General features: G+C 41.5%; 2 protein-coding genes across 3 annotated transcripts; one reads left to right on the top strand and one right to left on the bottom strand.

The window, feature by feature from the left end:
* Window positions 1–33,312: 33,312 nt before the first annotated feature.
* chrd (chordin) lies at window positions 33,313–50,222 on the bottom strand. The gene is made up of 21 exons (XM_061073598.1): window positions 50,081–50,222; window positions 47,902–48,005; window positions 47,663–47,789; window positions 45,645–45,797; window positions 45,353–45,464; window positions 44,997–45,084; window positions 43,926–44,067; window positions 43,526–43,663; window positions 42,588–42,670; window positions 40,980–41,127; window positions 39,017–39,123; window positions 38,416–38,695; window positions 38,032–38,273; window positions 37,827–37,940; window positions 35,969–36,160; window positions 35,719–35,812; window positions 35,540–35,596; window positions 35,289–35,392; window positions 34,785–35,048; window positions 33,738–33,831; window positions 33,313–33,377 (listed from the first exon to the last, which is right to left on the bottom strand). Exons 1-21 carry the CDS (start codon window positions 50,220–50,222, stop codon window positions 33,313–33,315), a joined length of 2,850 nt encoding a protein of 949 aa, XP_060929581.1.
* Window positions 50,223–68,585: 18,363 nt separating this feature from the next.
* On the top strand, window positions 68,586–131,641 carry zgc:153039 (uncharacterized protein LOC767698 homolog). Of its 2 annotated transcripts, XM_061073194.1 has the most exons (13): window positions 68,586–69,084; window positions 73,388–73,522; window positions 74,534–74,671; window positions 74,901–75,215; window positions 77,924–78,031; window positions 78,118–78,229; window positions 97,054–97,211; window positions 101,620–101,702; window positions 109,809–109,933; window positions 121,204–121,396; window positions 125,110–125,284; window positions 127,510–127,656; window positions 128,917–131,641. In XM_061073194.1, exons 1-13 carry the CDS (start codon window positions 68,865–68,867, stop codon window positions 129,873–129,875), a joined length of 2,868 nt encoding a protein of 955 aa, XP_060929177.1. In that variant the 5' UTR covers window positions 68,586–68,864; the 3' UTR covers window positions 129,876–131,641. The 2 variants fall into 2 exon arrangements, with proteins under 2 accessions (XP_060929177.1, XP_060929178.1); XM_061073195.1 differs by lacking the exon at window positions 68,586–69,084 and having other exon boundaries at window positions 73,488–73,542.
* Window positions 131,642–144,179: the final 12,538 nt, after the last annotated feature.

Raw genomic sequence — 144,179 nt, 5'->3', positions numbered from 1 at the left:
AATGGATTCTTGATTTTAAATTAATATTTTTTTATTAGCACTTTACCTGTCCTTGGTTTTAAATTGAAAAAAGCTTGATTTTTCTTTTCTTTTCTTTTGTGTCAACAGTACCCTTATATGCAGCAAAGTTTATTAAAAGAATTTTTTATTAATGAAGTATTGACCTTTTATTGTCTTTATTTTCAGTCATCACATGCCTCGAACAACCTCAAGCAAAATTTAAAAGCTGTTTGCTAAATAAGAGCAATTGAGAATTTGTGTCATTCATAATGACAATAATAATCGTGACTAATCGACTATCAGAATAGTCGTTAGTTGTAGCCCTGATCCGAAGGTGTCTGCCATATGTGACATTGTAATTTAATGTTAAATAACGCTCATTATCCATCCCTGTGTGGTCTCTTACCATTAAGACGTTAAATTAAAATAGTATACCATACCACGGGACATAGCCAGACCGTAGCCTACCTGATGCCCATGAACGCAGCATGACTGCACTTCACCCCCACACCACTAGGCTGGAGCAAATCGCATAGTAGATGCAAAGAATTTGACAGGTCATAAAGTCAGAAGAAGAAGTCGTGTGCTTTTAGCTTAACATGCTTTTGAGATAAATACATCTACATCTAAAAGAAACATCACGGTCAGTTATGCCACTGAAAAAAAGGCCACCGGAGCCGAATTCATGTTCGGCCCTGACAAGTTTCGGGTTAACAGCGAAAAAACTAAAAATAGTAGAAGATTTAGGATCCGAAAATATGGGTTTCCTCTCCGATTTGGCAGTAATGAAATTAAATATATATGGACTATTACAATCAATAATACATTGAAGTTAATTAAAATAAATCAATTCCTGTACAAAAATGTCTCTGTCTGTTGTGTGCGTGCGTCAAGTTATATACAGCCTATGACTACCGTGCGCAAAAGCGCTGCTCGCGCCTAGGCTATTTAATTGTATAGCCTTGGTAGGCTTTGTGCGCGGTGCGCCATCTTTTTTATGAGATAGAGACCCCCTTAGAGACTAAAAGATAATTCGAACCCTGCCTAAAACTACACATACACATACAAATACACATGAAATGAAGCTATGTTTTATGTTTGATGCAGTTTTTCTTGAGGTCGGCCAACATTCCGTTTGACCTCAGTTTTCAACTGGGACAAAGTTCTTTATACAGCTCAAACAAACATCTGTAACACATCTTGTCTGTAGCAATGTTTAACTATATGATCACTGCTGAATAAACAAAAATAATTAATCAATCAACAGCATCATAGGTTGGAGTCACATTTTCAGCCAAAACTGGTTGACAGTGACAGTTTCCATTCGAATGTGTTGGAAAAACAATTTTTTTTTTAAACTTACAAGAGAAAAATGCTCAGTACTGTTACGCTAGTCCAAGGAGCTGGTTAAGTGAGATAAGGACATGTGAAGCATATGTTCAATCTGTTAGGACGAGGTCGTAGTGGATGAGAGCACCAGTTGTATTCCATGTACAAACATTTCACAAACTTAAAGACTGTGTAAAGTAAAATCAGTCATTTGCTTTACTGTTGTAAGTGATTATTAAAAACACATTACAGAATTGTGAATGTTTAACCGTTTTCTTTGGTTTTCTGATTTTGAGGAGAGCTGAGAAGGGGACCGCACAACGTCATCATACATTCTATTGGTCAACATGCATGAAGGTGTGCGGCCCTCATTAGCATAGCCGGCCCACAACACTGACGATTATTTTTAATTATATAGGTGAAAGTGATTTAAAATTTGTAAAAAAAAAACAAAAAACAGTTCAACAGCCTGCTTTCCTTTAGTAAATGGGCAAACTGTGTAGTGTGTACACTAGTGTACACACTTCAGCTTGGTTGTACTTTGTGTAGTGTTTTGTTTTTTTGACAGCACATGAAGGCAGCACCCAGCCCAACACAACGAGTTAGGGAGAGCTTTGTGAGAGTAGCAGAATGGTTCATACAGTATTATTTTATCACCAGTGCAGCCGCCGCAACAGGGGTGGGAACATGGGACCTGCACCGTTGTTTAGGTTGGAGGACTCATACAGTGTACCAATTTCTGCATGGGCTGTGTAGACCCGAAGCAGAACCAATATAAGACCCTCTGGTCTACAGAGGATTTCCATTATCGGCGCCACCAGCTTGTTCCACTCTTATTGCTGTTGCATAGCAACAGAGCTGCAGTTGGACAGTTTTTAAGTTTCGGTTAAGTTGAAGCGACGTCTCCTCACTTACCAGCGCAATCGCTTCTTTGAAAAAAAGATCATCATCACAGTCACCTAGGAAAGGGGCATTCATTTCTCAGGGATGAAAGGACGCCTTTTTGTTCGGCACATTTGAAGGAGCCTTCGAAATGGGAGAGTCAAGTTGCATCGCTGTGACACAATTGATCTGCAAATGCAGCCTCTGAAGAATGGAACTGAGAATTAAAACACAGCTAAAGTTAATGTAAATGAGATGAGTGTTTCCATGAGCTAGACCGAACTGAATAAATCATCCTGCATCCCTGGGCCAGATGGCTGTACTAGTGAGGTGTACGTCAACAGAGGAGAGGAACTTTATTTTAAACAAATGTATAACATTTTGTTAAACCAGTTAGTTTGAGGTTATTAACACAGCTTCAGAGGTCATGCTACCATACAGTTACTTCTCATGGAAAAACATACATTGTATTGAGTGGTAGCGTTAGACAGATATGGACCATAGACTGTGATATGGACCTAGTTAGGAAATAATAACTCTTTGTCAGCAGACAACAGGCAACATTGTCTGTGACCATGGCGTCGCCTATCTGATCATCTATGGCTGTAGCACCGAATCTTACTTCTTTAGCCAGGAATAATTTAGCAAATGTCAATCAATGTCAATCAATCAATCAAATAAAATGTATTGTCCCATTGGGACATTTGTCTCAGGCTAAAGTGCTACAGCAACAAAAAACAGTACACAAGGACATAACACGCAGGACCCAGAATTATAATGCAGAATAAAAGTAAGTTGAATATTGCACCTGCCCTAAAAACACTTAAAATGATTAAAACCCTAAACGTATATAGGATGTAGGAAGTGGGACGCAGAATGTCTTGCTTTTCATTTGAGCGCCCATATAATCAGATCAGATTCTCTGGCATGTGTAAAAATGGCTCTTGTGCTTTTCACCATCACTTTTCATAGTATTTTTTTGCTACTAAGCAAACAACTACATAGGAGACTATATCAGTTTGTTGTTTACACTAGTGCAGTGTACGTAACTGGTCATGTGACTTACATTTTCAGAGGAACTTTCAATCACAAAAGGTTTTGCACCATTTTCTGTGGTTTCAGCTCTCAAATATTCAAATTTAACTACACCTGATTATGAGATTATTGGTGTGGACTGGAATTACTGTTGCGATGTGGTCAGGATCATTGTGTTAAGATGTTAAGGTTGTTTAATAAAAAGAGCTCAATGAGGGGATTGGGGATTTAAGAGTCATGAAATCTTCTGGGTTGAATGTTCTTGTGCCGGTGTGGGTGCTCAGAGGTTGGGGTGAATGTGGAGATTCTGTCCATACGGTAGAATTCGTGCTATTCCTGTGCTAATGTTTTATTGTTTGGGCGTAGACTATGGCCCACAGTAGCCTGCGTTACTTGGGTTGTGAATAAACGGTTGGTGAGCGCATATCAAGCTGCGTAGCTCATTTTTGAGGGAGGCTACATAATTTTATTAAACTCTATGACACCATTAGATCATTTATACTGAAGCAGTTGTGTAAGCAGCAGGTGGAGCTAGAGCTAAATTCATTATAAACAGTTATATGCAGGGACATTAGATAGATTGTGAGAGCTTGTTTCTCTCTTTGATTTGTGGTGAGATACTGGATCATTAAAGCAATTGAGAACGTCAGAGGGAAAAAGCTTTAAATAACTCAGACATTTGAAAAAACTGTATGGCTTTTCAGAAGCAAATATTTTTCTAATCCACCCGTTTCATTTTAAGCAATGTGATTTAACAGCTTGTTATATTATATATTGTTTAGAATAGTCATTTTATAAGGAACTAAAGCTGTTATATGAAGTATAACATACCACGGAAAGAACAAAGTAGCATACAGTAGAAGTACTTACATGTTGTGATATAAAATTAAATATTTGAGATGTAGTGTCAACTGTCCAGCCTGCAGAAGTGCACAGATGAACTGGATGTTCTTCTCTTAAGTAGGTAAATAAATTAGGCTAGTTTATTTTATTAATACGTTTATTAATATATTATAACAACAAGGGCCATATACATATTGAGGACTACATTGTTGGGCCCAGAGTTCTGGGCTCATCCCCGGATGTTTTCCAGTGCAGCTGACACCCCTGTCTATGACAATGTCACCAGTTGATGTAATGTTTGTCAGACCTTAGTAATTGTAAAAGTCATAATGACATGCTCTGGGATAATTGTTATATGATAACAACCATTGTACTTTATTATAATGTGTTATACTGATCGTCTCTATTGAATGGTTTGAAGCACTTTGAGATAATGTCGGCTGACACCATCATGTGTACTGTAAACATTCTTCCGTCGGGCAACAATTGTTACAAGACAAGTTTTTTTGGTGTGTCACATTAACACTGGGTGTGTAAAATGCTGTCTGTGTGATTCTGTTTTTAGTTTTTTTGCCATAATGCATTGCCTTGGTGCAATGCCAGTGACCGTAATGTTGATGTTCATGAAAGTGGCGTATGGACTGTAGAACAGATGAGAGTCAACAGGCTTTTCCTCCAGTTACCTCTGCTTTCTCCCAGATGAAAAACTTTTATCCATCATATTATTCTGACAGTCGTATGTCAAGCAAAACTCGCTTGACTGTTTAGAGTCGTGTACATAAAGGGGAATGATCACTTCCACCAAAGTGACATTTTTTCATTGCCATTCATTTGCCTGTCAGCAGGATGACTTCAAAAGTACTTAACTGACTTCCAAGAAATTTTGTGGAGGGGTTGGGCACGGTGAATCAACACCTGGAGGAAATGTTCTTTCACTGTATTCAACGAGGGGAGGCGGTTGGACTTGATGGGGGTATTTGCGTGGGTGGATAAGTGGGCTGTTAAAGACATGACACACAGATATATTACTAGTGTGTCTCATCCACACATTTAAACATTTGAACCAAAAGGCTTGAAATACCATGGATATCCGCAACTTACTGTCCAAACTGTACTGTACTGTAGTATCTAACCAGAAGCTTAAAATGATCGTATTTTGAGGAAGATTATTGAGTAGGGAGGGATGGGACAAAAAATTGAATCTAAACATAATTAAAGTAAGACACTCCAACTGAACTTTACATTTCTCCTCTCTCTGATGTCTCTGGAATCCAGAAGTAGAAGACAAACCTTGCCGATTCACCTGATGCAGCAGGATGACTCTTCTCTTTACAGCATTTCTGTTTGTTTTTGCAGAGTAAATCTACATAAGCCATTTAATCAGTTAAACAGGGGAAAACGTGTGTCAGCGGAATCCGGGTCTAAGTCATTTGCAAAGACAAAGATCGGAACAAAGACTTCAATCTGCATCGACTCTCTACCAACAGAGAATGTCTCGTCGTTCTCAGCAACCAGTTTCAGCGTGTGAGCAGCGCTCAAATGGCAAATCTGCAATGACTAAAGCAGGAACAACATAAGTAGAGTGCGTGAAGTGTGTATTCATTTTGTCTTTGAGCTTTGAGTGTGTGTGCGTGGGTGTCTGTGTGAGCGCATCTGACAGTGACCTTGGCTGTACGTTGCTGACTGGCCACTGCTGGGATTAAAAGATGATTCAATTACTAGAAATACAGATTCTCTGAACTATCCGAAAGTGGGTGTGGGTGTGTGTATTGGTGTGTCATCTCAGCAAAGAAGCAACCTCCCAGTGTGCTCAGGTATGACTGCCTTTGTGTATATGATCTACATTGTGTACAGGTGTACCTGCAAATGCTCGGCCTAAAGGTTTCTCTCATACAGGAGCTTCATTTCTCTGCAACATCTGCACTGATGTTAACAAGTCATTTATATGCTGGGAGTTTTGTTTCATCCATAGATCCTTGCAGTTGCCCACCACACACACACACACACTCACGCACACACACTCACACACACACACACGCTCACACACTCTGAATAGTGACTGTTGCACCTGAGAACTCCCAAACGTATTTAAACACATAAACATTCTGTCGCCATCACTTAAGACTCACACTATAGAATTAAATATCCTTAATTAAAACATTCGCAGGGAGCAGGCTGGACTGTGATCTACAGCAGGAGCCTTAGGAGCCAGAGATGCTTAATATTACAAATGCGGCAGCTAGGGTTAGTCTCTCATTCGTTCTCATTTCCATCCACTGTCTCAGATCTGAGGAGAAGGAGGAGGACGAGCCCCTTTCTGATATCTGTCTGGAGGCAAGGAGGAAGAGAGGGAGGTGGGGCAAGGGAGGTGGGGCATGGTGTAGGAACCACTGCCATCAGTGAGTCATTTTTTAAACATGGATGGGTCTGAGGACCCAGTGATGTGAAGATGCCTTAGGTGGATGGGGAACAGATTCTGGCAATAGAAAAATGTCACCATCATTTTCCTATCTGCTCCTCAGCAAGTCTGACTGGCTTTGGTGACTGTAGAACTGACTGGATTTTGAAGGATAGTACCTACATTTATTGCAATATTATTATTATTATTATTATTATTATTATTGCTTGCATCAAGTTTTCTTCCTCCGACAGGGTTGGGTATCGTTTTGGCTGTTTCAGATATCTGTTTTAATTTGATACTTTTAAAATATATTAGTATCTAAACAGTGGCAGAACTGATATTTCTTTTCTAAGAGTTAAAAGTAATTATATAAGTATAGATAAGTGCAAAACTCAATAATTTAAAAATAATAGTAGTTTCAGTGCTTCGTACAACAAAATACTTCATGGTCCAAACCCATCAAACCCAGTTGTCTCCCAACGACCTGTGCCACTGATGTGCTTGTGATGAGGTCATGTGACCAGTCAAACACAGAGCGTCCTGCTGCTTTGTCAGTGTATCCCGTGCTCTGAATTATACACAAAAATGTAATTGTTTTTAAACATTTGCTGCACATCACGGAATATTGTCTTGTGAGATACAGCCACATTTTCCACTGTTTAGATTCAGGCATGTTGTTGACAGTTAAAGTTTTTTATATATTCTCACTTCAAATGACTACATTTATTCTGAAAGAGATCCTATAGAAACCCTTGTATCATTACTACTGGGCTGCTCTTCCCTTCAGCTCTAAGCACTGTTTTAGTGTCTTTCAGCACATTATTTTGGTTTTGAATCATTCAAACATTCTCATCTCCCTCATTCTCTGCTAGCAGGCCACTGATTTCAGTGTAAATATTTGATTAACTAAATGTGCTGTGGCAGATTGTTATTTTAATTTTTGCGTCTGTTGCGTGTTAGAATCATCATCAACACTCCCACTCGCTCACATTAAACCCTTCAGAGGATCTCCTGCTGCGTTTTCACATCGGCTCCTTCGGGCAATCTGCATGATATCGTGACTTGAAAATAAATCCGACCAGGTTTTTGTTGGTCAAAAGCACGATCGAGTCCCCTTGCCTCAAGATAGATGTGCCACCATTGCACCCAAACAAAGTGCATTTGCTGTTTCAACAGTGTTGCTGCTGGATTGGAAAATGATAACTGTGATGGTCTGAAACTGCAAAGACTAGACCAGAGCTATAGATATATCAGTTCCACTGCTCCACCTGACAGCACTAAAAGGGAAACCTTCACCTGCCATATCAGAGTGCAGAGGGAAAAGCAGTAGCCACATGGCAACAGGTTGATCGCACCCAGTTTTCATACATCATTATCATTCTGTTGAGAATACTGTATTTGTTCCTGAGGGGGCAATTTTCAGGCGAGCAAATTATAAACAAAGAGACAATTCATTTCCTTTTTGTAAATTCATTCACAAAAAACGTACGTGACATGCTTTAACTTAGCTCTTCTGTGCATAGCAGTGCCGATGTGCATCCCGAGGGAACTGAAATACAGAAGCATTGATTGAGCAGAGAAAGGAGACGTGGATTCCAGTTCATACCAATTTATTTGCGCCCGACAACACAGCATAGTTGTTTCTGAGTGAATAAATAACAGAGAGGAGTACTGCAGCTTCAACTCTATTTGTTGATGTATGCTGTTGTCTTCTGCCCTTACAGATCAAATATTAGGAAACCAGCAACTGTCACTTGTTTTCTCTCCTAATGCATCACCTCTGCTGACCATAGTGTGTATATAAAGACAGACAGTGCGTTTGCATTTCCTCCCACTATCTAGAAATGAAGCTAAAATGCCATCTTGTCCATTTGGTGCCAAAGTCTTTACAATAGCGGTCCGGGGATGGAGCTGTGGTAGCGAGTTCCTGTCGATGCACAAGCTCGACCAATCACTAGTCAGTCTCCGCTGACACAAAATAAAATCTGACTTTTAGAAACATGAAAACATGATCAAACAACAGTGTGGAAAGAACTACCTAAAAAGACAGAGATCATCTTTAAGAAAAATGTATTTGATTGAGACTGGAATTATGACCCAGCGACCAGGTAGCGAATAAGACACTTTGGCTTCACTTCTGGGGAGCAGTCATGGTGTACTTCTTTACAGTCTATGCTGTTGACCGACAAATATGCATTTAAAACGTGCATGAACCACAACATTTGTTGAAATACAAAACATCTTTATTAGTATTTTCTTTCAAAGCCTTTTCCAAGTAATTATGGACATTAATTTCAACCATGTTGTTATATCATGTTTTGTTTGCTACACTGTATGTGGAAGTATTTGTCCCCCAGTATACCATCAGTGCATCACCAACATCTTAATTTGCTCAACCCTACAACAAGTTGTGCCACAGTGAGTGTACAGACAATTAAAGGAAATGATTATCCAGCACACACACACACACACAAATCTTTAGCTGACTGAGCAATTTAGAGACAACTATTTAATTAAAGTCATCTCAATTAGACTAATAATATAAAGCTCCACCTCCAGACTCTGACTTCATTAAAGTCGCTTTCCAGTATTTGTTCCGTTAGTTTCATTTGAGCACGATTGGAAACGAAAACTGCTGATTTGACCTCCCCCTCACTTCACGGCTTCCAAAACTTCATCTGGCAACACACTCTCCCTTGCTCTCTCAGGCCATCCAGGTAGAAGCGAGCATCCAAAGATCAATATTAAATACTGGGAGCAATCCAACTGCTTTCTGTGAGTCCGCCCCACTGGCCTGCACCTCTGTCTCACACTGTCCTCTAGGAACTGTCAAGTCAGTTGTGAACTTTAAAGAAAAATACATCACATGCCAACCTTGATGTTTATTTGGTGATTGACAACTCTCTTAGTCGCATGGATGTGTTGGACTGAGTCATGCGTGAAAACACCCTCCAGGCCTGCAAACCTGCAGCTCTTTGCCAGATCGGCCGCTACCTCACCAAATTCTTTCACACTTAAATGTCAGCTCTAATGGGATGTGTCTTGAGAGCCAAAGAATGGAGATGAGTAACTGTGGTAGTTTTACGGTGATTGGAGAAAGTCTCAAATTGAACATACAGCAGAAGAGTAATGTATTCCCAATATGAAGATTAATCTTATTCAGTAACTTAAGACCAAGACAAGATAAGACACCTGGTCCTCTGTATAAATCCCTGTTACATAAGAGGATATCCTTTAGCACCTTCCTACATAAATAATTTTTTCTATCAAAGTACTTGTATCCTAAAAATTCTCAAAAATGCAACATGTTTTAACAGAAAAAATTGAGAATGCGGAACACTGAGCACTGTCAATCACTAGCACTTATTTTATTTAACCATATTATAATGAGAATATGATGAGGACTGCCACCTCATGGCAAGGGTTCTTGATTTGAATCCCACTTCAGTGTGTGTGAATGTTTGTCTCTGTTAACCCTCTGATGGACTGCTAACCTCTTCCGGGTGTGCCCTGCTTCTCGACCAATGTTAGTTGAGATTGGCTCCAGACAGAAATTGGCGCCTTTCTGTGGCAGCTATTGATTGTACTAAATACATGTTTGAGTTATTTCCCTACGCCCACTGCCTGTGAGATAATAGTAAAGGTTAAACTTGAAATTCCATCTATAAACAGTAAATCCAGAACACACTTTGGGGGCTGCAACAGTAGCAAGTTTTTTATATTTATCATTGGCACAAAGTTTTGCTTTCTTTTTGTTTTTTAAGGAATAAAAGATTAGTATGGACACAGTCAAGTGTAACTATGAAAAGGAAAACCCCTCTCAAGGATCTCACTCTCTCGTTTTCCTACTGTCACTGCTGTCACACCACATAGTTCATGTACCAAGTCATGGTCAGTTCATTGACAGGCCCACTGTGGGAATCATGGGAAATTCAAAAAGTTTAATGAGGGAAAATTGAATAAGAACAATGCAAATTTACAAACCTAATCCAAACATGTCATGAAACACAGTTTCTCTTGGCCCCCTAGTGGCTCATTCTAAACCCATTCTTAGTCTTCATGTAGCCATTCAACATTCAGAGGCTTCACTTCCCGACAGGACCTCTGGAGTCTTGCTGCTGTCTGCAGTCTATGCAACCAGTCGCCCCTGGCCAATTCAACACCATGCCAACATTCAGTGTGGAGCGTAAATGTGTGTGGACTGGAGGCATGTCTAAAGATGCAAGTCTCAGAAGAGTCTATCCACTTCCTGAAAGAGTCAGGCACATGATCATTGCCCCATTAAAACCCAGATAATAAGTGTGAAGCTCGGAGCCACTCAAAGAGCCCATCTTGTGATTCCAGACGCCGCTGATGGCAAGATATCTTGTCTATCTTGTGACATGGAGAATATCCGTGACCACTGCGCTAAATATGTGCGGGAGTGCATGCTTGGCGGAGGTAAGGATGTGGACAGGAAGTTGACTGAGAATAAGGGATTGTAATCTAACGAGTTTTTAAATTGTGATTGATGCTAACGACTACTGCCATTTACTTTTGAGGCGAATCGAAAAGAGACAGACGACCATGACAGGCTAGCGTTGACACGCCAACAGAATGACTGCCTATGGCTGCGCTGATTGGCATAATTTTATCACATGACTGTAATAGTCACGCATGATGCATTTGAAAAAAAAGTTTTGCTGCCAAAAAAGGACTAAGTGATTTATTTCTGCTCAGTCAGATAATTTGCTAAATTATCTGTAAACTTTCTCCAGTGACAGTCGGTAATATGATAAATATATTCAATCAACCTAAAAGTGGCTTAGCAGCAGGAGGAAGGCTTGACTCAGGACAGAGCTGTTCTCTGTATCTTATGAGGTCCTGAACTAACAGTTATCACTGATTATTGGAACGGTGCCATTTTAGTGTGTGGACAATTTTGCATTTAAAGAAAAACAGATGTATGCTTGGTTTCTTTAATGCAAGAAAATCCTCTAAAGTTTAAATAGAAAAGTCCACAGATAGTTTTGAGTTCTTTTCAATTTGGGGAAGAAAGGCCACAATTCAGATCGAGGATGGTTATTGTAATTTGAAAAAAATCGTGATGTCTTGTTTTCCTTTTTTCTGAAGATCCCTACGAGGTGATTCATAATGAAACTCACAGACATGTGGACGCGCAGTGCGCAGCGTACTCACCATCCTGCCCGGGGCCCCTGGGTCTCCCCAGCACGTCCAAGAAATCCCCCGGTAGAGTTCCCGAAGCGGCGGTCAGTCACCTGCAGCTCTCCATCTCTCTTCCTCCCGCTGCTGAGGCCGGAGGAGGGGGGGTCTGGACGCTGGCGTCGGACAGAGGAAAATCCCTCAAGTTTAAAGACAAAGTTTGATTCAAGGCAACAGTTTATCCTCCTAAAACAACTTGTCTGCTGCAGCTGTAAGGATTTCTGATATCCGATCCTGTTGTTTCAGGCGAGCACCGGTGCTCTCCACGGATCCTATTGGCTGCAACAGCCCAACTTCCAAGACGCATGTAACATCCAAACACCGCGTCCTCTCCGTGATCCCGTGAAGAGGGAATTTAAAAGATGACACCAGTGGATGCGGATTCTGCGCACGACCAGTGTGTGTATCTGTCTGATGAAAACAAACAAGTGAAACAATGAAAGAGACAAGAGATGCTCATCAGTCATTCAACAGCCGCTCCTCAGCTCAGCATCCTGTGTTGCAATGCGGGAGCTGCCGCTGCCGCCTCATCCACCGCCGCTTTCCACCGCTGCTCCAGATGTGCAGAGCTGAACCGGGATCCCACCGCCTGGAGCGGACTGGGCACTCTGGAAGGATGCGGAAAGGGGGGGTGATGCGCAGTGCTAGGGGGAGACAGGCGACGCAGGGTCTGGATGAGAGATCGAGGAGGCTTCACCTGACACCGACTGGAGGGAGCATCTGTTTCCTCTGCGAGCCAAGTGCGCAGCTGACATCTCCTCACGTGCAGATGTTTTCTGTTTTTTTTTTATAAAGCCTCATCACAGAGAAACACCCCCTCTAATATATATGAGATATTTTTAGCCTTTAGTTATCACAAGAGCTTGTCCAGAGAAGTTTGAGTAATCATTTGAGAAGTTGTGAGGTGTATTTCATATGTAGACAGTAGACAGTTTAGTAAGTTAACACCCAGGCTTTTATGCGCATTTGACGCATGGAGCTGGAAGGAAATGAGGACTGTTTTTATATAATTTAAATAATTCACACATTAAATCTGATATTAACATATTACAAAGCAGCGTTTATCTATTTTTTTTATTTCCCCTTTTTATATTGGTTAATTAGGCCAGGGAAAGAAAGACAAAGGGCACGAGATACTTTCTATATATGTAGGCCCCATATCTTTTTAATCTTCGTTAATTCATCAGTTATGCTCTCGGTTTGTACGAGACTCTTCAAAGACAAATTATTAATGCATTAACCCCCCCCCCCAAAGAGCTGTGACGTCAGATATATCTCTTTGCCCATGTAACCTCTGCACACCATCTCCATTCCTTTCAGTCTGTCAGTTGTATTGGGTCTTTTCCTGGACCTTCATATTTTGTCAGTAGGACAATTACTCTGCATGGAATCTTAACACAGTGACGATGTGCCATGGAATACAGCTTTAAGCCTTCTTCCTTTTGACACTGCGTTGTTGTTCTAGCTTTTATCGGGACCAAATGTACTTGTTGAACCCTTCGACAGATTCTCTCGGTGGCCTTTAGTTGGAAACTGACCGATGGGAAACATACAGAAAAAGACAGAAGAGACAGGCTGTGAGGTAAAACAAATATATGTGCCCAAAATTGAACAGAGGATGTCGTATTAATGGCATGAGTCTTAACCTCCAGGGCACTGCTGATAACTAAAGTGATTACCTTCCCAACCTGGCAACGCAAAAGCTGGTCACATTAAGGGCTTTATAGCTGATATATAAATAATTAATAAATTATAACAGTAGTACAGTGGCTAATTGGAACTCTAACCACTTCAGACACTGTGGTTTATAAGAAAATGGCCCTGAAAAATGTCACATTAGAACTTGATTCTGGATCAATAAACCTTTGAGGGAGTCCCTCCCCACCCCCCATCCCCCCTCTGCTGAGTCTGCTCCTCTAATCAAGGCTCTTGTTGATGGGTTTTTAGTTTGATATATATCTGCAGTGTATGGGGACATCGAGAAGCTTATGAGTGTCTATTTTTAAAATGGCATACTGCAGGGTTTTTATATTTCTAAATGTGACACTCTGCTGTAGGCGGTCTGGTCAAAGGCAAAGATCTTCGTGGATAAAAATATATAGAAGAATGGGATGATGGTCTCACAGAGATATAACACCCATGATTATGTGCTGCTACAGAGAGAAAGCTCCAAATAATTCAACAGGCTGACTATCTCATTTGGCAAAACATTTCATGGCATTCACATTTTTTTCCCCCACTGCAATTAAGAATGCATTAGATTTTACTGAACAGGGTGAAATTAGTCTCTTGTTTGTACGAGAGTGATGCTCCATCCGAAAATATCAGCAAGTCTAAGCTGGCTGGAGATTTGAAGAGTTAAATGTCCCACATTTAATATTTTATCGAATAATAATTAACTAATTTTAAAAAATACATTAGCATAATAACAAACACAGGTTTGCAAAAACAAAATCCTCAAACATCAACGAACACTATATTAATGCTGACAGCCGGTGTGGGTTCCTTACCAAAACATCAGAGGGCATATTATTTTGGAACTCATGGGAAATGTGTGCCCCCTGCACAACTAATATCATACACATTGTGCTATTTTGTCAGTTTTATATCATGTATTAAACACACAAATTACGTAAGTCAGAGATGGGAATGAATTGACTATTCATAACCAGACAGAGAAGGCTATAGCCTGGACCACTCAACATACCAAAGCATTGTGCTTCAGGGCTTAGTGAGGAGGCAGTAAATCACTCACTAATCCCTACATAGTCCACGATATTGCCATTTTATAGTGGTGTCGGAATGTTAAGAGTTTTTTATAACCTATATAGTATAAAATAAACATCCATTGTTTCCCACAATGCATTGTGAGAAGTAGTGCACAACCGAAGCAGAGTTACAATACAGCATGAAGTGCGGAAACAAGTTAATTTCTACATCAAAAGATGGTGTTTTTTACCTTAAAGTATTAATACTAAGTATAAACTTAATGTTTAAAAATTTACTATGGGTTTTTCCAATATTTGACATCATTGTTGCTGTACACTGACGTCATTACCGAGTAGTGTCCAAAAGCTTCTTTCTTTTCCCCGATGAACTCACTCTACATACAGTCACCACAGTGATAGGGAATAGTGAGTGAGTGGGCGATTTTGGACCCAACCCCAGTGTTCTCTTGTGATCCTCACCAGTTTGCTCTGCTATTTTCCTCCTGAGAATTCAGGCGTGTTAGTGTTAGTATTAACTTATTATTCAGGTTTTGTTTGTGGTCTTCGCCTTTTCTTTTGTGTGTTGTGGATTCCTTCACCTGACTTAACTGCACACCTGATTCTCATTTGCAGCATGAGAGTGTGGTTAAGAGTGTTAAGGCCAGGCTTCGGACGTAGAGGAAGAGACAGAGGCTGAGGCAGAAGTAATGTCAAAATAGAGTTTTATTGGAATGTCCAATAAGTAAGCAGGCAGGTAGACAGGCAGGTAAGCAGGTAGGCAGGCAGGCAGGCCGGCAGGCAGAATCCTGGAGCTGGAGTCAGGGCAATAATCCAGCTGCTGGTCCTGAGCAGGAAGACAGGGCAAAGTCAGATCACAGGGATAACAGGACGTTACAAAATCTAACTAGGAACGATTAACGACCACTATAACTGACATGAACAGAGTCTATAGTCCGGCGCAGATTGAGAGCAGGAGTGGAGCTTTTGAAGGCAGCTGGTCAATCAAGCCCCAACTGCAGCACACCAGGTTCCGATCAGCAATTAGCCACGCCACCTACACACCAAGAGAGAGAGAGAAAGAGAGAGAGAGCCTAGTAGGCAGGTGAGGAGGAGGGCATGACAGTACTTCCCCCTCTACGGGCACCACCTGGCGCCCTCAGGAAGCGGTCGGGGTGATAGGGGACTGGATTGAACAGGTTTCCACTGTGACACATGAAAAGTGGGGTGAACCCGACAAAAGGAGGCAGGGAGCTTCAACCGAACAGCACAGGGGTTCACAATAGCCTCCACCTCAAAGTCCACTTGAATAGGAAGATCCCTGGAGAGTAGCCATACTCTGTCCCCTGGAGACGGTTGGCCTGGATCTGAGTCCTGGAGGAAGCACGAGCAGGGCAGCACGAGCACGCCTCCAAGTGCTACGGCAGCGACGCATATTGTCCTGGACCGAAGGGACGGTGATCTCGGCCTCCTGATCTGGAAACATTTATGGAGACATACCGGGGGAGGCGTTAGGGAGTGTGTTGTGGGCGTACTCCACCCAGGGCAGCTGAGCACTCCAGGACGATGGCTCTGCAGCGGAGACGCAACGGAGTGCCGCCTCCATCTCCTGGTTGGCCCGCTCAGACTGGCCGTTGGATTGGAGGTGATATCCCGACGTCAGACTGGCGGTCGCTCCAAGGGCTGTGCAGAAAGCCTTCCACACCTGAGATGTAAATTGTGGCCCTCTGTCGGAGACGTTGTCTCACGGCAGCCCGTGGATGCGGAATACATTCTGCACCAATAGGTCAGCAGTCTCCCGAGCAGAGGGTAGTTTGGGCAGGGCAATGAAATGGGCAGCCTTAGAGAAACGGTCAATGACAGTGAGGACCACAGTATTACCTCCAGACGGGGGAAGACCGGTTACGAAGTCCAGGGCAATGTGGGACCACGGACGACCGGGGATCGGCAGAGGGCGGAGCAAACCAGAACTGCGCTTGGTGGAGGTCTTATTCCGGCTACAGACGGTGCTGGCTGCTACGAATGCGCGGGTATCCGTGTCCATGGTCGGCCACCAGAAGTGTTGCTTGAGGAACGACATGGTACGGTGGATCCCTGGATGACAGGTAAGGCGGGAGGAGTGTGCCCACTGCAGGACCTGAGAGCGGACAGAGTCTGGGACAAAGAGACAGTTAGGAGGTCCAGTACCTGGATCGGGCTGGGTGGTCTGAGCCTGATGGACCGTGGCTTCGACCTCCCAGGTGAGAGCAGCGATGATGCAGGACGGGGGGATGATGGTCTCTGGTTCCGCGTGGAGCTCCTCCACCGTGAACTGGCGGGACAGGGCGTCCGGCTTCACATTTCTGGACCCTGGATAAGTCAATGTGAAATTGAATCTACCCAAGAACAGGGCCCACCTTGCCTGACGTGAGTTATGCCGCTTGGCTGTCTGGATATAGGCAAGGTTCCTGTGGTCTGTCCAGACAATGAAGGGGTGCTCCTCACCCTCGAGCCAGTGTCGCCACTCCTCTAATGCCAACACCACAGCTAGTAGCTCTCGATTGCCAACATCATAGTTCCTCTCCGGGGGATCAAGCTTGTGGGAGAAGAAGGCACAAGGATGCATCTTGTTATCTAGGGGAGAGCGTTGAGATAGTATAGCACCTACCCCAGTTTCAGACGCATCCGTCTCCACAACAAACTGAAGTGATCGGTCAGGGTAGACAAGGATGGGAGAGGAGATGAACAGGCACTTGAGTTTGGAGAAGGCCGCCTCGGCCTCAGGAGTCCAGCGGAATGGAACTGAGGAGGAGGTGAGCGCTGTCAGAGGAGCCGCTATGGTGCTGTAGTTCCTCACAAACCTCCTATAGAAATTGGCAAAGCCATTGAAGCGCTGCAGCTGCTTGCGATTAGTAGGAGTGGGCCAGTCCGTGACAGCAGAGACCTTGGCCGGATCCATCCGGAGCCCCTCCAGGGTGGTGAAGATGGAGGCTCCTTGAAGAGGGACAAAGGCAGAGTCAATGAGAGGCAGAGGATACTTGTTTTTGACTGTGATGTTGTTGAGCCCTCTATAGTCAATACAAGGTCTTAAGGTGCCGTCCTTCTTCCCGACAAAGAAAAATCCAGCACCCACTGGAGAGGAGGATGGACGAATGATCCCAGCCGTCAGGGACTCCTGAATGTACTTCTCCATGACCAGCTGCTCTGGACGATTTAGTTTGTACAGTCGGCTGCTGGGATGAGGGGCCCAGGCAGAAGCTCAATGGCACAGTCATACGGCCGATGAGGAGGAAGAGAGAGAGCCTGCTCCTTGCTGAAGACTGGGACGAGGTCATGATAAACTTGGGGAACCGAGGACAGGTCCGGGGGCACCGCTGCAGGCAGTGGCTCAGATGTGGGACTTTGGGCAGAACGGAGACAATGAGAGTGGCAATATGGACTCCAGGAATGGATCTTTCCTGTAGTCCAATCAAAATGTGGGTTGTGGAGTTTCAGCCAGGGAAATCCCAGGAGTAGGGGAACGTGAGGAGAGTCAATAATATGAAAACGGATCTTCTCCTGGTGATTTCCAGATAGATGTAAGGGTATGGGGACGGTTCTACGGTCAACCCTGGCCAGTAACATACCATTTAGGGCCTTGGTATCCAATGGAACATCGAGGAGCTCCGTTACGATGCCCAACTGCTGACAAACCCTGCTATCAATGAAACTCTCATCAGCCCCTGAATCAATTAGAGCCGTGAAAGGGAATGCCCTTCCTCGCCACAAGAGGGAGGCATCGAGCTGCGGACGGTCTGGGGGAGAGGGACTCACAACACGACTCGACAGTAACGCCGGGTTTACACCGGGCGCTGAAGCGCCCAATTTTTCTGACTATACGACAAAGCGATGCGAGCCTCACGCAGCAAGCAAGGCTTGTGATTGGTCTGCTTACTACATCCCGTCCGGAGTCTAGTTTCCGGTTTCAATCCCGGAAACTGCGAAGCCACGGAAGATTTAGAAGAACGAATATGGACCAAATAGAAGAGCACTTGGCAGAAAAGATCCGAAACCATGTCCACTAGTATAACCCGTCACTGACCGGCGGATTTGTCCGCCAGAAAAAGGCTCTGAGGAGCCGCTGTGGCGATGTCAATAAACGTGTGCGACACACGAAGAAGAGCCGACTTCAACAAAAAACATTACTCAGCCTAGTGGTCTGGCGGTGAATTGCGTTGCAACACGCGCAACTCTGGGGGAATTATAGACCAAAATGAGTCCGTAGAAGCTGCGTGCGTGCGTGCGAAAAAAACGACTATAATTCGGCCTTTACGCGACGCTTCAGCGCCCTGTGTAAACCCGACTCTCCTTCTACTGCCGAGCCGGACCTTTTACCGGTCGGATGGGGCAGTCAGCAATGAAATGACCACCTCGGCCACAGTACAGGCAGGACTGGGTCTTCATTCTGCGGTTCTTCTCCCCGTAGGACAGAGGGAGGCCGTCTATTTGCATGGGCTCTGGTTCGGAAATCTCCGGAATTTCTTGGCGGGACCCGGAAGTCAGCTGTTCAGAGCGACAGTAATCTGGGGAAACAGCGGAGTCAGCACGCCACAGGAGGAGTTGATCGCTGGTTTTAATGGCGAGTTGGATTACCTCATTCATCGTCTTGAACTCTCCCCGGAGTGCAATCTCCCTCCCAATGTTCCGGTTTAAGCCATTCTGAAACGCCGTGATCAGTGCGGCCTCGTTCCAGCCTGACTCAACCGCCAAACCTTGGAAGTGAATCACAAACTCCCGGACTGTCAGGCCTCCCTGACGGATTCTTGAGAGCTGCTGCCCGGCTTGCTGGCCCCGTATCGGGTGATCAAACATCCGCTTGAGCTCTGTAGCGAAGGCATCGGCAGACATGGCCAGCGGAGAGTCTTGCTCGAAGAGAGCATTATAAAAGCTGAGCGGACGGCCCTCTAACAAGTTAACCAGGTAAGCGATCTTAGCATTTTCACTAGCATATCTAATGGGCTGTGCATTGAAGGCTAACTGGCAGTGTTGGGGAGTAACGGAATACATGTAACGGCGTTACGTATTTAGAATACAAATTATGAGTAACTGTATTCCGTTACAGTTACAAATTAAATAGATGGTATTCAGAATACAGTTACATTGTTGAAATCAGTGGATTACATGACGGTACTTCTCTGTTTCACGAGTTTAATCACTGTCTCGTAAATCCACCGGAGGCAAAGCCCCCAGGAAGCAGCTGGAGACCAGGGCTGCCGTAAGATCGCCCGGGCCCCCGGCGGCGTGAAGGAGCCTCACCGCGACCGGCTCGGGACCGTTACAGGCCCGGGACCGTGGCTCTGAGAGAGTTCCGTCGCTACCAGAAATCTACGGAGCTGCTGATCCGCAAGCTGCCCTTCCAGCGCCTGGTGAGAGAAGACCGACCTGCGCTTCCAGAGCTCCGCTGTCATGGCTCTGCAGGAGGCCAGCGAGGCACGCCGGGTTCACACCGGACGCTGAAGCGACGCTAAAATAATATCACCCGTTGACCCAGTAGTATAAAAGCATATGGTCACTTGTTGCTCCAACATTAACTGCAACAGCGTCCCAATTTAATGTCATCTATCTTCAAGAACTTCTCCGCTGTTTGCTCCGTTCAATGTCGGGTGTCGAGGGTAAATGACGTATTCTCCGCCCCCCCCCCTCTCTTTTTATCTTTATGACTGCTTGTGTGTCTGTATGGAGGGGGGCATTTAATAATGTGATCGGTCAAATTGGTAAATTTAAAACTCCAGGACAACAGAAGGGGAATACAAACTATGGGATGCATGCTTTATCATTTATATCATATAAAATATGTCATCAATATCGTTTAAAATCATTTTTCAGTGTGTTTCCTGGAGCGATACGCTCGCGTCAAGCGCAAAAAATAGACTCGACGCCGAAACGATCGCTGCTCGGCGCGAGGCAGCCTTGGCGCAGGGCGGGGCTTCAGCCTCCGGTGGGACCGGCACAGAGGTGGGAGTGGATGGGAGCCGGACATCCAGCTGGCCCGACGCATCGGCGGAGAGAGATTTTAAACTGCTGCTGCTCCACTGACTATAACAACGCCGCAATCATACACTTAAAAAATGCAATACAAACCGGAAGTATTCCAAGTATTCAGAATACGTTACTCAGATTAGTTAATGTAATGGAATACGTTACAGATTACATTTTTGTGCATGTATTCTGTATTCTGTAACGGAATACGTTTTGAAAGTATCCTTCCCAACACTGCTAACTGGCATTGGGTGAGAAACTGGCGACAGGTGTTGGGATCACCAGAGTACTTAGCTGGTGGAGGAATCCGGGGTTCCAGGGCAGCAGAGGCAGGTTGTGCAGCTGGAGGGGCTTGTTGAACCGGAGCAGAGACCCGAGCGGCGGGGGCAGGATCCGTGTCCAGCCGAACGATTAGAGCAGACAGGGCAGTGGTGATCTTATCCAACTTGTCTCTGATGTCCTCCAGAGCCTTGTCGTGGTGACCCAGATGTGCTCCTTGGTGAGCCATTGCCTTTCTGAGAGACTCAGCTTGCTCTGCCAAGTCCATTGTGGCCGGACTATACTGTTAAGGCCAGGCTTCGGACGTAGAGGCAGAGACAGAGGCTGAGGCAGAAGTAATGTCAAAATAGAGTTTTATTGGAATGTCCAATAAGTAAGCAGGCAGGTAGACAGGCAGGTAAGCAGGTAGGCAGGCAGGCAGGCAGGCAGACAGGCAGGCAGGCAGGCAGGCAGGCAGGCAGAATCCTGGAGCTGGAGTCAGGGCAATAATCCAGTTGCTGGTCCTGAGCAGGAAGACAGGGCAAAGTCAGATCACAGGGATAACAGGACTATACAAAATCTAACTAGGAACGATTAACGACCACTATAACCGACATGAACAGAGTCTATAGTCCGGCGCAGACTGAGAGCAGGAGTGGAGCTTTTGAAGGCAGCTGGTCAATCAAGCCCCAACTGCAGCACACCAGGTTCCGATCAGCAATTAGCCACGCCACCTACACACCAAGAGAGAGAGAGAGAAAGAGAGAGAGAGCCTAGTAGGCAGGTGAGGAGGAGGGCATGACAAAGAGTCTTGTTTGTCTCTGTCTCACCTGGATTTATTCAGCCAACTTTGTACTCACAAATTAACTCCGAGCTTTGATGAAGTTGTTGGTGGGAAAGAGACGACAACACTGGGTGTCCCAATTGTGGACTTCGCAGTAAGACTGAAGAAATGTGAGCAATGCAGATCAAACTAAAGAGCAATTCACATGCTTCCATTGCCGTGGATTTTCTGAACTGGCACATGCTAGCACCAAAATATAAAATGGTAAAGAAAGGTTGTAATACTGAATATTTAGGCTCTTTCCTACTTTCCCCCTCTGCCAGAGGGAAATATGGATTAACTCTGTCTGCAGGATAAGTTCAGGAGGTGACACAGCCCCTCCACAATAATAGAGGGCAACACTTTTGTGGAATTGAAAAGCTTGAACTGTAAGTGGTCTGCTTCGAGGTGGCTGGAAGTGAGTACGTGTAAGAGAAGAGGTCAGTGCACGGCTCTCTTGGATGAATGCTGCACCTGAAGCACCTTTCATACATGACTGATTGTGGCCCAGGGTTACACAGCAAGACAGATAGAAGCAGCAGCAACAGGTCGTTTGTGTTTAACTGTCAAACGTGTTATTGCTCTCATACATTGTTTATTTGTGAAGAGTCTATTATGGATTTCTGAATTGGACTGAATCATACTAAATGTCTGAACAAAGTCTGCACTCTGACCTTATTACTTGTAGAACATCGAAAAAATTTATAATTATTTGGAACCTTTATGTTACCAGTTATGTCCCAATATAATCCAAACATCAGACATCAGAACTGAGAAAAGAGCAGAGTTGAAGCTCTTTGCTACAGTGAATATATTGTACCATGTGACAGCCCAGCCCCATAACAGACCAAAACCACAGACAGTAAAGAAAGTTACTTATTTGCTTAGTTGTTCTGTGTTGATAATTCCTTTCTAATCAGAACAATTTTTATTTCAACAATTATGCAGGTTATGTAGTTTACAATACATAGTACCACAATTATATGTAAAGTGTTTTTGGTCCAGGGGACATTTTTGCTCATCTCTATTTTCAGCTATCTGCACATGAATGCAGATAATCAAAAAGCTAATGAACGTAAGCCTGCTCAAATTTGATTGGTCAAATTAGAAATGGAAATCAATGGCTTCCTTCCACAAAATAATGTCCCTCAACTACAGATTCTACACATTCGTAGAATCTGTTTATAGCGATAAAAGATGTAATTACTTGACATGGAGGCACAAGTGGTTTTCACACCATTAAACGTATAATATTGGGAAAACTAGGGTCCTAGTTATCATGTAGAGGTTTACACATTATGAATCACCACAGACATCCTACATTGTATAGATAATTTATTATTGTATAGATCGAAGAGAAGAACGATTAGATTCTAATGGATAAATCAATTAAACTGTTCTACAGGCAGAAAAGAAAAATTGATTCATTCTGGGAAAAAATAATAACGTAGTGTCAGCATTTTGTTCCAGTAACAGATCATTTGCTTTTACCAGTATAGAACGTCTCTTGTAAACCCAGTTCATTTAGGAGACACATGACTGTTAAGGAAACATTTAGGACAGAGTAAAACCAAGTTCATTTCTAATGTTCTTGTGTTCACAATTGCTGTCATGAATTTCACCCCCTGTGTCTCAGCTTATGTCAGCAGTGCTCTGGCAAGATGATGGGAAAAGATGCTCTTAGCTGTCCAGCCCCACCTCTGGGCTCAGGCTGCAGATAATGGCCACGTCAGTAATAGAGGTGGTGGGAGTAATGATAGTCTGACATTATCATATCTGACCCTGTTGTCACAGTTAGAAGCCACAATAAACCCTCACAGGAAATGATTAATGCCTCCATCACATGAACCATCATGTTCAATAACTGCTCCTGTTACACACAAATATCCTTATAATAGTTCAGGTTAGGATTAGACTGAGCATTTTCTTGTCATTTACGGCCATGAGGTAGCACTTAGGATACAAACGAAAAATCAGCCCCATAAAGTGTGTTTAGATGTGTTCGCCTTCATGTACATGTACATGAATGATGCACTCAAAATGCTGAAAAACTACATAAAATAATCCTTTGTGATGTTTTCACTAATGTGTTTCATCTGAATTGTTGTTTTCTTTACCCTAGAATATGGCCTTTATATTTAAATACTTTATATTTACATCATATATATATTTTTACTGTAGCCCAAACTGGACAAACTAAACAATTTTGAGTTTTTATGATAACTGAAGGCTACCACAGGTTCTCTTTCATGTTTGGAAGGGGAGGATGAGGCGAGAATTATTCAGCTGCAACATAAAAGTTCACCACTAGATGTCACTTAATTCTACACACTGAACCTTTAATTCTAACACCATAGACATGTCTCACCCTCAATGGTCAACACATGACAAAATGGCATGTAAATAAAAATACTTCTAACACTTAAGATAAACTACACCTGAAGTTGTTGCTCATGAGAACAGAGCTCTTTTGATTTAATGAAAAATCTAAAATGCTGCTCAAATTCAATATTTGAATTCCTTTTGTCAAGACACACACATCACAAGAGATTACCTCTAATGCCAGTTTGAAGAGCTGCGACCTCAAAAGAAAAATAAAGACTTTTGAAAAATCATGTGAAGGACTTTAATCTTTGATGGTCGAGATGAAAAAATAACCTGGTCGTGTACCTCTGACAGGCCGGCCGGCTGAACCACAGAAATATCCGAAGACGTGGAGAGCATAAATCTCGCCCAGTGGCCATCTGAGAGGAGAATCGAGCAACCAATTACCTGTGAGTGGCAAGTCTGAAGTTTGATCCACCAGCACTCCAAATGTCTGCTATCTGACTCGAAGTGTTCTTGAATGAGATACTGAACCTTTAGCTTTTCCCTTGGTTTCAATGCTGCATTACAAGTAACAGAAAGACTCAAGTGCATCGCTGTAAAACTTGAAGTAAGGGAGCTGCTTGGTTTTCAATGTGATATATAACTGCAAACCTGTAAGGCGAGTGAGAACTAATGGAAACGGAAAGTGAAATTTAATGACTTTGAATTTATTGGCAGACTAATGGGAGAAGTGTAGTTCAACATGTTGGCCCAAGACAATAACCCAGACGTTGGTCAGAATTTTAACCGAACCACAAAGTGAGACTCTTAAGTGGCATCTAATTAAACAGATGGTGATGAAATTGGATCATTATTACACTGGTGTTATTAAATCTCTGAATTTAAAATGACTGACCTCAATTATTAGAGAATCAGGAAACATTGGTGGAACTATATACCACATGGCAAAAATGAGATTTGAAGTTCCCCAAGGCTCCATTGTTGAGCTTTATGTTTCCTTACGTGTGTTAAGACAATAAAAGAATGCTGAAACGCAACTGGTTTGTCTCTGGCTTTTGTGGTGAGACCCCGGTGGCATCGTCATAAGCCACAATCATAGTAACATCAAATCCGTATATCAAAGCATCAGCAATATAACGAGAATCAAATCATATGCACCCATAACTTTCAAGTTTCCCATCAGCCACAGTTGAACTTTCTCTCTCAAACTGCTATGGATACCTTTACAGGGGGTTTGGATTAACAATTATACCTTGTTCCAGTTTCTTAAAACACATAATTTAAAGAAAAAACAACTACCAATATTAATATTATACCCTAATGTATAATATATTATTTATTCATTTTAGTATCATACCCAAACAAGAACAAATTGACAATATGGCCTGATGAGTTCCTCCAAACCATATCTTTCTTTCTTATTACTGCTTATTCTTTATTATTACTGCTCTTTATTATTCCACAAAATCTGTATTATGCAATTTATGTTTAGTCTTGTTTTACTATTTCCAAGTCCTTTTATCATGACTCATTTTTGATGTCATATGTAAAGCACAACAAATATGTGCCACAAATAAACTTGCTTTTCCTTTACTTTATGGACATTGGTAGTCCAGTGGTTTTTAAAAGTCAATAAAAAACCTTTTTCTCACTTTGACATAAATACAGCAGACATACCAATTTCAAATCCCAAATGTCAGATCTGCTGACACTGAGAAGAAAAGGTAATGGAAGTGTGGAAGAGACTATTTTTCACTGTAATACACTGTTTCAGCTTTTTTACATCATGTTTGGCCTTGTATAAAGCAGCAGGCGCTTTACTGAACCCCAGAGGGTGTTTCATTGCTCCAGGCACACACTCAACAAAGAGGTGAATTCTCAGTCAAAATCCATTCGACGATAAAGACAGGTTTTGTGCAGCCTTTTTCTCGACCTGCCCCCAGAAGCAGTTGCAGGAGTTTGTGTATGCTTGAGGAGTCTGACGATAAGAAAAACTGGGCTGAAAAAATATACACTGAGAAGACATATTTACTTTAAGAAACTGCTGCCAATGTGCCCTTGAGCATGGCATTTACCCTGCATCAGCTCAACTAAGATCCAGTGGTTAAAATATCAGCCAGCAGCAGAGAGACAGTTTGCAGCCTCTCAGAACTGTTCTGAAGGTTCTTTATGGAGCCATAAAGGCTACCGCTGCTTCGGTGGTACATGCCTAAAGAACCATTTCATGAGGCTGCATATATGGTCGGTTAAACATTGTAAATCCACATTTTAACACAGCTATTTAAAATGTCGGTTCAGCTTTATACAGCAGAGGGCAGCAGTGATAAAATATTGATGGCTCATCAATATTATCTCAACTCTCCCTCTCTAATGTAATCTAAGAAGGATGTCTAAGGGTTTCATATATAACCCCTTTGATGAATCAATTTCTAACACATTCTTCAAAAATACAGTTTTTTTTTAGATAAAGTAATTAAAAAGTGTTACCTCCTCAGTTCAGTGATTAAACGAACTCAAGAAGTGCCGCCAAATGATTAAAGCCCATATTTAAATTATAGTGGCAAAGTGTTTAAAGTAAACAGTTGGTGTATAACAAACAAACCATTGAACAGTGCGGAATACGATCATCCAACAATCTTAAAGCCTCGTCAAGGAAATGAAAGGAAACTTAAGGTTAAGTTCCAATACAGCCCAGTTGTTTTTTTGTCAGATAAAAACTCTGACGGGTGTTATCACAAAACTATATGCCAATGGATGAGGCTGCTCATCCATTTTTACTATGTCAAAAATGGTCAATAGAATCATTCATAATAATTTATCTTAATTTTCCCCAAATAAGGTACATTTTAGAAAAAAGTTTCTGATGTGTCATAAATAGACTTACAGGACTGTTGTTAATGACTCATCTATGTTATACACTTTTGTATGCAATATTACTTTTACTTATTCTTATAACATGAAATTGTCACAGGTGGTGAGCAGGTGGACCAGAATGCAGGAACTGCAGCTTGTTTTTTTTCGAGAAAGTTTATTTAGAAGAAACAAAATAAAACAGACTTCTATGGACAGCATTCAGTGGTGGCAGGTATAAGTATAGAAACAAAAAGGTAAATCCTCAAAGGTTCAGTGTGTAAGATTTAGTTGAAAGGGATCTTATGAAGAAAATTGTATACATAAAATAATCCTAGTGTTTTTCATCTACATTTTACAAATTGTTGTTTTCTTTACTCTAGAATGGACCCTTTATATTTAAATACTTTATATTTACATCAGGAGCGGGTCCTCTCTACGGAGGCCGCCATGTTTTTTACAGTAGCCCAAACTGGACAAACTAAACACCTTTGGAGTTTTTATGACAACTGAAGGCTACCACAGGTTCTCTTTCATGTTTGGAAGGGGAGGGTGAGGTGAGGGGTATTCAGCTGCACCATGCAACTCCACCACTAGATGTCACGAAAATCTACACACTGAAACTTTAAATGAATGTAAAACTGAAACACTACTGGTGTCAACTGAAGCAGAACAAGACAAACTGACAAAGACAAAGGGAAATACAGAGGCTTTGTGTGAAATCACCCACTCACTCACTATTTCTTACTTAATTATATAGTGACTGTGACAATGTAGAGAATAAACTGTACATAGTGAGGTCATCTGTAAAAAAAAAACACGCTTCCAGACACTGCTCGGTGCATTTTCTCTGCATCTGTAATGACGTTATTGACGCAGGATTGTGACCAACAATAGCGTAGAATGGGGGAAAATCCCAGAGTAAATTTGACTCGTATATTTTACACCTAATAATAGTTTAATGTAAAAAACATGGTGAATGACCATGCTGGCAGTTGCGGTAGTTTGTGTTGTGCTGCTCTGCTCTTATTTACATTCATAAGATAGGTCGGGCTGTTCCTGCTGCCCTCGCTCTGCCCTTCTCTCTGCAGCAAGTACAATGCATGATGGTATATATTTGGTTAGTGACCATCGGTTGGACACTATTTTTCCTGATGCATTATGGGAAACAATGAGAGCAGTATAAAGGGTATAAAAAACTTCACTAAACATTCGTACAGCACCACAAAATGGTGAACTCACTATATGGTGCACTATATAGTGATTAGTGAGTTATTTCGGAAACAAACAGAGACCATAAAGTTTACAGTCTCTATAAACACAAGGCAGGCAGGGCTTTCTGACAGGTTAGAGTCCCCCCTACTCCAACAACAATGTTGTTTTACAGTACACTATTGAACCTGTTAACTTCAAACACACACATGAATTCCTACGTCTGATCTATGAATACAACTTCATACATACTTCTCACAATTCATACCAAGCTGAAAATCATTTAAATTCTCCCGCGAGATGTCAGTGTAATTTTGAATCGCATCACAGTAATAATGCTTAAGCGAAAAAGACATAACCTTTAATTCCATGTGGAAATTTTTTTGGAAAACATAATCCAAAATATAGATGATGCTCTGGATAAGAAAATAAAACCTCAACATAAAATATAAAAATACTACTTATTTATATTTGATATGTTTAATGAGAACAATAAGGTGTGTTTGCATCCTCTACAAGGCTTTGGGCACAGATGTGCTTAGATTCAAGTGCCTATTAAAACGTGCTTAAATGCTCTCAGACTGTTGAAGATGATCATGTTCAGTTTTCTTTTTCCTTCTCTAAACCAAAAAAGTTCAACATTTTACATTGACATTGCCAGAGCCATTTGAGGTCTCTAGATGCAAGCGAACCGACCTAACATCAGCCAGAGCGATGAAATGTGTGACAATGCAACAGAGAAAATTCCGGCAGCACTTCACCTGCAGTTGTGTGTTGTATATTTAGAGGAAATATACTGTTCAGTTCATTTAATACCGTCACAGATGCAGCACACCTCTCCATAACATAAACTGTATATAAAAATGGATGATGCATCATCTTCCTCACTTTCATGAAGCCATAATATCCCTAATGTAAACGCCGCCATCTTGCCCATTTGGAATATTTCCATTAAGAAATTTAGTAAATGACAGAAATCCATGCATTTGACGTGTAATTTTACTTTTCAGTTTTGTCTATGTCCCATTCACTAATATAGTGGAGGCAGTAGACTACGGATGCTTTTGCTTCACTGCTGAGGAGCAGTCATGATGACTATTTTTATACTGAGTCTATGCTTCACATAAGATGCAGCCAGGTTGGTTGTTAACAGAAATGCTTCCTTTGACATTCGTTTGAACAAACCCACCCTGCTTCAGATAAATGATTGTGACTGGCCCAACCTGTCGGCTTTAACAAATGGCTCTGTCAGAGCCAGAGCCATTTGTAAGAGTGAATGAAGATGAGCTCCCTGATTGGTCCAGTTTCCAGGCTAATGGCCTTTAACATCAAATAAATGAAATGCCTATAGCCAGAAAACCTTGTGTGTTTTGAAATCATGATGACATTTTATGTTTCGAGATTGTGGCTCGTCTTCATTACTTCCATTATTCAAACTGTTTGAAGGTTAACTCTTAATTTCAAAGGTTTGTGACAGTGGCAGAGTAATGAGACTAAAGTGCAGAGAACACACAGGAGACCAAAGGATAACAGTCTTTAACCTTGAGGGCTGCATGGAAAACAACTTCTTTGTAGACATAAATGTCCCCTCGCTGAAACTGCTATAAAACAGTTTATAAACTAATATATCTGTTACTTTATAGACTTTTAACCAACCTCCGTCCTGCATAAATACCACATATTGATTTATTTCCAGCATTTTAAACATTTCAATAAATTTATAAGCTAGCAATGTTGGTCGCTGAGCTGCCATAAATTAAGGTAATTCAGAAATCACCTTTAATACACAGAGGTATGTTCAAGCTGCAACAAACCAGTAAGGTTATTAGGAAATCCTCCTTGTCCCGACTTATTTGCGTTCCAAAGCATGCAGCCCCTGAATTGGGCTTTTACCTTGAAAAGTTGTGAACTTGCGTTACCTTAAGATAGTGTCAGTAGCTAAACAGACCTCTGAAATAGCTGACATGAAATACATGAAAAAACCCACATCAGTAATAAAGCTAATTTGGTTTTATTTAATGAAAAATATTGACTATAAAATCTTCAATGCAGATGAACCAGGTAGGATGAACACAAAGTTTTCTAACTTCACTCAGCATCATAGATAATATGAAAAGCTCTGAACACAAAGTCCATCACACAAACAATAAAAAGTGACAGTATAGTGTAGAACTGTTTGAGGTGGACTCACTGATGAAAATTAATAAATCGGAAGTGGCTTTAACATAGGACAAGAAAACAGCCCATTCCAAACTAGCAGCTTCTGGAACAGGCACTGATGAACATGTATTACATAATAACATAGTTGCTCTGCTGTACTGTTAATCATCTATAGACGCAACATGAATGAGTTAGTGAACTGAAAATGTTTCAGGATGTTTGTGAGTGACTTTCATTATTCATGAAGTGATTTGGGTCCAAAAAGGAATTCTAGAAGTCTTTCTTGTGCCTCTCTGCATTAAAAGAATGAAGGAGTAAATAAATTTGAGGATATAGGCCAAAGTGTGAAAAACTTAATGAGAATGAAAGGAAAAAACCAAACCGATAGCACAGCTGTGTTAAGTGAAACTATGTGGAGTTCTTCAACAACAAAGAAGAAAGGCGACTAGAGTCCAGTTTATTGCATGTGGCGCTGATTTCACTTCCCCTACAGTAATAAATAAGATGAAAAGGCCATCACAGTGCAGTGCTCCTCAAATGTTTCATATTAGCAACAGACTAAACGAACATCTAAGGAGGTGTCAGCGAGAGACCCGAAGAAGAAGGAGATGTAACAAAAGGAGCAGCGTGTTCTTCTCTGAAGACCTGCTCTGTGAGATATTCAGATATTTCTGGCATCTCTTGCATGTTTTGATAATTTGGTAAACACACTGAAAGAAATCCATAACAAGAGTCTTAATGAATGTCAAACGTTCAGAGTGAAGTTAATGGTAAAGTGGAGCTAAAATAGTTCTTGGCTGTTCGGAAAATCCAAGTTAGCTGAGCAGCATCCATCAGTGTAATGTTCAAATCACAGGCAACACATACACACACACACACACACACACACACACACACACACACACACACACACACACACACACACACACACACACACGAAAACATGTGCAGGTGCAGGTCTCAAGCTGGTACACGTCTCATGCTTCTTCACAGGCTGCCACAGGCCATAGCTCAGAACACTTAACCTTTGACCTCCACCATCCGGCTTTGACAACCCCCTGCACCTCTACCTGCTGCACTGATGATGACTTTCCAATATGTTTTCAGTCAGGACGAAGGGTTGATGCAGGTCTTGAGTGTGAATATATTCCATGGTCTGTGCCTGGGAGACGTAAACTGCTCAGAGAGAAGCTCTGCCAGCCAGGCAACTTTGGTGTAGTGCTGGTTTTATCCCAACAGAGGGCAGTCTCTCTCTCTCTCTCGCTTTATGAATGGGTAAATATACTTGTACTTTTGAGGACCATCTTGAGCATAAACCCTACAGAGTGAGGACATTTTGGCCGGTTCTCACTTTTTTCGAGGGTTGAGACTTGGATTGAACTTTCTGTGGCCTGTAAAGGTCATACTGCACAAACATCAGTGTGTTTATAATATTTTTATACTGTTGCCTATTTTTATAATTATGGCAATGCACAAACAGACATCTGCAAATTCCTTGTATGTGTAAACATACTTGGCAAAAAAAACCCTGATTCTGATATGAGGGTCCGAATTAGGTTTAAATTAATCTTAAGGTTAGAGTTAGGCACTTAGTTGGGATGTTTAAAGAAGATAGTTAATGTGTCTTAAGAAATATAGAAATACCTGTGTGTGTGTGTGTGTGTGTGTGTGTGTGTGTGTGTGTATTGGAAAGAATTCTTGTTCGGCCTTAATGTGTGTGTTCCTGATTCAGAGTTTTCACATGTGTACATCTGTGAATGTGTATTTATGCTTCAGTCCGTCTGCAGTAGAACTGGTCAGGACACAACATTACCGAGCACATGTGGTGACTGGCGAGTAAAGCAAGAGGGCAAAGGAAAGAGTGAACAGATTGAGAAGGAAAGAAAAATAATTGGAATGGAAAAGATATAAAGAAAAGGGAGGGGAAGAAAAGGAGCGTAAGACATGAAAGCTAAGGAAAAAGAAAAAAAAGAAACTGAATGAAAGAAAAAGGAAAATATGGTGTGAAAAGAAAAGATCAGAGAATAAACCATAAATAACAAGGAAAGACATAAAGTAAAAGAGGAGAAAATTACAGATGAAAAGAGAAAACTGCCAAAAAAGATGAAGGGAATCAATAAAGGGTGTAAAGAGGCAGAGAGAGAGAACAATGGAGAAATAGGATCTCAAAACAAAGGATTAAGTCGAGTCAATCTGGCTTTTCATCCCCTGATAATCACAGCTCCATATGTGAACAACTGTGAGAAAAGAGGAACGGAGATGGAAAAACAGAGGGACCGAGAGCTACAACGTGGAAAACTAGAATCCCGAAGCGTCCAGATGAAAAATAAAGATAGGAATCGCGGGCGGGATTATTAGAGGTGGTTAGTGACAGCATCCAAAATAAAATCTCACAGACATTCCCTTCTCTCTTTTTTAACCAACAAACTTTTTTTATTTTGTCTCCACACCATTCAATAAATACAAAGTACAAACCAGCTTCATATTCATAAACAACAATGATAAAAAAATCCATACAAATTAATTATGTCGAACGATCAAAGCAGAGGAGCGACGAGTTCAACAAGCGGCGAAGACTAAAAGTGTTGCACCGAAACGGCAGCCGAGAAGGTTTCTAACTTATCTCCCGGCCAATCAGGACGGATCCTGATGCCGACACAAGTGATGACAAGTCAAAATATGTTTGTACAACTAATGAAAGTTGTAGACTGACTGCAGAGATAAGATCATTTGTTTCTGGACTCCACTTTCTTCCTGTAACAGTTTCTATATCGCTGATTAGTCCTATCTTATACCGGTAAACACACACACACACACACACACACATCCACACACACACTTGCATTCATCCTGTTCTGCACTTCAAAAAGAAGCCCTGTCAAAGAAACACATGCCACACAGTCTTTCCCATTTTAAAATCCAACAGTAAAACAGTCCCAATTTCACTTCACATCTACATCTACACATTTTGTCCTGTTGAGCTTCTTTGAAAAAAGCAAAAGAAAGAAGAAATTCCTGCAGAGAACGTTAAGGCGGGAAACAGAAGGCAGCGGCAGGCTGATAGAGTCTGGTTGCTCCTCCTCATAGCTTCATTAATGAGTCCGTGTTTCATTTGATCATTCCTCCGTCTCTGCTTCTGTTCAGTACAATCCTGAAGCTGATAACTGGGTGGGTGTGAGGATGGGGGAGGCAAGTGGGGGGACCCAGGCTCTGGGTGTGTGTCCATGAGGGGGCTTCGAGGGGTAAAAGTTACGGGTTCGGGGTTCTTTCTTTGGTCTCCCCACAGATCAGTGTCGCAAGGTTCGTCTTTTGTCTGGAACTTTCATCAACAGGTCGTCCTCCTGTTTGGAATCTAAGGCAAACACAAAAATAAAAGTAAGACCCAGGAAGCACAACACTGACACAGCTTCAGGTTTGATAATAGCATGTAAAAATATATTAAGTGACAGAACAACTACCAGCTGAAGGTCAGCAGCAACGTTAGAAAGAGTTTTTTTTTTTAAATAACTAAATAAACAAGTAAAGGTTACTCTTCGCAGATATATTAGTTAAGTCCCTCCTTGGGTTGTGTGTGTGTGTGTGTGTGTGTGTGTGTGTGTGTGTGTGTGTGTGTGTGTGTGTGTGTGTGTGTGTGTGTGTGTGTGTGTGTGTGTGTGTGTGTGTGTGTGTGTGTGTGTGTGTGTGTGTGTGTGTGTGTGTGTTGAAGGCTCACCACCACATTCAGGACAGCATGTGTCCTCTCTGCGGGTGATGTTGGAGCAGGTCAGCACTGGACACTGTTTCCTCTGACACTTGGTGACACCGTGCTGTGGAGAAGAAGATGAACATCCAGGTTTAAGAAGGTGAAAAACTGCAGATACCATGACAGGACTGTCCGAATGTGAGGTACAGGCGACAAATTTCTTAGCCTGCACATTTACATTTACGTCATTTAATCTTAAACTGGAAATTGTGAAAATATCATTCATTTAATTCAGCTTAGCAAAATCCACTTCATACATGTTGAGGGACAGTTGTTTATTTTCATACCCAGAAAATATGGAGTGTGTTTCTGAAAACCTGATGAATTTAAGAATTTCTAGTTTTGCGTTGCACAATTGCAAATTTCTATTTTGTTCTATTTTAATAGAACGATATTGATTGGCGATGGCCGATGATTTTTTTTATTAAATTATAAAAAATCATATAGTTTATGCAACTTCTTTCGTGCATCTCATCTCGTTTTGACCAACGCCTGGTAGTTAGTAATGCAGTATGACTGCCAGGTGGTGGCAGTAATGTGCCGCAAAGCTGTTTGCCAAACATCATTAAATAACAAAAAATAATAAAAGTAACAACAATAACAAGAAGTTGAGTGTTACTACAATGTACTGACAAAATACATGTGATGGTGCAGTGAGATCTGATGCCATGGTTCAAACTAGAGAAAAAATACAATTCCAAAGACGACCTCAACAATTAAAAAAAGTTCTTTGTTGAAACTCATTAGTGATTAAAGTAGTTTTGCTTGAAATGGCCGATGATAAAAGTCCATGCACAAATACTCACTGTTGCCAAAGTTCTGGTTTCATGATAGGATCACTTTTCAAATGGTATTTTTAAAGAACTTAGGTTGAACTGTATTCAGTCAACATCAATTTAAAATGTACTTTTGGTTTCTAATGAGCTACCTTCAGGCAATTTAGATGATTAACAAATTGACTTTTATGTCTGAAAACTCCAGTTATCCTACAATTCTTGGAAGCCAGCGTGTACTTACATCACACCAGCAGTTGATGCACTTCATCTCGCCCACCAGCGGTACCCAGGGATGCCAGTTGTCGCTGTTCTGGTAATAGTTCTTGCCAAATTTGCAGTGCCTGGGGCCGTCTGCCTGCATCATGTCGCTGTGCTCCAGCCCCGCAGGCGTCTTCTCCTCCTCTGGACACTCTTTACAGCAGTCGGACGGGTTACGTCTCACGGGGTGACTGCAGGTCAGCACTGGACACGTCACCTTCTCACAGTGCACCTCCCCTGTAGATCCCTGGAAAGAAAAATGCAGCATCTTCAAAAATTTTGCTTCAACTCTTTTGAATCGGACTCATTGTTTTTTCTTTATTCAAACAAAGTCAAAAAGTCTCATCATTCCTCGAGAAAGAAATGACGAGAAATGTACTTCTGCCTAATTTTCTTTGGAGTCCAGTGCAAAAAATAAACGATCCATTAAGGGCTTTTGGAAAGTAAATCCAGCCAGATGTGAGTGGGTTTGTTGATGTGTGTTTACCTTGCAAGTGCAGACAGCACATTTAATGTAGCCAAAGGGAGGAACAAAGGGATGCCATGTGGTTCCTGGGGCATGCATCTTCTGGTCTCCTTCAAAGTAACAACCTGGGAGAGAAGGAGAAGAGGTTAGAGAGAAAATGCCTGAGTTATCCAGAGTTAAACTTTAAATGTCGGCAGAAATTCAGTGAAACAAGCACAGCATAAAAAGACACAAGAGAGGAACAACTACAATAGACGAGAGGTGGTGCATACCTTCAGGATGTTCCTCCACTCTCTCTGGAGCTTTCATGTCCTTGGGGTCCTTCGACTCTGTACAGAGAAAAAGGAAATGGAGATAGAAACAGAATTAGATTTAAACTTTATCATTTGACACTTTCGGACAATAGGGATACGTCCACAGAAATCAAAGTCTATATCTCTGATTCTCTCACCGTCACAGACAGGACAACACTTGTCTTCAGGCTGGATGGTTCTGGAGCAGGTCAACACCGGACAGATGACTGGATCACAGATCACCGTTCGCTTCTACAGAAGAAGAAAATGCACAAAAAGATGACCAAGAGTGAGTTTGAATTGTGATACAAGATAAATCCAACATTCAGTCTTAACATACATCTCAAAGGCTGCAAAATCAAAACAGTTTCTTTCCCTGCTGCCTTTGTGTTGGTCGTGCTTTGTTACCTGGCAGCTGCAGGTGAAACACTTGTCGTAGCTGGGTGTCCAGCGGGAGCCGTGAGCGTGGTGCTGGTTCTCAAAGAAGCAGGTATGTGGGTCTTTCTTCATCTCCTCCGGGTCCTTCACAAACAGGTCGTCAAACTCAGCCTCCTCTACCTCCCCTCTGGCTCCAAACTCACAGTTGTTTGGCACATGGACCTGGAAATGGCAGGTGTGTCGTAAAAAAGGAAAGAAGGGACGGGTGGAGATGAACGACAGAGAAAGGGAAAAAACAAGAGGGAGATGTTAGGAGATCTGTTGGCCACACCCGAGCGCAGGCAGGAGTCACGCTGTGGCTTGTTAATTGTTCCAAAATGAAGCGCTGCTGTGCTCCCGAGCAGATGGCCGTTTATGTGTCCGACCTGTTTGCTATTAAACCAGCTGGAGCCACTGAACAAAGAACTCATCACCGGCTCCACCTGCGAAGCTGCACACAGGTTTAAAGGCAACTGTGCTCTGTGTTAGTGTGCTCCTGAAGCCCAGTTATATTTTTACTTTTCAACAAACGTCTCTCCAGGCCGACAGCACTTGCCAGTGAAAGTGACAGTGTGTGTTTGCGTTGGCCCGTGAACGCTACGTGAGCAATCACACAGACACATAAACACTGAGATGGTTTATAGAGGCCCCGAGGACCTGACTCCTTTTTTTAATCTAATAAGCTGCTCTGCTTTTCTGCCTCTCCGATTGTCCATGTTAAATCATCACTTTGCTTACAAAATTTACAAACAGGGCATGACAATTTTTGGCGAATAGCAAAGTATAAATATCTTTTCATCACCATGGCTCTTCGATCTTCAGAGACGGATTTTTCTAAATCAGGGGCCATGAAGGGGCCACAATTTACACATACGTCCAATATCCCTGTACAGCTCCTGATTGAGTGAGGTACACATTTAAGTCTGTCCTTGTTTACTGTTAGCTCGATAGATTTGAGCAAAGCCACACATAATTGAATACATTTGAAAAAATCGTCCTTGTTTTAATACATTGTGTACTTTAAAAACCCTTAGAAAATAAAACTTAACAAACTATAATACTTATTGTAAGTGACTAGTTAACTTTAAAAAGACATGGGACTAGTGCCCCCCCCCCTCCCTATCCCCGCCTCTGGATCCTCCCCTGGAGAGCCATAGATACAGAATGCGGCAGGTTTAAAATTTAAAAAGCATTTGTTCAGTTCATCATTAAATTGTAATGTGTGAATGTGTATTTTTCACCTTTACTTCCTTTTATTATAGAAACCAAAGTCTTAACCACAAAATGATCTGATCACTAGCTTCCTAGCTGGACTACACTGCTACAGGTGCAGTTTTATTGTGCTATGGTCGTTAAATGGTTGTCTTGTAATAGTAAAACACTTGTGTGTGTTAAGGTCATTGTGCTGTGGCTGGGCTGTGGTAGTAAAAGTAGCCCAATTTCACCATTGTGGACATATATTGATGGTTTTAGCTTCCACTGAAGCAACTGATTAATGTCTTTTTGTTCCCATTTTTAAATACTTTTCATGCAGTAACAACTAATCCACATTGTTTCATTCAGAAATTCCAAACACCAGGCTCATGGGCCTCTCAAGTCTCCGGACCACCGTGGGAGACGTGAATCCTTAACTGAACTCTACACAGCCCAAGTGATGAACCCTGCTGAACCCCTGCCTTGGGAAATTTGCCTTAAATCAATTAGAGAATATACTAAAAGCTCAAAAAATTCAAACAAATCACTAAAAAGTGCATCTCTTAAGTATGTTTGGATAAACATGTTATTTAACACGTTAAGTGGTAATAATGAATGCAAAGTGGGTTGTTTTTGTCTTGATTGTCTCTATTACCTGTCCTCGAATTTCTCCGCGGGGGTTGAGCTTGGTGCTGACTTGGATGAAGGCTGTTCCCTGGTCCAGGTGCTGCAGTAACTCAACACTCATGTCTTTTAACACCCCCTGAGCCTGGAGGACAGGAGAGGAGAGGATGGGTTTATATATGTGACACTTTTGCATGTGGATGTTCTCCTTCATGTCCATTTTTGAACGGATGTACCTGTGATCCATAGAAGCCGGTCAGCAGCGTCTTGTGCGTGGCGCTGCTGTCGTCTAGCTCCCCGATCTCAGCCAGCCCGTGGAGGTGGGCGCTCACGGTGAGGTCGTCGGCCTTGCTGAGTCCCGAGACGACAATCTCGTAATGCAGGTTACACTGTTTGTCCACTGAGACCCAGGCGTGGCCCGAGACACCGGTTCTCACTGGTGGGGACACAAAGTGGCCGGCCAGAGGGGTGGGCAACTCTGGAGGAGGAAGACATGAATATACATTAGTGTGGATCCTGGATTAAGGAAGATTTTTCAGTATTTTGCAATTTTATAAAGCAATTCAATGTGTTTTCATGTGTTTGTTGAATTTCCTAACTTTGCTCCCTCCCCTCCTCACCATGTCTGGGTGCCTCCAGGCCGCTGTAGAGCAGCGCCTTGATCTGCCCCCTCAGCTCCCCCTCCTGGCTGTGTGCCGTGGCCACATTGATGAACAGCTCGTTCTGCAGCAGCATGTGGATGTGTCGCGCCTCCAGGCGACTCCAGCTGCCCAACGCCTGGCCTGAGGCCTTGTTGTAGTCCGTCGTCAAGTCGTAAATAACAGAGCGCTTGTTGCGACGCCGCGGCTTCAGCTCGATAGTGAGGCCGACCACGTCGCTGGTGAGACCTGCCACCTGAACCTGAATGAAGGAGATGACGTTGTGACGTTGAGTCCATGATATTCATTGTAAGAATGGTGATGTACACGTTTATTGAAGTTATGGGAATACTGTTACTAAGAGTGACTGATCACTCAGAGTTCCACATTGTCAACCCAATTGACAGCGCAGATTGAGCTTAACTCTATAAATACAAAAGGTTCAGTGGTAATAAACCACAAATATAGGATATTAGACCAGAATGTTGATGAAACATTCACAATGATCTTTTGTAATGCAACAATGTATGATTATTAAAAAGTTTGATAGACAACAATCAAATCCTCCTGATGGAAATCTCACCTGGTAGTCCAGCGTGCCGTTATCATGGAGGTTAAAGATGACGGATCCCACACCTCCGGTCTTCCCCGGGGTCAGGGCATCACCACTGGACATCACACTCTGAATAGCTGAGCAGGCAAACAAGACTAAGATTAATATCCAAAATCCAATTCAGAGCACATACAGTGCTCATTATTATTACTTATCGGAAACCAACATTTTCCCCTCGGAGTTTTCCCCCCTTGCACCACAGAGCCTGACAGCATGACTGATGAGGCAACCATTTCTGTCATGTGAGAAATCTGCTGGTTTGGGTGAAGGATGGAAAACACTGGGGGCACATCACATTTACCCGTGTTCTGCAGCTACACACACACACACACACACACACTGAAGCTACATGCCCATAATGTCCCCCCCTCAAGAAGTAGGAGTCATTGAGGGGACAGATTCAATTGAACCACAAATCAGGAGGCGTTCCTGCTCGTGTAATTTTGCGCGACCTTGAGCCAAATGCATATATGTTGAAGCACGCACACAAACACACACACACACACACACACACACACACACACACACACACACACACACACACACACACACACACACACACACACACATTAAACCCACCCAAGGTTAAGCCTCACGATGAGGTAACCCTTGCTGAATGCAGTAGGCTTAAAAAGATTGAGCTGAAATGACAGGAGGGAATGAGTAACTGAGAAGGATGAGAAAAGAGCGGAGGAAATTTTATGAGGATCGTTTTGCCAAAGACACACGGCAGACAACGGGGCTGCCGCGAAATGGAGAGACTGGTAGAAGGAGAGAGGGAGAACAGGCACGGGAAGGAGGAGAGAAGAGAGGGGAAGAGTGTGTTTGGTTCGAATTCTTCATACATAACGTCAAGCTGTTAATCACAGAACTGGAACACCAGCAAGGAGAGTCATGTCCAGCAGACTGTGACCTTGGCAGCAGTGTGTTTGTGTGTGTGTGTGTGTGTATATAAACCTTCATAAAATAGAGTCTTTATATGTATTTGTGTGTGTGTGTGTGCATGTGTTTGTGTCTGTTAGAGAATAAAAACACCCCTCAAAGTGTTTCAAAGTGTCCCACACCTTGATGTTCCATGTTCATGTACAAGTATGCATCCCATGAAAAGTCCATGTGTGCATGCTTTTACGGTTTCAGACGATTGGGCTGTCCACAACATTCCTGAAACCTCTGTCTCTCTTTGTGTGTCTCTCTCTTTCACACACACACACACACACACACACACACACACACACACACACACACACACACACACACACACACACACATGGACATGCATACACAGTGTTGGTGGGCCACCAAGTCAAACAGAAGGTCTATAAACATGGTTTTTCCCCAGTGATAAGACTTGAAAGGATGGAGACAGACTGAAAAAAGAAGTATTTATAGAGAGGACTGACGAAAACAGCCACACATGGACGAGCACCAACCAACTACGACTCAAAACACATTCTCAGCGACCTACGTGTTTGTTGCATCTGCAGTATTGAGAAGCAACACACACAACGCTGAGTGCGGAGGACCAACAAGCGGAGGAAAGTATAGCGGGGACTAGGGTTGCAAAATTCCGGGAATATTCAAAGTGGGAAACTTTCCATGGGAATTAACGGGAATATACGTGAATTAACGGGAATATACGTGAATTAACGGGAATAAACGGGAATAAACTGGAAATGTTGTGGGTAATTTATACTAACTGTATTTACCTTTTCATATACAGACATAAATATAAACATTTTGTTTTGTCATAGGCTGATTTGAGCCCTGAGGAAACTTTGGGCACTTGACTATATGTTTCTGCATCATTGTGTCATTCTTAATATAGGTCTTTGCACAGTATTTGCAAATGTACACAGCCTTTCCTTCTACATTGGATGAGGTGAAATTTACCGGAAACTTTCCACTCCTTTGCAACCCTAGCGGGGACACTTACTGTCACAAGATTTCCTGCCAGTGATGAAGCCAGAGATTTGCCGGGGATCCTGAGCCTCGGTCGTCACGGTGATCTCCATCTGACCGCGAGATAGCCAGAACAATTCGCGGCTGTTCAGGTCTGTCAGCACCTCGGCAAAATCTGGATCCTGCACAGATTGAGAAATGGAGTTAAACACGGGTCAGCTGTCGGAGGGGAAAAGTCGCCTTATGTATTTAAGATCTTGTTGACCTGATGTTGGTTCAACTGCCAGTGTGAGATTAATTCAACAATCACAAAGTCAGTAACCATGACGGACACAAACTGTGCTGTGACATGAAACCACAGTGTTTAAATCAGGCCACTCACAAGTGCACACTTAAACCCAGGGCAAAAATATGGCTCGCATTGCCGTAACATGTTTCATATTGAGTGAAGATTAATCTCAAGCTGGCAGACTGGAGAGGAGGGGGGGGGGGGTCAGTCAGGATGTTGAGAAATGTTGGATTAATAGGACAGATGTACGAGCGTGTTGAAGAAATGTTACTTTTATGACCCCGGGGCCTTGGTTCAATATAAATATACATGTGCCATAAATCCATAGATCCAAAACAGAGCGGGAGCAGAGAAATGGCTGGACGGAGAGAGGGTGACTTATATTTGGGGAAATGAACGGACAGAATAATGAGGGAGAAGTAAGGTGAGGAAGGATATATTGTGGTGTGATATAAATCAGGAGGAGCAGTAACACTGTCAGGACCATTGGTCCTCTTAGAAAATCCACTGCGCTTGCTTGTATACGAGGGTTTGAGTTGAAAAATAACTTGTCATATGTCTGTTGCTTACATGCCTCTGTGACTCAGCTCCACTTGACATGAGTCAGCGGTTTTGGTTTCAACGTCTGGCCCGGGGACGCTCGCCGAGGTCGCGTCGCAGAGCTCAAACCTTTCACATCATTTCCACGGACAGTGTCCCTCACCACCAGGCTTGAAAGGGGCGCATCAGCTCTTCATGCAATTCCTGGCAGAATTAAAACCAGGCCCGCCTTTCATCACCCGCTCCCTCCCTCCTTCCTCTCTCCATCCATCTCAGCCCACAGACCACTAACCACTGACATGTGTGTGGAGTGTGTACGCAGTCCATCCTCTCTAACTCCCTCTTTCTCTGTCTCTCGTCCCTCGCTCACATCTGTCCCCTGCAAAAGATCCTCCTGCACACTTTCTCCCTCTCCTGGTTTCCCCCCTCGTCCTCGTCTCCATCCATGTTTCTTGTCACATCTTAGGGTAGTGAGCTGGGATCAGAGCGCCGGCGACAACCGCGCGAGGATGTGGTGACCCAACCATATCCGTCTCAGAGAGGGAAGGTGGTGGTGGTGGTGGTGCTGGTGGTGGTGGGTGGGTTGCTGTGTCATATGTTCCTAACCAACAACAACCCTGCTCCTCCTCCGAACACTACTCCCACTTTTCCCTTCTTATCTAAGAGCAATCGCTGAATATTTTGTTTAATTCGAGTTGTTTTACAAATGAGGATTTTTCAGATGTAAAGATCAATATATTTGCTAGCAAATTTTGGCGTTCAGTCGCTTTTCATTTTTGGTATCTGCCGCTTCTGGTAAATGTGAATACTCACATGAGAGGTGATGTTGGCTCGGATTTCCCTGAGGATGTGCTGGCGGTACACGAGCTGGACACGGATGGGCACCAAGACGGGCTCTGAGGGGAGAGAGAGAGAGAGAGAGTCATGTCTGTGACTAATATCACCATTTCAAAATTCAACAATTAAAGGTGGGGTTGGTAAATTGCTACTGAAAACATGTTTTGTCTTCAAAACATGTTTATTGGTGACATCAATAAATAAAGTCATCTGGAAAAAAAGAGAAAAGCCTGTGGCCTCTCAGGGCTGAAACAAATTGGGTCTGGCTGGTGTACCTGTCTGTCACCAACAGACCTGCCTGCCTGCACACACCCTGTCTGTGACCTCACTGCACATGACCACACTCTTTAGTCGGAGACACATACACCGTTGAGGTAGAGACTATAGCCAGAAGTTAGAGAGCGAGTCGCAGAAAAGTCGTCTTCTAGAAGTTAGTGTACGTTCATGTATTCTGGGGGCGTTGCTGTATTGACAGGGCCGGTTGCAGGGGTTGGGAATTGCATTTTGCAACAGTATGCTTCAATCCTTTATTATCAACCCTAGCTTTAAGGAAGTTTTACAGATTGAAGGTGACATTTTTAGAAACGGATCTAGAAATCTGGATCCAGTTGTGTCGATTTTGCAAAACTATACAATTTATGCAGGATCCAGATTTAGCGGAGGTCATTTTTTAAATGATCAGCTACATTATTTGTCTCCTTTTAGTTCTAAAACCGGAATGTAACTTCAGTATTTGTTAAAGGGAACTGATAGAAGTAATTTGCAACTGATCATCTTCCACTTATCAGTCTCGATATCTGGTGTTTATCTATCCCAACCCTCTGAACTCTAGTTTGATCTCTTTCTGTCCGACCTGCAGTTTCTCAGTGGCACCATGTTCCCAAACACTTTGACTTTAGCTGTCCATCACTCACCTTTGTCTTTGTGTTTGATGAGGCCCTGCAGAATGAGGATGAAGTGCAGGTGGTTCCCCGTGTCACTCAGTGTCAACATGCCGATGCCTCCTGTGCCTGAGTTCTCCTCCTCGGACGTCAGCGTTGAACTGAATGTCTCTATACGTGAGACACGAGCACATCAGCACATTGAGTATCTGCGCTCTCTTACAGGACGTCTATACAAATACTCCTCTGTAAACAAAGCTCTCACTTATTCTCCACATTAATCCATCAATGGCTGCTAAAGATTACATGAGAATGTACATAGCTCCACTGATTTGTAAATATTGAGTTTATTGTGTAGAACAGCTCAAAGAACAAAGGCATACACATGTCTAGTCTGATAGAGAACGCTATAATACCCTCCGTGCACACTTACCAGCAAAGAGAGCTCTGTGCTTGATGATCTTCCCCTCCACTTCTTCTCGTCTGCTCGTTGATGTGGTCATGCGGATGCGCAACTGCTCAGACTGCAGCTGTCGCATGAGAGGCTTAGCCAGGTTCTTCCAGACTCCACAGATCTGCAGACACACACACACACAGGCCAATGAGGCGGCAGCATTGTGAGGCGACAACATCCACTCATACTCGGATATAATCTTAAAATCTGCTTACTCGCTCATGTAACATTTGGGCAAACTAACAAACACACATGCTGCATACATCAAACCACGGGATAGTGTTATGAACCACAGGCTGCAGCCCTTCAACACTCTTCTTGAGAGCAGAGAGAAGAAATGTGGCAGCGTGCCGGCACTTCATAACTCAAGAGTTCAGAGGTAATCTCCATTTCAATTAGTGATACGCTCTGTCCCCCTGCTAAGCAGTGATGTAACATGTGAAACATTCTCTCTTTCTCTTCCTTGCTCCAGCTTAACCCCGCCACCCCCCCCCCCCCCAACAATCTGCCTTCTTTGTCCACAAGTGTTTTCTCTAAGGTCCTCTTGGCACTGACATTTATCTAAAAATAATAATAGGAGCATTTTACCAGGACCTGTATTTACAGGGCTCCAGCCTCGCTGCGCATGGTGTTGGGGTCTGACATGGAATGAGGAGATGTGTGTGTGCGTTTTGGCAGCAAATGATGTGCAGTGATTGTGTCGGACCTCAGGGAGTTTGTGGACATGCATGTGTAGGTACTACTGTTACACTAACATATTGGTTTAATGATTCATCACACTGATGTTGGCCTTTATCAAACTCAGGCTTGAATCTCAAACCTGAAGGTGAGCGAGTGTTGATGTTTGGTGCAATCACGGAATGAGAGAGAGTTTATGATGTTAACAAAGAGGCAATGAAGCAAAAATGAAGTGTGTGTGTTTGTGTGTAGAGTCGTGCAGTGAGAATGTTATTCATACCAGATATTTTATTCTCTCTCTCACACGGACACACATGACAAAAAAAACATTGACAGAGGAAAAATAAGAGATTCTTTTCAGTGGTGTCTTACCATGTCGGGCTGTCCCTTGGGGACCCTGTACTCAAATGCAGTGGTCCCGTCTGAATCCAAGAAGAGTATCTTACTGGGACGGTCCATTCTGAAAAGTCATGGGTGGAAAAAATGACCAATGTTTAATGTTGTGTTCATTTTTTTTCAGCTCCCTTTTGTTACTTCTCAACAAACTTAGGCTGCAAAACAACAGATCAATCATGACGTCTTTTAAATTCGCTTCTCTAAACACTTCAGGTCTGTTTGGGTCAGGAACAGGAGAGGAGCAGGGAAGTTATGAGAGAGAAGAGAGAGCACCACTAAACTAAAGCTATAAAGAAAGAGAAAAACCCATTTAAACTCATTCTGTGTGTTACCTCTGGAATGTGATGGAGAAGGCGAGACTGGTTCTGGTCAGGGAGAAGCGAGCTCTGGCAACACCACTGGAGCTCCCCAAGTCCGCCCCCCCTGTCAACAGGGCCACAAAGTCTGCAGGAGAACAGAGGCCAGAGTTATTTTAATGTAGTTTCATTCATTTAATTTAGGTTATTTTCTTACTAACAGCATGTGCTGCATGCCTGTGGGGCATTGGTGTCCTACTTCACATTTTAATATCTGAAATGACTCTAACTGCAGCAGTAGTTTCCGTCTCTTAATGCTCCTGCTCACCAGTGCGGCTCTCCCCGGGGCCCATGTCCTCAGAGCTCAGGTACGACCTGTCATTGTAAGATTTGTGGAGGTCGTCCTCTTTGTCTTTTCCCTTCTCATGGAAAAACTCAAAGTTGTCCAGGACGGCATCCGTCTGCTTCATGTCACCATCACCTGTGGAAGCAAAGTAGAGTTATATATATGTTAAACATGCAGTTAATATGGAGGTTCTATTGATGGCCCTGGAATAATCACCTAATGTAATCTGTTTTTGTGTGATTATCAACAAGTAGTTAGTTTTCTGGGAGATATAAGAGTTTCTCATGTCGAATCATGCCTTTGAAACGGTTTCAGTTTCTGGCAGCGACGCTTTCCAAAGACTGAACGAGACGAAAGCATCAGCTGTCCACTTTCTTTTCTCTGACTGTGTATTGGGTCTGGATAAAGAGTGTGAAATGCGTGGACAAGGTATTTAAAGGATGTGTAAGATGTCAGACGCCAATTTCAAGGCAATGGTACAGTGAAGGCTAAAGCCCATTTCCTCCACCACCCACCCGCCCGCCCTCTCTCTCTCTCTCCCCCTCTCACCCAGGGGAAACTAACAAGTGGGTCTCTTGCAGCTGAAGAGCTTAAGGAGAATTGAGAGTGACACTGGCGTGCGATCCCAACAGTGACCCGCTGTTCCACACAAACTGACGTGCATCTTGATGTAATGTGTCGACCTCGCCGCTTTTCTTACGCACACTCTCAAACAGACACAGACACACATGCAGTGGTCAGCTAGTCCTTCAGCCAACTAAAACACACTGACACAATCTTGAGAACAAAAAAACACACGTTGCCTATTAGTCACCCCAACTTGTCACCCAAATTTCTCACAAGTTGTTTTGTGAGGAGCAGCTGCACTGTCTGCTTTCTGTCTTGGCAACTGATTCGCGCACACACACGCGCACACACACACACACACACACACACACACACACACACACACACACACACACACACACACACACACACACACACACACACACACTCACACTTTAATTCCCATCATTCTGTCCTCACTTTTTCTCTGCTCCACTGGGCACGCTGAAGGCTTCTGGGGAGTGTCACTCTCACTTCTCCCCACTTAGCAGTACTGTATCCTCAGGTGCACCAGTCATTACACACATATATATATATATAAACACACAAACACATGCATACAAACACATTCACACCGACACACACACCATTTTCCATCACTTACACAAATATACTAGCTGCTCTGGAGCATATGGTAAGACAAACACAACCTTTTCCTACAAACTTGACCACACAGTCACAGCCTTTCCAACTCTTGACACACACCCACCCACACACAATACATACACAGACGCACATACACACAGACACAAATACACACACACACTGGTCTAACAGTGCTTTACCTTTACTTTCCATTCCATTACCACACACACGTGGCATAAAGAAACACCCAATCTGCTAAATAACAGTGCCGGATGAAGACCAACCCTAATTGCGCGTGTGTGTGTGTGTGTGTGTGTGTGTGTGTGTGTGTGTGTGTGTGTGTGTGTGTGTGTGTGTGTGTGTGTGTGTGTGTGTGTGTGTGTGTGTGTGTGTGTGCACGCAGGGTTGCTGCAATTGTCTAATAAAGTGGAAATGTGTGTGCAGCAGTGTGTGGACAAGTTAAGTGGCAGCGTGTGAATGAGGTTGAATAGATGGGTGATACTTTAAGTTTAGGCTGGTTAAGAGAAAATCTCTATTTGATGCGGCTGAAAAATCAATTGCCGTGCTCATTGAATCCGGCAGCTGTTCTGAAGACTTACTAGCTGACCCACAGGGAAAGAAAAAATCTAAGGTCCCAATAGGGAAAATGGAGATGAGAGAGGGAGAGAGAAGTATGATTCAGGAATAAACAAAACTGAGGGAAAGAAGCCGTTGTTGTGAGCGACAGAGGCAGGGGGAAGCTAAAGCTCAGATCAAGTTTGAATGTAAGAAAGTGGAGAGCAGTAGGAGCGGGGGGGGGGGGGGGTTACCTTTACGGCAGGTTTTACAGCAGTGCCCCGGCAGAAGGACGGGATGGTCACAGTTCGGGTCGGGACAGTCCTGTTTGATGTTCTTGCAGTTGACCTTCCCAAACACCTTTCCACGACGACTCTTTTGCTGCACAACATAAAAAAAGGTAGCTGCATCACACAACATGTACAATACAGCACAAAGTGAGCGTGATATATGTGCACGTGCAGAAGGAGCGGGAGATTGAGGTCAAACTTACAGGTTCACAAAGGCACTGGACGCAGTGCATTACACCGAAGGGCTCCCCCAGATCTGGGTGCCATGTGTCCTCCAGGGAGTAGGACCGACCTCCAAATGAGCATCCTGCAACACAAACACTGGTGAATACACACACTGATCTCTGGGGTCAAACATCATCATCACGCTGTCGCCTTCTAAAACAACAAGCAGTCTTGTTTAGAAACTATGTGAAATGACATAATTACATATGAGGTTTTTGATTTTAAATTATGCCTGGATTAATTATAGGAAGCAGAGGAGAATTTACTTGAGGCTTTTTGAATTATGAGCTGATTTATACAGAGTTCCTGATATTTAAGAGCAAGAAAAACAGTGCAACCCTGTGGCTTTTATTGAGTGTCAGACTGCAGGATGACAAACTGTGCCGACCAGACCACTGCACCAATTTTCATATTTTCAACAAATAAATCTTGCACAGCTCACTGCCCAGACATGTTTTGAGGCGACCAAAACTCCCTGGACGCCTGGCCAGTTTTTTGGGACTCAACCCTGCAGCCTGTCAAGAATAAATGATCCATGAGCAAGCATGGGAGATATTCAATTTTCCACTGAGGGATGATGCGGCATTCCCAGAAATGCACAGAATGTTGGCCAAACTTTGTTCAAGAGAGCTTCAGATGACATTTCACGGAAGTAAGAAAGGATTGTGATTAAGTGCCTCACTGTAGAGCAAACTCTGCGTGAAGCAGACATTAAAATGGTAATTGCAGTGTTAAATATCCACTTCAGCATTTCAGATTTGAAATGAAATAACTGCCAAACATAATGTGAGCACAGAATCAGACTGAATCTATGTTTACACCTACATTGGATGAACCATGTAGAAACTAAAATCTGCTTATAAAAGGAGATATAGGGGGCAATGGTCTCCACATTACTATAAAGTGCCTTGAGATCATGTATTTTGTGATTTGGCGGTATACAAATAAATACAAATGTAATTCGTCACTCAATGTGGACGTGGAAATCATAGTCATTGAGTCACTTTAAATCCTGTGTGCTGGAGTCTATTCAAAAACTCATAACCTTTCTAATATACTGTGCTGTAGATAAAAATAGTTTTTGGGGATTTTATTACTGTGGTGCAATAATATTATAGTGTTACATGTTGGTCAGAATAAGTGTCTGTATAGGTGGGGTTGGTGGTGTGTGATGAGAGCGCCTATATCTAACTATAAGTGCACAAAAACACACACCGGGCGTGATGCTAACTGGACTGGAGCTGGTGGCCTTCCTCTCTCGCTGCTACCAACCTGGTTCACATTATTCTTTCATTAAAGTGACTGCACACTTTAAACAGTGCAGTCCAAACTGTGAGCCGCTCGCTTCGCCTGCCACTTCTGTCTCTGCAGAAATAAATCATGTGCGCAGCGGCCAGCGCTTGTAATGGAAAAGTGGCCTGATTGCACTTTCCAGCGTTGGATTACACGGTGAACGTGGAGTTCCCACAGTGTCGAGCCCCACAGAAGTTACCTTGTAATAATAAGCGCGCTGCCTGGCTCCCCCCCCCCCCCCCCCCCTGGGTTTGCGCAGGGACTTTTTCTTTTTCACACGTGAATCAAATGGTATTCGCTGTGATTATGACTCAGATGTTTGCCGCTGGTTTTTACACATGAGCAACACTGGCTATTACTGGACGTTTCAAGGATACGTGGAAATTCAGGAAATCTAGGGTAAGTAGCCCGGGTTGTTATATCGGGGGGGGGGGGGGGGGGGGGAGCAGGGGACACGTGTCAAGTTAAGATGGCATGTTTAGGTTGCGTGTACTTAAAGCCTTATCTACTATCGAGTCCGTAAACTGGCCCTTCACGCACATGCAGCACCAAATCCCATACACAATAAATACAGTATTAGGTTTATTTGTGTTTTTTATGCAATACACATGATTAGATGATACTTATACTGTAATCTATAGCAGCACTAATGTGTGCAGTGCAATTCGGCATAACTACGATTTTAAAAAGCGTTGATTTTAACAAAATCCGGACTTTTCAAGTGCTCGCTACCGCCCCCGCTTGGTGTGAGCAAGTTTGGAATAGTCAATTGCTGCTTTTTCTTTCTATTGGCTGGTTCATATTAATTAGTTAAACATACAGTCACTTTACATTGCAGTTTTCCAACAGATGACGGTGGGTTACCTGACACGCCTTTGAACGGCAGCGGCTCTCTCTCGGACTGGATGGGCAGAGCGGGAGCCTTGAGGCGCGTGGCCGCTCCGGTGCGCAGCCACGCGCAGCACAGGACGCACAGCACGGAGCGGAGCGCGTGGGGGAGCAGCATCCTGACAACCAGCCTCTGGGCTCAGGCTCTCCGCAGAATGTTCTCCTCAAAGCTCCAACTGAGAGGCTTGCAATGAACCACTGTCGACTTGGAGCGACTGATTCGATGACGGTAAAAAAGATGAGAAGTTTCTTCCTTATATCCAAGTGTCCGTGCTGATCTGCGTGGAAGTCGAGCAGCTTTGTTTGATATATCAGGCGACTTTTTACCAAAGCTCTCTCTCTCTCCCTCTCTGTGTGTGTGTGTGTGGGTGTGTGTGTCCTCAGCACCAACCTCCTCTCCAGTCCCGTCCCTCTCTGTTTTATAGCATGCTGCTGCCCTAACAGCTCCAAGCAGCCACCGGCCGGAGGAGGAGGTGATGGAAGGGATGAGTGACGGGCAGTGGGGGTTGGGGATTGGGTGATGGAGGCAAATCGACGCCCCTGTCAATTCACCAAAGCTTAAGATATGGAAACGAGCCTGCGTCTGATACAGTTTGGGCCAAAAACCTCTGTAAAGACAAATGTGAAGCTTTTCAGTGAATTAAGGAGAGTCCCTCATCGATTAGTATCAGCTCTAATGATGCAATATTTGTATTTTAATAAGTATTGGTTAAGTGCCATATATATATTTACTATGAAAGTCACAAAACAGGGATTTAACTACTTGTACCATGCCTTATTTTCTTTTCCATTATTCTCTGTGAAGTTTCTGTTTTTTTTCATTTATAGATACCAAAAGCTCCCTTCATTTATTCTCCATTTTCATGGTTAGTCAAGTGGCCTGCTGGTTCAGTAGAGATGATGATGCTAATACTTTCTCACTGTGCCACAGTCCTAAACCCTACATCTCAGTAAACCGTGCCACTTGAGATCAGAGAAGAAGAAGACCTACATCTGCGGGCCTGTGGCGAGCAAGTGTGAATCTCCACATCATGTACAATAAGGAATGTGTGAGTGTCTGCTGCTGTGGCTGGCTGCACCGTCTATTTTCTCAAGTGTGTTTGGCGCTGAGACCTAAGTGACTTAACAGAAACAAATGAAAATAGTTGGAATGCCTCAAAGCAAGCCGTTTCAATTTGTCCTGGCCTTCTGCAAGCCCCTGTCCTCTTTCAGACCGTCGACTGTTTCTCTTGGCTCTCCAGAAAGCCTACCTTAGAGGAGTCTGCTTCAGAATCCCATATATTAAGCCTTGGTTAAATTTGTAGCCCCCCCCCCCTCACATAGATACAGGTGCCAAAAGCAATTTAACCTCCAATATATTAGAGCTCACTGTGGCCATTGTGGCGCTTCACAACATCAACAACAAGTGAAATTTATTAGGGCCTATTTAGATCTGGGAAAAGTTCCCACCAAACAAAACAGAGCGGGTTGAGCAACAGTCCAGTTCCTCCGGGGGTCCCTTGGGGGCCGGGACAAACGCTCTGCCGTTCAAGTTTACATTACTGTGATTTATTTCAGAGGGTTCAGAAGGTGTCAGGCTTATTATATGGCTGAAATGTTTGGAATAAAGGAGTGATTGATTTCGGATTTTGATCGTAATCATATGCAATGATGATCCCAATGGTTGCTGAGCATTATGTTTTCCCCTGCAAGATTTGTTACAATATAATCCAGAGGACATGCTCAAAAATGATAATTGTTTTTTATTTTGCTTTTTTTTCCACATTAAATTCTCTGTGCTGATCCCTCATTGAGAAGCAGAATTTGAATACTACATTTTTTTGGAGACCCCTTAATAAACAATTGTGTTTTCATACTAAAACACCAAATAACAATGTGCCAAATCTCATCGGGTTTGTGCCAAAAGTCCGACTGAAGGTGCGAGGCGCAAGGTGTTGTCTTTATGCATGTGTCACATTATGTGGCCTGTGGGAGCCACTTCCATCCGGGTGTGGGGCTTCACGCCCCCCCCCCTGCCTCCTCCCCCCAACAATGGGAGTCAATGATGGTCTGTTTGCACTTCATCATAGGGTGATAAGCGACGCTTTTCTTCTGCGCTGCACACGGTGATTCATTAGGCAGACTGGATGGTTAAATTGTCTATTGGAGCTAACAAAACCCCAGTACACTTATTAGCCCCGCTGGCACAAGGGCGCACCGGGATGGTTTGTGTATTGGATGCGTCCAGCGCTTGTTTGGAAACCGACTCTCTTTCCTTTATGTCAACATCGAAACTGTTTATGAAAGATAAAACATGGTACGAGACTCTTCCTTCCACTTATATCCAGTCATATTGTATCAAAACTGCGCAAACTATGCACACTGCGCTATTTTGGGGAAACATGACAAATAACACCAAATGAGACAGTATTGATATGAGGGTAAACCCACGACGAATTCAACAGCATGCCATGAATATGTAGGGTAAATGTTTTAAGTTGTTGTTGCATGTCGTTTTATTTGTTCTGATTCACAATCAACATTAAACGCAGGTTTTTTTAATGTAACGGTTTCAAAACAAGTGAAACAACAGATGGAACCAAATGGTAAAGAATACACATATCATTGGTCATGTTTAAATTCCTTCAGCATTGCATATAACCTGTTGGAGACCTTTATGGCACTCATGTCCTTAGCTCCACAAGTCACCATCGCCATCAACAAATATTACAGCCCAATAAAATCGATTAAGCGTGAAGAACGTTTTATGACTCTGCGACAAACGCGCAGCACTTCAATCTGTGCTTAATGGGAAGCAGACACGATGCTCTGCATTTTGTTTTTTTTATTTTTATCATCGCTCCTCTGTCCGAGGGGAGCGCAATAATCCGATAAGAAACTCTGCTGGCCTGAGAGGAAACATGCAGCAAGAGACTTTTTACAGGTCCACATGTGACATCACTGAAAGACCAGTATCAGTTTGCTCTCACGCAGACCTGAGCGCACTTATGGCAGAGAGACGGGGGGGGGGGGGGGGGGGGGGCGCGCGTATGTGTACCAGAGTCAGACAACAGTATCATCCATAATGGCGCATCTGGATGGATACACACCGTGCGTATTTCACTCTCCGTCTCCGCGCTGTGTATTTGCTCATGTCTGTCAGACGCCGCGGCTTGCCGGTCATAAATGAGGACTGTTTAATTGTACCCACCCCCACCCCCCACACCCCCTTACATGCACCCCCCTCCCCGAATCTGTCTGCCTGACTACACACACACACTCACACGGGGAACCGCATCCTGTTTGCTCCATGCTCGGGAGGGGAGGTGTGAATATTCAGCCTGAGAAGCTATGATGGCCCGGCAGATGTGCCTTTGTGCGCGCCCGCACACACACACACACACACACACACACACGCACACGCACACGCACATGCACACGCACACACACACACACACACACACACACCACCTGTTCCTCATCACATGGAAGCTCGAGCCGCTCTAATAAGCATGACATGTTTTACCCGCTTCACAATGAGTCTTACATGTGACGACTTAAAAATCCCAAAGTGATAAAAACACGAGTCAGCTGATTTGGAGCAGTTACGCATGGAGGTCTCTGCGCCTTCCTCCAGGGCAGCATCACATCCTGGCTCTGTAGAGAACCTCTCATGTAGCGGTAGAACACATTCCGTTCAGAGCTGCTGTGGCCTCTCCTATCTCGGTCTATATATTAACGTGCTACAAATGCACCACTTAGTCTTATTTCTGACTCATGTGTAGATTTGCCTCGATTCAAACTCAGGCTGTAATTGTGCATTTCCTGTCGCATTCCGCTCCAAAACGCACGCGTCCGATTCCAGGTTCGGGTCTTTTTTTTTTTATTCTATCACATGCAGACATCTAAAGGAGGCGGCTCATTAGAGGAGATGGAAAACATGATCAGATCAAGAGAAGTGAAGAGCCCCGACCACCACCACCACCACCACCGGAGCTGCAGTCTGTATGTAACTGTGCATATCAGTAAAACGCAGGATGTACCTCGGAGGACGCTTCAATGGCAAATGACGGAGCAACAAAACAAGGAGCACACGGTGGAGGCAGCAGCCAGTGTTATGCTGATGCTGATAATGATGGTAATAAGAGGGGGTTCGCTCAGTTGTAAAGCTAATCAGATGCTGCTGGCGGCAGCGGAAAGGGACGAGTGGGCCTTTTCCTCAGCCTGCATGCAAATGGATGGGAGAAGTCGTGCGGAGTTGTATGTTTATTCATTCACACACGGCATCGATTGGCAGACACGGTCGAAACTGGCGAGAGAAAAGCGAGCAGGTGTTGAAGGCTTCATTACACCCACGATGGAGAGTGTGTGACAATAATGACCGCAGGCAATTAGCGAGTAGGAGTCATCTCCAAATGTACTGGGCAGGACTGCGTTGGTTTATTTTGACACCTCGAGGTGAAGGGACCTGAGGTTCCAGGGGTCTGACTTTCACACAATTACAGCTCGAATCCTTACATCTTGTGAGACAGCGTCACAAAAGTGACAAGATGATGCAAGATGCAAGGGAATAAAATAAGAAAAACAGTACTAGGAGAGGAAAGTAAAAATATTAATATTATTTTGGTAAATATTTAAAATAGGAAAGGTTCATTATTGACTTTCTCCATTACATTTGTAGCAAATATAAAGTGATATTTGTTACACTTTAAATGAAACTTCTGAGTGTGTCAAGTCAAGAACACGATTTTATCCTGGTTCTAATCATATTGTCGATGAGGTCACATTGAGATATAGAAATAGGTGAAGCAAATAAATCACAGGGTCACATTATAAGCGCAGCGACCCCCCCCCCCCCCCCCCAAGCAAAATAACTGTACTTTTTAAAAATAATGATAAAAAGTATCAGGAGGATACCGGAAAATGTATTACGATAATCTAATGATGCAGTGAAATATGATTAGAAGTAACAACGCACTAATTCCTTACAGTAGTAGAAGTAAATCAAAGTAAAGTTATACAATTACTAAAGTTTTATGAGCCAACTGTTCTCTAGTATCCTTCTCTTTATACAGCAGTGGCTCCTGCCTGTGTATAAGGCTGTTTTCTGATATATTTTGGGATTAAATAACATTGTTTACTGGCTTAAGTTAGTTTAGCTGCTGGTATGTATAGTGTTGTATTTTACAAACTCCTGAGAGGTTTATCCGTTTTTCTGTAGGTAAGTTATATATCTGAAATGTGAAGAAAAATTATTCAATAGCACAAACTACCTCAAAAATGGGCTGAAGTACATTAATTGGGTAAATGTATCTCATATTTTTGTTAGTAGGCCTTCAGTGAACAGTGAAGTAAAAGTGTTACAGTAAGTCAAGTTTATTTGTATGGCACAATTCAACAACAATGCCAATCAAAGTGCCTTCATAGGCCATAATAAGCATAAAGACAAGAGCAAAAACACAAGACAACATACGGATGTGAAAGTGTAAAGTCAAAATTAGAATAGAACATATTAAACAGTAGAATAGAAAGAATGCAGAACAGAAAAAGACATAAATAAATATCCTGAATTAAACAAATGAAAATACAATACTAGAGCGGCTGTCCTTAGTTATATTGAGCCAGAATCCATGTTTGGCCTTTGTATGCACACATGGCCCAACAGGCCTCCAGTCTCATCCATCCTCCCTGTCACACTCCGCCCTTTGAAATCTGCATCACGTTGCTCTCATTTTTCTGTTTACAAGAGTCGGATTACTTCAACACACTCTGTATGTGAGCGAGAGAGAAAGAAAGAATGAAAGAGAGAAAGAAAGAGCTGCGCCAAAACAGTCCAGGCACACACATTTTTTAACCCTTGTGGTAAATACGCTGTCCGTTCAACATCAACACACTTTCGTCCTGACGTGCTTCTCTGTCCTTCTCACACGACTCATCAGCAATATTCTTCACTCATTTCGTGGCTGAAATGTCAAATAAGTCCACTGCTGCTCGTCCTCAGAGGATCTGAAGGGAAACTTCTGATTGATTCTGATTAATCGTTTTCTCCTTCAGTCACATTTGAGGTCTGGGTGGTCTGACTAAATTCTCTTGAGACTGCACCTTCCAAAGAAGCAAACCCTGGCACTGACAGAAAAGCAGAGGGTGACTCCTTCAATGGCCTCGACAATTCTGATTCATAAGTGGCCACAGGCTGAATGAATATGAACATCGAGCGATGCCAAGTATAAATAGTCCTCGGCACCAGTGGTTCTACAAATGGGACTTGGAGCCCAGAGGATTGAGGAGAAAATGAGGAAAAGTTTATACTTTCACCATCCTCTTTGCCAGAATTGCTGGAGTTGAATGTGTGCCCAACGTCCCGACATGCAAAAACCAGGGCTGAGTGGAGCGAAAAGCCAATGGCGGAGAGACACAGGAGAAGGTCTAAGTCGCCAAGGAAAAGCTTAGCAAATCAAGATATTAAAACGCTTTAATTCCCCAAAATGAACTTTCCACTTTCATTATTTCATATGCCATGAAATCAAATTTTTATTCATCAGTATGCTGTGACGTCTAAACCTCTGCAGCTTCTACCTTAAAACAAATCCTCAGATAGTGTAGCCTGAGCCACTTGATCTATTCAGGGATTCAGGGATCAGAGAGCCGTTAAGAATCTCTTTCTCTGCCCATTTCTTCTTCTTCCTTTTTATCTTACCACTTCATCACCTGCTGTCTTTAATTCATGCGTGCTGTTTTCTCTCTCTCCCTCTCTGTTCTCCCGCTCTCTGTTGTTCTTTTGAAGTCTCGGGGAGTCCTGTGGTTTTCGAAGGGTCAGAAAAGGACAGGCCTACTGTCCTAGCGAAGGGAGGCCGCGGGATGAACGTATGTTACCACCTGTTCTTGCTGCTCTGTGTCAACACCGCTGGTGTCACTGTACTCGCACCTCGCCATCTCCCCCCCTGCTGCTTGTACATTGTTCCCTCACACGCACACCAAAATGGAGGAGTGAGTGAGCAAATGCACAGGCGCTTATGGGATTGCTTAGCCCCACATACACACACAGGAACGTGCACATTACTACTGTAGGACCCCCTACCGTCCGACAACCGTCACACAGAGACAAATCAAGGCGTCCCGCTGCTAGAAGCCCACTGTTTCCTCACACTTCACATTATAGAGGACTGATTCTGGCCCAAGCCCAAACCAGCGGGGGTTGTGTGGTTGAGAGAAAAGCCTGTGTCCTGGGGAGAGAATCAATTGCAGGTCCGGGGTCACACAGAGAGTGGAGAGAGGCAACCAGCAGTCCCTCAAGATGAAAAATTAGCCTTTCAATTGACCTGTGGAGATCAAACCCCTCTGAGAAGTGGTGGTGGTGGTTTTTATGCTCCCATCGAGGAGGAAGTTACACGAGGGGTTCTCATTCAGCTCCAGTGCCCAGAGGGAAGCATCCCAGGATTCTCCAGATCTGGAAGGGAAGCCAACGACGATCCAAAACTGGACACCACGCCCGAGTCTGAGTCCGACACGGCCAGCTCCTCAAACTTCTGTATCACTTTCCTCACTGACCAGAAAGGAGTCTCCTTGCACCACTGGCCTCTACTGGCAACGCCTGGCCCCTTGTAGGTTGAATCCTTACTGAGGAAGACATGGGGTGGAGGAGGCACACCGCAGCGCAGCCTCAGGCGGCCCTGGCCCAGGCCCAGAGCCGGGAGCACCCCAGCGGTGCCGAAGCAGGTAGGAAGTGTGGCTAGGTGCTCGTGGGTCAGAGGGTTGTGGAAGCTCAGGGCCCCCCCTCCAATGTTAAGGAAGATCCCCAGGCTTTTGATCTGGGGTGGGACAGTGTGGAGCGGCTCCCAGCTCCCATCATACACTGCCCAAAAAGACGGGCCCTGCCTTTCCAGCCACCAGCCCCTGCAACCATCCAATGAGATCACACCTGAGAGAGATAGAGAACTGAAGCTTTATATACACTGTGCACAAAAGCAGCTGTTACAAAACAGATTTGTATTCTTTATGATTATATCAAATGTAATAAGACACTTTACATTTTATTTAGCACTATCACCAGGTCGAAACTTACTGTAACATTATGCAATCCTCTTATGACCAAATATCTGCAAAACCAATGAAATCCCCATCACCCTCAGCTGTAATGTACATTGTGATTCGTGCTAATTAGCAAATATTAGCATGTAATGCAGATGGAAACATTGTACCTGCTAAACATCAGCATATAGTGTGTAACCATGAGCATGTTAGCATTCAGCTAAAAGCTCCTCTGTGTAGAATCACACAGCTGTAATTGTGCCCATAGACTCTGACTGTTGTTCTCTAATAAATGATAGAGGATGTTTCGAGACCTAAGGTTTGTAAGAGTCTCATATTCGCATTTCATAGTAGGTGATGTTGTGTTTCTCAACATGGCGGCACTAGGAGCTCACACACATTATTGACGAAGATGTGGATTTTCAGATTGTGCCACAGTTGGAGAATGAATATGATGATGTTGCTTAGACAATAAAGTTTGGTAATTAAGCAGAGAACCACTGCACACACACATCCTGTAAAGACCACATCCCACTGACTGTGACCAACTGATGACAAACTTGTGTGATTGAACAGATCAATCCCCTGTGGCTGTAGCCTATGCAACAGTGCAGTGTTGTTGTAACATAACATAGAGGCTATCTTGAAACATATTGGTACGTTTTGAAAAAGTAAACGCATTTTGAATGTATAATGTATGTTTTTTTGATGTGCATAACTATTTTCTAATAATAATAATGAATAATTATTTAATTGATTCTGTCTTCTTTGAATTAACAGCTCAATCTGTGCCACATTTTTAATTTGTGTTGGTTCAATTGCAGATCCACTAATAAGAACTATTTCTTAAATATGAATCAGTTGATGCCTGATATCTCTAAATGCTTTCATAATATATTCACATTATTGATGAAAGTAAAAAAGAAATCTGGGATCCACACAAAAATGTAACAAGTTTGCCCCACCCCTCCAAAATTTGGAAATCAGTGTAGTTGTAAAATTCCTGCTAACTAACAAAGCAAAACAAAATCCAGATGAAGACAGGACCTCCTTGACGGAGGTAAAGATACTCTGAATCTCTGCGCATGAGACGTGAAGTGGAACTTATATCCTATCACTTAAAACGTTTTTCTAGTCATGTCACACTAGTGGATACAAAGTCAAACACAAGGTGCATATATTTTCGGAAAAACTGGTGCAGTAGTTTTACTGAACACCAAGAATGGAAATAGCTTTTTTGCCTAACCTGTGATCAGAGGTCTAACCAGAGTTCTATCCAGTTGGTTGCAATATGACCTGAGTTGTATGATGACGTGTGTGTTTACAAGTGTGTCTCTTCATGTGAGTCTGGGCCTTGCTGACTAATGTTTTCTAAGGGTTTCTGGAAGCAATAAGCAGCACTGGCATCAAACCAACAAACACAAAGTGAAGTGAGCGCTCACCAATCCTGTACAGGGAGCTGTTACACACATCCACCTCCCAGTAATACTGTCCCTGTGCAATGACTACATCCGCGCACACCTGCGACAGGACCAATGGGACCATGGGGTCAGAGGTCATCCTTGGCCCTCTGACCTTGTTGTCTGGAGGTGGGGTAGCAGGGCCTCGGTAGGTGGCAGTGAGGGAGCCGTTAGAAAGAAGAAGGGATGGAGGGACGCTGGAGGGATCCAGAGCAAAACACAGTCCTGAAGTAGAGCAGAGGTCAATTTGTTATTAACTAAAAATATCATACATTTTGTGTTGCATTAAACGTGTTTTGTTTGGGGATTATCAGCATCAACTCTTTACCAAATACAGACTGCTCCATCTCCTTCTCTCGCAGGTCTACATCGCCATCCACTGGTGGTATTGGGGAACTGGCCGCATTAGAGCCTGGTTTAAATAGGGACCGAGAACACAATAGGTTGACCTGTTGACAGTGAGGTTAACATGGTTTGTTTCCAGAAACTGACTGAAGCCATCAGTCCATCAGCCCACTCACCATGTAAACAGCTGTGGGCTGAATCCCTGCAGTGTGTGTGACCCTGTAAATACAGTGACAGGGATGGCATGTAATTAAATTTAGAACCAATTGGTTTCACATAGCATGACAATCTGTTTCATGACCTGATAATCAACAAAGCTTCATATATATTTGTTCAGTGACACTTACATGCAATGCCTCACTGTATAGGTGAAATCAAAAACACCAAAGTGTTTATACATACAATTTATCTTTGTTTCAAGTGGTGATGATTATAACTAGCATTTTAAAGACTAACAGCCAGCCTGGGTCCCACTAAAGGTAACAAAACTCACCTGACAGCATTTCATAAGTTCCCTACTGAACTCACAATATCTCCTTTGTAAAATATTAAACCCAAACTGTAAGGACAACTAACTGAGAATATAGATACAATGAGACATACTGTGTTAACTAACACACTTTAAAGGTGGTGGTGGATTTAGTGTCCCTATAGAGCCATGTTGGTAAGTCCCCTTGTTCCTAGTGGAATTGATTTTGTAATCTCACTCTCAAGATTGCAAATAAGCATTTTCCCTTAGATGTATGTAAACAGTCCTAACTTTCTTGACAAATGAGGTCAAATTAAAAGTAAATAAAAAATTTGAGACTAATTTCTAGTATTAACCAACTCTGTCCTTTTAAATTTGACAAACCTAGAATGGGACCCAGTAGAGCCCAAATAACTTCCTTATCATGCAACATTTAATTTCACTAGATATGGATTTGTATTTGAGTTCTCTGAGAAATCAAGGAGAACGTTGAAAGACACCCTATCTCACAATGTTAAAGAAAGTGGAAAAAAAATTCATCCTGGATCTGACCCCTGAACCAGATCTACACCAAAATTGAATGGGTTCATTCCTGATCTACCACATCCTTCCACCAGGTTCTGTTTGTAATCTGTCAGTAGTGTTTGCTCAATCCTGCTAACAAACAGACAGACAAACAAATAAACACAGTGGATGAAAACATAACCGCCTCGATGGAGGTAATAAATGTTATTTATAAAATAAATAGATAAATCAATGATAGCTTTATTATTTCTTATGACAAGGTGTCAATAAGTAACATCTCGTGACTCAAAAGAAGTAAAAACACTTCCAGATGATGATGTTGGGCTTGTTGGGCGACTTAAAGTAATTCCCTCAAAGCTTCTAAAATCTGGGTTGTGATTAGGCCCATATTATATATATATTATATTTAATATACATTTATACATCCCTAGGGAAGTTGTGACAAGTGGACATTGTCAAATTGTATACATTTGAATCTATACCCCAGAGAATATTATATATTAAATATTTTATATTTAACTTCATATGCTTCTTTAATTCCACTGGTTTGTTTATTCTAATGAGCTTTTTAGCCCAGTCTTGTGATTATGACAAACAGCTTTTCACTGTGTTTGCATAATAATCTTTAAATGCTGAATCATTAAGTCTGGATTCCTCACCTGCACATGCTGAAGGGGATCTTCAGATGCTCCCTCCATGGTACCCGTCTCCCTGCCGACACGTGCAGGACTCAGACTAGTATGTTTTGGTAAACAGGAAGTGGCAGACGACCAGGTCCCGCATGGCAGCTCCACAGGATGTCGGCAGCTGGGGCACAGCACAGAGCAGACAGAGAGGCCGACACGGCGGTGGAGAGACTGACCTGAGCTTGTTCTCTCTCCAGCAGCGACGCACTGACCACACATGGTGTGAGAGCACGGCAGGATCAGTGCCACATCATAGTCTTGGTTACAAGCTGGACACAGGGAGACTGATTGAAAAGAGTCTTCCTCCCCATCAGCATTTCCCACATCCAGCTCCCTGCACCTTATTTGGTGACACGATATCTTCACTGCCATTTAAATAACTTTGCTCCTTTCATTTCCTTCACTGTTAACACGGTCAAGTACTATAACAAGAAAAGGAAATCTCTTTGCTTACATGCCTCATTAGATACCATCCAATTAAGGGAAAGTCCAAATAAAATGAGGAGATTCCGATCCCAGCATGGACATAAAACCTAACGGTGTATATCCATCAGTAAGCAAGGCCTCAGTCATTGTCCTTGCTTCAACAACAATCCATTCTCCAAGAAAAGAAACGCAGCAGCCACATCTGATGGTGAGGATCCTTTGGCTAGTAATATCACATGGATGTTCTTGTGGGCAGAGACATCCCACACTGTTGAAACGACAAAGCGCAGGGTTTTGTAACAAACCAAAAGCAGACTGCAGGATGCACACAACACTGTTGAACCGATATGAGGAGATCCTTCTGTTCTACAGCCCCCTCTGTGCGTCTATTGTGTGTGAAGCAGGAGGCACGGCCTGAGCTCAGATAAAAGAGAGACGGAGTGGTAGAGAGAGGTAGAGAGGGGCTTGAGAGAGAGAAGAGCCCAGCCTTTCACTAAGTAGTCATTGCTTGGGGTTACCATGGTAATGGCTCTTCCCATTGGGACGCACAACTGCAAGATAATGTGCTGCGATGAACACTTGTGCACACACACACATATCTATGCGTACTCATTGCTGTCATGAGCACGAGCTACACCACTTAGACACAACACACACACACACACACACACACACACACACACACACACACACACACACACACACACACATCATCTTTGAGTACTCATTACTGTCATGAGCACGAGCTACACCACTTAGACACAACACACAAACACACACACGCACACACACACACACATCATCTATGAGTACTCATTACTGTCATGAGCACGAGTTACACCACTTAGACACTACACACACACACACACACACACACAAACACACACACACACACACACACACACACACACACACACACACACACACACACACACACACACACATACACACACACACACACACACACACACACAAACACACACAAACACACACACATACACACACACACAGATTCTCCTCCTGGTCCTTGATGCCCTGCTGTCATGTTCACTCGAGCCTCCCTCATGTAGGACTGGATCACTGATTGGTCCACCCCCAGGACGACATTACTTGAATATCAAAGATATTTGTTACAGCTCCTTGTAATTCCCTGCTGCTGAGGTGACGGCTCATCGTCCCCCCCTCACCTTCCTTGTCTACAACATTGGGGACATGTCTAGGGTCAGTGTAAGGAAGACTCTCAAAAAATAAATATTCAAAAAAATGTAGTACTTCCTGTTTGGACAATGAGAGCAAAGAGTTGGGTTTTGATTTCTGAACCAGATACAAAAACAACCATTGAAGCTGACAGATGGGGGGATGTTCAGTTCAGCCTCACTAATGTAGGACTGGAACACTGAGTGGTCCCCTTCCAACACTATATTATGGGTGTGTTCACATTGTAATAAAAGTCTGTATTTGTACAGGGCTTTATAGTACAGGTTTTGCCATTCACCCATTCATACACACATATTCATACACTGCATCTATGTCCAGCACCGTCTCTATGAGAAGGGGCAGTTTTGAGTGCAGTCACTTGCATGAGGACACTTATCTTTGATATTCACATAATGTGGTCCTGGAGGGGGACCAATCAGTGTTCCAGTCCTACATGAGGGAGGCTCGACTGAACATGACAACAGGGCATTTTGGCAGTTTGTCACCTCAGAGATGTTATTTATAGATATATTTTCAAATTAGCCAAACTTAGACTTCAATAAAAATGAAACAATAAACTTAGATTCAGGCTATAATAGAATTTTTGACATGATGATAGCAGCTTTGACATTGATCGTCAGTGATCATTTGTTAGTGGCAGACATTTACAAATGATACATATAGGCTAGTGACGCTAAAACAAAAAGTGGAATATCATTCTTGCTCATCCGTGTAGTATATGTGGTACCTCTTTTATTTGGGAACAAATAAACATATACAGTATATAGTTATAAACAATGTTGATGGTGATGATGATGATTATACTAATTATTGTCGTGCTACTATCATTTTACTTTAACATATCACCTGAACCTCTGACTCAAGTGGACTGTACAAAGTTATTTAAAACCATTTTACATAAACAACAGTGAAAGGGGTCCCTTATAGTGACAAAGCCAAAGAGAGTTAGCACCTGCTGCATTTCCCACCAGCTATGGAGCTTTTACTGTCTTTTGTCTCTTTAGACTTCCAGTCTATAAACTTTGAAAGAAACACTTGGGTAAATTAACTATAAAATACAAGCCATTTTATTCTGTTAAGTGCAGGTGATTTTATGCTAGAGTTGGTAACTCTTATGTTAGCCCAATAAAACGGTGTGAAACAGAGACAAATACAACATACTGTCTGGTTGGCTGAGACCGAAACAGCAAAAGCAGAATAAGTGTTGGACAGACATTCATAAAAGACAGAAAGGTGTCTCAAAGTACTTGCGTATCATGCATCCTGTCTGCAGAGTCTATGAAAAACTACTTGCATTCACCCTAACAACTTTATAAGGTGTTATGTCAATGATGTGTTTGCCTTGTTCAGCTGCTCCCTCTTGGAACAAAATCAATGCATAAGGCTGATGTATAATCTGCTTCACTTAATACATTTTTCATCCATTTTTCTATTTTGTAATTCTACTGGCACCTACCGGCCCACTTTTTACATAAATCCCTCCTCTGACTCTCTTGCTGAGTGTTTTTGTATGGGTTTAAGCAGGGCCGGCCCTGGCAATGTTGGCACCCTAGGCGAGATTTCAAATTGGCGCCCCCCAACATACACACGCAAACTGTCATGCATCCACAATAACTTTTGGACTGAATACAGATGCACACACAGGCAGACAAAATTGTAAGCTATAAAAAACAATAAAAATATATAACAAAAAATATAAAGCGTCTGAAATCAGCTGTACTGATAGCATATATAGCATATATAGTCGACAAAAATAAACATTAATGATTTCCACAATCGGGGTGATTCTTACCTCTTTATTGTTCTTTCTTCTCCTCCTCTACTTTGCGGTGCTTTCTGAATTGTGCACCTGATAATTTAATCTTTTTTTGATTCATCTTTGACCCTAACCGCAGTCTGTCACCGCAGCGTGTCTGTTCACACAGGGAGCCCATCCAGGAGGATGTTTTAGATGCTGGCTTGCCTGTCCACGGAGCCATGGATGGTGACATCAGCAAATGTTCCTACTATGCTGCCAAAATGAATAGGTTTTTATACTTCTCTTTGTATGCATCATGCTGCTATGAGGAACTGTTGTGAGGTTGTTGTTGTCAAGGTTTGTTTTTCTCTTTTTGTGCATCCAGCGGCGTCGAGTGGAACGGCATATGCCAGTCAACTCGCCATGGCCGACCTCCGACACCCAACGGGACAGGTTCTGTTTACGACTTGGATTGCTGCTCTGGCTGGATTCGCTGCATGGTATCTGATGTGATCCCGCCTCCAGCCTGTCATTTTGCTGCTGAGAGAGAGGTTCTTCCCGGCATTACGCTGCCGGTGCGAACATGGACCGGGAAATGAGGCGGACCTGTTTTCGCGGCGCTTCTACCTCTGTGCGTCCCGGGGTTAGAGGATGATGGTGTGACGTTTATATATTGTTTTACATTGCATGTGTCACGTCATGATAAATCATTCTCTTGTGCCGCCCTCTTGGCCTTTTTCACCTTAGGCAACCTGATCAATTAGATAAATACATTTCAATTTGCCACTGTTACTGAGGGCCAACTGACTATATACATTCACTAATAAAATACACAATAATTAGTTTATCATGATATCAACCCATTAATAACTCAAAAACGAATTTGTCTCTAGTGCAATCGCCTTTTAAATAACTCTATGTAAGTTTTTTTATTTTGTCTACTGTCTTTTATTTATTGTTGTCTTGTGACTGCTGGCTGTAAAACAAACTGCCCCTCGGGGATAATAAAAATATCCTTCATCCCCAATTTTGTACCCATAGGCACCTACTTTAACACAATCCAAGACCTACAATGGACACACATGTTACAAATCACCATCAGGAGCAAAGTGCAGGACAGAACAAAAAGCTACTCAAGGGAAAAGTGGTGAAAATTCCTTCTGACCTCCATTGCAAGATGTGTAAGGAGGAATGCGGGACAACCAATACCAAAGGAGCCAGAGGTTAATTTAACAAATGGAAATGAGCATATTTGCACTGCTGGTGTGATGTGGACGGAGAGGCCCAGCTGTGCTGAGGAAGACTCAAGCTGAAAGGACTAGGACTAAGTGGGTATAATGGTAGCATTACTGGAGGTTTTCCCATTTGCACAAGGCAAAGGAGGGACGCAGCCAAAGATTTAGTTAAAGGTGATAAAAACGCACAGCTGTGACAGATTTGTGCAGGGGTTTTATTGATGGAAAATACTACAAAATACATTATGACTACTAGAAACTAAGAGAAAAGATTTTTTCTCCCTAATGTTTACAATTTTTTCTCAAGCAGAAAACACTGAAAGTGATAACATGGTGATGATAAGCATGTGATGTTTACTTTGTTAGCATTGTTGTAATGTGGGTTAACGATCAAAAATTTGCTCCTGTCTTGCTGAAGCTGAAATATAATTAGGTCTGCAGGTATTTTTATTTGTATTTTCGATCACCAAATACTATCCCATAAAGTTCTGTCTAATGTGGGCCACCCTGGTTTACTGACCAACAGAGAGCGTAGGAGATATCCTAGAGTCATGCTGCCAGCATGGCTAAAACAAAGCTACAACAATTAACTATCAAAACGTTTTTTAATGGATAATGAGTGTCAGTGAGTGTCATTTACTGGTCATACTTCTTGCAATCAAAACTGTGACTGTAGCACCCTCAGTTGGTGCTGGGTGAGAGGTGGCATGTGTTGAATTAAGCAGTGGACCACTCTCATACAGGAAATAAAATTAGCACCTCATCTCTTGTTCATCTTCAGCTGTGGAAACTTGGTAGATATTACTGCACATTTAAAACTTTGATGATGATGAATATGAATATGGAACAGTTAAAATGCACTTCATGATTGTGGTAAAGCAGCATTTCTCCCTGTGTAATATTAATGATTTGAAAATCTTCTATAAATTGTATAGAAAACATATAAAAATTGTACAATTTTAATGCTACAATCAAATCAGTGTATGTACAGTTATTTTTAGTTTGACTAAATATTCAAGTATGTATATAGATTGGTTTTCTGTCTGCAATAATTGTATACGTTTTGTATGTATGCATTTACCGGTTTTACTTACAAAATGTACATACTGTTTAATACAGTGTTTATTCACTGGGGAAGACTTTACAATGTTTATGAGAAACATGGGTCATTATACTGTATTATTTTAAATCGTTGTGTCAATAGCGTTAAAGCAGTCATAATTATGAAAAATGTATGAATAAATAAATGATCCAATCTGGCAAATCTTTTCCATATAGCATGACACTGCTGCCAAAAATACTGACTCTACTGAATTATCTGAACAACAGTTTTGCACATTACACTAGAAATTACACTTTAGTACTGGAAGTTCCATGATCAAAAATAATGCATGTATTGCGGACAACTATCCTACATTTATAATTTCATAATTTTTTGTATTATTTAAAATGTTAAGTTCAATATTGTTCGAAAGGCAGAACATAAATTACACATTAGTAGCAGTGAATAACCTGGATTCAGCTCTCACAAGCAGGTGGCCGAAAGAATGCGGTTTCTTGATTGGTCCAGCCCACTTGATCATATGACCCAAAGCAACAGGCTGGAAACATCAGCAGAAACATGGGACCAACACTACAGGCTGATGTGTCAAGCTACCATGGACAGACAAGGAAAAACCGGAAATTTATTTCTAAAACAAGACAGGCGCTCGTATTTCTGATGATTCTCATATACTGCCTGCATTTCATTTGACGATTATAATGACTGACTTAAAAATAGCTTTTAATACTTTCTGAGTGCCTTGGTAGATATTTGTATGATACCACTGATATAATGAGAGCTGATGGTATTTTGTATAGAACAATATATCTATATTACAGTTTGCATAATGTTACAGCAACAACAAACATTTACATTGAATTTTCTCTACATTTATATACTAATAACAATAATAATAATAACAAGATCAATAGTAATATTAACAATAATATTACTTATTATTATTATTCATATAAAAACCTAGTACAAACATAAAATATAACATCATAACAAATGAAAAGAAAGCCATAAAAAAATAAAACCACATAAAGTGGGAATATTTAAGCATGACCACCCAATACAATATTACAAAACGTATTATAGTTAAAATCAGGGAATATGGACAAATAACAGGATATTTCCATAGACTTGTCCCGCTTTGATTGAAAGGAAGCTTCGGGCTCAGCCTGCACTCCTCAGGGTTCTATAGTTACAACAGCTCTGTCCCCACTTGCTTTTGGAGCATTTATCAGAAACTCGCTGCTGTCTTTTATACTGAAAGTGATAACCGGAAGCTGTACTTGTTGTTATGCCTGCAGAAATCACATGATATTCTAGTGAGGAGTTGGACCAGGAAACTGAGCGGATCAGTAACTCAGAGTTTATTACCTGATAACGGTGCAGCTTCCTCCAACATGTAACTCTACTACGGGAAGTAACTTTTATCACTGACCTCATTCCTCTCCTGCTCCGCCATGTAGCCGGGAAGGCGTCACTTTTTACCGTTCAAAACTACGTATTGAGTAACTCGTCAGGGGGTTTCGCCTTATCCATCGTTCAGAGAATTGATGAAGTTGTGAAGGAGCTCGCTCCTCCACCCGCAGGCTCCACCATGACCGAGCGGACCCCGCTTCTCCACTACCGCCTCTCCGCCAGCGTCAATGAGTCCGCGCCGAGGACGCCTCCGGCCGGCCGACCCCCGGACCAGCACCCGGGCGGGCCCAGGCAGCGGTCCTCCCAGACCGGCCAACCCAAGAAACTCTCCACCTTCGTTGGGGTGGTGATCCCCACCCTGCTGTCCATGTTCAGCGTGGTGTTGTTCCTGAGAATAGGTGAGCACCGGGGCTGTCAACTTGAATCACTGCACGTCTCTGTGGGACTGATCAGGCTTGATGGGGTTAGGGTTAAAACCACCAAACCTCTATTAGAAAACACACAGACCTTAAAGATTCATACAGAAGTATGGATATATACTAATAAACTCCACTCAAAGTGTTTTAATTGTTTTTATGAAATCAGTGTTCACTAACGTGATTTAGACTGACAAGTCAATAAAGTACTGAGGGACCTTTAAAATAGTAATTGTAGGTTTTGTACACACACGACTGCAGTTAAAACCAAGCCCCTGTTTCTTATAAGTCCTCCCTGTGGTATTTTATTACCCACATCTGATGTGATTGAGATTACAAAATAGCAATAGTGTAATAGAAATTAAAGCAAAAATCCCCAAGTAGGTAAACTCAGGAAATGTGGTACAACAAAAGTATGTTTTAAGCTTTGATTCAAAGGAAGCTACTGACTCTGCCTGGCGTATTTCCTCGGGCAAGGTGTTCCAGAGCCTCTGGGTTCTTATCTCAAAAGCTCTGCCCCCCCCCCCCCCTCCCCCCCCAAATCTACAGCTGTTTTAAAGCCTAGCAGCTAACTTCTGTACTGTATGAAGCCAGTCTACAGATTCTGTCAAAAGGATGCTGCAGTTATCCAGGTGTCATGAGATAAATGCATGTATATTAGTTTCTGTATCTTTAAATTTCCATGTAGGACAAATCCTGTTCCTTAGTTGAATCACCAGTTCATTGTTTAGTGAGTGCTCCCACAATGGAGTTTATCACTTATCAAATTGAATTATTCAGTCATGAATACCACAGGCAGACATGTCTTTATTAAATTTCCACTTTGTAAAATATATTAAAACCCCAGACGTCTCACACAGTTTTGCATGTAACCTGCAAGGTGGATGACTTCTCCCAGTCATCAGGAAAGCCTTTTCTGTTCCTTATTTACATTGACTAGGTGTGAATGAAATGTGCGACAAGACTTGTGAAAGTTTTATATCTGTAGGGAAAGTTTAACTTACTGGTTTCTACTGGTAAAATCCGGGGAACTAGAAATGGTAACTTAGAGGAAGGAGACTTGTTTGTCATTTTGAGTAATGTTGTGTAAGTTTAAGGAAAAGTAGCTGAAATAACACATTTTTGTTCACATCACCAAGAGTATAAAGTATTCATGCGGAAACAAAGCTGCTGATGTAAAACTTTAGTTATGATCATGCAATCTAAGGTTTGACATGCTGCTGCTAGAGCAGCATGAAAGAGACCACTGACAAGAAACTATTATGTCATGATAACAAATGCATCATTTTTTAGTTCAAAAGTTTAAAAGAAAGAAGTCTCTTCGTCCTGCTCCTTTCTGTTATCTGTGTTCCAGGTATTTAGATGTTGCACTTGTGTGTGTTAGGGTTAACACACACAAGTGTGTGTTAGGCTTCGTACCTTCTAAGTTGTTTTATAACTCCCTCTCATTCCCCTCCACCCCCCCAGCCCACAGTCTCGTGAGATGTCAGCTGCTGTGCTGTGGACACGCATATTGCACACACACACACACACACACACGTATGTACAGCTATCTTTGTGAGGACACTCATTGGCATAATGCATTCCTTACCCTTACCCTAACCCTAACCATCCAAACAAAATGCCTAACCCTAGTCCTCACGCTTAACCTAACCTAAACCCTATTCTAACCCTAACCCAAAAATTAAATCTTAACCCCCAAATAGTCCATTAAAGGGGGGTCACAAAGTGAGGACTGGCCCAAAATGTCCTCACTTTCCCAAAATGTCCTCACTCCGTCGGTTGTAGACTCAAACTGGTCCTCACAAAGATAGCTGTACAAGAGCGTGCACACACTATTGGCTGCTGTGTCGACATTTCAAACTTCTCTTCTCCCTCTCTTACGTTTAAGTCTGCTCAGGAAATAACAGTTACTGTCACTGTGGATGTGAAACTACTGTTAATTTCCCAGCATCAAAAAATATTCTCAACTTGTGTGAGAACAAGAGACTTCTTTCACTGGTGAATTACACATCTTTAACCTGAATTTTTTTTACATTTGTTATCGGGGAATAATGTTTACTAGTAAATCAAATATATTTATATATTTTTATGATATTTCAAACCAAAAAGGGCATATATCCTCCTAGAATGTGCATATGATTGAATATGATATGATATGAATACGCTTAAAATTAGCCATATTAAATATACCTACTGTGTACATACACTTCATGCATATAGAGCCCTTATCAACTCCCACAACGGAACAGTGGTGTGTGATTTAATTAGAGATGCAAAACAAACTGTAGTGCAACGCTTCACACGTCAGTAATTATAAGAAAAACCTATGATTCCTTATTTTCAGAGGTCTTGCTTTACTGCTCTCTAGTAATTTCAGACACAGTGATTAGCATTGTAAAGGATGTATGTAACTATGCATTTTATCAGGCATTTAAATAATGCTTGTACAGTCCATGCGGTAATTATATGGACTGTTACTCTGCTTTGTTCCACACTTCTCAAACACAACATAAAAGTGCCACATGTATGTAAAATCAATTTAGAAAGGACTCTTTAAGAGATATACTTTGGCCCTTTTTAAACACAGTGCCCAGATTTTAGCAGTTCCAATGTTAATGAGCAGATACACATGGTTTCCAATAAAACCATCATATTTAATAGTCTGTGTAAAAGTGCTTGGCAGTCATTGACCTACTGAAGTCTGACCCATGCACATCAGCAGACACTTATTATCCTCACTGCATATTTACTCCCAGGGCTTCACTGCAGCTTTCTTCAGCTCTTGTTGTTTGGTCTCTCTGCTTTTATTCTGGTCTTCATCAAATAGAGCGCATGTTTAATCGGACTGAGATCCAATGTTTAATATCGTTGTCCTGCTGCACTAGGTTGACTCTGAGCTCACAGAAAGCTCCTGCTCAGCTCTGCATTCATCCTGTTGCTTCTGTCAGCAGTGAATCATCCATAAATACCAGCGTGCCAGTACCATTGGCAGCCATGCTGCCACTGCCACAACAGAACTAGCACCACAAGGTGGTGTCTTTGTGTCAAGAGCTCTTTCCGCTCCAAACTTTCGTATTCCATCATTATGATGGAAGTTGAATTTGCCTCATCAGTCCATAGAGCTCTGCTTGTTCATGTCTGTGTCTGAGGTTTATCAGAGGTTTAAAGCATCTAGTGGTAAAAACTCTGAAGTCTGAAGGTGGCCTACGTGAAAACACAGCTTATTGTCCAGATAAATCATTCCAAACAAATGGGCATGTTGATTCGTTGTAACATGCGACAGATAACCCTAACCCTTAAGTCTCAACTCTGTTAGAGCAGAGACTTGGCGCAACCAGTAAACTCTGAGAGTCTTTTTCTAATAGGGTACTTCCCCTTTATAAAGATCTTTTACATTTTAAAGAAGCATCCAGTAATATATCAACTGATACTCTGTCGGTGTCCTATACATTATTCTAAATCAAATAATTTGTGTTGAACGGAAGGTGCGACCTAGTGAACCATATCCATATTTTTTATTAATCTAATGAAGGGTTTCATTTGTACTTTTCTTGATTGTCTTGATGAGTCTCAACATAATCTTGACATGTCACAGCTCCTGTAAATATAACATATTTCCACATTTTAAAATCCACAGTCCAACTCTCTCATGTTGTACACATATTGTATACTGGGTTTTGAGACGGACCTTGTATCTTCAATCGACTTCCAATCATGTGCTTTAAAAACAAGAAAGCTGCCTCTGCTTGCCACTCTGACTGTGGACACCTGGGTCTATTCAGGATTTAAAACCAAGTCTAAGTAACATACATATGTCATTTACTTTTAATTTCAAGGATATAATTGGGGGGATTTAAGACTTCATTTATTTTTTGGTACACATAACTGCTCCCCCAGATCTTAACATTACAGTGAGGACATGGAAAATAAACTGGAATAATTTGCAAGATGTGATTCCAGTTTGTCTTGTAGAGAAGCTGGATTCTTGTCAACTTTCATTATGAGCTCTGAAAGATTTCCCGAAATGTGTTCATCATGAACCACAAGCACGGTGCACCCTGTACAGGCAGTTTTCATATGTGTGGTTCAAACGTAGTTGATGCCCCGGTGATCTTAGTGCGTATTAATGTGCATTCTCACTTCCCCTGTGTACTGTGTGGGCTAATTTCGGGAAAGTTGAGCTTCCCTCTTTCACCACACTGAAGTTACTTTTGAAGCCGGCAGTTCTGTGTTTAACCAGCTGATCAGCAGAGTTTGTTAATATTTTTTTTGGTCTGACTAGGATTCCTGGTGGGCCAGTGCGGACTGTACCAAGCCATTTTCATGTTCCTGGTGGCCTACTTCATCATCAGCATGACTGTGCTGTCAGTTTGTGCCATCTCCACCAATGGAGCCCTGGATGCTGGGGGAGCCTATTGTATCCTCCTACCTACCAGTGTCAGTAACACTAGCAATGGTCAAGATGTCGGCAGAGAGCACAAACTCCATGCTGAACCAACACAAACACAAACGATATCCTTGTTTCGTTTGTGCATTGTCTGTGACTCTGAATGGAGTGTTGTTTATTAACTACATCATGAGGCACTGTTGAGGTCTTGGGATTGGGATGCCACTGCTTCCCTGCCAGGAATTTGTAAATTTCCCTAATTAGTTTTGTTAAGTCAATATATCTGATTCCAATTTAGAAGTTTACATTTATAACTTTTTGGTAAAAAGGAGACATAAATGCTCATACACTTTGTTTTTTGTAAAATAATATTGGTGCATAAAAGCAACTATGCTGATACTCAGAGACTCATATCTGCTGATATTATCAACCAACTGATTAAACAAAGATAAGTCAAACTGCCTTGTTTTCTTAGCTTTTGGGTTTTTGCTGTTGTGAATTCCTGCAGATGATCATGTACAGAAATAGTAATAAATTAACAATGAATCATCGCCAATAATTCTTCTTAATAATTCTTTACATTTCCCTTTAAGTCATACTATTATGATTATGGTATGGGCACAGGAATTAAGCTATTCACAAATTACACAATATCTACACACACTATCATCATGCTTGGACTCATCATGCTTTGTTTTGACTCTCTTCAAACCTTCAAATCATGTTGAGATCCTTTACACCAAACTATTCTATTTGTTATGGTTGGGGTTAACCCAAACCTATGTCTAATCAGATTTTTTTTTGTAAAAGAGACATCCATTGAAAATATCATGCCTTAAAGCCGAAATTAGAAATACACAAAAAAGTAAATCAACCACACACACACACACACACACACACACACACACACACACACACACACACACACACACACACACACACACACACACACACACACACACACACACACACACACACACACACACACACGTTTTCACTGTTAGTCCACAAACAAGTTAACTATGGCTTAACATTATTCAGACATGATCAGCCGAGCGTTGGGTCCAGAGTTTGGTGGCAGCATCGGGATCATGTTCTTCCTGGCTAATGTGTGCGGCTGCGCTCTGTTCGTGCTGGGTCTGGTCGAGGCCATCGTCGGCACGTTCGGCGAGCCAGAAGGTAAGTTTGATTGTTAACAGCTGGTGAAGTGCTGCCAGTTCAGTGTTTTGGTTGGAAAGTGTCAGCATTGCTTTTTGTCACATCATGAGATCTCGAACATTCTATATCTATTTAGATTCTGTGTTATAATTTTATGCCTAATATCCTTTTTATTATTTGAAGCATTAACTAATCCTTCCCTTCATCTTCTCCCTCATGACCTTCCACTGGACATCTTGTCCTTTCCTAGACGGGATTATGATCACTTCTCCCTACCAGGTCTTGCCGTCTGGCTACTGGTGGTCTCTGCTGTATGCCACTGGAATCGGCCTGATTTGCCTGCTGGTGTGCCTGGTTGGAGCCCACATCTACGCCAAGGCCACTTTCATCATCTTCTTGGTGGTCATGGTTGTCCTGGGCACTATCTTCATCAGCTTCTTTGCCGTAGGGCCTCAAACCATCACGCTGCCCAGCTCTGCCACGGCCAACGGAACAGGCCCTGTGATTCCCACTACAGCCAACTTCACTGGCTTCAAGTTGGAGACGCTGCTTGGGAACCTGTGGGGTGAGCTGGAGGACGCTGGTCCAAATATTGGTCTTCAGTCACAAATAAGTTCATGCCAAACATTTTAGTGTACTTAGCGGCTATATGCAAATCAAACTTAGATTTGATTTGGATATACAAATGAATAATCGGCAATTTAATTGATTAAAAGTTTCTTGTTGCATCAGTTTTTCAGCATAATTAGCTTTCTTTGAATATTTGAAAAATGTTGTAGTCATTAATTGAATCGCTACAAAAAGTAGTTTTAACTTATAATTCCTGCTACTACTAATAATAACATTAATAATAATAGGATGCAATTATTGCTCAAATACCAAATTTGTCTGGATTTTGTGACAAATTATTGGCTACGCTAGTAGTAAAAAGATGTTCTTGTAAAAACAAAAAACTATGCAGCATAATGTCTTTCATTGACTTAGTCTTAGTTGAGGCACTGGTGGGTCTTTTTTCTGGTTCCTAAAACTCATGGGGAAAGTTGATCAAATCTCAGTTCCCCATGCAATGGCCACTTTTGAAACTCTAGAGTTCTTTGAGTTTCGTAAAACATAGATAAATTTCCCATTTGAGTTTGAATCAAAGAAAGCTAACTGTGGTGCTGATTGTTGCTCGATCAGTAGTCGGCTTATCTCACAATAAAGCCTTCAGTTGAATGAATTAGAAAAAGATTGTAACATTAGCAGACTTGAATTCACCACATACAGATGAAGCAGCTACTGAAAGAGTCAATTAACTTTAATGGGTTTAAAGTATAAAGTCTTATATTGTTCTATTCTATTTTTTCTGTCTAAATACAATTCGGTTTTTAGAGAAATTAATTGGATGATGCTAGCTTGTGTACATCACATGGTAATAACGTCTTGTGACTGAAGTCTTTTTTTAGCCCAGAGTTAAGCTGTTGTAATGTCCAAAACATTTCAGCAATGTTAAACTTTAATCATAAATTTGAACTGGGATGCAAAACATTGCTCCTTCTACTTATTTATCAAACTGCAACAACCCTCAAAAGATGATGATAATACAGTTTTTAATGTGCAGTAATGAGTGATTTGTCACTTAATGCTTGTCATAAGTTTAAAATTTCTAATTTATTATTTCAGTACATCCTCTGATGTAGAGCTTTTTTCTCTCTCACTGACCAACACAATTGTTGTCCGTGGGTGAAAGCAGAGACCCAAAGGTCACATTTGGATGCAATGTCTTCAACAGTGTGTTCCTTTGATACCGGTAGCTGCAGTTTCAGGACCGCATTTCTAATACCCATTCCACCCCAATACTACTTTGTCTTTTATAGTTTTGAATGTTTAATCCACCCAAATACTGCTTCCTGTCCTATGACTCAACTGGGTTGCTAAGAGTTTCCTGTATATGTGTGTAATCAGCATTCATTATTTCATTATGAGGTTAAATAAAGATACCATGACCTTTGTAGTGACTAGATCTCAACCAGCTATTTGAACGGAGAAGGAAAGAGATAAGATCTTTTATATAGAATTCATTTAATTTTTTACACACACGCACACACGCACGCACAGACAGACAGCACCCAAAACACAAACTTGTTTGGTGATGGCGCTGACTGAGATTTAGCTTCAAACTGGCACCTGTCCAGCAACCAGTCCACATGGTGTGTGCCACAGTTTCCTCTTATAGAGACAGAGGGAAACTAATAAATTAATAAAAGCAGTAATTCAATCACTTATTAAAAAGTTTTCAAAAGCTGAATTAAACATACTCAAACCTTCCTGGGCCGTGTTCCAACAGTGTAACACTAATCACTCTAGCTTTGTCAAAATAAACTCTCACTACTTTGTCACAATAATCACATTAATGAAGGTTCTGCTACAGCCGGGGTTCATTTGACACCTGTAATTACCTACTATTTCCTGTCAAAATGGCTGCCATGGAAAAAAAGCTCTATAACGGATTAGTAAAAACTTCTGTAATGTAAAGGAAAATATTAATTTTTTTTAAAAACAGGGGCTGCAACAGCACAAACCACTCATTACCACCAAAGAGCCTCTGGCTCCATTTCCTGCAGAGTTAATTCCAACTTCAATCAATTCTGGGAAGCCAGCGAGGAATTATGTAAATGTAATTTTTCAATCCACTATTAACTCTGGTTCGAGTGAACAGTGCCACCAGAAGAAAAGGTCCATTAGATGTAGTAAATGTACACCTAACCGAACTCGACCCAGCTTGCAGGGATTCATGATGACTGAGCCATTAACACTGTAACTTGGGCCTGCACCCAGGGACACGTGAGAATTATCACACACAGCAAGCTTTGGATTATCCCAAGATCCAACTAGAATGCAAACACACAGGGACTTTTAAAATTATACTTTCACATGTGATACAGATGAAAACATATTTATGTTTTTACAAGTGACAATGGTCAAGTTTTTCTGTACCTTTTAGAATGAGCCCCTCATACCTACTTTGGAAGCAGTTCCTCTTGTGGACTGGCTCTAGTTCTGGTTTTAGGTTCTCCCGCACACTTAATGGGAGGGTGAAGCCTCACTGATAGATGCTATTAAACCACACACAATATAAATTCAAAGTTCAAATGCTATGAAACAGGATGTTTGGTGTTTGTTTTGCAGGTTCAGAGAAGTATATGCCAATAAACCAAATTAACTGCTAGTAGATTGATGCTGTTGAAAAATGCTCAACTACAGGAACTAAACTGTTGTTCTCTCTTCCCACAGCTGACTACACGGTGGATTATACTACTAAAACTGTGATGACCTTTGCCACAGTTTTCGCTGTCATGTTTAATGGCTGTACCGGCATCATGGCTGGTTCTAACATGTCAGGTACGAGAGGCCAGTTGTGTGTACATGTGTGAGTGTTACCTGATTGTCTGTCTGTGAACAACGAGGCTGATCTGTGTGTCCTTCAGGTGATCTGAAAAGTCCCAGTTATTCCATTCCCCGTGGTACCATCACAGCCGTCATCTTCACCTTCATCATCTATAACTTGCTCTGTGTGCTGGTGGCCTGCTCCTGTGATCGGTGAGCAACACACAATTACACACACAACCACAAACAAGCGAGCACTGAAATGGCCCACAATTTAACATAAATCCTTGCAGATCCAAACAAGTTAATTAAACCTGGGTTGATAAGAGTAAAAGTGCAGTGCGGTAGAAATGGATGTTAGCATGTTTTGTTTTCACTTAGTGCTTATCAGATAATGCAAAAAGGGTTTGTTTTCCGCCTCAACAAACAGAATTGGAACCTGATTTTATTTCCAGTGAATGTTATCCAACACCAGGTGTCAGTTCATCAGGAAAACTGCAAAAATGCAAACAGGAAAAATAATGAAAACACTATTCTGGGCAAGAATGGCTCGTTTGTCTCTCTATTGTTTTGACAATCAGTAGATGATAGAAATTGAACGGAATCAGATATTGTAATCCATGTAATTGCTGTATAGGAACATTATAAGGACCGTGATACTGTTGCAGACATTGAAACAATGAGCTGAGAAATTGTGCCTGGGTTTGTCTGATGGGAGTTCTGACATCAGTGTTGGGGAGTAACGGAATACATGTAACGGCGTTACGTATTTAGAATACAAATTATGAGTAACTGTATTCCGTTACAGTTACAAATTAAATAGATGGTATTCAGAATACAGTTACATTGTTGAAATCAGTGGATTACATGACGGTACTTCTCTGTTTCACGAGTTTAATCACTGTCCCGTAAATCCACCGGAGGCAAAGCCCCCAGGAAGCAGCTGGAGACCAGGGCTGCCGTAAGAGCGCCCGGACCCCGGCGGCGTGAAGAAGCCTCACCGCGACCGGCTCGGGACCGTTACAGGCCCGGGACCGAGGCTCTGAGAGAGTTCCGTCGCTACCAGAAATCTACGGAGCTGCTGATCCGCAAGCTGCCCTTCCAGCACCTGGTGAGAGAAGACCGACCTGCGCTCCCAGAGCTCCGCTGTCATGGCTCTGCAGGAGGCCAGCGAGGCACGCCGGGTTCACACCAGACGCTGAAGCGCCGCTAAAATAATATCACCCGTTGACCCAGAAGTATAAAAGCATATAGTCACTTGTTGCTCCAACATTAACTGCAACAGCGTCCCAATTTAATGTCATCCATCTTCAAGAACTTCTCCGCTGTTTGCTCCGTTCAATGTCGGGTGTCGAGGGTAAATTACGTGTTCTCCGCCCCCCCCCCCCCCTCTCTTTTTATCTTTATGACTGCTTGTGTGTCTGTATGGAGGGGGGCATTTAATAATGTGATCGGTCAAATTGGTAAATTTAAAACTCCAGGACAACAGAAGGGGAATACAAACTATGGGATGCATGCTTTATCATTTATATCATATAAAATATGTCATCAATATCATGTTTAAAATCATTTTTCAGTGTGTTTCCTGGAGCGATACGCTCGGGTCAAGCGCAAAAAATAGACCCGACGCCGAAACGATCGCTGCACGGCGCGAGGCAGCCTTGGCGCAGGGGGGGTTCAGCCTCCGGTGGGACCGGCACAGAGGTGGGAGTGGATGGGAGCCGGACATCCAGCGGGCCCGCAGCATCGGTGGAGAGAGAGTTTAAACTGCTGCTGCTCCCCTGACTATAACAACGCCGCAATCATACACTTAAAAAATGCAATACAAACCGGAAGTATTCAGAATACGTTACTCAGATTAGTTAATGTAATGGAATACGTTACAGATTACATTTTTGTGCATGTATTCTGTATTCTGTAACGGAATACGTTTTGAAAGTATCCTTCCCAACACTGTCTGACATGAAGTTGTGTCATATAACCACAACTAGGACCCATCGGGTCAGCAGCAGGTCCTCCTGTTACTCCTCCGTATGGTGGCTACAACCTCATCTTCCTCTGGTGCTCCAACAACAGTACACTTGTTAAAGGCTGTGCACACTCACATAGGGTTTTTCACTTATTCTGGCCAATTACACTAACCATATTGAAGATGAAACTAAATGTAAGTTGCAGTAATTTCATGGATCAATTAAAATGTTGCACTAATTAACATTTTTATATAAACAACAGATATATGGTCCAACGTGGAGCTAAAAGTAGTCTAAATAAGTACATCTAAAAAATAAATGTTGCTCTGTGTCTTCTGAATGTTTAAATTAGCAACATATGACAGATGCGTAATATTTTAAGCTTGATCCTAGTCAGGTTATAACTATTTTGTATCTGTGGTTACAAGTGATGTCATTATCCACTCAAGAGTTAGAGCAAAAATACAAACTAAAGAACCTGCGTCAAAACATCCCCCCCTCCTCTGACAGTCAGTCAAGATAAATTTATAGCGAAGCATTCCTTTAATCAAGTGTCAGCGTGCAGCTAACAGTTCATCAGTGACAAGTGGATAACTCTGGTGTCCTCACTCTGACTTTGAAGTTTAGAGCCGTAAAGCATAGAGTCCTTGATGCTGCAGTTGGTATTTACTTCTTTCTATTTATTTTTCCTCCCTCTTCCCCTATCTGTCTGTCTCTTTCTATCTGTCTTTTGCGGAGTGCCAGAGCTCAGTATTGATGTAGCCCTAAAGCGAGTGTTGCTAAGGTGCTAAACTGACATGACAGGGCTATAATATATATCGGAGATCAATACTGCCATCATTTACCCTGCCACGCTGTCCTCCTACCACATGCACTCCCAGTGATAAGAGACACATTTTCTATACCTCTGCAGTGCTCTACCTTTCCCCTGAGAATCACACACGTATACACATGGGTTTAGATATACTTTACAAAGCTGGAACTAGAAAAAATGACCTCTAAGTGGAGGGGTCATGATTGAAGGCTTGGGGCAGTGGGACAGAGTCAATTCTTAGCCCCCACTCACATGACTCAACTTAGAGGCCACAAAAGATCCCTCACATGATGTGTGTGTGTGTGTGTGTGCGTGTGTGTGTGTTTCAGATTCTCAGCTTGAAACACAGTTTTGGAAACGGTAGGATCAGGTCCCATGAGCCACGTCAGGGACACATGTGGATACACACAGCAGTCATTCTGAAACCCCAGGGGTACTTCCACAGTTACCAGGGGTTCTGTGGAAAGAATATATAAATTTGTTTTTGATTAGAAAAACAACAACAAGCAAGCAGAGATGGTAGCTGTTGGATAAATTGAAAACTATAAACAATGCAATTGTTAACTAAAAGTATTAAACTGTTGAACAACCTTTTTCAACAACCTGCCTGTTTAACAGAGTGACTCGAACTTAGGTACAGACCCACATAAATAAAAACCTGAAAACTCCCCTCAGTCTGTTATAACTGAAGAAGTCGCCGTGGCCTATGAACAGGCGTACAACTCCTGAAGATGTTAAAAGTAAGATTTTTTTTGGGGGGGGGGGGTAATCTGCATGCCTAGACCTGTGCTGCATGTGTGAAAGCTTATGGGTGTTTTCAAGTGACCCTGACTTACTGTAGAGAGGAAATGTAAGAGATTCTTGTTAAAGACGCAGGATAGCATAAGGAACAGATGACTGGGGTGTGAAAGTGAAACATCTAGTTCCTCACAGCTGCGCAGACTGTTATGAAATACAGAAGACACACATGGGTTGTAAAATCCTGTCGTGTAGGTTTTAATGGCCGGTACATCACTTCTTTCCTTATCTTCGGTTTGCTCTGGGTCGTTTGGTTTATTTAGGCTGACCTGGAATTGAACTGATATGAGTGTTATCTTTGTAGAGAAAAAGTAATGTGATATAATCATTTCTCGGGAAGCACCATATAAATTGTCACCAAGAGAGTATTAACTTTATGCTTCCACCGATGAGGCTCTGTTTGTACCCCTTAATGTTTGTTTGTTGGTTTGTATGTTTGTTTTTACTTGAGATTATACAAAAACAACTGTATGCTCTACTAGAGCCAGTGTAGTTGTGCACTTGTTTCTGTTTGTCCTCATACAGGCCTAGTCTCTGAAGTATTTTAATTTTCTCAATGCTGGATTATGTGAGACATTTGTCTCTCCAGACTCAGACCAGAACAATCAGCATGAATGAATGGTCAACTGCTTATTTGTCACAGTGTTGTTTCACATCTTGCTTTTGCGGAATCTTTCTGGTTTTCATAACTGAATTTCACCATGTGATAATTTCTGGATGGGTGGAACCTACTGCTTTCATTTCCCCACATGAACACAATGGTCTAGTTGTGCACTGTGGGAAAAAATAATCACCTGACAATATTTGACATCCAACTCACAAGACTGCGGCCATTGACTGGCCAGCAGCCACTATCAGGAGATGGGAAGTGAGCCAATAGTGACAGGTCCCACTAGTGAGCAATCCGTTTCAATATCTCACTTTCGAGGGTGTGTTTGTGTTTCATCTTCTGCCTGCAGAAAAACATTTACATTCGCCGCTATTCCTGCTACATTAGGCCGGCTCACTCCTAGGAAAAAAAGTACTATCAACAATACCGAGAAGTGCGTCATAAAACTTTATTGATCATTTGGAAGGACGTTTAGTAAAAGACCAACATTTATCATTACAGATTAATTAAAGTAACATCTGTTTTCCGAGAGCAAATGGGTTTAGAAATGAGGGGAAAACTGGTCACCCATACAAATGCAAGATCACACACCCTGCTGTTTTGCGAAAAAGTCTCAGAAATATTACTTTAAAAAATCATGATAATTTAGACTTTCTAATAAAAAAATTGGCTGATCAGTGTGAAGACAATAAAAACTTGGCTGATCGGTGAGAAGAGAATCTCTAGGGCTGAGGAGAAAATAGCCAGTTGTTCATGCCAGCTCCAAATCACACTTACTCACACACACACCAGCATGCGTCTGGCAGACAGACACCAGGTTTTCTTTGTGTTATTAAATTATGCAGACAGGCAAGTTGACCAAATTATCATGGATTCAAATACAACTGCTTCTTTTAAAGTCATCTGTCATGTTATGCCAGTGCCGCACCGCTGTGTCAGGGAAACCCTTGCACCTGAGACAAGACTCCTGTTTAACTGCAGCTATTGCACTGTCCCATTATTATGGGATGTCAAGGGGGTAGGCAGGCCTGTGTGTGTCTGTGCGAGAGACAGAGATAATCTGCAGTTTTAACACATTTACACATTTAGTTGATTGTGCTCCATGAATTCAATTTCTACAAATTGGTCCAAAGTTAAGCATGAATGGATAATAGGTAACAAAACACAAATACAGCAAAACAGATATGTTTATGGGGAATATGTGTATATCTTATTTTGCCCACCCTTTATACACACAATGAATTTAATTGCCACACTATAAAGTCTGAGGCTTCACTATCATATACTAATGTTTTAAAGCTTGCAAACAGCTTTAATCTCAAATTCCATTACTTGATTTCTCTCGGATCTCATGGTCGTCATCAGGGGATGGAGTTTGCTCAGGTTTTTTGAGAGTAAAGAAATAAGACCAATAATTAATAATGATAATATATCAAACATTTGTTTTAACTACGGTCATATATTACATTTTTCAGTTGTGGTATTAAGGGATCATGCTTTTGGCTTCATAGGAGGAACATACAGGCCATCCATTATCAGTTCCAGATTACATACCTGGAATTAAACATCCTGTCAATATTTTTCTGAAAGATCTTATTTTAACACTTAGATCAATGTCCTTTTATAGTCCTAAACTACATTTTGGTGAAACTATTTGTTAATTGTGTTGCACACTTCTTAAAGCTGCTAAATGGAACGATTGAAATAAGTGTATCTGCAGTTAAAGGGTTTAAGTCTTATAACATAATGGGTTTAAGGCTGTAATTTGATTCCGCCTGCCTCATTCTCAGCAGGAAAAACATTTAAAGAAAGTTTCCAGTGATAGTTTGTTAATTAAAGAGCAATATTTTGCTGTAGTTGCCTGAGTTGTCCAAAGGGTGGCAGTCCTGCTCTCTTACCAACCAGCTTGCTGTTAAAAAAGGATGATTAAGTGGATGACAAACTAACCTTTACATAAGGCTCTCCTAAATTGATACCCATGGTAAATTGTAGTTTGCATCATAAATTTAAAGGCAGAGTAGTCAAGAATGTATTTGAGGGAAGAGGGAGTGGCCAATTGAAGATGATTCCACTCCACTCACACCGTGAGGTTTAGCTCTTATCAGCTGCCAACCTGTGTCAGCGTGTGTGTTGATCTCACAGCACCGGTGTGAGGAGGGGGAGTCAGGGATCAGTGTCAGTGTGTGCTCGTTTTAATGAGGACGAGGTGATTAAACTCGGCTGATGGCTTCAGCTACTTCAGACATGGTTTTAACATCAACCACCAAGGCTTTTTCATTATGCCTTGAATGTGGAGGTCTCAGTGGCCATGAAAGTCCTGGGAAGTCATGGACTTGTGGTCTGTGAGCTCCTGGAGGTGAAAGTAAAGGGATTTGTAAAATGGATCTCACCTGTAACAAGAACCAACAATATGGAAGATTAGACATTTTTTAACTTTTATCATGCATTTAATAAAGCGTTCACTATATTTTAAGAAGCATTCCAGGTAAGTAATGGGACTTTGCGCAAGTTGTGGAATTGTAGGCGTCATCTCTACAGGAAGATTTAGTTTGCAGATGCACTGACGGCTCTGAGCGTTTCTTTTTCTGTTTTTTAAGCGTTCTTCCACCGTATGAGCACATTTTCTGCCTCACTGCCATTAGCACTGCAGATAAAAGGCTCATTTGGATGAGAAAACCATACAGCTGTTTTCCAGGTCACCGTTAATAGAGCTGCGCCATATTCAGGCTGTTTTTTGACGTTATCGCTGATGATATGCCAGTATGGTAAGAGGGCCGGTGATGATGGCGATGAAGGCTGAGGGAATTTGAGATAGAGGTAGAATCTATTAACCTCATGTGACCAGCTAGCCAGCCATGACAGATTGCCCTGTCGCTACTTTATCAAGCTCTTTTGGTATTGTTTGCTTGTGTGTGTGTGTGTGTGTGTGTGTGTGTGTGTGTGTGTGTGTGTGTGTGTGTGTGTGTGTGTGTGTGTGTGTGTGTGTGTGTGTGTGTGTGTGTGTGTGTGTGTGTGTGTGTGTGTGTGTGTTTGTTTGGCAGAAGAAAGATGAGAGACAGAGGCACTTCGGGGGGTGTACGGATTGCACGCACATTCACAAGGCTGCATGTCAGAGATAGCGCGACAAAAGAAGGCCCAGCAGATCCAAATTATTGTAATCATCAAGTCAGTTATTATTACAAAAGCCTCTATAGCGTCGGTCGGATTAGCCCACAGGTCACTGACGCACCGTGCCATGGAGAAGGAGTAGAAAAACACACGTGTGTATAGTCAATCAAGCAAAGGCAACACACACACACACACACACACGTAACAAACCAGTGCTCCAGAATGAAACCAGTTTTGAAATTATATAAAACTGTAGAGCAACATTGAGTTTTTATGCTCACTCTTATTCTTTAAGTACTTCTATCTTAGTGAGGGCAATCATTGGCATAATGCATTTACCAGCCCTTAACCCTAACCATCACAACTAAATTCCTAACCCTAAAGGCCAATTTATGCCTCTCCGTTATTTCTATTACGGACAGATAAGACCGCCCTATCCGTCGTGAAACGTCCTCTCCGAGCGCCTCCGACAGCTTTTCGTACACGTCTGATTTTTCTAACTATCCGTCTTCATTTTGGAGACCCGACGGACCGCTCTTGGCTGTGATTGGTCCGCGAACGACATCATTTCCGTATGACGTCATTTCCGTATTTCCGGACCTCAAACTTTCTGTTTACTTGTAGCAACAAACACGAACACAACTATGATTCTACGATTAATGTGACGTGTGTGTTAAGCCAGCGGAGTTGTCCGGCTGACGGTGGCTCGTTAGAGCACTGAGGGCATGTGTGCACGGTCACATACGGTTATAACGAGCTTTCAAAACAGCGCTAGCAGGCTAGGCTAGCGGGCTAGACTAGCCACCATGCTAACTGCGGTGGTAACAGTGCAAGAACCCGCCGTCACGACTTTAATTCCACTTCTATCATGACACTGTTTCTATAATACCGTCAGGTTAGAAGCAAACACTGGGTAGTAGTTAGTGCCGGGAGTCCCTGCTGACTGTGTGTGGAAGCTGGGGGGGAGCTAGGTCCGGGTAGCTTCTAGCTACATGTAGCCTCAAGCAGATTCAAGCTGTGGAATCAGCAACACAGTTCGGAAACAAGACCGGGGAACCGCTGCGCTAAGAAACGATTACATCAGCATCTTGACACGCTGGGTGTCACTTTATTTAGATCTGTTAGTTGCCATGGTTCAGTGTGTGGGACGCAAGCTAACATGTCAACAGAGACACGTGGACTTCTTCTTCCCAAATGGGGTAGGCTTCTCTGAGCTCGTCTTCCGTTGCGCCACCTATGGGTTTGGCGGGGAATTGTTTTTAGACGGATAGTCGTCGGAGAAGTAAAAATCAAAAAGACACTTTGTCTACCGCTGAGACCTCTCCGAGAAACGGATACGTAGAAGTATATAAGAGCCTTAACCATTAGTTTAACCCTAAACCAAGTCCTAACCCAGAACAGCCAATTGAATTTTTGAGGACCAGCCAAAATGTCCTCACAATGATGGTATCGAACCAAAATTGTTCCTCATAACTATAGACACACACACACGCACACGCACACACACACAGTTCTATATTCTACCTACCCTATGGACTGAAATGCCACGAAGAATATAATTTCAAATACATTTGTTAGTTTGTCTGTTTTATCAGGATTATGCAAAAACTACTGAGTGGATCAATACCAAACTTTGTAGAAGGATGTTTGTCTGGATTTGGATCAGAGGGCAGATCCAGCATTTTTTTCACTTTCTTTAACATTGTGAGAACGGGTGTTTGTCTACGTTTTTAGTTGATTTCCCAGAGAATAATTCCTGAATCTTGATAAAAAAAAAAAAGAAAGTCAGACATTTTTAGGGGACTGATATTTATGTGTGCAGATTCAAATAAAAATCTGGATCTAGTGCATTTAAATGTGGTTTCATAAGGGGGCTGTTGGACCGTGACAGAAGCTCCCTTTGTGCCAATGTAGTGGAAATTACACATTTCCTTCCCCCTCTTCCCTAACATCAACCATCACAACTAAATGCCTATACCACCCTTATCCACACACTCTTTTCGATCCCTCCCTTCTCTACCAGGAAGCTCTGTGCGTCTCTGCTGTTCTGAATCAGTCTTTCTATTCACATTTTGAAATGTTTTATCTAATTTCTCCTTCTGCTGCTCTCATTTTACGACTGCTCTCCATTTCACCAGTTCCAATTTTCAGCCTCTCAATTTCGACAATCTCGTAACCAAAGTCCAATTTCCAGCCACTTGTTTGTAATTCTCTATCACTCGCTCCCAGTGATTGTAACTCGGGGATACCAATATAAGATAGCAATATCGACAGCTGTGTTTTGAGATATTTAAGGTGGAAAGCACAAATTGTACATCATCATCAACCCTGTCACCTAGAAATTTTGTTTACCTAACACTAAATTTGTTCTCTCAACTATGCTGCGGTAACAAATGCAATTGCTGGAAGGATTTTATTCATAGACAATGCTCTATGCATGCATGTACTCATCAGGCTATTTTCAAGCACATAAATTCTATGGCAGCGTTTTATAGAAATCCCATTTTCTTTTCAAATCTAGCCTGATAATTAGATGTACCATTTCAATTCACTTTATTCATTCAGCCTGACATTGTTAGTTGTTTTCTGCTCAGACGTGAGGGTTATTATGTTTTATTTGACCCTAAACGTCCTGCAGTAACACCAAGGCAACAGCATCTGCTAAAAGCTCAAGGAGAGCTGCCAAATGGACTCTGTGGTGAGATATTGATCGATCTCCTGATGCCATTGGATTTTGATCCACAACGTCCAGAATTAATTTCACTGTTATTCAATATGATTCGATAAATTACAGACATCAACTTTATTGATCTGTCTGAGCACAGATTGGGTAGAAACCAAACGTCTTTTCATTAAAGGTAGAGTTGGTTATTTGTGTATGAAATTCTTTTTTACTGTACTTGTGGAGATTCTGCAAACAACAAATAAATGAGAAAAAAAAGGCATTGTCTGTGGCCCTCGCAGGACTGTCATGAACGCGACCAATCATTTCAAGCAGAGCTAACAAAATGATTGGCTGATGTACCTCTCATTTAGCTACCTGCCTGCACGCATCCTGCCCGTGCTCTCACTGCTAATGACCGGAGAGAGACATTAACAGCTTAACGAAAAGCCAGATGTTAGCGAGCGAGTTACGGAAAAAGTCATCTTCTAGCAGTAATCAGTGCACGCTCATGTGTTTTGGAGGCATCACTTTGAAGAGATGGCAGACGGGAGGGGGCTAGATGTATCTGTTGCATTTTTTCAAAGTGTAGCCTGCCCTTGCAAACTTTTCCAGGATTAACAACCCTAGCTTGAATTCATCTGCTCTGTTTGTGTTGTCAAAACATCAGCCTGTCCTCTGCAGACAGCTGGCTGGCTAGCATTAGCTACCTGGCTGGGCCAGACCGAAGAATGTAGAATCCACATAGTCTTCACTTTACTTCCTCTGCCTCACATCACGTAATCAATTATAATATCTCTCCAAGAAACAACAAACAGAGCTCTGGTCAGTGTGCTGAGTCTGTGTCTCAGTCTGTCCTGCGAATCAGCTAATCATCCCGATTCAGGACAGTCCTGTAAACTGGGACCGGTTTGAAAAACTGCCAATGTTTCCATTACAATTTATGACTTTTCTTTTTTTTTCTCTTTTAAACGTTGCTCTACACCTCTTTATATTGCTTTCTCTTGTCAATTATGTTTTTGGGCTTTCCATGTGCTATATACCTTTGTTTGTGCCTGTCCATATACTTCTACTTTTTTTATAAATACCTGTTTTCTAATTTGTATGACAGTCACAATCAACTTCTCATGAACTGCGGGTTATATAAATCACATTTACATGTTGGACTGAAATATGCTATCAATTAATTTAAACACTAATCACTAATGTGGACAGCAACCCTCAATGTAAGGAAACTGAGTTATAGAAGACGGTGGACAACCCAGAAATGACGTCAGGGCTTCCCTCTCTAGTCGTCACTGGTTCTTTGGAATTTTATCAAAATTAGACATTGACATGGATATATAGTCTTTATAAAATGTCTGGCCTCTTGTCACCAAAATCCTCAATTATCTCTCCTTTCTCTTCTGTCTTTCGCTCATCATCCTGTATCTTTTTCTCGAATCACTGCAACTTTTTCTGGGACATGTTGAAGATTTGGCTTTCAACCCCCCACCCCATGAAAAATAAAAGAATACAAATAAATGAGAATGGGGACAACTGTGAAAAAGAAGGGAGAGGGAGACAGAGGGAGAGGGAGAGGGAGATGCGATGAAAGTGACTGGAATTTCTGCAGTGGCAAGATAGGGGGTGAATAACAAAAGAAGGGAGCATGGCTGTGTGGATGGATGGATGAATGATAGAGAGGGAGAGAAGGGAGAAAAGAGAGAGGGAAGCCAGGAATGCTGCTTCTGGTTGATAGTGCCATGAAAAAGGGGATGGTAGTAAGGCGAGGAGGGGAGAGAGGGAAAAGGAGTGAGGACGAGGAGAGCAGAGATGCTGGACGTGTTGCCTGACAATGGCTAGAGTCTGGACGCGAGGAAGAGAAAGAATGAGGCTGAAGACAATAACATTTCTGAATCTTTTCTGACGAACAAACAAGGAACAAGCATAGTAAAAGTAAAAGTTAATGGACTTCAAAACACGAGCATTGCATGTTCACCACCATGCTTTTGTTTCTTAAGGTTCTTCTGTATGACTAGAGTGAAACAATTGTTTGAGATCTTTGGGAATATCACATTTTACTTATAAGTTTCCTAACTGAAATGGGAACTTTGTGCTAAACTCAGCAGAACTAATTGTTTATGGGCTATACAGTAGGTTAATTTCTAGTGTACAGAGGGCAATGTAAGTTGAAATTTTTTGTATATTTGTTTATAATAATAATACTATTTGTATATAACACCTTTCAAAACACAGTTACAAGGTGTTTTACAAGTTAAAATGAATGAAACAAATAATATATAAAAATATATAAAAAGCAAGAAATCTGAAACAATTAAAATCTGTTTGAAGATCACACAACATGAGAGCACAAATACAAAATTAAAAAGATGTAACAGATGAGAAAAGAGTGAAAACAAGGTCAAATAAAACATTATAAATTAATTGAAATAGTCGGTAAGATCCTAACTTTCGTGCGGGGAACCTTTTAGTGCGTGGTAGCAGGACTCTAGTGCAGGGCAGCTGGATATTTCAGTTCAAATTTATATCGATTCGACTTGCCTAGTCTGTTTTGGGGGTGAATTTTTTTTTGTAAATGTCCTTATTTCTACCTGGACTGTCCCTCACTGTCATCCACTTGAATTATATGAGTGGCGGGAGGGGCTGCCTGCCGACGTGTCTTTCATGATAACTTCACTGTGGGGCCCCAAAGGCAAAAAAATTCAAAGTTGCAAACAGTGACTTCAAAGTTGAAACTTGAAACAGCATTTGCTCAGCAGGAAGAAAATAATGCAGCTCTTGTATGTCTTTGCCCTTCAGTTGCCCTGTAACTTAGCCAATTTTTTGGTACCTGCATTTTACTTTGTTTTAGCCTTGCTTCCTCTTCGCTGCTGGTATGTTTTTTTTATCAGCTGCTTGCTAGTGTGAAAAATAGAATCCGTGTAATTTACCACTCAGAGACATTTGCTACGGCAAACACAAACTCTGTAGTCTGTGACCCATCGTGAAACACTTTTTGGGTCACTGTGATTTTTAGGAGGAAGAAAAGAAAGTACAATTGGAAAATCAGGTGGTAGAGGCCCTCGATTTATCCAAAGAGTTACAGAGTTGTGCTAGAAAGGACTAAAAAGGATAAGCAGGAGAAGAAAATATATTCAACGAATGGTGAATAAAAGTGTGTGACTGATCCAGTGGGGAAAAAGGCACAAACTAAAGAATAAGAAAACAGAGGAATGTAAATACACAATGCATGGGTGAAGCGACACCGCAGAAATACTCAATGTTGAATGGAGAATGAAGCAGACAAATAAAATAGAAAGTTTAAAATGATGTGAAGAAAGACTTGACTTTTCTGGAAAAGTGAGAGGAATTATAAGCTGTGTGTGTGAGAGTGAAATTGAGATTATAAGCGTGTGCACAGAGCACCTGTTAGTTATATATCCCTTTAAATAATCCTTAAACACAGTCTCCTCCCCTGAGAGCACTTAACTCTCCCTCCCTCTTCCTCTGTCTGACTCTTTCAGGCCCTCTCTGCCTCCAGTTTTACTTTTTGTTTGCCTCATTTTCTTCTTCTGCTTCTTTATGTGTATATTTCGCCCCCAACCCAATTTTACTTTGACTACTCCTTGGAAAAGCAGAGGTGAAGGTGTAGTGAGGCTAAAGACCAACAATCCCAAAATCCCAAATCCCAGTAGAAGAGGTATAGCTCTGTGCTGATGCATTTGTTGCTGTGGAGACGATTTGGTCGTGGTTTAGAGGCCTGATCTCCTTCAGAGACCCCGGCCCAGATACTGAGTGTACTGGTAACACAGGTGTTTTGTGAGGTGAGATCTACATGTTCAGGCTGTTACACGGCGCAGACTTTAGGGACTGTTCTCTGAGGATTTTGGCAGTGATAGCCACGTTTTTTTTCTTACTAAAATGGTGGAAAATTACTTCTCTGGTGGTTTGTCATCTTGAGTGACATCTTTTACATGACACTTCGTCATTTATTGCACTGTTACACAAAAAATAGTGATTAGCTTAGCATTCAACACTTAGTTTTTAAAAAGAAGAGGGAAGCTACATGGAAAAAAACAAGAAGTATGCACATTTTGGGGGAACTATGTTTCTGAGAAAAGCTTTTATTTAAATACACCAGTAGTGTATCTTCCTCTGCCTGCGTGCAAACTTGGAGTAAAGGGGTGACAAAAGGAAAATACAATAATAATAAATGCTGTTGATAAATGCTGTATTACTGATGGAAAGATAGGTAAGAGGAACAAACCTTTACAGTCAACAGGAGTCAGAGTATTGCCTTACAGGAGCATGTCCATATATAGAGACACAAATGGTTAGATAATGGTGCAATGAGCAAAACACTTATGTTAGCCATAAGGCCGAGCCATCTCGTGGCTCTGACCCCACTTGAGCATTTATTGGACATTTGGAAGCCGTTTTACACAGGATCATTAAACTAGATGATCCTGGATCGTTATGTTAGACCTGATGAGGAGTGACCTCGCCCTCTATCTGAGCTGAGACCACCAAGATCTGCGGCAGCAGAAGCACACAGTGCGATGGAAATCGTTTTGCTGACGTTGTATTGCACCTGAGCATGCACACACGCACACAAACAAACTTTGTGTCAGCACTTCATTTTTCATCCCATTTGAAAAATCCCAGATAATTAATCCATAATGTTCGACCAAAGCACTGGTGAATTATCAGAAGCAAAAACACATGAAATGATGGATTAAAAGATGAAAACGCATGAATACACAAATGAGGGCTTGAATAAAAATGGTAAACAAATGAGCTGAAGGATGTGGCGGGCTGGGGGGAGTGAGAACAATCAGCCAAACAATCTCTGTGGGCTCCTTTTAGTCGTTTAGCTTTGTTTCCTCCTCCTTCTCTAAATTAGCTATTTTAATCTGTCACCCGCTCCCTCATGCTTTGATCGCCGCTTTATGTGCATGGCAGAGCTCATTTCAACTGGATGATCTGATCAATAATTACTATCCAGGCCACACACACAGCACACACAACACACACACACACACACACACACACACACACACACAGCATACGCACACATACACACACACACACACACACACACACACACACACACACACACACACACTGGAGTCACTTATGAGCAATACTCTGTTGGTAATGAATACACAGCTTCCCAAGAAACACAAAATTATAAACACAGACTCCATATTGTTGTTCGTTCTGTTATTGCTCAAACATATGGACACCCTCTCTCGCTCTGCCAATCTCTCTCCCTTTCACACACACATACACACATACACACCATTTTTCATCTGTCATCCGCTTTACAGTGGCTTTGTTTTTGGGAGCGAGTTTGGAAATGTCAAGCTTTTTTGTCAAGATTTATTTTGCTCCTGCCGCACGTCAGAAAAATTAATAATCAGCCCATAAGGTTTGACCCACATCATCACTCACCTCTCTCCCACGCACACACAATTTAATAACTCGTCATGCTTAGCATGCTTAGCACACTGAGACACCCACTTCAACTGTGTGCATGCCTATCAGTCCATTGAATGTTTTTTTGGGCATTGTGAATATGTCAGACACTCTTGATTAAAGCTATTGTTCGTAAACTTTTCTCTGCAGTGCTCATACCAAACACAAACACACATTCGCACAAACACACACTCACACATACACACACAGAACCCAAATAAACAAAGTAGTTGGAATTTCCTAATTCGGAGGGTGATGTTAACTTCTCCACAGAACCTTTGTTTAGTTGATTTGTGGCAATGTGGATGTGCGCGCCTGTGTGTGTTTGTGAGCGTGTGTGCGAATGTCTGTTTTTGTGTGTGTGCTTGTGCGTGTGCTGCCTGCCTCTCCGGTTCAATGTGAAATAATAGTGTGCCCAGATCTTTGGATGGAGTGAACAATACCTAATAGGGCCATGATAATAAGTATTAAAATCACTGGACCTGAAAGAAGACGTGATGAAACTCTTAATTACAAGAAAAATAAGAGAGATGAAGGGAGGGAGAGAATGGACACTGGTTCAAGTAATAATACAATGAAAGGGAGAAAAAAAAACAAACTTGAGTGGGTTTTAAAAATATCATAATGAGGGGTTGAAGGTGGTTGGAGAGGGGGAATGGATGGATTGGATGTGGTTGTTTGCTTCGAAATAGAGGGATTGAGTTAGATGGAGAGAGAGAAATATTTTGCAGTCTAATTCTCCTCTCTCGGGCTGTGTTGTATTGAAAAGATGTGGGGGGGCAGGTCGTAATCATCCACACCCTGCTGTGGTTTTTGTACTCTCTGATCTCTCTGCCGCCATGTCTAGTGCAGCATCTGTTATACACATGCACGCACACACACACACACACAAACACGCTAACACACACGCACACACACACTCTCACTCAGTGGAGTGAGCCCCTGACTCCAGGATCTCATGATTAGGCACCCTGGCAGAGTAATCATCACCTCCTCTTCAACCCTGGTCTTTTTCATTGAACATGGGCATATTTCCCCCTCTAGAACAGATGAGTTTGAAATGACGCTGAACCTTTTGAACTACTTGGTTTTGATCTGTTGGTATGAATGTTATCTAACGATAAACATTGTCTGTGGCTGTACAGACTGTATATGTGTAATCTTTGTCGTGAAATGTTCAATTCTAGTTTTTTTTGCCCTTCTGTTTCTCTGAAATAAAACATAGAGCTTACCTGATAGCCAGTCTAGTTTTCAGGCAGGTATAACATAGAAACTGGTACATTGTACGACTGTCAAAGTTTACAGTAAATAGACAATGTTACGATATTAGTCGAACGCTGTTATTTAAACTTAGTTTCTGATTACCTTAATCTTAATAAGGTCATACCTGGGATAAGGAATAATTGAATTAAGAATTGAAGAGTAATTAAAAAGTATTCTGATCTTAGTTTCATTATGTACACATGGATGCTAATAACAGTATACTTGAGTTCTCATAGTATGTAGCAATTTCAACATATGGCAGTTAACATGTGCCAGACCACTCATGTCCGGGTTAAATAATGTAGTTGGATGCATGTTGACATGATGTATTAATCAGACTTTGCTTTGTAACATATAAACAGTAATATGAATGGAATATTCTTTTAGCAACTAATGTAACCGTCAAAACTTTTGCCATATCATTAATCTGCTCTCTGAAGCTTCTCTGGGACAAACTTTTACCCTGGAACAATTTTACTTTGTCAGGTTCAAGCAGCTCCACAGCAGCAACAAGACACTCCTTCTTCTGAATGGGTCTCCATAGTCCACAAAAACTTACAATACAAAACTTGACAGCATAACATTGTCTCCGTCAGAAAGCCGTAGAGCAAAAGCTGCTTGATTGGGTTTGGAGAGATTTAACTTTATCCAGAACATTTGTCCTCGTAACTAAAAGTTAAGCTGCAGTTTCCAGCTGTACTAATGCTCAAGTTTGTCCTTTTCAACCGCGCGACCGTGCCCACTCAAAGTAGGCCCGCATGTCTTATCTGATGCATCATTAAAAAAATAATTGTTTGTTAAAAGAGCAACGTTTCACATGTGCTTTCTGTTATTGACCATGTTCATGAAGCTTGTCAGAAATTACATGGAACAACAATGTTTATGTTTTGTTCACGCTCACCATGATCTAGACAGGCAGGCATACAACCATATGTTATAACCCTTAAAGGGATCATTCACAAACAAATGAAAATTTACCAATGATCTACTCACAACTATGACGATGGAGGGGGGGTGGGGGGGTAAGGTGTTTAAGTCCACAAAACACTTCTGTATTCTCAGGGGTAAACAGTGTTGCACCCTTAGTCCACTATTAATAAAGGGCATTTTCACCTCTTAAAGGCTGAACCATGGTCTTAACCAAGCTATTATTATTATTATTTTTTTTACATTTGATCGGGTTTGATTTGGTTTCACATTGTAATTTAGGGATCACACTTAAGAATTTGTATGACATATGTACATACTGTTGTTATTTATTACATGAGCTGTGTCTACTTCTACATGTTGGTGTATCTTCAGTTCAGCGAGCTGTAGTCTTACTGTGTAAATGGAGAATATAAATGAATAAGTTCATATTGTTAATTTCATTACCACTATAACATCATTATGGCTTTACACAGTACTTGACTCTAGTTCAAGTGTGTTCAATGAATGTCGTCACTCAAACATTACAATTTCGGATGCAAGTCTCGCAAGCTGGTTCTGTTAAAATTTTTCTTCTTCTAATGATCAGCAATATGTCAACTTCCTGCAATTGGTCCAAAAGTTGTAACTATCCCAAAAAGTGACCAACTTTTTTGGTTGGACAACATTTGGGACTGAGGCAACCTTTATACCTGTTATTTTGGTTTGGACTCTACTGAAATGTCAGAAGATATAGAGTAGACAAGGTTTAAGGAGCAATTTTCAATTTTCATTTCATTACTTTACACTGGCAGACGGGTTCAGCCTGCGCCACACAGACTATAATTTCAGTGTCTACTATAAAATAGACAAATACAGTGGAAACCAGATATGGTGATATCTGATATAGTTATCAACCACTTATATGAATCAAAAAGCTTGGGACAGAATCCTTCCTATACAAATGCTGTTTAATAATTTGTATAGTGAGCAAGTAGTGCGCTTACCATCGCGATGTTTCACTGCATTCAGTAGCAGTCATCATATGCCAATTAATTTGACATGGCCCAACCCTACTAAGCAATTCACACATGACAAATTAGTTGAATTATCACATCTTGCCAATCTTTATCCTTTGTATGTCTCTCTCTCTCTCTCTCTCTCTCTCTCTCTCTCTCTCTCTCTCTCTCTCTCTCTCTCTCTCTCTCTCTCTCTCTCTCTCTCTCTCTCCTGTAATCTATGTTATGAAATTAAAGATGTATAAAGGAAAAATAATATTTCTTTTAATTTAGTCAATTTTAAAGGCCAGAAGCAACCCCCTCCCCCATTCATGATTGTTTTAATTAGTAACCTTTATTTAACCAGGAAAAGTCAAGTTGAGATTTAAATGCTCATTTTCAAGAGGTTCTTTATTTAATGTTTAATTTTTACCCGAAACTTTTACAGTGTTCTGCTGCAGAGGGATTACAGTTTCCTGAGGGACATTAACGTCTGGAAACCCTTCGTCATCATCGGGGTTTATTCTTCCACGCTCTCGGCTGCCATGAGCAACCTCATTGGAGCCTCACGCATCCTCTACGCCTTGGCCAGGGATGACTTGTTTGGTAGGTAGCACAACTAAAAAGAATTGGCATTTACAGTTTTTCTCGATTGCTTAAGCACGATTTTCAAAACAGGGCCCGGTGTTTCAAAACACTAAACACAATTGGCACAACCACACACCCAATCAGCAGAACACCTCAGATCCTTTGCAAAATGAAACACTCTTGTAAAAATTTAATAAAAATAAAAATAAATTTAAACTTAATTCTGTTTGAACCAGTTACACACTGCTGCTGATAACCTAAAACACTTTTAGCAATTCCAGTTCTCAGTGATTAGAGTCCTGTAAGTGAAGTACACAGAGAAAGTGCAAATAGACAATAAATTCACAAAACTCTACGCAACACCAATGCTGCAGACTCATGAAAATATAATTTATTTCTCTCCATATACCCAAATCAGTCAACATGTCAACATGGAGAATCAGAACAAAACATGTCCCAGTTTTCATGCTACTACATGAGTGTGCATAACACTGTAAGCTCAGCAAATATCAGACAAGCAGAAAATTCAGTACCCTTCATTGAAACCAGTACAGGTTTATATGAATTGTATATGAACATGTGTATATGAATTCATGCAGGATTTCCTCAGCATCCATCTGTAAAACTCTCAGAAATACAGTGAAAGACAAGATTGTGTAGTTCAGCATAGGTCTGGTATACAGTACATTTACATTATAAAGGTTACGTGTGCAGTATGCAACATCACAGTGCTAAAGTGAACAATACATGCCTCCACATACTCATGCTGCAGCCTTCTCCTCCTCTGTGGATTCCCACTCTCACACTCACTCTTCTTCTTTTTTGAGCACGAGCTCCATTTTGGTTGAAAACAGGTGAACTCTGCATTTGTATAGTGCTTTAACCTGATTGGTGTGTCTAAAATTAAGCAATCATGTGTTTGCACACCCGATTGCTGTGTTTAACCAATTGGCTCATAGGGGTGTCATTTGACAGTCAGTGCTTGGGAATTGCAAGGAAGTGACATCTTCATATACTTCTGTGTCTAATGTATACAAGTGTGTTCAGTGTTTTCGAAATCACTGTGTGTATTGTTTTGCAAAAAGTGTGAAGCTGACATTGTGCTTATAGTAGTGCAGATCTGGGCTCATGTTATGCTCCTTGAGTGTAAGGTTTTGATAATTGTGTAATACTTTTGATTTTAGTGTTTAAGCAATCGAGAAAAACTGTAAAGCAGACATGTTATGCTTTTTCACAGAAAACACACAATATTGTAGAATTGTTACACATTATATAAGGCAGAGTTTGAACTTTATGTTTGTACACCGCCATCAGTGGCTTTGGTGCAAGACTGTCCTAAAGTGTGTGCCCTTTCTTGTCTGAAGTGAAGTGTCGAGACTACAAGGACACACTGAGCCCCTGAGGATAGCTGCACCGAACAGCTTCACTGTCACTTTGTCCTGAAAGTTTAAACACAAAGATACTGAGTTGTAATGTTAGCCACAGTCAGACAGTAGTGATATCCACCTCACTTTGTGAGTCCGCGCTGCATGCTCCTTTGTCATTATTAATGACTGTGAGCATCTCCCTTATCCCATCCTCTGCTCCTCCGTTAAGTCCGCTGCAAATTGATTTGGCCCGTTTCTGTCTGTGTCTACAGCCATGTGCGTGTGTGTGTCAGGGGAGATGAATGGCTGTATTAGTGGGTGTTCCTCTGTGGAGTGATCAGACGGAGCAGAGGCAGATGACTCTAGTTCAGCCGTCTGTTCACCAACAGCCAAAGGGTTAACCCCAATCAGATTAATCTGTTTAATTAAGAGTCAGTGACTCCACAACCATAAATGTGTAATGCTCTTGTAGAAGCTGTTCGTATTACCACTGTGTGTGTGTGTGTGTGTGTGTGTGTGTGTGTGTGTGTGTGTGTGTGTGTGTGTGCACATTGGAAAATGTATGCATCCATCACTCAGTTTGCATAGGACAGAGGCAAGGTCAAGCAGTAAGTTGCATGCATGAATGACAAGAGCACACACACACAGGACACACACAAACACATGAGAGTTTTTTTGTCATCCCACATATCTTCCATTTCTCTGAAACTTGCGTTCACCTCTGTCCTCTCCATCACTCAGTCCTCTCCTCTCAGTTGCATTGATTGGACTTTAGAGTCATAAACGTTGATTCCGCCTCCACATCCCATTCCCCCCCTCCAGTGTCTCTATATTATGTTTCTCTTCTTGTAATTTTTTGAAAAACTTTTTCATATATTTTTGTCTCAGTGTGAGGATCCAACATAAACGTCATCTTCATCATGAGATTGAATGGCACATATTAAAAAAAGAGGCTGGATGGAAATGAGCTGTCTTTTGTTATAATGTATATTTTTACAAGGTATTGGATAAAGTGAAGGGTCATCTTAGTTTTTCGTGCTTGCTGTCTCGCCCACACATTCACTGTTTTTCTCTCTCGCTCTCTCTTTTCAGACAAGACATTTAGTTAATTACATGCATTCTGTTTAAATGTCAGTATTCTTAGAATCTGCCATCCATAGTCTGGATCCCGTCGGTGGCTCTGTAAACTACAGCATCATTGTTGCCCAGAGGTCTGTTGTCAGAAACTGGTCTCCTTCAGCCTCCATAGGAAAACAGCCTTTTTTATATATATTCAATAGAAACAATGTTATTTAAAAGAGAAATAGCATCAAAATGCACACACTACATGATGTCCACAGGTGTTTTTCCCTTTTCTCTACAATTTAGCAATTCAAATGTTTTACTGATAATTTATTCTGGCAACTTTGTTTTCAATTAACTCTGAGACGTCATTCTTTCTCTGTCATTTTGGAGTGTCATGATGGCTGTCACTCTAGATACCAGTAAAACCCATGAGCCTCAGCTGGCAGTGCGATGACAGGCAGCAGTACAGTCAGAACCGTCCATCATTAAATTCAAAGATGAACTGTTTTTAATTTTAATCAACAAAACACTACACTGTAGTTGCTTAATGAATTTAAAATAAGAAATATTAAAGCCACAGATTAAATCATTTTCTGAACTCATTCTAGCTGGTTGAAAATGCACCTTAGGAGTCTTTGTTAAGTTCTTCCTCAAAGTTTGTATTGACACAGGCTTCTAACTTTAACTTTCTATCAAAGTGATATTTTCTAAAGCAGTAATTAATCAATGTAGAAGTGCCTCAACCATGACATTATTTGTGAGAAAAGTAATTGGGAACCAGTGTCACCCAAAATGGCTCCTCTCACTTCGTAGATTTGCTCTATTTTTATTCACTTTTAGTTAGCAGAGCCTTGAGGCGTTGAAGAGGTGGTTAAGTTAAGTCTCTGCAGCTATAAGCAATCTCGGCAATTAAAGTGCTATTCAGTTCATGTTTTCATTTATTTCTTCTTATATGGCAGAGCAGTTTAAGTACTGTATTAGTGGGTGTTTAAATCTTAACTGTTAACAAAATGCAAAAGCCTGCTTTTTTGGGGACGTATTGTTTCAGGTAGTCAGATGATAAACCACGACCCGGGAAGTCTCATTAGAGATGGTGTACCGCAGATGATAAGACTATGATATTGTATACTCATTGGAACCCAGATAAAGAGGCTTTTGAGCTGATTGTTTTTCTGAGTTATGCTATGAGGCTGTTTAATCAAAACATCACATGCTCTTACACCTTTATGCATCTTTGCCTAGAATTTGATTGTGCAGGTGTCTGAAGGTTTTGACCTTTTTTAAAAAGCACCTGCACTTGTTTGTTGATACCATTCCAGGATTTACCTGTTGAGCACATTCTTGGACAAACCTGTACTAAAAACTTGCTCTGTGTCCTTGAAATCATAGAATATAGGCAGCAAACAGGGCAAAGCATTAGTATTTTTAGTAATTTTCCTGCTTGAAGTAACCCTTGAATCAATCAATAAATGTCCATTGACAGTAAACACGTATGCCAAGATCTGCCTTTTTATATGATAGATGTACACATTATTTCATGGGGGCAGTATATTGTCATAACTGATCCGGAATAGCAATAAAGAGGAAGTGTTGGTAAGAGGAGCCGAATTTAAACTGTGCATCTGTGAACTCTTAGTATTGACAACAGGCACGATCACCTAGGAATGTCCACTGGATTTTTCATTCACTCAATGCCCACACTGTGTGGAAAATTGTGTAATATTTTCCACTGCTAGAAGCAATGCTCGCTGACATTTATTATAGAACGTTGTGGAAGAAATTCTCCAGTTAACCGAAGGTTGGTCATTCATCGCATTCTTTCTTTGATTAAACTTTTCTGTTCTCATATGTATCCAGAATTTTACTGATGTGGGTTTTGAAGGTCAGTGCTGATATTTTTATACAGAGGCTGCACAAGGATATTTTCAAGCAAGTACTTCCCTCAAATGTGAAGGATTAATTGTTTCCATCAACATCTCTTTTCTTTGCTGTAGGTAAGGTTCTGTCTCCCGCCAAGAAGACGTCCCTCAGCGGTAACCCCTGGGTCTCTGTGCTCATCTCCTGGTTTCTTGTGCAGGTTAGTGGTGATAAATAAATACAGAATGGTGGATATAGTCAACAAGGACATTTAATACAGATGAAAAAACAGGCAGATCCTTCAAAATTCCAACAAATTAACCAGTTAGGGCATCAAAGCAAACTGAGAAGCATTGAAAAAGAGTGCACAAAAGTTATTTGATCTGATGTGGTGAAAGAATAAATTTAAGGAAACGAAAATCAAGATGACTTTTTAATTGAATGTTATCTGAGGATGAAAGGAGCTTTTAGAAAGATCATTTCAGCTTGTGGGACTCACTGTCTCCCCCCTCAAATTGTAAAAATTTCAGACAACATTCCCTATTGTTGTCTAGTGAATTTAATAACCAAATTAAATAAGTTCCTAATTGTGTTCACTCTTTTGTTGTGCAATCAATCCTTCCCAAAACATAGAGCTTTAAAGGTCAAGATTTAAGATAACACTAACCTTAGACTTGCTTTAAATATTTTAGTGAAATCAATAAATCTGGGATAAATTCCTGCTGATCTATATGAGCAGTGAAGTTCAGTAGAAAAGGAAAGAAAAGGAAACTTCTAACAAACAGCTATTATTTATGGATAAAACACGCAAGGTTAGTTAGGTAGTGGGACAAAAATCAGCCCTTTGTTTGGATTGTAAAGTCTGTAAAGTCACAGAAACTTTCCTCAGGCAACAAGATCAGAGAGGCCTCCTTTGTGACCCGAGAGAATTCTTCTTTCAAACAGAACTGATTCTTTCAGAGAAGAAATTAACTCTGCCTGGGTAGTTTGATGTCTTTGTTTCCTGTGACTACTTAAGAGTGTGGATATCAGACCCTCTTTTCTTCAACAGACTGGATGGGTTAGGCAAAAACGTAGATGATCAGCGACTATCTCCGACCGAGGGATCCCAATGAGCATCGGGGCTACCAAAGTGCACAATGCTCAACTTAACACTGGGAAACACCAAGTCAGTGCTTCAACGTGCATTAACTGCGTTGGGTTTGAGTCAGGTTCAGGTCACTCTCGGTTAACACACTCGGTTTGTGCTCAGACCCAAGCTGTACTCGACTACTCAGTCTGCAACTAAGCGGTCATAGTGTAATTCTTTTGCCATTAATGTTCAACAAATAAAGTGTGAGCTCAGTCATTCATGAGGATTACTTATTGGAATGCATATAAGATCCAGAATCACTCAAGTCTCCTGGGTTTAATAGTGTTCAATGAGTGTCCATTACTATTATATCATATTTTTATTTGCTACCAGAGAGAAGTTAAAAGCGAGAAATCTGCTGTTCCCTCTTTTTCATCCAAAGCAGCATCCTGTCATCCCTCAGTTTTTTATTATTTTCTTTAACATAGATTGTTGTGAGGTTTTTTACATTTTCTTGACCAATTAAATATTAAACTACTAAAAGCTAGGGCTTTTTAAACTAGGAAAAATGTTTAACAATTACACTGGTCAGTAAAAGAAAAGTTTTAAATATGGGCTTTGTTAGTTAGTCATAATAGTAATAGTTTTGAGTGGATCCATCTACAGTACGTTATTCATATAATTTTGAAGTATAGTCCAGAAGCAATGGGAAGTCGATGAATGGTTGCTAAATTTTGAGTAATGTGTTCTCTTCTAGTAGTTCCATCTAAAAGCCAAGCTGTTGCATTTGGGACAAATTGAAGGCAATTAAGTCAATGATGAATATAAGAGGCACAAGATGGGAATCAAGATGGGATAAAAGGCAGCATGAATAATCATCTTCAGATCAGCAGTTGAGGTAAATGGTTTGATTTGAGAGATGATTTTTTTTCTTGTTTGTCAAAGTTCAGATTTACGTCATAATTACTGTCAAATTTACTTTATTTGTTACTTTAGTTACTTTATTAGTTATACGATTATTCTTAATAATAGGGGGCTGTTACAGTTAGGTGTGCTATGGTCAAATACTCACTAAATCTGCCTGGCATTGGTACAAATGTTTCCATAGGTAGAGAATGTAAAGAATTATAATAAATGTAGATAAATATCCTAATTGTGGAATATTTGAAAAATATACATAATTTCCCATGTTTTTGAGGAAAGTTATACTATAACATACTTCTTTTTTTACTACTTTATTTGTCGTGGTATTGTCGTCTCTTCCATTGTGTCTACTAAGTGGGGAAAAGAAAACGTCAATATTTTCTGAGGCGAAAATATTAGCAAAAGGGGAGGTGGGTGAGGATAGAGAGACAAAGGGGAGGAGGAGGATCTTAGGAGCAAACAGGCCTGACTCTCCCATCATTATCAGAGGTGGGTGTTAAAGGCTGAATGACTTGTCATTATTTGCTCTCACTCTTTGTCCCCAGCTCATCCTCTTCTCCTCATCCCTCACCACTTTCCAAGAGTGGAGGAGGAGCAATTAGATGGAAATCGTTAGCTGCGTCGCCGCTGCCATCAGAGATTATTGACTCTCTTGTCCTCCTTCTCTCTCCCTTTTCCTCTGCCATTCGAATGATTCACTGATGACAAAGTCTGATTGTAATCTTGCCTTGAACACTCGCACTGCAGGATGAAAAGGAAGGAGGAAGAGAGAAGGCACAAGCAAACGCTTCTTTTCATGGACTTTTAAGTACACGGAAAATAGGCAGACTCCAGGAACAAGGAGATGAGAAAAACATAAAAAGATAAAGAGAAGTTTGATGTGGATAGGGCTGGATACTGCAGGTGAGGTGAAAGTAATTTTACAGCCCGGCACAAATTAACATGATGGAAAAGATGGACGTGGAAGGGTACAGATCAGCTTTATTCAGTCCGCAAAGGATTGGCAATCTTGTGATTTTAAGAACGAATGCTAAAGCCCCAAATGTTTGTGAATTATTTCAAATCCCTGCAAGCTTTCTTCAAAATTGGTCTGATTATAGATTGCTGCACTCAAACTATTCTCTTCAGAACGATTTTTTCACCCAAAGCCAAGTTATCTCAATCTCGACAAACCTTAAATTCATACGAGGATGATAACCCACTTACCTATATGACATTAAGTGAAGTTCGGCCCATTTGGGGCAAGCTTCAGTCCAAATTACCATTCAAGGCATTTCTATTTTAAGATAAAATTGGCATGGAACATTTTATCCTGGGTTGTTAGCCCATACATGCCTTTCCTTAAGCCTAGTTCATGTCACACGATTTTCAGATTGATTTGTCAGACGCTGACAAGTTTTGCAACTCGCTGACAAAAGCCCCTTTGCGTTGCGTCGCCAATCGCTTCTTATGATCTCTTCAACGACTTGATTAGACAGGCTCACAGATGTCTCACACAGTTTGCGACAACTCTAGCCAAATCCACCAAATCAAAGTGAGGTGAAGGTACTTATAGCGGTAAGGTGCCCCTGCTTTTTTACACTGCACATGGCTATTGTTTGATTTCCAAGATTGAAGAGTAACACAAACTCAGTACAACTTTTATTAACTGCATCAGACTCGGCTCAGGTTCCTACAAAGAAGACTGAATGGTTCGGGTTGGGCTTTGTTAGTTTTTCTTGGGCACGGATGGGTTCACAGAAAAAAATAAATTTTCTATTCTACTCTATTCTTTACAATTAATGTCCAAGAGTTTCACCTTCTCCAGCTTGATGTATCATTCTGTGGGCAGGATTAAACAGAAGAGCAGGAATCACCCTGACTTTTTTCACGAGTTTTTCTTGACATAAGAGTCAATTTTTCCTAGTAACAGATCGTTTAAGTTGTGACTGCTGTTGCTAGTCAGTTGTGTAGTATAAACTCTCAATGACTGCGAGTCTGAAGATCACACCCCTCTGACCTGCACAGCAATCCAGCAACTATAAAAGACAAAAAAAAAGAAGTGTGAGTCTATTCATGCAGCTCTTCATGGAAGGACAGATCAGTCAATTTTAATCATGATCATAGGTGAGAATTGGAACATAGATTAACTGGAAAATCAAGATCTCTCCTCATAGTCCAGGACAGCATCGGCATTACTGTTGATGCAGTACCAAGCTGCCTATATTGGTCTCACACTCATGATCAGTGTCCCAGCAGAGTGCCATGGCTTCAGAGCTGGATGTGTTGACTGCTTCATGCTCCATTGGAAACAGTCTGTGCTCGTAAGATTGCAGTCTGATGATTATGGAGGAGGAAGATGAAACTCTGAAGTGATTTGCAGAAAAACTGTTGATGTAGCGCTGAACCAAGAAATTGAGTCTTTACATGGTGAGTGTAAAAATCCATTGAGGAGACTACGATTATGCATTGTTTACATTTTCTTGGATATATTTTAGGTATCTTATTGCAATGAGTACAGAAAAATACTTACCACTTACCACAAAGTCAGAAAAATGATTGAAGGATATCTCCGGTTGCTTATTCCACAATGCTTCCTGAGGAACAAGCTACTCTCGGGCTATGAGCTGCGGCATGCCAACAATAAGAGGTGGTGGGGCTAACTCAACCCAAATAAACACATTCTAGCAAGCTATACCGATTCTAACTGGTAACCTTCAGGAAATTTCTGGAAAACCACAGACTTTATAGCCAAAGGAGTCACTCAGCTGCTCCCGCTCAATTTTCTTTATTTGATAAAAGTGTCCATGTGAGCCCACTTATTTCAGTTAAATTTATGCACTCTGCTTTCCAGTAAAAAGTCTTTCAAATAACCACACAAAAACCCAGGAAAGATTTGTACCCCTACACAAACACACACACACACTCAGACACACATTCGCACCTACATTGACATCTCTCTCACACACATACCCACACACACACTTTGTGCACTATGACAGCAGTTGTCCATGCTGGCCTGTGTCTGAGTTAATGGCTAATTAATGCTCTGGTAGAGCCGGCTCCCAGGGGAGCACTGGAGAGACACCCACTGACTTTCACTGCCAGAGGTCAGATATCCTCTCTCGCGCACATTCTCTTTTTCCACTCATCTTTTTTCTCTCTTTTCTTTCCATCTCATCTTTTCCACTCGTCTCTCTCCCACTCCACCCTTCTCCATCCTCATTGCTCCCCCTGGTTTGTCTCATGTCATTTTCTCTCCCCCTTTGAGCGCCTGTCAGTAATGTGACATTATTAATCTCAATTCCCCATCATTACCTTCTCTCCTTTTCAGTTTACTTCTGCTTCGTAGTCACTAATTTAGGAAATATCAGAAATGCAGCTTTTCTCCCCTCCATAAAAACCAATGATGTGCCCTTGAGCTCAAGAAAATATGCTCCAACTACAATAGATTTTCCCAGCAGCCAATCATGAAACATATAATTGGAGAGAGAGATGTTACTCTGTGTTTGTTCCTAGGTACAGTGGAGTAGTTACCTCTTTGTTCTGCCCAATCAGTCCTGACAGCTCGCATGCAGATAAAGAAAGTACCTTTAAAGATAACGATGATGAAATAACCACAAAAAAATACATTTCATTCAAAACAGAGGAGCTAATGATGGCCGGTGCCAATTTGATGTTTACGCACTTTTTGTAGAAGGGCGTAACTTAAAAGTATTCACAGCAGCGCACAATTCAAGACAAGCACTGTTGGGGACGGATGTAATTGCATGAATTGTTAAGCTTCGGTTTCGTGACGGGAACAGCTGGTGGATAAAAATAGTGTTCATGTTCCAGGACTACAGGGTAGTTGCTGTAAATAAGGGACTTCAGCTGTTGGGTGGCATTCATGTTTGTTTACTTTTCTGATTCTATCATTTATTTTTTGGAGTCAGAAAAAGAAGAGAATCCTAGTTATAATATTTGCTCGGATGTGAATAGAATTTTTCAAGAAAATGCTAAACATGATGAGTCAAAAAAATATCAGCTAGTCGTCTATCCGTCCTTCTTACCAACCTTTGAATCTTATCAATGGTAAGAACATGTCTACGCATTTCAGCCATTAAGTTCATCATCAGTGCAATCACAAATTTCCCTTACTAGGGCTGTTTATACCTTGTGGTCATATTATCCGTATATATAAGCAAGCAGTCACGTGATCGGTGCAGACAGTCCAAGTCACATGACAGATCATATGCAAACGAATCAATACATCTCCAACATCTTCAAACATTTGCTTCAGAAGAGTTCCAGCCCGTAAAGATAAAGACTTGCATTCCTCAGATTTTCTTCAGCTTGGATACAAATTATGCATTTTCTTGAGTTGAATAAAGTATTGACGTTAACTCAAATATCTGTTTGTTTTATAATGTAGATTACCCATTAAGATAATTGTCAAAATAACTATGGTTGCACCGATCAGCCTTTTTTTAACAGTGGATCAAATGATGTCATGTAAAAGGTTGCACTGACAAGATATACTGATAGTTGGGTCCGGACATTTGCATTTGAACATTCTACATTGATAAACCCAGGAGGATTGGCACCTGATTTAGCAGCTTTACTCATCTCTACTGAACATTTTAAGCTTCGTTTGTTTTGGTTGTCTGGTACGCAACTTTACACTAGGTTTACTCTCAAAGCTCTCATCACCCTCTCTTCCCGAACAGCAGGCAGCTGTTTTCAACTAAAAAAATAGACCAACTGTTCACCACCTGCTGGCAACCAAACAGCATGAGAACAAGTTAATTAATAAAATTAGAATACTGTTACACATTGCCTTAACAAAAACAACAACAATGTAGCTTTAAAGTAAAAACAAATCCGTAATGTGAACACGTATATTTGCCACTACAACATTATTATTATTATTGTTCTTTTCCCAAGATGCACTGCAGCTGAGGTGAAGAAAAGTTGTACTGCTTTCATTCTTGCCTGTCACGTCTGCAGTAACTCGCAGAGAGTTACTCACAGTCATGTTTGCACATTCTGCAGTCAGAGAACATGGCATGGGGCAGCATTTATAATGCGGTCAACCTTCACTTTCTCTTATAAAAGGCTCCTAGTACTCCTCAGTCTGAGAGCGCGGGTGAATGTGGAACATTAATGTGCTGTCAGGATTATCAGATGTACGACCCTCAGTATGTGGCTCCGCAAATTCTGAATGTAACTCACCTAAGCAGCGATTTCGCAAGGGTGCTGCCGCTAACGTAGCAGGCTGAGCTGGCTGTATGCGGCTGAACAGCAGCCCAGATAGCATCTTAATTACAACAGAAAATTAGCCTCAATCTGCGCTGCCAAAACGGAGCCATGGGGGAACCTGTGGTCCTTCGAGCTTTGCTGGGAAAATGTACAAAAGTGTAAATTTTAAGTGTATCTCTCCCTAGATGTTGGTGAACTCTATCCTTGATGTCACCTCCCAGCTACAGTGCAGACAGATAAGCATATCTCAGAGCAAAAATCTTCGTGAGATTTCCAGGGACCAGAGTGGACTTAATCTCTGCTATCTGGGGATCCTTGACTTTCAGTGATTATAGAACCTCTGGTTTTGATAACAGCTCATTCAAAGCAATTCAAGAATTGTATTTATTTAAATAATTCTATTTTTACAAATATTATCAGCAACCCCAGGTTTCTACCATCTGATCATGGTTTGGTTTGGTATCTTATACGGCTGCCATGGGTTGGGGGTATATATAGTATGTAGTTTTGGGTTATATAGTAGTTGCTAGGGGCTTTGGTCTTTTTCTTTTTCTTATCAGTCTTTTTATAAAGTATTTTGAATCTAGTATGAAAAATTATAAAGGATGTCTTCTCTTCATCACACCTTAGAAACACTGTATAATAAAACTCATATTAGGCATCCTGGTCGTAACGTAGAGAATAATTTGTGACATCACAACTGGTTTAGAGCTTATCATACAGATGACATTTACAGGAGTGTGTTGTGAAAAGGCAGAACCCAAAGCACTACACATGCACTGTGAATTGACTTTTTCATTTGCATAAATAGATTCATTATGCATTTTGATATTGAAGAAGAAAGGGTAGATTAAAAGAAGGAAGACACCGCTCATGAAAAAGAGTTTTGTTCTTCTGTAGACCTAAAACAAGATGAACATGCAAATCATGTTGTTCAGTTCATTTTTTAGATGGTTTTAGCTGTGAAAAGTAATTTGCTGGGAGAGGTCATAAAAACTGCATCAAAATGCTCCGTTCTGTCCAACTTGGGAATGATTTTCCTTGCTGTTCTCTTTTTCCTTTCTCTCTCTCTCCCTTTGTTTGGCTCTGTCTCTCTCTTTCTCTCTCTAGCTGGTGCTGTTTTCGGGGAAGCTCAACACCATCGCCAGCATTGTGACCATTTTCTTCCTGCTGGTGTATGCGGCTGTGGACCTGGCCTGCCTCGCCCTAGAGTGGGCCTCAGCACCTAATTTCAGGTATCCTCATCACTTACTTAACACACACAAACACACACACACACAAACACACACACTTCACCTGTCATGATAAAGGCCTGTGGGTGACACACGGCCATGGATTGTCCTGTATTCTGTAGCTCTTTCTCACTAAACACACTCATCCCCTTCTCTTTTTTCTACATCTGCCATTCTTTATGTATGTGTGTATGGAGGTGGTCGTTTGCCAGCTGGACGCTGCTATGGCGACAGTGTACTAATTAAAAGACTTAAAAACTGGCCACTCCTTCTAGCCCCATATTGGAGGGGGACCGACTGTAAAACTGTGAGTGAGTGCGTGTGTGTGTGTGTGAACAGCTCGAAGTGAATGTCAAAATAACATTGTGTGAAGATGCTTAAAGATTTAAATTGATAATGTTTGTGTGTATGCATGCAAGGGTGTGTGCATGTATGTGTGTTAGAGATGTCCAGGTCTGTGCATATGTGTGTGTGTGTGTGTGTGTGTGTGTGTGTGTGTGTGTGTGTGTGTGTGTGTGTGTGTGTGTGTGTTTGTGTGTTTGTAGTTTGTATTCCTAGGACACTTGCAATGATGCTGATATATAAAGCTCCCTGAAGCCAGTCTTACAAAACAGTAGCATAACATGAGGATGGAGTTTGTGTGTGTGTGTGTGTGTGTGTGTGTGTGTGTGTGTGTGTGTGTGTGTGTGTGTGTGTGTGTGTGTGTGTGTGTGTGTGTGTGTGTGTGTGTGTGTGTGTGTGTGAGTGTGTGTGTGGCTGGATGGCGAGAGTTTGGTATTCGATTCCCTCTGCTGCTTTTATGAGATATTCCATATTTTAAATGTGAAATGTTGATGTAGCTGAGAAAGTATGTTGTCTTCCAAATCTTCCATTTCTAAAAGTATATCTCCAAACCCTATAACCTGCATCGCTTTTCCAAAGACATCCCTTCCTTGATTGAATTCCTCCACTGGCTGTGAAAAACATTTTGAACATGTTAACTGCTACTGTTTTTTATTTGTTATGGAGGAGTGAAAATGTATAAACAGCATGCATCACTTTATTGCTACGACAGATTGCCTCCAGGGCTGCATTTGGTGTAATATATATTCTTCTGCAGTAACGGTTGGGAATGAGTCAAAAAGCGTATGAGAACATTTGCAGCGCTCCACGTCAAGGACGCATTAGGGAAGTGGGCAACAAACACTGTGAACACACTGTATACCTGCAAAACAAAGAGATGGAGAAGTTATTCTCTTCAAAAAGTTCCTTTTTGAAATATTGATTCTCAGCATGATGGAATGTGTTGAGCTACTTCTGACCTTCTGGTGCAACAAGAAGTAGATTAAAATGACTCCTGCTGTAGTCTTGTCTTCCTCTATTAGAGCAGTATGGGGATTGAATACCTCACTCAGGGCACTGATATGGAGATTGAAAACCGACGCGACAAGAGCTACTCCCTTTACTTGACATTGAATGTGAGCGTTCAAACTTAACAGAGCTACTCACAGAGACTGAGAGATTGCTTTTGTCCCAATGCTCTTGTCTAATTTCAGGGCAGGTCATCAATAGAGCAATGAAAGCGGTCATACACACATGGTTTAACAAATGTCTCATTTGTCTGTGGCTGAAAACTCAGGTCTTTCTATCGCTTAGAAACTTTCTCTGTAACTGCATGGTCAAAGTATTTCTAACATGATCAAATTTGCTAAGAACTAATACCATATAGCATATTTAGATGCACTTATGAATATTAAAACACTCAAGTCAGGCAAAACAATAAATCCATGATGGAGAGAGGTACATTTAATTTTGTTTCCCTATGCAAGTTATTTATAAGATTTTGGGTTTTCCCAAAATAGAGGAAAGTATTGATGGCTTTCCATATATATATTTCACAATTACAGAATATCTCTGAATAAAGTTCATATTTCATATTTTTTAAAACCCAAACTAATGTCTGTGGACCATTTTTGTGTTTTCTTGACAAGACTGATCAGGGATTAGTGACTGTTGTATTGAAGCTAAGATTTGACTTACTCTGATGAGCACCAACATCAAACCGTTGTGTCCTTGGGTGGTAAAGAGGGAGGTATTTTTGACTAATGCCTTGAAAAATAAGTTCAATCTTGGGTATATTTTTACCTGTGGAAAATAATGAGCTAGTATTCACCTGGACCTGCCCAGAGTGTTATTTCACCCCAAGTCTCTCTCATTTGACCCTAGTGCATTTTTGAGAGCCTAGGAAATTTCGGTACTTATTTAACACATTGTAACTTATCTGACCTTAAGCCACATAGCAGTCAACCAGAACATGAACTTAACTACCAGTCCTTTACAGTATGTTATCAGCTGTCACTTGCCAATGCCGACCTAGCACCTTGTATCAGAGATATTTCTGTCTGTGTGAGTAAATAACTTTCTGTATAGCGCACTCAGAGTTCCCAGTGTTTCCTCGGGTGCCCTCCGTGTACAGTGCTGTGTGCTATCTTCTCATGCCTCGTTATCGCTGTGTGACCGCTGGCAAAGGCTACAGGACACAAAGTTAGCTGCGAAACTTTTGCTGCCGTTGAGCTGTCGTCTCCCTGTCGGCCAGGGGACCAAGGGCTCACAGAGCTGATAAGGTGGCTCGTCGTCTGGCCGGCCGCCTGCTTTGGGCCTCCTCCCTCATCCCCTGAGTTGTTAATTCTGTTAGTTCATTGTTGCTGTGTCGCCAGGCAAATTTTAACACCAGTTGTTTGTGTGTTTATTGGTTTATTTATTTATTTAATTTTTTTTGCTTGTGCGCTCTGCTTCTTTTGATTTGCTCTGTCTGGCTCTCTCCCACGTCTCTTTCCAGGCGAAAAGAATTAAAAGCCATTTAGCGCCGTCTCTCCCCCTGAGAACTGCTCTGTAATTAGCATAACTAATTTAGCAGAAATATTTTCCTTTCCCTTAAATTTGCTGTTGTGCATAGAGGGGAGGGATTGAAATTATGATGTAGCGGAAATGATGCCTGCTTGTTTAGAGTGTGTGTGCGTGTGTGTGTGTATTTGCACAGGGGATCTACAACAGGAAAGTGCAATGCAATTTACAGACAATTTGCAATTTTTGTGCCTGAGATCTAAGTCAAGCTAGGTGTTTTTTTCCCTGATCGTTCATGTGTGAGTTCATCTGCCTCTTTGACAATCTGTGTGTTTGTGGGTGGGTGTGTTTCCCCTTCACTTTTGTATGTGTTGTGTTGGGAGGTTTGTGTTGGCTGTACCTTTATCAGTGGTGACTCCAGCTGTGTGCATGGTTCCTCAGGGGTGCTGTGTGTCCTGTTGCTGATGCTGCATGTGCACCGACCCGTTGAAGTTGTGGCTTAAATACAAATACACACACACACACACACACAATCCCATATGCACATAGTACTACAGGGTCACTGGCCAAGAATCAGGACACAACTGAGTGCTCGACAGTGAAGCAGAAGGATTTTTCGAAAAGTGTGGAACTCGGTCGCATTTAGGCGATGACCTTCAGTTAGACTATAAAAGCATCAACAACTGGCGGCTGAACAGACAAGCACACAATTTTGCTCTTTTCTCTTTTGACCATCTCTGTGCCAATTCTAATTACAGCAGCGTTCTCTGCAGCCACCTTGATTGTCTTTGTAATAATCTGTTAATTAACTGCCTGAACCATTAGCTACAAAAATAACGTCGACCTCGTTATTTGTCCAAATATGAGTCAGACTGATTTGACTAGACTGTGTTATTTAAAGAGATTGGGGTTGTGTAAATTTCCAGATGGGTCATCAATTGGGTCTGGATGGATGAGAGAAAGCGGGTTGTAAGACAATCATTATATGTTAATGAAATGGTATGACTTGATGGTGGCTGAAGATAAAAGGGGCTTGCCTCAGTTCAGACCAGACATTCAGAGCTGTGGTTATTTTTTTTTGCTTTGGTCTTTGCCTGGACCATCCTCCGAAATATTGTCAATTGTGAGTCAGATTTTTTTTCTATTGATTCTACAGTGTTTTTACTTAGATTCACTCATAGGTAATTGAATTTGGCTGCCTTTATTAAGTTAACATGTCATATGGATGAACCCTCATAAGACACATGTAACATAAATATGAATTCAGCAGGTTTTTATAAAGATCAGTTCTAAGTGTGAGTGATTAGAAAACATCAGAGGAGCAGAGACAGTCGTTGACCTGCACAGTAATTCACCTTAATGCAGTGGCACTGCCGAAGGAGCCAGGTGGTGCCACCTTGATACATTAAAGGCTATAAACAGAGTTTGTCCTTTTAGCCTTAGGTGCAGCACACCAGTCTAAACTGAATGCATGTCAAATCAGTGTGGGGAGCACTGACCACTGTCATCCACTTTCTGTTGTAGTAACAGTAACAGTCGATAATATTTTTAAGTTACTTTCTAAATGTAAAGGGAGTTCATGTTTGTCTGACTGATTTTAGTAATGATGAAAAAGCAGCCATACACAGAAATATAGAAATTGTGAATGTTATACATTGAAATGCATCTCGGTGCATCGAATCGTTGACTGCTGAATTGTAATAGAATCGAATCCTGAATCTAGTGAAGATGCCAACATCTAAAGGACACACGTGTTTACCTGGTAGCTATGGAGATGCATTGCATTAATCAAGTGGGCACTTCAGTAAAGAATTAACATTAATACCACATTGCTCCTATGTCCATAGTTAGATTCCAGCCTTGGACTTTTATAGAAAGTTTATAAGCAGGTTTTTTTTTGGAGCAGCACAACTAAATTCCATTAGTCTCTGTGTCACATTTTAATGAAGTATATGAAACTATTTTGTAAAATACAGTGGAAACACAAGTTAGGACCATCTTACCCTCTGACCACACCCACTGGTGATGCCACAGACTCCTGGAGTACCCCTGTCATTCAAATCAGCAATGTGGGAACCACTGGAGGTCATCGGAAATATTTTCAGGCAGGCATATAAACATTTTTAAGAAGGAAGGGAAACGTACAGGTCAAATTCCTGAACTCTAAAAGGACAATCTTTGTTTCATCAGCCCTTTGGGAATACACCTATTTAAAACCAAATCACTAGAGAACTCTTTTACAGAGCAACCTCGCCCACTCTATAAGTCAGACTTGCCTCTTATCAGTGCCTCTTATCAGTGAGCATATTAACTTTTTTCTTGCAAATAGTGTGAGTGTAAGGTGAAAAAGAAAATACACCTCGCCCAAGCCACCACAGTCCCTTAGAGAGGTAGAAAATAGAAAATACTTAAATAACCCTAAACCTCAGGATGAGCGACAGAAGAGGAATCCCTGCTACAGAATGAGCCGCTATGCAATTGTAATTTCCAGGTGCCACAAAGGGCATTGAACATATAACTTCCTCTGAAGTACAGAGGCCTGGAAACACTACACACAAACACAAAAGGCAAAACTTAAGGATATCATCTGAACAGATGACAAAGAGAAAAAAAGTTGTATAGAAAGGAAGCTGCCTAATTGTAGATTTGTGATCCAAATATAATTTTCAAGAACAGATGATGTTTTATCTTGTACGGATGGGTAAACCCTTTGTGGCAAATTGTGATTCTGAATAGGGTCTTTGGTTGATTGATTGATTGAGTAATTGATTGATTGATTGATTGATTGATTGATTGATTGATTGATTGATTGAATAATTTAACACAGCTCATCATGTTTATCAGGTAACAAGATAAACAGAGATTGATTGGCATCATTGTGGTCATCTGTGGTGTCCAGTCTGATCCAAAATCAGGTGATTTCTAAAGTTATTGAACGTTTTTTTAAGGTCAGTGCAGTCTCCGCTGGTGGTGCGCCAGTGTTGGGACACTGTCTGACGTAATGTCTCGTACACTCACTGACCCTTCACTTATGGAACCTGGCATTTTCTGGCAACCCCCCCCCCCTATATTTGACTGTGCTTGTGGGTGAATAAACCTTCTGTCCCCACTTTCCCTCAATTATGACGTGTCTCTTGGCTAGAGGCCGAATATCATTTCTCCATCTTCATCGCTCTCCATTTCTTTTTCTTAATGTCTTGGAGGACTCCATCGTCGATTATTTTAGGGTCCTTTTGCTGTGTCAGCTAAGTGACATCAGTCGCTGGAGAACAAGAGAGATGGGAGAAAGGCTGAGAGTGAGGTGATTGCATGGAGGGACTGCTGGCACTGATGATGGAGGAACAGTAGTGACTAAAGAGCCGGGTGGGGGAGGAGGGATCGGGTGGGCAAGCTTTTATCGTAATTACACCCACCCACTCTCCAATGGGATAGAGAGAGAGATAAGATTAGAGAACTGTGGGCAGCGCTGATGCTAAGTGATAAAGTCAAGAAGAAATAAAAGCAAAGTTTGAAGACAGTAGGTCCGTGCACACCTGCAATGAAACCTTTCTCTCTGAGCCTGGAGCCTTTGCACTTGTATCATTAGTGATACATTCACTTCTTGGTTCCATGTGGTCCAGAGGCTGTTTCAAAGGTTCTAACAACAGAAAGTTTTTATGATTTGTCCCAAAAAAAGCAAGATAAGACTCTGTGAAATGGCTGAGTCTAGTGTTTGAATTTTAAAGAGCTGGAAATCAGTTGTTTACATCAGTAAACTCCACACAGCAGGCTCCTGTTAAGCAACCCGGCATGTGTGATGCTATATGCCAAAGGGTGCTGGAAGGCAGAGGAGAGAAATATGGTATAGCTTAGGGTATGTTTTTTTATTGAACATCAGCATGATGATGTTTCTGGGATCTCAGTCTTTTATTGATGAGAAGTGAAAATGTAAATGTCTCGACTTGAAAACAGCGGTCGAGAACAATCTACATCGATCGTCAGCAGTGAGGTGCAGGAGCAAACTCTCCAATCAAACTGAGATGATCCTTTTAGGTTTCAGTTTGTCACTTGGTTGACACTTCGCAAAGAACATTTCCTGCTTGACTAGACACCCAGATACTATGTATGAAGCCTTATCAATGCAACAGAGTGGTTGATATCAGGGGCTGATTTTAAAGATATCTGAATAACATAATCCAGCCATAAAAAAGAAGTAGCAATACTCTAAGGCAAAGCAAATTGATTTGACGCATAAAGCCCCTTCTATAAACGAATGTAGATTAAAGGTGCTGGTGTAATGCCGAATTAATTCTTGAGTTGTTGCTATTATATAGTCCAACAGAGAACATTTTGGACTTTTTTTCAGTTTCATAGTGTCTTACACAGAACATATCTTAGTCATAACTATTCATAAAAACAAATGTTAAGGAGTTTGCAGGTTCACCTGGGTGGAGAGTGCATCCAGACCAAATGTGAAGCTAAATTTCATCTTGGTTTACTTGTGAGAGTTTGGCCACATGATCATTTGTGTTTATTTGGAAGAGTAAAGTGAGTAGAGACAACATGAAAATATCATCTTCAAACACACAAACACGTTAACATGTAAACCATTGAATGTAAATTTGAAAGCTGCTATGATTGTAGTGAAACTTTAACGCTTTTTGCGACTTTCGCTCAAGTTCAAATATTTCAACTTGAGTGGGTGAAGCAAAATGTGTATCCTTGCATTGACTAGATTTGTTGCTTTGAGCTTAATGTTAACATCAATATGCATACTCACTGTGACCATTTTTAGCAAGTAATGTTATCCTTATAATCTTAATAACTTGTTGTTCTATTTTGTATCAGATTTGTTTAAATTTTGGTATACTAGCATTTGCTGATTACCACTAAACACAAAGTAGAGCTGAGGCTAATAGGGATGTCACGTTTCATGTGTCATGTATTTGCACGTACACCACAGTGGAAAATTCCAGGAGGGAGAGGCATTAATATGTGTACCAGCGTTCATGGTGATCCATTTTTAAGATGTCAGAATATTCCACTTAAAACCACAACCTCAAGGATCACCAAAGTCAACACGGCAAACCCTCTAGTTGTTATTCCAGTATTTGAGTTTGGAGGAAATTGCTGAACCAATTCACAGGCTATGTAAATAACTCAAAAATTGTTATCTGACGAAAAGTGGAGTATCACTGTGATTCAAAATATTCATTTTGACAAATGGGGCAGATTTACCGTTTCATTTACATTGTATGAGACTCTTAATTATTGGATTGAAGTACTCACTTCCAAGCTCCTGACCCTAGACCTGCTCATGTTTTCCTTTTCCCCTCTGTTCTCAGTGAAGAAATATTCACCAACAAAAGGCCGAATGATTATCTCACGGTTGTCTTTGTCGAACACTCTCTGTTTTTCTTATCTTTTGATTTATCTTCCTGGTGGATTCACCCCCTCTGTTATCATCATGATACATTAGCTATTTCCTCTTGTGTTGTGTTGATTGGTTACTTTCTCTCTCTTAAAGTGTCAAAATGTGTTCTCTGAAGGAAGCCAGTTTGGTCATTTAAGCGGTATTGTGTAACTACAGCTGCAGCCATTTTAATGGCTGTGTATCTGCAGTTATTGCAGGGAAATTGGGGTCAAGTACATGATCCTCTAAAAATGTGAGCGCATCCACCCGCCGGGTTGCACCCAACTCCATGACCCATACAAGTCATTTACACTAAAATAGCACTCACACACACACACACACACACACACACACACACACACACACACACATGCAATTGTATTTTGACAGGCTCGTGTGCGTAGAATATGGCTAATGCCATCATTCATATATGAATTCAAGCCCATGAATACAAACACAGAGGTCTGCTGAAGTCTCAAACAGTATAATCTGCATGCGTTGTGGGTTTTAATTGCTTTTGTCCCAGCATTATCTCCCAATTTGTTTTGATGCTGCCCTGTAGTCATGCATTAGGAAATTACTCTGTAGGTGTGTATGTGTGGTGAATTTGACTTGAAGTCATTATGGTTTCTCTGACACCGAGATTCAGACATCCATTTTGGTTAAAGAATGACTTTTTTATATGTTTCTGAAATATGTTGATGGGAAAAGTTTCATTGTGTTTTGCCTTTATCCTAAAATATTATGATGTCAAAAGTCAAGCATTGTTATATGTAGAATCTCAGATCCTGATGTTTTTTTAACACCACTGTACATTTACAATTGCCATTGAATAGCACCAAGGTGAGCTAAAGTTAAAAGATAGACATTCGCAACAAAATATATAGCATTACTCCTGGTGTTTACCAAAATATAGCAGTACTCCTGTACTGCTACATTTTTTTATCATTACTTTTTAAATGTTATTTTTTGACAGAGAAAGAAAAAAGTCTGTGTCTCATAACTAAACCTATAAAAACAACATGCTAAGCAGGGGCACTACAATAATATGCTTAACATATACAAAGGCAGTAGTAAAATTGTGTTATATATTATTATATAAAGTTATATAAATAACTTAATACAAATTAATGTGTTCAAGACATGATCAAAGGCTGAAAAAGAGAGGATATAAGTATATTCCGGATCTGACTGAAGAAAAAAATGGAATTGGTTAGTGGGAATAAGGTCAGTAACCTGTAATACTCTGACCCAAATGAAAATTAGTTTCTTTGCTCTATTGTTAGACTTTAATAATTCAGTAAGAGATTCTTGTTTCATTGGCTTTTTCAACCCAGGTGGATGGATAACCATGTTAGGAGAATCTTGATTTTCAGCTGCTACTTCAGCTGCTTTTTCAATGAAATCCTCAGTGGTTTCAATCTCTCTCAGTATAACTAACGGACATTCGGTAAGTCCCTATACAGATCTGGGGTGGGAGCTTATAGCTATGACAATCGTTTTGTTAACAGACCCTTCTTTTATCCCTTTTAAAGAAGTTTACTTTAGAGGCTTATCAGAAAATTGTTATGTTAATACGTATCGTTTTCAGAGTTTGCTTACAAATTATTTTGTTTAATATATAAGTTAAAAAGGGACTCTCACAGGGCTGGTAAAAACATAATGGATTTGTTGACCCCGTCAGAATTTGGCCAGCTATGCCCTGTGACTGGAGTTTTGTAGAACCTGGGTGATGCACTTAGTACACCAGCAGTCCGATTAAATATATATAGCTAATAAAATCTATCTGACCAAATGGTAGCTTGCTAAATCTCTTAGTTTTCTTTTTTTCTCTTCTTTCTCCAACTTGCCTCCACTAGGCGTTGCCACGTACCTCCACCTCCCTTTATAGATTTTTTCCAAAGCCCTCTGCAGAGTGGCTGGATTTCAAAATCATGACATTGCAGTGTGCAGTAATTTTACACTGTAAAGTCATATATGAAACTGTGTTTTATGTTTGCACAACTTTCCCAATATTTGGTGTAAGGTTTGAGCCTGATAACTTCAAACATTTAACCAAATCAATTAAAAGGTCCTCGGAATTTTATTTTTATTTAATCTGGGCCAGAGTTTTAACTTTTTTCTGTTTATATCAATAGTTGTCTACTTATTGGGATAGCCATAAGATACATTTGAATTTTTAAAAGTATTAAAAGATCATTGTGAGTTTGCCTGACTTAGACCCTCATAAATATGATGGGTGAAACAGTGGTGGTTGAAGGCTTTATGGGTACATACAGTTCAGGGTTTCCCCCAGTGCTGTATAGGCCTGGCGGGCTGCCAGCCCCCCGGGCGGGCGCCGTAGCTGAGGTGACCGCGAGAAGGCTTCTCTAGCAGCCCTACCACCAGGCTTAGCAAGTTTTCTTGGGGAAACCCTGCAGTTGCTGATTGTAGATTGAGAAAAAAACCCTGTGGGCTCCACAAAAAGCATCAGAAGGACCTGCTGGACACATTTTAGCTGAAGCAACGAGCCCCATCACAGCCACATCACTGAGGTCAGCATTGTTTTTCATATTGCTGATTAAGACCTTGTGGTCCACAGTGAGAAAAGCTTAGCTCAGGTGAATCTTGTGGAATCAATCCCTCCCAAAGAACTGAGGCTGATGAGGATTAAGAGAGGAACTACCCAGTAATAGTATGGTGTTCCTAATAAAGTGCTTGGTGAGTTTAAACCAGATATTGTAGCTTAAACACAATGGTACTCCAACTTGTTTTTGTCATGAACCAAAAATCACACAATCAAATAAAGTTTTATAAGTCAGTAGCAAACGATCCCATCTACTGATATCGAACTCAATCACAGCTTTGTGTTTGTATAATGGTTGTCGTTTAATCTTTTCTTCCCTCTCAAAAATACATAAATCTTGTATATGTCTTTCTGTTTGAATACATATTGCATCTTAATAGCCTTGTTAGCACCACAATTCAATTGCTTTTATTTCCCTTTACATTTTACATTATTATTTTGCAGTTTTTAATAGTTTCCACCCTAAATTGACCTATCCTGTTCTCCTCTCAGGCCCACCTTTCGATACTTCACCTGGCATACGTGTGTGTTGGGCATCGTGGGTTGTGCCGTCATGATGTTCCTGATCAATGCCATCTATGCCTCGGCCAGCATTGCCTTCATGCTGCTGCTGCTCCTGCTGATTCACTACCTCAGTCCCACCTCCAGCTGGGGTTACATCAGCCAGGCGCTCATTTTCCACCAGGTATGATATATATATACACGCGCACACACACACATGCAAACTTCTATCATTGTGAGGACACTCACTGACATAATCCATTTTCTAGCCCCTTAACCTAATCTTAACCTAAACCACATTCTAACCTGGATTTTAGAATCAAGTCTCGAGTCTCAACCAACCTTTTGAAGTTGTGAGGATCCGGCGAAATGTTCTCGCTTTTGCGAAATGTCCCTTCCCCGTAACATCTATAACTGGTCCTCACAAAGATAGAAGTACAAGCACAAACACACACTCACTCTTTCTCAAACAGCCTTGTCATTACTAGAGCAACTAAAATCTCATCCCCTCAGCTTTACAAGAGTCTGTACCTCTGCCAAGTAATCGCTCTATCAGGTTTATAGAGACATGCAGACACACACACACGCACACATACACACACAAACAAAGACAGACTGTTCTGCTAGCTCTCACTAAGCCAAGTGCTTTGCATTTAGCAGACATTTTTTCCCTCTCTTTTCCCAGATACACAAAACACTGCCTTGTCATCTCTACAGCAGCTATCTATCATGTTTATATCAGACTTACCAGACACACACTCACACATCTGCATCTTTTCTCTCAGCAAACTTCTCTCCATTTATGACACAGATACACGTGCACTCAGAGCTTTACATCATCCAGCTCTGCGTGTCCTCTGTCTCGGGAGCCTGTTGCTCTCAAGGAGAGGGAGCACCGCTGCCAGGTGGGCTTGTTGCCGAGGGAAGCAGTTGCCAAGGCTGTGGCCAGGGGTTATGGGCTGAGGATGGCTGGGTTTGCCAGAAGCTTGTCAGGAGGCAGAGCATTATTACAACCACTTAACTTATTGTGCTTTTCCTCCTCGACCCCCTCCCTCTCCTTTTCCCCAGCCTGCTCTCTACATCTCCTCCCCCCTGTGTGCCTCGGCTGTTTCTCTCAGCCTGAGGCGGCAGCTGTGGGCAGCAGCAAAGGGGTGGCTAGGGTGGCAAAGGCCCCCACCTGGAATCTGGGTGATCATCCCTGGTAACCCCTTTAGCAGAATAAGAGCGGGATCTAATAATACAAAAAAACTTTAAATCGTGAAGTGCCCTTTTTAAACATGCCTGTTTGGAATGGGCTGTTTGCTTGGCCGTATTCAGACCTGGTATTGGTCCCTTATCTCATGATGCAGGCTTCTTGTTGTGACAGTATAGCAGCTGTTTATTGAAATAAGTGGAATATTAGTTGAATATTTAACACAGTCTTTATTTGCCATATACATTAATGAGGTATAGTTTGTTGCTTTTAAAATGAGTCTTAACACACTCTTAAATTATAATAATTAAAAACCAAGCCCCACCCCCCAAACATTTCCAAACCCACCCCTGGACAAGAGCCCAGTCCCACTTAAAGCCACTAATGGGTCTAATGGCACTGTGTGCATGTACATACCCTGTACATCCACTCATCTTCCATTTCTGCACCTTCCACCAGTAGCCAGTGTGGCAGGGTGCCAACTGGGTGACATTGAAGCAGGGATGGTAGACACAACAGCTTACAAAAAACACACATCTGAAGATAACAGGCGTCTGACAACAGTGTTAAGTAGAGAAAGAAAACGGAGAAAAAGACAAACTGTGGCAAGACTCTCTGATGGTATCATGGGAGGTAAAAAGACAGAGACAGAATATAAGCAGGGAGAACGGATGAGTGATCGAGAAAACATAGTGATGGATGAGACTGAAAGGACAGATAAATGATGATAGCCTGATGGATGAGAAGACTGGGAAATGGAGAGATAAAGAGAGACAGATGATCAGATGAGTAGGGGCAGTTCAGATTTCCCTTTGGGACCTTTTCTATTTGTTGTTTTAGTTTTTGCAAATATTTCTGGACAGACGCATGGAAATAGTTACGGTATAATGTTAATATGTTTATATACTTTAATGTCTTCGGTTTCTGATTGAGTGTAGATAAACCTTGAGGTAAACTTTTATTTTTAGATGATGGTTAGATGATTATTATCTGCTTGGCCACTTTGGTTTGTTTCAGGCTAAATCCAAGAGTTGAGCTTCAAAATTTAAGAGACTAATTATTTAGTTTGTCCCACTATAATCTATTGCCTAAAATCCAGCAACATGTCTGAAAACTGTTTTCAAGTATCATTCTCAAGTTAATTCTTCTTTTTAATGGCAGTACTACAGGCTCCACATCTTCGCCTAAGTTCGTCAAATGTGTAAATCACCGTTTAGTTCGCTTCCTTCCCTTCACATCTCAGATTTGAGATGACTTTTTCTCCCTCTTCTTGTTGGGCCAAGATACTGTTTCTCACTCCATTTTGAGAGGGCAAACACCTTGAAAAACACCAGATTACCCTTTGAAGTCACCTTGCTTCTCTCAAACCGATGAATTTGACAGCGTAGTCGGTGGCTTTAACATGGCAGACCTGTCGTCACTGAGTTGATGGTCATTAATTCCAATTAAAGAATCAAATGAGTGATAATCACTCCTAGTAGACTTGGGTTTGAGATCTAATGTTTGGTTACACTTGGTTACATTTCCATAATGGTACCTTGATGCCACCTAGTAAGCGCACTGTGGGAATCCTAATGATGGTTGTGTTTTAGTGTGCATTGTAACACAAACTGATACACAGTGCTAGTTACAGTGTTAGGTTTGCTCATTAGCAATCAAAAATGGGTAAATTTTTTCTGCTAATAACACTTCTAATGATACATATGAATTCATGGAAACACACATGCTCATTTTGCATGCACTTACACACAAAACTCTTGGTTTCTGATCCCTGCAACAATCTCATATCCTAATGGGATGCTGATTAAAGATGAAATGTTTTTTCCGCGTTTGGTGTGTGTGTGTGTGTGTGTGTGTGTGTGTGTGTGTGTGTGTGTGTGTGTGTGTGTGTGTGTGTGTGTGTGTGTGTGTGTGTGTCTGTGTGTGTGTGTGTGTCTCTGTGTCTGTGTGTGTAATACTGCGGCCAAGCCGAGACTCCAGGATCTTATTGCTCCTGACACACACCCCCACTCAGGCCCATTGAACAAACACTTTTGTACATTTTGGTTTTGTTCATTTTCAAAAAAGGAGGTGCATTAAGCAGATTGTGTAAGCCCCTGAACACTCCAGGTTTACAACACATTTACTAAACTAGTGCAATGCCCGTTCCAAACCTGCCTGTTTGGTATGGGCTGCTCTCTTGGCCTGTGTTAATGCTCTGGAGATACTTCAGAGTTATAAAAATATACCAAAAAATATACTGTCACATTTTCACTTGTTTGTGTGCTGGACGTTGCGTGCCAAGTTTTTTAAGTGCAGGCTGTGGTACAGAGTGAAGTTAGAAAATGTGCGTTCATCCTACCTGGTCTACCTGCAATGAAGATTTAATAGTCAGTGCTTTTGGTAAAGTTAAATAATTACTGATCATCTGTGGGGTTTATATTTAGAAAATACAGCTTAACTCTGTAAATGGCCGTTTCTGCTCACTTAATTAAAAACCTTGTAGGGATCTTGCTCCTAGAGGGAATATCCTGTTCTGCCTTAAGAGTCACATATCACCAATGTGCAAGACAACTGCAGACCCCTAGAACATTGCACTCGGACATTGCACTTTAAGACAGCTGTTCTAGATCACAGAGTTAAATGACGAGTAGAAGAATTCTGTAAAATATTGACACATCTCCTGATAACAACCCTTATTTAACAATCTCTCTTCTCACATGTAGGTGCGTAAGTATCTGCTGATGCTGGATGTGAGGAAGGACCATGTCAAGTTTTGGAGGCCTCAGGTCCTGCTGATGGTTTCTAACCCTCGCAGCAGCGTGGGCCTCATCACCTTCATCAATGACATCAAGAAGAGTGGCCTTTACGTGCTTGGACACGTCCAGCTAGGAGACCTCAGTAAGCACAATACAATCCATCCTACACACTACACTGTTAAAGCCAAGTTCACAAGACACGATTTACAGGCTAATTTGCCAGATGCAGACGTGTTTTGCAAGTGGCGGAGAAAAGCCACAGATCTGCGCTTAATCCGCATTCACTCCGTGTGAACTCTTCAAAGACGCGATTAGAAAGGCTTGCTGATGCACCTGGATGAGTCACAGACAGATTCTGCAACATCTCCAGCCAATCACAGTGTCACAATGAGATTCACCGTGTGTCTGTTCTCGTGTGTGTTGTGGTGATTAAATATGGGGACCAGTCGGGGGTTTCTCCTGGTGAAAGGTTGTGTAGCGTGTGGCCCGCCGTCGCCAGTCAGTCAACGACTGCAAGACTTGTGATCCTTTAGTGTTAACTGTGCAGCAATCCATTGACTTTGAAAGTCCTCTAGTGCAGGGGTCTTCAACGTTTTTCAGGCCAAGGACCCCCAAACTGGTGGAGAGATGGAGCAGGGACCCCCTTCTATATATATTGTATAAAATTGTGTTAAACTGGGCCTAGTGCCATGTATAAACTTATCTACCCTGTTATTGTGCATTCAATACTAAGCTATTCAAATATTACACGGGTTCATATATTCATGTTTTCAATTTTAACATGTGCAAGGTACAGGGTGGCCATGCCACTGCCATTTATAAACATACATCTTGCATACAACACTGAGCTTTTAAAGTAATTCACAGATTCATGTTTTTATTTTAAACATACATGAAGAAGAGACAGTGAATCCTCAAGCTATCTGTGGATGGCACACATACTCCCACATTAGTGAGATGTCAGACCTTGATGGGCAGCACACAACTTATCTAATCTTGGACGGATGGAGGTTGTCAGGCAGAGGGTCAAATCAGCCTCACAATATGTTGGATGCATGTTAATGTGTATTTAAAGACATTTACATTTGTGGAAAAAAATTGGTTCGTAAATAAATAAAAAATTATAAAAAATTTAAAAAATTGTCTAATCAACCAAAGATTTTGCGACCCCCCCTGCAGTGCCCCCTAGGGGTCACGGACCCCGTGTTGAAGACCTCTGCTCTAGTGTGAAAGTCTCAGCTTCGGCTATACTTTTAAATATTACATTCACTTTATACCCTGTTGTCATGATGGAACAGTCAATTATTACATTGTGATGATTCAGCCCTGTAAACACTTGTGTCTTGAGTTCTTAGGCTTGACAACATTACATTATCAACAGCATTGGAAAGTTTAGTCCCACATCATGTCTTCTCTAGAGCCACTTAGTGGGAGAAAGCAACTATTAATTATAAGCCAAACGTACCGGGGACATTTTCCAAATGTTTGAATGTACAAATCTTCCCAGTGCATCATTATAGTGCGCTATACCTTTCTCCATGACATCGGCTCATCTACTCCTGTTTTATGTCGAGGGAAGTAATCATGCGCTCAGTGCTCTGGGGCCTTTCTTTTCTGCCTAGGCACACACTTAGATAGTTTAAAGGAGCGGAATCATTGATTGTTTTCTTTGTGTTGTGCGGAGGCCTTTATGTGTCGATGAGACTGGCCCTGAATGGAGTCCTCAGAATCCACATCCTGAGTGTTTTCACTGTGGAGAACTGATACGTTCATTAGCCACTGAAGAGCCCTCCTCTCATTTGATGAGCCACTTGGGTTTGGAGATACAGTCATTCATTCCCATAATTATAATGAAGAGGAGTTTGTCGTTGAGGACTCCCGGTTACTTTCACATTGCCTTCTCACTGTACTTTCAGTCCATCCATTTATCGTCTCACTTGTCAAGCTGCTGTTTTTCCTTCAAGCTGTAAAAAAAAAAAAGACCACTTGGGAACAGCCCCGTCAGGAGTCTGGACGGGTCCTAACACAGCTGGAGTCATCACAGGAACTGTCTGAGACGCTGCAGATTTGGCCTCTGCATCGCACTCTCTTTCTCTCTGTCTCACATTGTGTTTACGCTGTCATTCGTCTTGCATCTCTTTCTGTCTTTCCGCCCCAACGTCTCAGCATCGAGTCTGGTATCTCTCTCACGCTCTCCCTCTGATTCAGACCGTCACACTGACTTCTCTGTTGTCTCCTTTTCACATGTATGCCTCATGTTCTCGGCCCCTCGCGATACTTCATCTTCTCTGAATCTAAACACACTTCTAGTCAAGTCTCAGCCATATTTCTCACCTCATACCGTTTTGTTTGCCTCCACCCTAACAGACAATTTGCCGTCCGACCCTCTGCAGAGCCAGTATGACTCCTGGTTGTCCCTGGTGGATCATCTGAATATTAAAGCTTTTGTCAACCTGACTCTGGCTGATTCTGTTCGTCATGGAGTCCAACATTTGCTCTTCATCTCTGGACTAGGTCAGTGTGAACATTATTTTTTAAGTATCCCTCAATGAAGATATATAAATTACAGCTGCTAGGTGTGTAGGTGAAAGCTGCTCCGTGGTGGGATTTGAAACTGCTAATGTTACAATATTAAGCATGTTTATAACTTTTCACAATGCAAAGTAATTAATTTGAACAAACCCTAACCATTCTTTTAATTGATTATTATATACACATTTATATATATATATACATTTTTGTTCAGCTCACTATGACCACCAGTGGGAATCAAAGTGAAAACTTGTATAATGGTACACAGTAGCTTTAAACTTTAAATTTGCAGTGGGTTTTTAGCCAGGTGTTGTTCTTTTTGGTGAGTTACTTTTTGAAAATGATTTTCTTATCTTGAGTCATCACTAAACCCACCCTTTTAGTTATCTTTGTCCCATTTGTTCAGTGTGTATACCTGTTGGAAGGATATTAATATTTTCAAACTCACAAGGATTTTATTTAATTTCATTATTTATCATTTCTTTCAACTGCCCACTTAATTTTTCTCTTTTGGTGTAAACACTTAAACTTTTCCACTTTTAGCACTTTCATTGGATTTTTTTCAGTTTTCCACTAATTAAGTTTTAAACATCCACCTAAGGTTCCTCAGTGCCGACAGAATCTTCACTCAAACTGTAACTCTACTCAGTCCCTTCAAGTTAAAATCTTTCAGCAATTAAGTTTTTCGATTGCGACTTCAGTTTCTTTCAGCGCTTACCTGTAAATTGACACTTCTTCAGTTGGTGCTCAGGCTCACACTTTGACTCCTTTCAGTGCTTCAGCATTAACTGTTATTGAATCTTATGTCTGTAACAATTATTCAGAAAAAAAATCTTGTTTTTCAATTTGAGCGAGATTTCAGGCAGCAATCCTAACATTACAAAAAACGTTATTTTCAACATGTTCTTTACTCTAGTAACACCCACCGCAAACGAAAGAGTTTTGAGTTCTTACTTGTTGTTTGCTGTCGTCCTGCTCTGCTGAGTTGTTTCTCAGGTCTAACTTTAACCACTATTATTTTCTTAGCCCTTTTTTTCTTTATCTCTCTGGCTTCCCTCCCAGTTCCCACTCTAGCACTGGGCTTCTTCACATCTGTCTCACTTTGACTTCATCAGATCGAAGCACTGAACCTCTGCTGGCTTTCACTTCACAACAACGATCATAATTAAGGAATTTTTTGTGTTAGATTGTAACAAAGGGTCCTGTCTCATTCTTTGCCTTATCCGGTTTAACTCTCTCCAGGTGGAATGCGTCCGAACACCCTCGTCCTCGGTTTCTATGACAACTGTCTTCCAAAGGACAGGCTTGTTGATCCCACCCTGTCGACGAGTCAGGCCACAGATCCCTCGGCACCTTCTCAGGAGCTGGAGCAACAACCTGCCCTCTTCCACTTTGACTCCCTGCGGGTGTCCAGCAACAGGAAAGATTATGGAGAATCGGGTGATGGGAAGGTTCTGGGTCCCCAGGAGTACGTCGCGATTATTGCTGATGCCATGAAGATGCTTAAGAACGTGGTGCTGGCTCGATACTTCGACACCTTTGACCGTACTCACGTCCTCTCACCACCCTCCTCCCCATTGAAGGGTGCTGTGTACGTTGACGTCTGGCCGGTAAACCTCCTGCAGCCAGACAGCTGCAGCTACGTCGATACCTGCTCTCTTTTCCTGCTTCAACTTGCTTGTATCCTCAATATGGTAAGAGCCTGGCGAAAGGCCACGCTCCGCCTCTTCCTGTGCGTGGAGGAGGGACGAAGCGTGAGAGGTGCAGAGGAGAAGCTTCGTCAGCTGCTGAAAGATTTGAGAATTAAAGCCCGGATCTATCCTGTGCCATGGGACCAACAGGTGGCACTACACTGGCAGCGTCAAGGCACGTGGGGGAAGAAGCAGCAGTCGCAATCCCCTGATACCACCAATGAGGAGCAGATGCAGACAACAGCTGAGGAAGAAGATGTTGACGATTACGTTAACAGCTTCCCGAGCAACACCACGCGCCTGTCGGACGACTACCTGTCAGCTGTCAATAAGCTGATCCTGGACCAGGCCCGGCCACCTCCCGCTGTGCGCTTCCTGTACTTGCCCCGTCCTCCAGCTGACACCCGACGCTACGCTGCCTACTTGCAACAGTTGGAGCTGCTGACTCAGGAGCTGGGCCCCACGCTGCTCATCCACGGAGTCACCCCTGTCATCACCACTGATCTTTGAGAGATCCCCTTCATGACACAATGAGTGAATTGTGTGTCCATCTGCTGCTGAAGGTTTTTAATCAGGGTGTTTGGACTTATTTTTACACAGTGTCACCACAGACCTCAGCACTGTGACGACACTGACCACACCACACCACAGCAGACCGGGGGAACAGACCTGTGAGATACATCATTTGACAATCACACACACCCTGCACTGACTCGCACAATACAGAGTCATGTAGAACACATTTTTTAGAGGTGCAGTCTATTTTTTGAATTTTTTAAATGAAGATTGAATATAATACGGTACATTTTGGCCATTTGCTGGTAACCTTTTTCTTGATTTTATTTCTGTTCTCAACTTGCCTGAAGGCATCTTGAACTTTTATTTCGGTCCAGCCATGTCATGCCTTCTCAGGTAGATGTTCCCTGAGGAGCCAGCTGATCAGTCTAAACCAGCAAACAGCACATTATGCTGTTTCTAACATATTTGTTTCAGGCGTATAATTCTGACAGGTTTGTCCATGTATCCACCAGCATACAGTGGAAAATCTCCACTCATTCATATTGCCAATCCACCCCTGTCACTTTAGAAACTATTTCTTCATTCCTCCCTGTAATAGAGGGACCTGTCTAATTCCTGATATATTCTAAGTTGAGGTCAAGGACTCCCCTGGTTCCTTCCTTGAAATGTTAATTTGGTGTGTTTGGCTCAAATTCCTCTAAATGATCATTCCATATGCCTTCACATCAAAAAGTGCCTCACTAGTTAAACAGACAGGCAAGTTGGACTGCTTTACACCTTCGAAAATTTCATTTGCAGGAAATCTGCCTTTCCATTTAAGTAGCTTCGGACAAAGGAAACAATTGAGCGACTGTTACGACAGTGCTCATAAGGAAGGTCCGTTATTTCAAGAAAAAGGTTATGTCAGATCTGAGGAAGACATTCCTCTCTTTTCCACATGCACTTTTGTCCTTCCTCTGCCAAACTGTATATTGTGATGCTTCCCCAAAAATATTGTAAGACATGTTTACAGCACCAGTAATGACTGATTATCCACGATATTTAATAAAGATTGTTTTTATGTGTATTAGGTGCTCTTTAACTTTTAGATACGTTTTTATTAATCAGTGACCACAGTGTTCGGCCAGCCTGAATGCTGAAGTGCTTAAATTAATTTTACTACCTGCTCCACTCTGCAGCCTCGACCTTTAACTATTGTATTTTGCAGTATTTAAAGTGAACATGTAACTTTTGCTGACCTGTAGTTACAAGTGGCATTTATGGGATAATGGAACATATTAAAAGTTAACATACCAGTAGTACAAGAAGAGTAATCTCATTTGTACTGCAATTTTTATCAATGGAAAGTATGTTAACATTAACCTCTATAAGCTGCCGGTTAGTAGATGGGACATGAACGAAACTAAAAATTGCACGTCAAATACATTATCTCAAAGATTGTGTCTGTCACTTTATGTAGTTTTTATCACGCTCATGTTTGTTCAATTGTTAAAGTTGTTAAGTATAGTTATACCCCAGTCTGGTCCACATCTAGAGAGGCTGTAGCAGCACAACCTCTGATTGCAATGATTCCAGCTTTTCATGAATAAGAGCAAAAATGTGATTATTCCTCGTCATCACTGTGGCAAATCGTAATTCCATTCCTTGTCACACTGATGATACAGTATATGTCCACTGAGGCCAAAGTGAATCATATGTTTATTGTAAAAATGGTTTGAATCCTTGAACTGAAAATAAAATAAATACATACAAAATTGTTTCAGGTCAATAGATTCATCTATGGATCCATCTCATCCTCTCGTGACTGCTCCTTGTTTTGTAACAACTCGTAAAAACATTTACTCTTTGAATTTACTGAAGTGGAAAAGGTATTGCAGGACACTATTTTATTGAATTAATGGGTCAGTCTTTGAATTACTGCAGCTATATACATATATATATGTGTATATATATATATATATGAGATGTAAACTGAAATAAAAAGTTTGTATTACTTGTCTTTATTTATTTTTTTACTTTTTACTGTTTACAAAAGCCAGATGAAACATAACAACCGCTCAGAGCGTCCGGACTTTGTTTCATTTCAGCTTTGCCAGTTTGAACGTCTCGGAGGAAAGCGCTGAGGGTTTTTTGTGTGTGCATGCACTTGTTTGTTTGAGGTAAACTTTGGAAATAGGGGCTGAGATAGCTCAGCAGCTCAGACAGAGAGATACTAGAGGGTGCCAGGCAGCCAAATTACCTTGTCCTACAGTCACCCTCACTGCCAACCAGGCAGAAATGGATTCCATCTCGGCTCTGTGGTGAGCAGCAGATTGAAGAAATAAGCCCGAATAACCATCGATATCTGTTCAGGAGGAGGGAGGCTGACAATTATCACGGAGAGAAGAACCACTGCTCTGAGAGGATCTGATACCTGTGTGTGTGTGTGTGTGTGTGTGTGGACTCAAGACCAGGTTTTCTGTTGTGTACTTGTCTGTTATAACAGTTATAAGCAACATCTAAATATAGCCAACTAATGTGTTGTTTTAGTAAATTGACGTCCCCACGTGAATGGGTTGAAAATCCAGACGTTTCTGCTTGTGTCATGTGATGAATGCACACATAGAGTTGTTTTACATTTGTTCAAATGGGTACCAGTATCCGACACTGAATTCTCTCCCTATACGTCTGACCTCAGGATTTCATTTTTCTATTCAAATGCAAATGCTTGTTAAAATAAAAAAAAGCTTTGGGCTAAAAAGTACACAAGATAATTACAGGAAGGGGGAGAGAGCTGGATGCAGCAGGCGAGAGGAACTGCTCACCCAGGGGGGTTTCCTAAATCTGTGTGTGAGTGTGTATGTGTGAGAGAGAGATATAGAAAATCAAAGGTAGAGACCATCAGGGGTTGTGTGTGTGTGTGTGTGTGTGTGTGTGTGTGTGTGTGTGTGTGTGTGTGTGCGTGTGCGTGTGCGTGTGTGTGTGTGTGTGTGTGTTTGCCTTCAAGTCGGAAACTCGGCTCTGTCATGTGTGCATCCCTGATCAGAGGAAACGTGTCACTACCTTGTCACTTCTGCGGTGTGTCTTAGCCCTAACCACCAGGCTTGCCACACACACACACACACACACACTTCAGCACTTAAAATTTCAACCACGGTTTCCATTTTATCCCCCTCTCTCTCTTTCTCTCTTCCTGCATCCACAGACCGACTTCATTTTACATGACACACAGACTGTCAGAGTCATCGGTCGGAGCGGACGGAGAGGTGGAAGACTGGGGGAGGGTGGGGGGGTGTCAGGTAGAATTTGGTCACACTGACACCCAAGATTCGATTACTAGTTAAGGTTTTTCTGGGGCCAAACAGACCTCTGGCTCTCCTCTTTGTGTTGTTTGCATCCTGATGTGCAGAGAGCATGCGTGCACATTCAGATTAGTGAAGTTTGCAAAGCAGCAGATGAAACGCTACAGTCCTACTCTCGTGGCTGAGCAGTCTCCAGTGTTGTGTGTACTTGAAGCACGGCACTCCACTGGCACCCTGAGCCACATGCATGTGTGTGTGTGCCTCCATGTGTTTGTGCCCTTTAACGACAACCCTAGAGAAAAGAGCGCAGTAAAGGCTTGTGCAAATCATTTTCCTTCATGTCAGTCAAAATGCAGATTCATTTTCTTCATGAATATAAGTGTTTGGCTCAGAGTGCATTTCAATGTGTGCAGCTCAATATATTGTGTCTTTTAAATAGAATGTAGCAAGCGTGGGCGTTTTTTCTGCCAAATATTTTATTCTTGTGCATCTTGCAGAAGTATACAGGCAATCAGTGTTTGACGTGGAACTGAAGGACTAATAAAGCCCACGGATACATCTGGGACTGTTTTGCAGCAGATGTAAATTTGAGATGGGAATTGAATGTATTTAAAAGATACTGAGATATTTTTCTTCTGAAACCTGTTGCATTGACCATTAACCTTCATATTTAACTCCTGCGTATCGACACAACTTCCCTAGTTTTAGTGTTAGACATAACTTTTCAAACTGAGCTGCTGCAGATACCAAGTATTCCCACAACTGTATAGAAACTAACAAAATATGTTTACCAGACACAAACACTAGTATCTGGTACAACTTATATAATTCCAACTTTTACTGGGATATTTACTGATATGTAAGGTTCGGTAGAAGGTTTACTTTTAAAATTTTATAAGGATATACATTTTTAAGATATGTGGTCTGGTGCAAGACCATTAGTTGCATTAGGTCGAATCTCTATATAAATAAATCAGGGGCTAATTGAGAATCACCTGTGTGTCATTAGAACTGAGTAACATCAGTCTTTCGAAGGAAATTAACCAAACTTAACAAGATGAATCAAAGCAGGGCAATAAAACTCTTCATCAAAATATATATATTTTTAAATAACAGTAATATATTTGCAAAATCAGGTATGCTGATCAATTTCACCAAATGATCTTCATCTTTCTCATCATATCAGAAGAGATGCCGGGCCTCTATAAGACTTTTAGCTATTATTTCCCTAATGGTCCAAACCTCTTTGAAAACACACTCACACTCGCCTGTCTTTACTTAGCAGCCACCTGTGTCATACTGTGTTGTGCCTAAGCAGGAAACCTAATAAGCTGTTTAAACTCAAACATCTCTCCAGGATCTAGTGGGCACTTGTTTGAATAAGGGAATTGAATTAAGGTGGAGCTTACAGAAAGTAAATCTGCTCTGTTTATCTGCCCTTCGAAAGGTTAAAATAAGAGAGAGAAAATCCCTCGATGTTCTTTAGATGATCTCAAACCTGTGACGTTTTGTCTAGGTTTGAGTTTAGTGGTCACACATGCTAATAATAATGATAAATAATAAAAAGTCGGGCTCAGAAAGTCATGGTGGAATAATGATTAAACCCCATCATGAAATCATTCATTATTATAGGACGGTTGCTGCCGAACCCCGAATCAAATTGTCCTTAAATGTAAACCAGTATCATCGCCCTGTGGTTGTTGGCCTCCGTCAACAAGTGCAGTTGTAGTCAACATATTTTTTTCCAGATTCATGTGAGATCCCTTTGACCTTTAACCACTGAAATCGAATCAGTTGATCTTTGATTCCAAGTGACAACCATTCAAAATTTGAAGAAACTCCCTTACGGATGAGACTATTAGATTAGATATGTTTAAGATACCAGTAAAATGTTTTGTGAAGCCATCAAGACCTTTGACCAAGCAAATCTAATAAGTAAGTTTAAGTCTAAATGTCTAATCTAGTCTAAGTGAACATTTTAAGTAGACAGCTCTCAAGGTGTTCTGAAACATTCACCTAGGAGATATATTTTTGTGAGGTCACTGTGACCTTGACTACAAATCAAAAATACAAGGCCTCCTGCCACTGGCTGTCGCTGCTGCAGAGGCATTAAAATAGATACATTTCACATATTTTATAAATGCAGTATGAAATGTGTGAGACCCCCGTCCTGAGTTTCTCTGTGTTGAAATGACTTGTGGCAACAGAGGTGCCTGAACAACAGGATCTGAATTAATCTGCTGTTGGGGTAGTTTGGATCCTCCATAATGCTATTTGCTTCGGTTTTATAACGTCTGGTGTATAAGTCTGCAGATCTGAAGCAGCATCACTCTCTGTAGGACCGACCAGAGCAGTTCCCTTATCAGTTGGTGATAGTTGAGTGCCGTATTACGTGTCGGTCCATAATCTCCCACAGGTGTTCAGTTGAGATCCGGTGACTGTGAAGGCAGCAGCATATGATTCACATCATTTTCATATCGAACATCAAACCAGTCAGTGCACCCCTCAGGAGCTTTGTCATCTGTTTCTACAATCATCCTTTAATTTGTCACCGGTCTCTTAATGGAAATGTTCCCAGGACCCCGTCCCTCAAATGACAACCTCCATCAAATCCAACTATAAAAGTATATACGCTAATAATAATAGTTCTACAGTGTCAGAGTGTGCTGACTCACGCTGTGGTCCATGTCGAGTTTCCCCACAGAGTTTTTGAATATGTATAGTGTGTGTGCTTGCAGAGCCAGGAGGAGGGGGGGGGGTTGCATTCTTTATTCTGTGTTATGTTTGACCTGCGCTGCAAAGCGATACACACGCATTTCCACACAGGTCAGACTGGATGAGGTGCATAAGGATGGCTGCCTGCTGGCTGAACAGCATTACGTTCTCCATTTGCTGTGCCTCTGTATGACTCTGTAACATTTTCTTTGTTTATGTTTTTACTGTGGAGAGCAGATGTGTGTAGGAGGAGAGGAGACGGGACCAACAAATCGCATCAAATGGAACCAAACCTGAGGCTTCCACAGTTTTAGAATAGTGTGTATGCCCGTTTTTTTTTAGTTTTTTTTTGGTATAATGACACAAAATAGTCTCGTTCCCGTTTATCCGTGGCCTTGGTTCAAATCTAGCAGCAGCGGCAGGAGTGCTTTCTGAGGCTGAACTCAGATAAAGCTTCCAAGGTGTGTGTGTGTGTGTGTGTCCTTGTTGATTGTATTCAGGAGCATTGTGAAACGCCAGTGTGTCCCTGAGTAGTGGGAATGAATTGTTGCTATTTCCTTGGCAGCTCCAATAATAATTCCGTGTAAGTGAAAGAGGCTGAGTGAACATACTGTATGTGTGAGTGTTTGGCAGCCTACAATAGCCCTCCTCTCGGTCACTCTCATTGTAACATCTGTTTTCCCGCTTTTTCCCCCTTTCGTCTACTTTCCATTTATCCACTCAGTTGCCTGCTGCCTTTCCCCTCATTTACTATCTGTCCTGCTCGGCTAAATTAATCTCCAGATTTCCTCTCATTACCTGTCGCCCTTTGTTCTCGGACAAATATAAAAGGTCCTGCGTTTAGCATCTCGACAGGAATTAATCATTACTGCATTGATTTTGGGACATTAGGTAAATAACTAAACAAATGAAACCATCTTTTAGAAGATTTAGCTGCAGTCACCAGCTCTCTACACTCCATTTATTAGCAAGTGTTGCTCTAAGGTTGGAAATGTTGGTCGTTTGGTTCCATTTAGTCCAAACTAGAACACTCTGTCTCAAAAGTTAACCGAGGAACTTTCACGAAACTTTGTTAACACTTTTATTCTATTGTTTTCCTCCTGTCTCCCATTTCTTCCTGCTCATTCCTGTATGTTTATCAAGCAGATTCATAAAGCTTTTTAATGTTTGTGTGTTGGACGTTGTGTGCAGAGCTTTTTATAAACAGTCTATGGTGCAGAGTGAAGTTCTTATACTTTGTGTTCATGCTACCTGGTTTACCTAAAATGAAGATTGTATAGCCAGTCCCAGTTGGATTGACTTTATTACTGTTAAACACATCCGTGGTTTATACACAAGTTCCAACAATTTACTGCTGTTTTTTTAAAACAGGTCTGACACAATCTTCAGACCCAAGTTCACAACTTTTCTAAATAAGAGCTCCGTAAGTCAGTTTGATATAAAGCATTTCAGAAACTAAATGAATGTTGTGCTTTTCAGACAAATTGCCAAACAGGAAGTGTTTCTCGAAATGTTGTTGCCATGACAAAGATCAGCATCCGGTTTGCTCTGTGTCAGTCTAAAAGTCAGTCGAAAAATTATCAATCAAAAGCACAACTGCACTTTATCCACGGACATAAAAGAAGACGTGTTCAAGTCGCGGACTGACTGTTTGTACACCGTCCCAATGCTGCTGATTTCATGCAGGTATAATGTTTACTTTGTTCTCCAGCTTAAATTCTTTGACAGTGTTTCCACCATCCACTTCTCCCGTCTTTCTCTCCATTTTCCCTTTCTCTTTCTCCAACTCAATTAGATGAATAAGGGCTGTCACTCTTTCAATTAATCCAATCAGATTTCTCTGCAGCCTCTTCTGGCCAATCATATTGCTGCTGTAGCGAGGGAATGTTCCTCTCGTCCCCTCTGTCCCCTCGCTGTCATTTCACTCATATCATTGCGAATGGCAAATGCTCACATTACATTTTGTAAGAGTCTTCAGAAAAAACTACATCCATCAAGGGAAAGACATGAATTCAATGAGCCTCATCCCACAATCTCCAGAGTGTGATCCCCATTTGACGTGATCTGCCCCGTTTATTCACAGAGAAGACAACAACTAGATTCCTATCGGGCACTGGTTGATGATCTGAATATAAAATGTGGAACAAACTTCTTTTTATCAGTAACACAACAGCAAACCTACTAGTTGCATCTCCGACTACAAACACTCATCTGAACTGGTGTGTCTTGGTCACTGAGTTAGTTTTGCTTGTGTACGCTTCTCAAACATTTGCTTCTTTACTCACAAATTAAACGTTTTTGTTGAAAACATCTGTTGGTCCCATCTCTTCTGCTATGAAGTGTCCACTTTCTTGACTATTTTGAGCGCTGGTTACTTAAAGTGCACAGCATGGGTCTTTGGATGGCACGTGGTATAGGGGCTAGTGCAGGGGTGGGCAAACTTTTTGACTCGCGGGCCACAATGGGTTCCAAAATTTGACAGAGGGGCTGGGCCAGGAACAGATGGATGGAGTGTTTTTGTGAACTAATATAAATGATATGGAAAAATCATTACATGAAAGGATTTGGCCTTTACCAAGTAGCAAAGCACTTATTTGCAAGGCCATTTAACAAAAACTCGCCTTCAGAGAAAGGCTTACTAGCCTTTGCTATTTCGAATGCCCCCCAAAAAATATACCTCTGTAGATTTTTATCTTTAATCGCAGTTTGTCTGTGAAAAAAATGTTGCTGAGTCTGTAAATTAGTCGCCAACCTCTGAGCTGCAGCCACCCGTTCTTGCGTTGACTGCTTGCTAGCGTAGTTAGCATGCTTCGTAGCAAAGTGACGGCTCATGTTGTACTCCATGAAAACTGCGACAGTTTCTCGGCATATCAGGCATACAGCCTTCGATTAAACATCAGTGAAAGAGTATTTTGTTGTCGACTCTGTGTTAAACACTCTGCACTCATTGTCCGCTTTTGTTGTATTTATATTTTTTAAGCATTTTGCCTTTATTCAGTTATAGAAGGTGAGAGACACAAAGCGAATGGTCCGACAGACTGGGAGTCACTGGGAGACCTGCTGCTCAAGGCATTTGTACATATGTGATGCCATTCAGCAATTGGGTCGTCCATTCACAGCTCAAGATTTGCTGACCATTCACTCAAAATCCTAAATGTCCACCTGCTGGAGTCAATAAATCCATAGATCGATAAATTCTGGAGGTCAGGGGTTCATATACAGTCTATGGATTAATCAGACTGGGTATAATATATCATCTAAATGAACATATAAACCGGAATCAATATACATGTCAGAGCTGATGAGATATTTAAATCTGGACCACAGCAGTAAACCAGACTGACATTGTCTTCCATAGAGAGACACAGCTTCTAAAAGTTAACTCTACATGTCTGATCTGGTCCTTTACATGTGTGCATTAAACAGTCATTAAGTGGACTACAGGGGAGACCTTAGCATCTCTCCTGATGAACTGGCGACAGGGAAGTCTCTCCACTCTATGTCTCAACAATGAACCGAAACAAGCCTGAGGGAAGACAGAAAGACACCTTGAGACGGCACTAGAGAGCATCAACGTTTGCCTCAGGAAATTCTCTAATTCCCTCACTGGAACATTGTAGCTTCATCTTATCCTGTAATCCATAGAGCCTGAACCCTTTCAATGGCGCTGCACTGTTAGAATTTAATCATGCCGCTCCCACTGAGCTCCACAAGACCTGCCCACACAACTGTGCCATTGTGTCTAATGTCCCTTATCCATCTGCTTAAACAATATTAAAGAACAGCACTTCCTGCTCAATTCGTCGCCAGTAATCAGAGCGCTGACCCAAGTGAAGAACAAAAAGAGGTGAGTGACCTCATCCGCTCCGTTTCACTTCAGTCTTGCTGCTTGTCATTATCCCTCCACCTCTCATTTTCCCTTCTGCCACCTCCCCGCCTCCTCCCCTGCGCTGTGGCCAGAGATGTAATCACATCTATTCAGTGATGAAATTGTTCCCTCCCTCCACATCCTCCCACTCCCATTTTAGGCTGGTTGAATCTGGTCACCCATTTGTTGACGAGGGAACAAACTAATTCTATCTCTTTACGCGGTCGAGACCAGAGTCAGCACATGAATGGAATCAAATGGCGAGAGGGAGGGACCGAGACGGGACGACTGTGGCTCAGTGAAATTAGTAAATGGTTTTAAGTGCTTGTCTTTGTTTGTCTTTACCGCAGTAATGAGTGCTATATGCTGTGAGTGAAATGCCCAGGCTTGCCAGGCAGCAGAAATGTTACCTATGCCTAAGCACATCCACATGGTTCATTGAACACCGGGCGCACACACGATCAAATACGTGGATGTGGATTAATTCACGGAACACAGAAACAAAATGTCATGCAGGCTAATTGCAAGTGTTTTACCGCAGTTATCAGTGGTCTGTGTGATTCTTTGGATTGCAGAAGTTGAGAGACAGCTTAGAGCCCTGTGAATTAGTGCAGGTGCTGTCAGAAGTTCAACAGGGTTTCTGTAGCGGGGATGCTGAGCAGTGAGGGTCAATGAAGAGACCAACACAACTCTATTAGGGAACTTAATCACAATGTGTCCACTAAAGACACAAATGCACTAATGGCTCTTTAGAGTACCTGGTTCAAAAACGTCCAAATAACCTTTGCTTCCTATTAGGGTAACCTTTTGAAAAAAAATCCCTTCAGTTTATTTGTTTATAGCAAGTTTTATGCAGATGATCAGGTACAAAACACAAAGAGTTTGGAAAATCAATAATAGGCTGTTTACAATATAATTTTTTTCAGGAAATAATTACAGCTACAGCAAATACAATGAGCTAATGAGATATCAGAAATCTACTGCAGGGCTCATAATTTCCCCATGTACTCCAAACCATGTGTAGTGTGTACTATATGTAATTTATCAGTAGGTAGAGGGTATTAGACCTCTACCTTTTTTTAATCAATTACTTCATTTCTTTTCGATAAACCACAACCTTATTTTGCTTATATTAAATGTGTGTGTGTGTATGGGTGAATTTAAAGCTGTACTGTAAAGCGCTTTGAGTGGTCATCAAGACTAGAAAAGCGCTACATAAATAAAAAAACATTTACCATTAAAGGTGGTTGATAACAAGTGACTGAAAGAGACCACAGAGGTTATCTGGAACAATAAATGACATTACAGCGAACATGAAAACGGATCTCCTCACTAGTCCACCTTTACAGCCTTGTTGTGTTTATAGGCCAATCCTAGTTCTCTAAACTATTACTGACTGAAGAGGTTAGTGTGGAGAGTGCTTACCTTCGACAAGGCTGATTCATCACTTTATCACCACATTACATGTACATGTATTGAGAAGAGAAACATCCAGATCATTATCCATATTCACACAACTTGCGCCTGTTCATAAGTACTAACACTTTATATACAATCTTTCATCAAGGCCCCTGAATTATTCCTTGAGAAATTCAAAAAAATCAGTCACTTTAATGGTTAGTAAGATCTACCTTGGCCCGTACTTCACCCTTCCACCAAGTTTCAATAAGATCGAGTCAGTAATTTTTAAAATAATTCAAACAAAATAATAGACACCAATGAAGCCATTACGTCCTAGGTGAAGGTAATTACACATGGATATTTAGTTCTGGGGAAGTTGAAGTGAAGAACTGTGCAACTGTAATTCTGTCCATCTTATTTAGACTTTAAAAATCACCAAAAAATGTATCACTAATCACTTAATCATTTGTGAAAAAAATATTGCACGAAGAAATTAGTGTGTTATGAACTTTTGTTTGTTACAGAACTTATTTTCTACAATAATACAAAATTTAACACATGAGCACTGAAATACCTAACTGACTCCGCGTGTATCAGTGGACACACATGGCCAATAGAAAAGTGACATTCAGTGATTGATGGCTAGAGCTCCAGATAGAGAGACGTAAACAAATTGTTTTGAATCCAAACTGTGGAACAGCCAATACGATCCTGTGTGAAGGCTGCAGGCTGTGGTTTTTCTCATGTGGAGGGTTTGGTGACAAGAGTCTTGAGTCACACTTTTGAGCCACATCGTCATGGTTACCAGATGCTCCCTGTACAGGAGAAACACGGTGGTCTTAAAGTGCTGTAAACACCATGGAAAGGTTTGGGGCTCTCATTCATTGATGATGATCTCTTGCACTGCTCCTGATTTCTCTTATTCAGTCCTAAATCAAACGTCACCATGGTAATTTTTTCCTCACTATACAAAAATAGAGAATGCTTTTAAAGTGAAATATTTCAACTCCACGTGTTAGAAATAGCAGAATGTGTGTTTGACGGATGAAGTTGTTGATCATTGAAACATGCAAAGTCTGAATATAGCGAAGCGGTTTGTGTTTGTTTGCTGGAGCAGCCGCAGAGATTGACTGATGTACCCCGACACTTTAACGGCTTAGTGTGATCTTTAGCCTCGCTGGAAAATTGTACTGTCGCATAAAAGTCAGTGGTGCACAGCAAAGTTTATACTTGGAAGAGAGAGAAGGAGAATTGGACTTAACGGCAGAGATGGAAAACGAGGTTTGTGTGTGTGTGTGTGGGGGGGGGGGGGGGGGGTGACGAGGACACAGAGGAGCTGAGGAGCAGGAATAAATGGGATAGGACATCTTCATTTAGTTTTAACATCTGCCGAGCTCTGCGGTGCAACCTGCTCTGCTCCTGCAGACAGCGGCAGGCTCAGCTTTCACACTAACAGATGGATTTAGACTCTTAGACTCAGGCGCCTGGCAATATTCGCCGCCTCAGGTGAGATTTGAGAATTCGGTATTGAATCAAGCGTATCAAACTGGTCTTGGGATATGAAAAGTCAACGCAGAAATGGCATTTTCCTTTTTAATTAGTCAATCCGCAGCCATCTTCAGGGCCCCACCTGTATATTTTTTGGGCCTGGAGGCTGTAAATTGTGTACATTTCTCAATTTACTGTCATGAAAAGAAGAGGAAAAGAAGTAACACATGAGGAGGCATGTGACAGCAGCTGAACACAAACCGGATAACTGAGGCAAAGAGTAGAGCCATGCTAGTTTAACCCACTCTGTCTCCAAATGGATCTGTCTTTTGTCATTTAGCACACAAGTGCAGGGCCTGTTCTTAACATGCCCATTCACTTATCCTGTGTTTAAGCTCTGGAGCTACTTCTAAATTATCCTGTGTCATTAGTGAGTCCTCCTCAAACAGTTATACAATATTCTACAATGTTCTACTCTTTTTAATGTTTTTCATAAACAGTCTATGGTGCAGAGTGAAGTGAGAAAATGTTGTGTTCATCATTCATTTTATTGTCAATGATTTTTATAAAACTATACAGAATTTGCTTTATTACTGTTCATGTGTGTGGTTTAAACATAAGTTTAATTGATTTATTGAACAAATGTTATTTTTTCATACATTTCATGTTGGCTATTTGTTGCCTGTTGAGCAATGGACACAATCTACAAATCCAAGTTCACAATACTTCAAATTAAAAGCTCTGTTTGTCCACTCAGTATAAAGCATTGCAGCAGCAAAATGTACATTTTGCTTATAGTTTGAAAACAATAAGCCACACAGGAAGTGATACTGTGAACGTTGTTGTCATGATGGGCGTCGCAGGTCACTCTGTCTGTGTCTCTTTCCGATATGGTGAAATAAAAATAAACTCATTATCAAAATGATGTGATGGTGATTTTGAGCCGTGGTTTGACTCAGTTGCAGACTTCTGTAGTTTATCCAGGGACCCTGTGACTGCAACAGAGCCCTGGTCACCTGTTTATCAAATTTGTATGAATACAATAAGAAGAAAGCATATAAGATCATTGGTTCGGGAGATTTGCGTTCCACATACAGAGAGACATTTGTGAAATGAATAGGTAGATTAGTTGTGCCCATATTTAGTAGTAAGTTTGCGTTTTTTCTTAGAGGAGAGATTTGTGTGTGGCGATAGGACCAATTTGTATGGAAAGAGAGTCATATTCACCTGCTGAATTACAGTGATCGATTAATGCCACCCACTGTGCAGATGCAGACATGGCTGCTAAATATGTATATGTTTTTGTGAGCAGTGTTTGGTTATGTCTCACACAGGAGGCGAGTTAAATCTGTTCGATATTAGAAATTTTGTGCATTGAGGATCCTACACTGCTGTGCTCTGAGGATATTTATTGACAGAAAGAGAGAAGTATGTAAAGGTTTTAATAAAACTGACTGTGTCCTGTGTTTTTCCATAAAGTCAACACTAGCTAAGGTTCAACCAGCATGAATTGGGAAGCTGAGTACAGAATTATAACTAACC

Source organism: Limanda limanda, chromosome 6 (assembly GCF_963576545.1).
Source record: "Limanda limanda chromosome 6, fLimLim1.1, whole genome shotgun sequence".
NCBI lineage: Eukaryota > Metazoa > Chordata > Actinopteri > Pleuronectiformes > Pleuronectidae > Limanda > Limanda limanda.
This window is presented reverse-complemented; position numbering and strand designations above follow the sequence as displayed.

Bases quoted from the DNA above. Each gene is read 5' to 3' on its own strand.
- chrd (XM_061073598.1), bottom strand. From the start codon at position 50,222: ATGCTGCTCCCCCACGCGCTCCGCTCCGTGCTGTGCGTCCTGTGCTGC. The intron at 41,128-42,587 runs GTGAGTATTCAC...CAATCTGTGCAG, and splicing joins GAGCCAACATCACCTCTCAT to GATCCAGATTTTGCCGAGGT. The intron at 35,597-35,718 runs GTGAGAGAATCA...TTCTCTGTACAG, and splicing joins GTGTTGTCCTGTCTGTGACG to AGTCGAAGGACCCCAAGGAC.
- zgc:153039 (XM_061073194.1), top strand. From the start codon at position 68,865: ATGACCGAGCGGACCCCGCTTCTCCACTACCGCCTCTCCGCCAGCGTC. The intron at 78,032-78,117 runs GTACGAGAGGCC...TGTGTCCTTCAG, and splicing joins GGCTGGTTCTAACATGTCAG to GTGATCTGAAAAGTCCCAGT. The intron at 125,285-127,509 runs GTAAGCACAATA...CCACCCTAACAG, and splicing joins CGTCCAGCTAGGAGACCTCA to ACAATTTGCCGTCCGACCCT.